General features: G+C 36.4%; 10 protein-coding genes and 10 pseudogenes across 10 annotated transcripts; 6 read left to right on the top strand and 14 right to left on the bottom strand.

Annotated features, from left to right (window-relative positions):
• Positions 1–10,305: 10,305 nt before the first annotated feature.
• Positions 10,306–13,934, bottom strand: LOC122146358 (annotated as a pseudogene).
• Positions 13,935–17,040: 3,106 nt separating this feature from the next.
• LOC122146357 lies at positions 17,041–17,871 on the bottom strand (annotated as a pseudogene).
• A 2,162-nt stretch (positions 17,872–20,033) lies between these two features.
• LOC122146356 lies at positions 20,034–21,093 on the bottom strand (annotated as a pseudogene).
• Positions 21,094–24,868: 3,775 nt separating this feature from the next.
• On the bottom strand, positions 24,869–25,893 carry LOC109087753 (olfactory receptor 24-like). Its single transcript, XM_042765738.1, has one exon. The coding sequence runs from the start codon at positions 25,865–25,867 to the stop codon at positions 24,869–24,871; it is 999 nt and encodes a 332-aa protein (XP_042621672.1). The 5' UTR covers positions 25,868–25,893.
• Positions 25,894–28,200: 2,307 nt separating this feature from the next.
• Positions 28,201–29,199, bottom strand: LOC109087754 (olfactory receptor 6N1-like). Its single transcript, XM_019101946.2, has one exon. The coding sequence runs from the start codon at positions 29,197–29,199 to the stop codon at positions 28,201–28,203; it is 999 nt and encodes a 332-aa protein (XP_018957491.2).
• A 13,551-nt stretch (positions 29,200–42,750) lies between these two features.
• On the bottom strand, positions 42,751–43,749 carry LOC109087764 (olfactory receptor 1-like). The gene has a single exon (XM_019101953.2). It carries the CDS (start codon positions 43,747–43,749, stop codon positions 42,751–42,753), a length of 999 nt encoding a protein of 332 aa, XP_018957498.2.
• Positions 43,750–45,866: 2,117 nt separating this feature from the next.
• On the bottom strand, positions 45,867–46,902 carry LOC109087766 (olfactory receptor 1496-like). Its single transcript, XM_019101956.2, has one exon. The coding sequence runs from the start codon at positions 46,884–46,886 to the stop codon at positions 45,867–45,869; it is 1,020 nt and encodes a 339-aa protein (XP_018957501.1). The 5' UTR covers positions 46,887–46,902.
• Positions 46,903–48,989: 2,087 nt separating this feature from the next.
• LOC122146355 lies at positions 48,990–51,336 on the bottom strand (annotated as a pseudogene).
• Positions 51,337–54,740: 3,404 nt separating this feature from the next.
• Positions 54,741–55,701, bottom strand: LOC109087776 (annotated as a pseudogene).
• A 1,716-nt stretch (positions 55,702–57,417) lies between these two features.
• LOC122146353 lies at positions 57,418–59,557 on the bottom strand (annotated as a pseudogene).
• Positions 59,558–59,994: 437 nt separating this feature from the next.
• LOC122146473 lies at positions 59,995–64,001 on the bottom strand (annotated as a pseudogene).
• Positions 64,002–65,282: 1,281 nt separating this feature from the next.
• Positions 65,283–66,333, top strand: LOC109087757 (annotated as a pseudogene).
• Positions 66,334–67,505: 1,172 nt separating this feature from the next.
• Positions 67,506–68,312, top strand: LOC109087758 (annotated as a pseudogene).
• Positions 68,313–70,160: 1,848 nt separating this feature from the next.
• Positions 70,161–71,126, top strand: LOC109087759 (olfactory receptor 10G4-like). Its single transcript, XM_019101949.2, has one exon. It carries the CDS (start codon positions 70,161–70,163, stop codon positions 71,124–71,126), a length of 966 nt encoding a protein of 321 aa, XP_018957494.2.
• Positions 71,127–81,744: 10,618 nt separating this feature from the next.
• On the top strand, positions 81,745–82,797 carry or30bv1 (odorant receptor, family 30, subfamily BV, member 1). The gene has a single exon (XM_042765342.1). It carries the CDS (start codon positions 81,745–81,747, stop codon positions 82,720–82,722), a length of 978 nt encoding a protein of 325 aa, XP_042621276.1. The 3' UTR covers positions 82,723–82,797.
• Positions 82,798–84,519: 1,722 nt separating this feature from the next.
• On the top strand, positions 84,520–85,191 carry LOC109080330 (olfactory receptor 2AT4-like). Its single transcript, XM_042764570.1, has one exon. The coding sequence runs from the start codon at positions 84,520–84,522 to the stop codon at positions 85,189–85,191; it is 672 nt and encodes a 223-aa protein (XP_042620504.1).
• Positions 85,192–87,305: 2,114 nt separating this feature from the next.
• On the top strand, positions 87,306–88,373 carry LOC122146472 (annotated as a pseudogene).
• A 1,465-nt stretch (positions 88,374–89,838) lies between these two features.
• Positions 89,839–119,471, bottom strand: LOC109085527 (ubiquitin-like protein 3). Its single transcript, XM_042765344.1, has 5 exons — positions 118,820–119,471; positions 100,797–100,905; positions 95,083–95,169; positions 93,020–93,097; positions 89,839–91,629 (listed from the first exon to the last, which is right to left on the bottom strand). The coding sequence occupies exons 1-5, from the start codon at positions 118,943–118,945 to the stop codon at positions 91,577–91,579; spliced, it is 453 nt and encodes a 150-aa protein (XP_042621278.1). The 5' UTR covers positions 118,946–119,471; the 3' UTR covers positions 89,839–91,576.
• A 9,907-nt stretch (positions 119,472–129,378) lies between these two features.
• On the bottom strand, positions 129,379–138,023 carry LOC109080380 (katanin p60 ATPase-containing subunit A-like 1). Its single transcript, XM_042765340.1, has 11 exons — positions 137,868–138,023; positions 136,081–136,352; positions 135,755–135,915; positions 135,266–135,428; positions 134,985–135,112; positions 134,014–134,119; positions 133,482–133,640; positions 132,361–132,487; positions 132,138–132,272; positions 130,906–131,032; positions 129,379–130,022 (listed from the first exon to the last, which is right to left on the bottom strand). The coding sequence occupies exons 2-11, from the start codon at positions 136,240–136,242 to the stop codon at positions 129,824–129,826; spliced, it is 1,467 nt and encodes a 488-aa protein (XP_042621274.1). The 5' UTR covers positions 136,243–136,352; positions 137,868–138,023; the 3' UTR covers positions 129,379–129,823.
• A 1,133-nt stretch (positions 138,024–139,156) lies between these two features.
• Positions 139,157–142,509, bottom strand: LOC109085729 (high mobility group-T protein-like). Its single transcript, XM_042765341.1, has 5 exons — positions 142,354–142,509; positions 140,503–140,664; positions 140,263–140,408; positions 139,997–140,171; positions 139,157–139,890 (listed from the first exon to the last, which is right to left on the bottom strand). Exons 2-5 carry the CDS (start codon positions 140,647–140,649, stop codon positions 139,744–139,746), a joined length of 615 nt encoding a protein of 204 aa, XP_042621275.1. The 5' UTR covers positions 140,650–140,664; positions 142,354–142,509; the 3' UTR covers positions 139,157–139,743.
• Between the last annotated feature and the right edge of the window lie 1,670 nt (positions 142,510–144,179).

Below are 144,179 nucleotides of genomic sequence, written 5' to 3'. Positions count from 1 at the left end.
AAACCAATGCCCTTTTTAAGGCCCACACGCTCACATTTCCCGTTTTTCTCTTAACTCTGGTGCCCCTGAGACGGTTAAACCTCCCCTGCAAACATCTCAAAATCCCCCGGGGGGTTAATAGCTAGTGCACTTATTACTTAAACTATTTTAAAACATTCTTCCTTTAATATATTATACTTTGGTTTCTTTATTTTTTTTTGCATAAAAATTATTGTTCAATTTAATTGCCGTTCTTAAAGCTTATTTTTTTTTGTAAGTTAAATTAGTTTTTGAAAAAAAAATTTCCCTTTTTGGTTTCTGGGCTAAAATAAAAGCCACACTAAATCAGTCAAATATTTTTATTGCAGCACTGTGTGTTAAATTCTGATACATACTGAAAGAATTTTTTACTTTTATTTTATAATATCTACACAGCCAATCCTTTTTAAAGTGGATTTTAAATTTAAATATTAAGCTTTTTCTGATATTAATGTGCAACAAAGGACAAAATGTAAAAGGACAAGCACCTAATTTAATTCTCTGTTTAGCATTTCTTTCTATAATAGTGTTTACCTTGCTCGTTTATACGTTCTTTTATTGTTGCATGCCCTTTTCCCTCTTCTTTAGAGTGTTTATGATGGGATTCGCATTGGGGGTATTATTTGTGTCGGGTTGTAATTACCCCGGCGTTTAGATAATGATGTTAAGGGTTTAACATTTCACTTAAAAATGGGAGAAAAAAAATGCACTAACACAAATGTGAGGTCAGGTTTTAGGGCTTTGATCGATCAGCACCATGGAAATTTTAAAGCAATGCTGCACAATGCAAAAATAGAGGGGTTACCCAACTTCACTGGAGGCAAATTTGGAGGCCAAATAAAATAAGCCATGGATAATTTATGGAATTTGACGGAAAGACTGATGGGGTGGGCCCTATCACAGAAAAGCTATTGACCCCAGTAGATCTACAAAAAAAGAGTCGTGACTAATCCCCAAATACAGCAAATAAAGACATGGAAAAAATCCACATAGTGCCTATAATGAGTCTGGATGTTTTTTAATAACTATGATACGGGGGAAAAAATAAACCCGTCGTCATAAGCCAAGGCAAGCAGTGTCAAAAATTGAACATTCTGAAATAAACACAAAAACAATTCATCAAGCATCCTATGAAAAACGGGGCTCAAATAAAAACATGTCTATGATTTTTTGGGAAACAACCGAGCTTCCCACACAGATCAGAAAGGGGGCCCGATTAAACACAGCAATGTATTTGGCGGTGGTCTCGGGCCCAAAAATATGAACACATGATGGCCCCTACGGCCCGCATTACAAAAACCAAAAAAAATAGTAGTATTTTTTCATGTGGGATATTAGAAAAGCCATTGATGAAGAAGTTTCAGGGGGAGAAAGAAAGGGCACATTTGCAGATTTGAATGCATTTAAGTCAAGCTGCCTTTGTGAGGATTGTTGTTTACCGTGATAAAAAACTCTTTTTAAATGCACTCAATCAACTATCAAAATAATTATTTCAGTTTATTATCAAATTGTTGCACTTGATTCCCTGCATACCCTGTCCTTAAACAGTTATTCTGATAAAAACTACAGTGTGTCTAAATTTACTACTTTAAAAATGTGGATTTTTTTATTTAGTTTAAAGAAATGTAAATAAAAATCAGGGCACGGTTAAGATGCTGCACTTACAATTTATACTTCAAGTAACCCAAAACAAACACTGTTTCACATTTAGAAGGTCTATAATTATTTTAAAGAATTCAATACAAAAATCACACTGCTATTATCATTATAACTGGAACACAGTTGGTATAGTAGATGAAAACATGCTTCTTCCTTTTTTTATTCTTTTTTTTTCTTTCATAAACCTTTTCACAGACATCATGAAGTCCTTTGTCATGATAAGGTTAAGCATTGAAGGAAGCGTAGATGTCAGAGAAAGAATTATTATAGTGTTGGTGCTTAAAAACGACCTGAAAGACATATGTTAGGCAGATGGGCACATAAAATACAGCCCCTTCTATTAAATGAGCAGTACATGTCTTTCTGGCTCTTTGATGGTCATGTGGGGTTGTGAACAATGTTACAGCTATGCATGTATATGAAAAGATAATACGAAAAATCGGGAAACAAATGATCACCACTTAAACAGAACACTCCTCCGCGACACCCACCCACAGCCTTGGGTAAATTTGACCCACGATCATAGAATGAATGATTATCCCCGCACACAGTTCTCCTGCAAGAACAAAGTCTGCTCAATTTGATGCGCTCTCTTCATTACCTCCGCTACATCACATGAAATAACAATTATAAAATTATTACTGTCGACGCCTCACAATCATATGATACCTCAGGTAAGTTACAAATAAGCGACTAATTCTGTCAAAAGACGGACATTAGAGTTAGTGAATACTAACTGAACCAAAAAAAAAAATAACATACTGGAGAAGTATGTTTAACCAAGCACATCCATACGGGATCAACTGATTCCCAAACAAAAGTGCATCCAGTTGCTGAGGGATTTTTAGTATATAATCCTCACAAATGTCTGTGCAATAATTGTTAAATTAAAGACAGAAATATATATTTAGTTAGGAGTGTGAATTGGTCGTTCCGTACTGATAACCAATAAACGTGATGCATGTGTGTTTTCTGAAAAGATATATAAAGTAAGAGCAATGAAGCGGAATAAATAATAGTATCTCCGTGTAGAGGGGCGTACATAGAGGGATCCAGCAGACAAAAGGAAATTTCCCCATATTCCAGGCTCTTGACCTCATTGATCATGCTTTTCTTCATCCTGTCTGGGGGCAGAAAACCCAGAAGTCGAAATGGTTGAAAAAACCATATTAATGGTGTGTGGTAGTTCATTGGGTATACTTACAGTAAGGTCTTACTTGTGAGTTTTGCCATGTACTGCAGGGTATTTACCTTTGCGCATTAAATACTGAATGAAGAGAATGCAGATATCAATCCCTTCAGTCAGAGCTCTTCACTGTAACAGTCCGCCACCAAGTGCGCTCTCCACCAATGGCAACCTCTGTAGATCTGTCATCCCACAATGATCAAATCACGCTCAGAAAACAATGTGTAAAGACAGTTAAGGTATCTGTTCTGCATTTTCTTCGGTTTATCCTCGTATACTTTCCATTATTATTTCTTGGCCACACATCTTACGATAATTCAAACTTATCTCAGGTGGATGAGTGAAAAATCTTAACTAATACACAGAACTTAATATCACCATACATCACTCAGACTGACTACTGATTTACGTGAACAGCAAACAACTTTTTGTATTACAAGTTTCCTTAGAAAGGTTTTATCATGGAAATGAGGCATTATTTAGTTAAACATGCATTACTATTTGCATGCACTTCCGAGAATAGAAATCTGAATATTCAAATTTCATTGTGTTGACGCAAGTAATAAGTAGTGTATTAAATTATAAAATTTATTGGATGCAAGATCTGTGGCTCAGTGCATGAAAAAAAAAAATGATTTTTGATAAAAAAGAGCTTTGCACGCGACTCTCGTACCTTTTAAAAGGGGTCACTCGCATCGCCCATGTTCCACGTTGAGGTATGATGCTTTGAGGTCTTAATAGAAAGTCTAGCACCTATAGTTTTGTTAAAATTTTTCTCAGTGGTAGTTGTAAAAAAAAAAAAATCATTTTTTAAAAGTGAAGTGACATACAGCCAAATTATGGTGAACCCATACTCATAGGTCATACTCTGCATTTAACCCATCAAACAAAGTGCACACCGCCCGCCCCACAGAAACCACAGCAGTGAGACACACACACCGTGAACACACAGCCATTTATGCCTGCTGCAGTCTGGGGCGTTTTGTGTCCTTGCTCAAGGGCACACCTCACATCCATGATATATTACTTCCGGCCCACAACTCAAACCCACAACCTTAGAATTAGAGTCATAAACTCTCAACCAATTTAGCGTCCCAACTTACCCCTGTAAAAAACAGCTATTTTCCAAGAGTGACAAGCTGTTTTGTAAGCATTTTCCTTTAAATGCAAATGAGCGCTGCTGACACCCAGCCCCTACTCTTCCAAGAAGCCGCTCTCAGAGAGACTTTAGCTGCATTTATCAGTAATGAATGACGACTGCTATATGTTCATTGCTTACAATCAAAACAGCAAAATCAGCACCGCCGCTAGCGCTCAGGAGACATTCTTGTCTACACTCTTCTTCTACATCAGTGGTGAAGCGATGGTGGACTGATGACAAGCTCACTCGGCGGCTGGCTACTAAAGGTACCGCACCACGTCCAGTCTGTGCTGAAATGCCACGGGTCAATCAAACTAACGATCCGTGGGAGGGAAAGCCTGTGTGACATCACAAAGACAGGCATACTGAGATCGGGCTTCAATTTCCATTTGAGAAAGGGTAAAGATTTTAAGTAGATTTAAAAAAAAAAAAAAAGCACTGGATTTGGATTTTTATCACATTATAAATGATATAAATGATATATATGGAATATGGTGGTTGTGTACCACACTGCCGGAACGCGCGTCACCACACACTGCAACACACATTTTTCCAGTTTCAAATAACACCAGACTTAGACATCCGATGACCCCTTTAAAAAACAACAGAAATATACTGACACGAAATAGAATAAAGCATATTAAATACTATATAGCCTAGACGTGTACTGTCCTGGATATTTCTTTCCTCTAGCTCCCCCCCACATTGGTCAAACTCAAGGCACCCCTGCCCGGAGCGGAGTCCTAGTCCGGGCCCCCTCCGACCCGCACACATCATTTTATTTATTATGTGGACCTGCGAAAGCATATGCTTGTCCTTAAAAAATAAAATAAAAGGTATTCAACTTTATATCGTAAATTATGAAAGGTGCGTATCAATTCCACAATTTTTCTGTGGAATTCTATCTCTTTTTGATTTGTTTGTTCTGCTTATAATGCACTAAATTGACTTTGGTGTGTGCAAGATAAGCAATTTATTTAGGATCTCAGGGTGCTATGTATATATCTATATACATATATATATATATATATATATATATATATATATATATATATATATATATATACTCTCTCTAGATATATATACTATATATATTACTACAATAAATACTCAAAATTCAGCAAGCTATTTGGCTTAAAAGCACGAGTGTTTTTAATAAACTAGGTGCTGGCTGAACGGCGTTTTAAAAAAAAAAAAAAAAAAAGAAAAAAATAAATCCACCATGCTGGCTGAAGTGTTTTAGATTACGCAGTATTCAGCCCTGGTCATTTCTAGTAAAATCCTGGTCAATAAGATCAGCAGGCTCATTTAGTGCCCCCCTCCGTACTCCCTGGGCTATCCCCCGTGTTTCCTGTGTTTGGTATAAAATAGATTGTCTTGTTCAATTTTTTACAATTTTTTTTAGATTATTAATTAAAAGTGCTTTTTACAACTAAATGTAATGTACAAATGTTCATTTTCTGTGGAATATTGCTTCGGGCCACATTTGTATCATCAAATTAATATCTATGAAATAAATGCTGAATTTGAATTTGCAAACAGTTTTAATATAATCCCTATTCAATGATTTATTTATTTATTATTTCTTTTGATTATATTTTTTTGCTCAATATACGATTCATGCATTTGCACTCTTATACTATCACTTTGTTTTTTTTTTTTTTTAGTTTTTTTTAGTTTGTTCTAAGTTATTTTTGTTGGGGGAAAGGGTTGAGGCTACCACCAAACACAGTGCATATCATTTATCATATGCGCCCACCAAAGTTCCATTTCTATTTCCTGCGTATAAATCAGCATGACAAATAGAAGTGAGAGTCCGCGGGCTCATTGGACTTTTCTAAATGCCAGATCTGTCATCTCTACCTCTTAACAGCTCACATAAATGTAACAAAAAAAAACACTTTTTTCTTTTAGTTGACAAGTTAATGAATGACCGTGTTTGATGATACACCTGTCTTTATTTACCGTTTACTTTACTTTAATCTGGAGTCATTTGGGACAGATCTTTTTAAAACCGGATTTGTGTTAAAATAATAACTTGAGCAATAACATATATTTTTTACATCAATAATCGCAAATGCATATTGCAAATATTTGTAACTTAAATAAGTAATAATCGACCGCATAGAGACCTAGTTATTTTTAACAACACATGTTAAGGAGTAGTAACATAATTAGTGCAGTCTTGACAGTTTAACACTGAACTGGCCCTTTGATGGCAGCCATAATGTTGAAGTGGTCCTCAGTGAAAAAGTTTGACAAATAAACACCCCTACTCTAGTCTATCTGTTACATATTGTGCAAAAGCCAACACCGCCTCCAAATATCAAAACTGACCAGTGCATGCAAAAAAAAAAAAAAGTTTGCCTGTAATGTTTTTGCCTTCAATCAACCAATGAATATAAAGCAGAAAGGTAGTGTAGAGTCACTTATTTTAAGATATTTTCTATCCTTTTTTAATCTTGACAGGCCTTTTTAACCGATTATATGTTCGCAGGCCTAAATGTCATTTCAAAAGTGTGACTTAATTGATGGCTGTTACTACACAATTCAGTGTCTTTACACGCCATTAAATTATGTATTCAAAAATTGCATTGTATAATATGGTTTGCCACATCAATCTATTAGCAAAACAAAAATTATCCACAGCAAGTAGCTTTTATTTAGAGCTCAACCATAGGCCAGCACAACACTTGCTTTTTGCTTTCGCCACCCCGCCTGCACTAGAATCAGTTTTTGTCCCTCCGTTTCCCCCCTAATCAAACAGCGAGTACTTCTTTTCCTTTTCGATTGTTCTCAGTGTCTTTTTAATAGTTTATATATTAGTTTCTGTATACTATACATACTATACATACTATACTGTTGTCTGAGCTCTTTGGCATTGTGGTTCACACTGTTGGTCACAAGTGATTAAAGTGAGCGTCCTTCATTAGACATATATATATATATATATATATATATATAATATATATATATATATATATATATATATATATATATATATACTGTTGTTAATAAATATACACAATGTATGATGTTTATATCTTTTTAACACACATAGATGTGAAATTAAAATACTATCACCTTTTACTGCACCTTTATGTCATTTGTACATTATGTATGTCTTTTTTTCCACCCTTGAACACCATTCACTTTTCACACTTTCAATCAACTTGTTTTGTTTAAATAATTTGCCAGGCTAATGTGTGACTTTTTTGTCCAAGTCAAATGGCTTTGGCATCAACTATAAGTATCTGAGTAAATTAAATTATTTTTGTGTGACCGACCCCCCTCCCACTTACACCAAAATCACATCAGCCCAATGTAAGCCTTGTTGCACTTCAATCCCAACAAAACATTTCACTCATTTCCAATAAAACAAATGAAGTAAATTTTATTACTTCATTCAGTTCCTTACAGACAGTCTTACAATACAATACAAATCAATAAAACTTAACTGTCATTTACATTACATGCAACTTCGTGACCTCATAAAATATTTTAAGTGATCTTATTTTTATCACCATATGAGAAGAAGTGTTAGATTGTATTCTGCAATGTCTGCACCCACCAGGTCAGTCAGTTCTATAAAATATAAGTAAAATTTGTTTGAATGCTTTCAAAACTGAACTGTATAACCAATAAACAATTGGGGATATTCATATTCAAAACACTACAAGTACAGATTCCTTAATACAGTTCACAACAACACAAATGAATCTTTATTTTTTCTTAAATAACCCTTTGTATTTAAAACCTTTTTTGCTCTGTAGTAGCCTAGTGTTTCACCTTGTTGCGTTTTGTACAAGTCTCTTTAATGGACTGGCATGGACCTCCTCTGTCTTTAAGAGTGTATATGTATGGGATTCCATGACCCCTATACCGGTGGGGTAAATTGTCTGTTGTCCAAGAGAATTGGTTAATAATTATGCATTATCGTGCCGTGGCGTTGGATGGATAATGTTGCTAAAGCTGCAATATTAATACCAAAAGAAAATACCTAAAGTGGAACTAAAAAATTGCACACTCTACACAGAAAATGATAATGTGAGTGCAGGTTTTCATGAGGCAAAAAAAAAAAAAAAAAATTTGAATGAATCAAAGGGGGAGGCCGGATCAACAAACACCCTGAGCAATCTTAAGCACAAAAACTAAAGCGATGCAGAATATGAAACCCATTATCAATATCAGTGGCATACATACAAGGAGACGCAAAGCAAAATATTTGCCAGATGATAAGGTTTAAGTGGTATTATCATTAACAAGCCAGTCTATATAATAGGGCCACATGATCATCAAAAACTAACTATTGCTATAACACATAGATCTACAAATAGAAGAGTCTTGAAATCCAAACTACGACTGGGGCTTGAGAAAGAAAAATGGAAGCACATTGAAAAAGCTAGGGGGGCTAGGTGGGGGTGGGGGGGGGCGGCAAAAAAAAAAAAAAGAGGAGGAAAGAAAAAGGAAAAAAAATAAAATCCACATCACACACGGACCAGCACGACGGCAGCCAATCACCTTACCCATCCTCTGATCATAGAAAACGGGACTGTGTTGGAGTTGACAATGGCAGGCCTTAATACTGGTGAGAGGAAAAAAAACCACAATATAGCAACTCAGTCTTGTCATAAGCCAGAGACACAGTAGTGGGCAAAGACTGCAGATTCAGTGAATGAAATCACCAAAACTAGTTTGCCACCACATTAAACAATTGGCTCATAATGAAATGCTCGCTGGGTGTGCCTGAGATAGGGGATATGTCTATGAGGTTTGGAATCCCAAAGCTGAGCTTTCCAACAGATCCGCAAGTGCCCCCAAAAGCATTAAAAACAGCAATGTATTGCTGTGTGCTGGTGTGGAAGTCCTGCGTTCGCCGGAAATATATGATACACATGATAAATGAATTATTAATCCCCTAAAACAGTACACAACATACACTAAAGTACAAGAACACATAGTAGTAGGTGCCTTGCATGTGGAATATTAACAAAGCCATTAAATGAAACATGTTGCATGAGGCGATCCCCCCCCCCCCCCCCCCCACCCCCCCCCCGAGCCGTCGCACGACAAAACTAACCCTCACATTTTGCAGTCACTCTCCCCATTTGCAGATTACGCCACTAAAAGTTGGATCTTGCATGGAGCTCATATAACTTTGTCTGGCTTTCTTGTTTGTCTACGGCTGTGATGAAACAGTTTTATAAGAAATACATTAAATAACAGAGATTACTTCCATAATAACTAATGAAAAATTATTTTCATTACAGTTGCTTGTAAATCTACAAAATCGTTTTGGATGTCTCTTTAATATAGTCAACATTGCCGACTAGAATCAAGAGTAATATTTGCAGTAAAATCAATAGGGAAAATAAGAGGCAAACAATCGTTTATATTTTACCTTCTCCAAAGCTGCCACCCTCTCATTAATATCCATCTACCAGACAATTTAAGTAAGATCATTCTCTTGTGCTTGGGACTTTAGTCCACAATCATACCCTTTCCTTTAGGTTGAGGAAAATGTGTAGGAGTCAGTTGTGCATGGACATCATACGTTTATTGCTCAGCTAGGAATATGTACAATTTACGACTTAAAGTAAGTTAGTAATCTAATGATAATTCTTAATAGTAAGTAATAAGAGCGAATGACTTTTGAAATTACTATACCTCCAAAATTATAGGCTATAGTTGACTATGGCATACTTCTGTTTATGATCAAAGTGATCGGTCGTCCACAAAGCATTGCTTTTTAAAGTTTTGATAGCGTAACAATACTACACTAACATGATACTGAAGTTCTCTAAGGTCATTTTCTTTTTTGTAGCTGTGAAAAACATGGCAGCCACAAACATGTCCATGGAAATGGAGTATTGACAAAAATGGTCAACGTTGTACAACTATAGCAACAGTATGAGTGCCTTTATATGTAGTGTTGCATGCCAGGAGACCCAGTTGACGAACATCGATTCATCATCCATATTTCGTTTTTCTTCTAAGGTCACATTGTGAATCATGAGCTCTTTTTCTGTGACAGCTTGTGTCCTGTGGATATTTGCCCATGTGAAATCGTTAATACCCAATTGGTCCAGTTGTGTGGTCTCACAGGTCTGGCTGAATTGTCTAAGGTCCTAGTGTGTGCATTTGGAGAATTATAATGTTAGAAAAAGGGGTTGAAACATGCTTAGATATCTGTGGTTTCCCAGGTTTTTTAAAAACGGTTGGATTTGAAAATTTTATAGTGTGACCTAGGCATCGCACAGCACTTTTTTATCCGATGTGACTTACAAGCTTAAGCAATTCATCACAGCCACACAATAGGCCTATTTGCAGGATATAATGTCAAGTTTAGTTCACAGATTAGGCGAGACATAGTAGAGAAGAACAGAAATGCAGAGAAGAGAATTATAATTTTTTTTTATTTAATTTGACATGAACGAGAGAGTCAGTTGTGAACAAACAATGACAAACATATTAAAATAGTGCCATTTCATTCATGTTGATAGGACAAAGGGTATAAGATGAATTCTCTGTTCTTTTACAAATGCTAGTAGGGAACATTTAAGGTTTTTTTATATAAAATATTACCATTGTGTTTATTGTGTGGATTAACACAAAAAAATTGTTTGCTGGTTCACGTGTGTATCTAGGGTTAGTGGTTCAAATTTTTTATTGTGTGTTTTTTTTTTTTTTTGGTCATTCTGATTAATTTTTATTGAATGACACCTTTACAAGTTTAAAGTGAAAATTTAGATCATCAGTACAATCCATCACAATGTTTCAAATAGCACAGAATAGTGGAAATAAGTCACTGCAATAGTTATAATTAAAGAAAAAAGTAACAATATTAGAAAAGCACAATCCATAGAGGATCCACCTGGTTAACAAAATGTTGTTAATTTTAAATCGCATGTGGACAAGGTCAGAGAGCTTGTTTTTTTTTTTTTTTTTACAAGATTTACACAGCAAGTCGAAATATCCCTTTAATATTTGTTACATGTTCTAGAGGACAAATATACAAACTAATAACAATTTTAAAATAACAGAAATGCTTTATTCAAGCACATAATAAAAGTCAGCAAAGTTAATATTGATCAAGAACTAAATCCTTTTTAAATTCGTCCACTGCATTTTATATTTATTTCTAACAGTAACAGGGGGCACATCCTACTGCGCTTGTACAGTTCTTTTATGGATTGGCATGACCTCCTCTGTCTTTAGACGTGTATATGATTGGGATTGCATTGGTGGTATTGTCTGGGTCAAAGAAATTGTTAATTATCGCGGGTGTTTGTGCGATTTGATAGGTGTTGTGACAGCAGGCAATATTATTACTTAACACTGGAAGATAAGAAATTGCTACCAATATGATGATGTGACGGTGCAGGTTTTCATGGCCTTGTTCCGTCAGTCACCATGAGACACATATTAAGCAAAGCCAGAGCAATGCAGAAATATGAAATGATGATCAGTAGAGTGGTGGTGCACATGAGGAGACTCAAAGCTAATTTTTTTCCCATCAATATATTAATCGCAATATAATTACAAGCTAGTCTATACATAATTCCTTGGTCACAAAAAATAAACTATTAATCACGACAGATTCTACAAAAAGAAGAGTGTGTTCACAACAACCCTACAAGTACTAGATAAAAAAAAAGATGTCAATGAAAAAATCCAACATTACCCCTATGATCAGAATACATGGCTTGTTTGGTTACCAATGGCATGATACCGTAGAGGAAAACAATAGCAACCAGTCTGTCATAAGCCAAGACAAGTTAAAAAGTGTCAAAGACTGCGTGTTTCATGAAGTGAATACAATAAAAACACCTATTTGCCAAACTGCTTTCATATGAAACAACTTGTGTGCTCAACATAAAAAATGTGTCAATGACTTTTGGAATCAAAGCCGAGCCTTCCACACAGGTCAGAAAAGGCCAGATGGAAAACAGCAATGTATTTGGCTGTGTGACAGTCTCGGGCCCAAATATATGATACACCTGATAAATGTATCTCCCTAAAAACGTCACAAAATACACTAAAGAGACAAGGAAACATATGTAGTATTTTGCATGTGGCCAAAATTAAAAACAGCCTTTATGAAAAATGCTGGCAGGACGCACAAAGGTCACATTTGCAGAGGAGTTTGACTGCATGGAAGCTCATGATAACTGTTGCCTGGCTTTTTGTATCACCTAGTGATGAAGAACTGTTACAGAAATATGCTCAATAACAGAATATTCAAATAATGTTTTCATTCCAGTCACAGTGCACTGATGAGAGCAAAAATGTTTAGATTGTTCACTTTTGAATCCAAATTGAACTAATCATTGCAGTAAAAATCACTACAGAAGAACAGAGGAAAACACTATGATTATTAATTTACACGTTGTTACGAAATTCTGTGACAATACATCTTATTCTACCAGCTGTCTCCACATTTATATTAGATCAGTCTTGAGGCTGCGGGACTTAAGCTGATGGATCAACTTTTCTCCCTGTAGGACTTAATTATCAGGGCAGGAGTCATGAGCATTAGGCCTACTCTTTTTAAACTAATATCAATTCATGATCAGTGTACACAACACTATTATTTTTTCAAAGTTTTTGTGATGAGTTACAATATTATGTTAAAAAAAATTCAAGTATTGATGTCTCTCTATAAAGCAATTTCCATTACAGTCGTTAAACTGTGATCATGACATATTTCTCTGACTGGTTTGCAAAAATTTTAATAAACTAATGCTGTAACTTTACTTTGGGGGCATTTAAAAAAGCTTGAATCATTTCCAGTTGTCTTTATCGCGTGTTGTATCTATGATGTCTGCATTTGTCAGTATTGAGAAAAAACCAAGGATTCTGAGATTTGCCACTGCAGTGTAAAACATTTCATAATGGCATACTGAATTGCTAGACACTTCAGTTTTCATGAGCCTCAACTCTGAGTTTAATGTCATTCTAATAAAACCTTGCTTTTAGCTCTGGATAGAAGAACGCATTTGCTGTAACTAATGTGTTAAAACGGTACAGTAGCTGAAATGATTCTGTGTTAGGATATTACTCGTAGATGCTTAGCAACAGACACCCAACGCCATACCTCGTGATTCTGCAACAAAATTGAGGCAATATTCTATGTTCATAGTACATAACAGTATTGGATGAATTGGAATGAATTATGCACCAACTTTAACACACAAAAATTAAGGAGTTTCAAAAATCCTCAGATTTGTCACGATAGCTAGTGTATTATATCAAATCCATGAACATACAGATGAGACCCAATGACCAAGAATCATATCGGGACACTACTTTACTCAAACACTGAAGAGAAGAACACAAACATCCAGAAACTGTACACAAGACATGAAGCTGAAGAAAACAGAGAGCTTTAAATATATTGGAGTTGCCAAATCAAGTACTACAAACAGGTTTTGTATATGTCAACTGGGCGTGAAAAGGAACAAAGGAACCTTGGTGAATATTAAACACAAGGAAACTAAACCAAAACAGAACAAACCATGTGATATTTAGTCCCCCTTCCCAGAAAGAGCACAATCTCTCATACTGTAATAAAAGATGGTCCAACTGAGATTGAGGGAGCATAATGATGGAGGATGCAGGAGCCTGGAGAGTAGACGTGAGCAAGGGGGCCTAGACAGAGCATTCCAGAGAGGCGGAGTCAAGAAGGTGATACCGTTGAGATGGTCCCGGGGAGGTCCTATAGAACTGTGTCAGAGACCGACCTGACAGAGACGGAGACACTGAGGTGGAGACTCAGACTGAGCTGAAGAAGATGGAGACCAGGCCAGGACAAAGTTGCCTGGGACTGGAAAGACACACGAGGTGAAGCTGGAGGTGAACGAGAATCCCAAGCAGGACCATGAGGATATGCCAAGGGTACGAGGCAGAGCAAATGACTGACCAAGGCATGTGGCAGGAGGGACCGAGGGAGCCGAGTGGATTCTGAGTATTGATGGGCCCAAGTGGAGCTGAGGGAGTGTGGAGCCAAGGGTAAGTGCGAAGGGTCAGAGTAATCTCTCTTTCCAGAGGTGGAGTTAAAAACTGTACAAGATGCCGAGGTACATCCACACACAGCAACATGGAGTGAGAAATGAGGGGAGAGCTGAGGAGATTGGAGGGGAAACAGCGGAGGTCGAGCCGCACTGACTTGCTTGCTTTTGGAGAGGAAGGTGGGAGAGTGGAGGCTAGGAAATGATTTCTGCAGTCTCCAGGAGGAACTTGGACATAGGCATAACGCAGCAGAGTGCACAGGAGAACTTTGGCTGGGTTGCAACCAGTCAAGAGTCCACAAGATAATTGGGGAGGTGGGTTGGCTGGGCCCTGGGATCTGGAGTGGGGCAAGCAGGGTCTCCCTCCTCTGGGTCAAATAGTTTTGAAAAGAGGGATCTGTTGTTTGCAAGCAATCACTCCACAGTAGGAGCAATGTCTCGCCTAAGGGACCATCCATAGGCAGGCACTTGCCTTTGACTGCGACGCTGAGGCTGGATAGTTTTGATGGAGGCACACAGATGTAGAGAAAAGCTTTGTTGTCGCTCTTGAGTAAATGATCCGCTGTGCTTCAAGGAGGAAGCGGACAAAGAGCAGGGGATAAACCAGTCTCTTTAAAATGTCTTTTAAAACCTTCGGCACTCAAGAGAGGGGATACAGGAATGCAGAAGAAACACTAACCAAAAACAGCATTGTTAAATGGTCCGGTGTACATTCAGATAATTTGTTTCTCGTTTTTTGTCTTCAAAATGGAAAAACCAAAGAACGCCGGTCAGTCATCACATACTTCGATTCCTTAAATTATCATCAACACTTTGTTCTAATGCACTAAATGGATTATTACACTAAACAAAATGGATAAATGATCTTGATATATTGTGTCTCATGTGGGTGGGACATGAAACACACCCTCTTTTTGCTTATTGGTCAACAAACCCTCAGACTGTGTTGTCATCAGTTCTTACTCAGTTCTGCACAACAGAACATACAGTTCATCTGTGTCACGATTTTGTCATATAAGCATTTATGGCAAACTACATTTCATCTCGTTCTCATCAAACACTCCAGACTAACGAATGACTTGATGCAAACAGTACTCGGCTTAGAAACCCTAGACAGGGCTTTTTTCTGTGCGACATTGTGCCAGAGACAAGTAGGGTATGATTGGTGTTTATTTCAGAAATATGACTGCTACCTCACATACTGCACCCATATTACGTCATTAGCTAACATTTCTTTGGCAGCATTATCTGTTTGATTTAGGATCACAATTAGAAAAATCTGTGGCAAAGCTGTAAACCGTACTGGACAATGTGGAGCAAATAACACTTACACACAAATAAAGTTGCAGGAACATTTATCAATTATGTGTAAATACGCAGTTAGTCATTAACTTGTTTTAGACAATGACGCACAGTTTTATTAATCTGGAATGTTAATTGATGTCACACAACAGGGTGTGTTGTATTGTCTCTGTATAACTAAAACGGTCTAAATCAATGGTGCACCATGTGAAGGTTTCATTTCTGAATGAATCTAGTCTTTGAATGAATCAGTTGGTGAGGGATTCGATGAACCATTAATACTTAGACAGCCACTTTAAAAAAAATTCCTAAATGAATCTGTTTTTGATTGAATTTGGTTGAAATAAATTATTAATTTAATTAACACCATGACTTGCTGTCACCTATGGTAATAGTACTTTCATAATCCAAGTATTGTATCTTTTTTAAATTGATTTCATATTTCTATATTCAAAATATTATGTTTGAATACAATTCAATCTCATTTAAAGACCCCACACCCTTAGTTACTGTTGCTATGTCAGACCAAGGACGTGGTTGCTCCTCCTACCACACATCATGTTCTCACTCAGGTGAAAAATATTTGGAAGAGCAAAAGAGAACACTGGACAACACACGCGGGGACGGACATAGAGAGCGGTTACTTTTGGTATGAATCAAAGTCTCAGCTTTCTTAAATTTTGTAATTTTGTATAAATTACACACAATAAATATGGTTTTTTGTGATCTTAATGTGTCATGACAAATCACTGTCGCCTCACTTCAAGCAGCAAAATAAACTGCCCATCAGAACTAAACTCATCAGCTTCTTCTTTACTAGATAAAAGCATGAAAAAACCATGAATGAACATCACGAAGGTATCTTGGATTTTAATAAGTGCGGGAAAAAGACATCAATACACACCATTTTTCAAGTTCAAGGCCACCGGACATTGACATCTACTCTCGGTCCTAGTTTGTTTGTTTGGGTGGATGCATTATGATTGGTCAGATCACCTGTCATCACAATCACTGGTGTGAAGGGGTCTATTGTATTTTTTGTGTTAATACATTTACGGGCCCTTTGAGCAACATTAACTGTGGTAATTACATCTAAAGTAATGGCAGCTTCTTTTGCCATAGGGGCAAAGATGGGTAGGTTGGTACTTAATTAAACTGGTAACTCCTAGGGTGTCATATTACCTTTAAACTAATTTAAATATAATTAAAACTACACTTTAAATGAATTTAAGTAAAACCAATTTAAATTGACAAAATTTAAGGAATTTAAACATTTATTGTACTTCTTTTTATTTATTTATTTACATGTATTGCAAAATTGGCATCTCAAATGAGCTCACCACCCGTCTTCATCAAGCATCATGATGTTTAATTTCAAAATTTCATAAAGTCAATCACTGAAACAACAGTACCACTTTGAGGAACACCATATGTATTTATTTACATATTTAACATGGCCAGTGGGATAATGACACCATGACAGCCTATTAGTATAAAATTGTATAAACACACTAAAGTCAAATATTCTGTTTAACTTAGGTATTTGTTAACATTGTTCTAAAGTGGCAATATAATTAATAATATACTTACCACACAGAATAGCTTTCATTCAAACAGATGATAAAAGTCAGCTAACATATATATTAAAAAGTGCAGACTCCTTTTAAAATAATATTTAATTTCTCCCACTGCATTTCACATTTCTTGTCATAGTAGCATGCACCTTACTGCGTTTGTAGCAGTTCTTTTATGGACTGCATGTAACCTCCATCTTTTCTTTTAGACGTGTATATGATGGGATTCAGCATAGGTGGTATTGTCCCTGTGTCAAGGATTGTTATTAATTCCGTCTAGGGTGTTTGGATGGAAAAATGTTGTTAAGGTTGAATATATTGCTTAAATTGGGAGATAAAAAATGCACAACATATGAGATGTGAGGTGCAAAGTTTTCATGGCCTTGATCCTTTCCAGCACCATGAGCAATATTAAGCAGAGCCAAAGCAATGCAGAAATATGAAATGAAGATCAGTATTGGAGGTATGCAAATCAGAAGGACCAAAGCAAAGTTTCGATCCCATCATAATATGCACAAAATTATCATTACAGGAGAGTCTATATAAAAAAGGGCAAAATCACAGTACTAAGTATCAAGTACCATTAATCTACCCAAAAAGAGAGTCTATTGACACAAATTATTGCAAGTACAGAGAAAAAAGGTCACAGAAAAAAAGATCCATATCACCCCTATGATCAGAAACATGGCTGGTTTGGTCGACAAGGGCATGATAACCTTAGATTGAAAACAAATAGCAACCAGGTCTGTCATACAGCCACAGCCAAGTAGTGTAAAAGACTGAAGATTCAAAAATGAAATACAAAAAAACAGATTTGCCAAACCTGCTTCATATATAAATTTACTGGTTCTCAATAAAAAACACATCTATTATGTTTGGAATGTAAGCAGAGCTTCCACACAGAGTCCGAAAAGGCAGAGGATTAAAACAGCAATTTATTTGGCTGTGTGAAGTCCTGCGGGCGCCAATATATGAACACATGATATGCAATTCCCTAAAACATCCACATACCTAATAGACAGAACCATAGAGTGTTATTTTGCAAGTGAAAATTACAAGCCTTGATGAAAAATGTGGCAGGAACGAACAAAGATCCCATCTGCAGAGAAGTTGGGCTGCAGGAGAGCATGATACCTGTTGGCCTTTTTTATCACCTTTGATAGAACTGTTTAGACATAACACTCATTAACTGAGAATATTCAAACTAATATCTCCCCAAATGTCCAGTACAGTGAATGTCGCTCTAATAGGATGATTCCACTAATATACAACCACTTGGTCCTACAGTAAAAATCATTAGATAGAAACGTGCAGAACTATGTTATACTCTAACCTCTCCAATACTGCCACACAATCATTATTCTCCTCAGCTATTCGGCATATTTATATTGGAATCATCCTCATGCGCTTGGGACTTACAGTAGGGTAATTGGATCAGCCCTTTCTCCCTACAGAATTCAGGGAAAAAAAAAAATTGTAGAAGTTACTCTTTACAAAACTATGGATGAGAAAAAAAAAATATACAAGATAACAAAAAAAAATTCTGTTTACAGATATTTAAAGCTGATATATTGTTGACCCATGAAAACAATAGCGGACTAATATTATTGATCCTGAAAATATGAATATCAACCACACGTCCCAATTTTAAATGTTTTTGATTTATTTGCAAAGTAAAGAAAATATACAGGGATGTTACATACGACCTATTACTAAAAAAAAAATAATATGGCATAATCAGTTTGATTCGTCATCTTCCAGTTATTCCATCTGTTTAGAAACAAATGGAGAGATGAAACACCACAGGCTTGTTTTCTCTTTTATCTTTTTAATTTTCTTTTCCTTTTTACTGCTCTGAGAGCGGAACTAAAAAATAAAATCTAAAAAAATTAATTCTCACCACTCGTATTACTCCCCCCGTGCCTATCCAAGGTGGTATTTTTTTGCACGGTGTTTGGAATTTCCTACAAGTTTCAGTAACACTGTAATTTGCACAGCAAGAATGTTTCTCTTCCATCTAAGGGATGCAGTAAACGGTTACCATAGCTATTCATTCTTAATTTTGTATTACAGTCAACAATTTCGTCGTCTAGGTTATCTTCCCTCTAAACAAACCTGATTATCTGGTATCCGTAGTCACCCCAAAACATCACTGTGTTTCCACTGTACAATCATAATTACTGCATCTTCTGCTGTCTTGTGTAAGAACTTGCATAATCCTTCGCACAATTTAATTTCCTTTAACTATTAAATTTATTTTACGCAATGCTACATGTTATACAAAAATGTATATACCATACGTATTGTTTTTGTCCGTAGACTTTTTAATGCCAGTGTCTAGGAAACCGAGATCTGAGGAGCATTAGCAAAATAAAATGAGGTTCTACTATCTACCCTTTTCTGTCTACAGACTACTGTCAATCAGTTTCACAACTCAATATTACTATTGTTAAACAATGTTTTGTCAAGTTTGTGTTTTTTTCCTTCTGCGTTATGCTTGTTTTTGTCACAAACAATTTTGGGGATTGAACAGAAGATTACAGGATTCATCTTTCAGAGTTAAAACATTTTTGTGTTTTAATGTCCATGTCACATACGGAGTACTTTCACACTGAAGCACATGCCTGCATGTACATTACATGGTCTGGAACTTCACTCTCAAAAAAAAAGAAATCACCCTGCAAAAGAAAGAAATACCTTCTAATATGTCCAAATAACAAAAGGGTGGGAATAAGTAATTAATAGGGTTAATGTGCAAACATTGTACCATGGAACACTCTTTTGACATTCAAGGAAAAAAAACTGTGACAACTGATTTTTTATAACTACATGTCTATTTTATACAATTACAAGATGAACACAGTCTATTCAAACAGCCATGAAAGATAAACCTCAACAGTAAAAGAAGATAAATGTAGTATACAACCTTTTAAATAAGTGCCTTTTCACACCACTTTCAATTTCTCCACACTGAATTTCCTAATTGTTTTACTAATTGTATCACCTTACTGCGTTTTGTTACAGTTCTTTTATGGACTGCAATGACCTCCTTCTTTCTTTAGAGTGTATATGAATGGGAATTCAGCATAGGTGGAATTCTCCTGGTCAACAGAAGTGTTGCTTATCCGGGGCGTTTGGATGGATTAGTTTTGTGGGCAGCAAGCAATATTATTACTTAAAATTGGGAGATAAAACTCTGCCACCAATATGAGATTGAGTGGGTGCAGGTTTGTATAGCTTTGATCCCATCACACCGATGAACCATCTTAAGCAGAGACATAGCAATGCAGAAATAGGGAATGATGATCATTACGGGGGCAAGCAAATTAGGAAACCAAAGCAAATTTTTCCCATCAGTAAATTTCGGGAATGAAGCATTACAAAGCTTGTCTCACACACAGGGCCATACTCACAAATATACTATTAACCACATTAGAACTACAAATAGACAGTCTATTCCGCAGACCTACAGGCACAGAAAATGTGTCATAGACACAATCCACATCAACCCTATGATCAGAAACATGGCTTGTTTGGTTACAATGGCATGATACCGTAGAGGAACAATAGCAACCAAATCTGTCATAAGCCAAGATAAGAAGTGTCAAAGACTGCAGATTCATAAAATGATATATAAAAAACTACGCACAAAGCACACTTCGTCATGAAATGTCATGGTGCCCAAACAAAATATGTCATGATTTTTGGAATCAAGTCTGAGCTTCCGACACAGATCAGAAAGGGCCAATGGAAAACAGCAATGTATTTGCTGTGTGAAGTCTGCGGGCCAAATATATGATACACATGATAAATGAATTCACTAAAACAGTCCCAACATACACTAAAGACAAGAACACATAGTATTATTTTGCATGTGGGACATTAGAAAAGCCATTGAGGAAAACCTTTGCTCAGGACGCACAAAGTCACATTTGACAGAGGAGTCCTGATTGTATGGAGTTCATGATACCTGTTGGTCTGGCTTTTTTGTGTCACCTGTGATTCAATCCAGTCAAAAACAGAGAATGTTCAAGTAATCATTTAATTTCCACGTCCACAGAGCATTCCAATGAAAATGCTTTAATTTTCTTTGATATAATCATATTGAACCTATTTGAATAAGAGGCAGTAAAAGCATTACAGAGAAACGAGCAGAGGAAACACGTTGTTTATATACTCTACCTTCTCCAAGGTGGCCACCATCTCACTATTTCAACCAGCCATCAGATAAATATTAGATCATGTTTTTGTTCGCTTACACATGGGACTTTTAGTTCATAGATCAACCCTTTTCCCTACAGATTTGAAAAAAAGATAATGCAAAAAATGAGTAATGCTAATGATAATAGGCTCCGCTCCGTACATAACATTTTTTTGTTACACAAGCTCTAGGTTTCTTCTGTGTTGAGCATAACCTCCCTATAGAATATATGTTTGTAGGAAATGGGTGATTGTTAGCGTTTCCAAACCCCAATGGTTCAGCTAGGCCAAAGAATATCATGCAATATTTGCATTTCTGTGAGGCCTTTATCACCCGGATACTCACAAATGCTTTCCCTTATGTAAATGAAGCCATATCCATGAGGAAATTTGTGGTGCTTTTTCACCATCGGTCTAGTGATGTAAAGTCCAATTCATTTCCACAAACCGGTTCTTGCCGACAGTTCAGATCAATGAACCAGTTCAATGAACAAAAAGCCTTTCAAAGCCTTTTGTTAATATCAGTTAATGATGTTTGTGGTCACAGTTTCATTCCTTGATCTTTCATGTTGGATACTGTACAAGTCATGACTGACCAATATTGAGTAGCCTACGCATAAACACGGATATCTTCTACATGTCTAAAGTATAGGCCTGTAGAAAGAATAAACTCACTGATTTTTGCTTAACAACTTACAAATATAATCTGCATGCACTAATAAACCATAGTAAAATCCAGGTTTTTCCATGTGTTAGAAAAACATTGGTCTATTTAATCAAAAACTAGTCATAAGCATATTTGCAGTACAATTTGTTTATATGAAGAAACTTATTGTGAATACTTTTTCAGTCCCAGGAATAGGAACAAATGCCGCAACTCACTCTCGTTAGGATCGGTAATTTTCTGCAAACTTGACAGTTGTGACTCATTCACAATGTGCAATTATATGAAGCTACGAGAATACTTTTTGTTCAGGAATAACAAATGCATACGACTCTTCAACAATGTAAGCACTGAAAAATAAAAAAAAAAAAAAAATCTATCCATGAGGTCTGATAACCCAAAAGAGCAACTGGAACCCACCGAGCACTCAAGCTCATAGGAGAAGCTTTCAAAAGGTCCAAACCCTTCTCAAACATTTCTGCAAGCTTAACTTGCAAAACCCATGATCTGAGTCTTCCCCATGCCTCAGCAGAGCAGCAGGACCAGGAACCTCGAGAACTTCTCATTGGAAATACTCACAAAAAGTGCATTCAGAGCCCTCGAGCACCGAACGCGCAAGCTCCTCACCAAAACACATAATGCATAGAACGTGTGTGTCCTTGAGTGTCAGAAACCTCGGGCATGGAGGCACACACTTTATAAAATGCTCACTTGCCTTGGTTTCTCCATAACACCTTCACACGCTCTGTCAAACAAACAGCCCTCCTGAAGACAACAAAAGTTGGTGACGTATTCAGCACGTGCCCTTTTATACCGCCGGGTGCCTGCCCATGGCGTCATGGGCTACGTGAACCAATAGGATTGGAGTTTTTCACACGTGCAGTTCAGACACCGTTCCCTGCTGGCAGCATTCCCCAATGTGTCCACAAGAGGACACAGCATTCATTCCCTAGCAGATAGCAGCAACTTTAGTTTAAATAAGTACAATGACATTTTTATCGGTCATTCTATTTATCTGCTGGGAAAAAAAATACAGCAGATGCTGGACAAATATGAAGCTTTTTTTGGAGTGCATGTGTCGACTGCCTGTGTTCACGCATACTATCATATACCTAATAAAAAATAACACTTAAATTTTAAACTAGCACACTATACAATCAAACACTCAACTTTTCAAAGTATACTCCATTTGATAGCGTTTACAAACTCAGCAAACTCAACACATCCACACATGTGCTCTAGAAAGCTTCATCTTGAGTCCAGTGTCTTTACTATAATTCTCCAGAAGTTATGACTGATAAAATGTCTTTGTACTCTTTTTGATTAAAGTTGCAGCAATCTCACAATGCTCACACAAACACTTGTCAATGCAGGCATCTGTTGTTGTTGCAGTCTCCGCTATTTTGTTGCTGTTGTTGTTCCATCTCTTAAGTTGCGTTTTCTAGAAACAGAGGCCTGGGCCAGTGTTGCCACCTTGTTTAACAACCGATTAGTGCAAAACAAACTCAGTGCTCATGTGTGACCTGAGCATACTAAGTATCCATGTTTACAAAAATTGGGTGGTGCACGTACAGTAAGCACATACTATTCTGATGATTACATTTTTCTAGCATACACATAAAAAGTGAAATATACTTTGGGTTTTGGCAGTTACCGTTGCCGAATTGTGCTCTTCATATCAACCCTGGTTTGTTGACATACTGTACTGTATCTGTTGTGTCTCATTTCGAAGGCTGTGCCTTCTGAAGGTTGCATGTGTCAGCCACATAGAGTACGTCATTGAGGATGTCTCATTTAAAAAAAGCAATCATTATAAAAATTACTGTTATTCCTTGTGAGGCGTAATTGCTATAATTTCTTTGGAATGTAATAGTTGCTTTTCTGAAATTAGACAACCTCTAAAACTTATGTGGCTGGCACAGCCTTCAAAATGAGACACAGGCCATGTGTGGAACTGTTCAGAATTGTACCAATTAGTGTTCTAATACTGCTGCTTACACAGTACAACTGACTCCTTCAGACTAATAATGAAAAAGCACATAATTCACATGAAAAGATGAGTGTGTGATATTTATTTATATATATAAAAAAATTAAATATATTTTTTTTTATCTTGAACAGTTAATGTCCTTTTCGGCTTAAATTTTATGTTACAAACTTATGTAAGCAGGTACAACATTGCCAATATTTAATAGACATTTACATCATGACAAAACACTGACCAAATCTAAAAAATAAATATACATTCATACTGGATGTAGTAGGTTGAAAAAGTGTAAGTAAAATTGCATTATATTTTTACACAGTTATAGTTTATCATAGAAAACCTTTAGCATTTTTAATTAAAAATACCTTCTCAAAATACATTACAAAATACATAAATGTTGTTACATGTAATTCTGTTGGCTGTATCCTGCATTTTTTGGAATGTACATAATCTCTGGTATGTCACTGTGTTATTTAATAGTATGGTTTATATGCAAAAGCTGTCATATGGCAGAATACTGTTATGGCCTGGGTTTATGTAGCCTAGTGTGTTTACATTATTATTGTTGTATACTGTATTCATTTTGTTAAATAAACAAGGTCTAATTTCAGGGTTACATTTAATGAGTTTAGTTCACTGATGCACATGCTTAAATGCCCATGGATCATCCATGGTATGGGGGGGGGGGCTAATGTGTCATATAGCACAGAATGGTAAGAATTATTGACTGCATTAAACAACAAATGTATTACTACCTACACAATCCATATGGAAACAAAAAACAAATGTAATACCCAAAGAATTTCTCATTTTGACTTACTGTTACCCTAAAAAATATTAAATGGAAAGGTGAATACTACATAAATATAGATAGATAGATAGATAGATAGATAGATAGATAGATAGATAGATAGATAGATAGATAGATAGATAGATAGATAGATAGATATTATTTTGAATCTTTACTGAAATTATTTTTTTGAAAATAGGAAGGAATCACAAAGCAGCTTTACTAGATTTCAGCCCAGACATTTTAAACATATTTCGCTTGTTTACAACTATTTTTGTTGCAACTACAGACAAAAGGAGGCTGATAAGCAGTAAGATTACTCCTGTAAGTTTTATTTTTAATTTCTTCTACTGCATTTTATTCTTCTATCTGTTGTTGTGTTCACTTTGCTGCGTTTGTACAGTTCTTTTATGGACTGCATGACCTCCTCTGTCTTTAGAGTGTATATGATGGGATTCAGCATTGGAGGTATTGTCTGTGTCAGAGAATTGTTAATTATGCGGGCGTTTGGATGCAAAGGTGTTATTATAGATGCAATGTTATTACTTAAAATTGGAATATAAAAAATTGCTACTAATATGAGATGTGAGGTGCAGGTTTTTATGGCTTTGATCCGGTCAACACCATGGGGAATCTTAAACAAAACCAGAGCAATGCAGAAATATGAGATGAAGATCAATATCAGTGGCGTAAAAATCAGTAGACTATAGCAAATTTTACCCAACAAAATATTTACAGAATTATCATTACAAGCTATTCTATAGATAGGCCCATAATCACAAAAATAACTATCAAGCACATTAGATCCACAAAACGAGAGTCTATTCACAGAACATACAAGTACAGAAAAAAATGTTACAGAAAAACTCCACACCACCCCTATGATCAGAAACATGGCTGGTTTGGTTACAATGGCATGATACTGTAGAGGAAAACAAATAGCAACCAGTCTGTCATAAGCCAATACAAGTAGTGTCAAAGACTGCAGATTCATGAAGTGATATACAAAAAACATATACACCAAACACGCTTCATATGAAATGTCCTGGTGCTCAAATAAAAATGTGTCAATGACTTTTGGAATCAAAGCTGAGCTTCCACACAGATCAGAAAAGGCCAGATGGAAAACAGCAATGTATTTGGCTGTGTGAAGTCTGCGGGCCAAATATATGATACACATGATAAATGAATTCCCTAAAACAGTCACAACATACACTAAAGACAAGAATACATAGTAATATTTTGCATGTGGGACATCAAAAAAGCCATTGATGAAAAATGTTGCAGGACGAACAAAGGTCACATTTGCAGAGGAGTTGGGCTGCATGAAGCTCATGATAACTGTTGCTGGCTTTTTGTATCACCTGTGATGAAGAACTGTTATAGAAATACACTCAGTAAAAGAGAATATTCAAATAATTATTTAATATCACAGTGCATTTACAGACAAACATGTTTGGATGTTCTTTGTTATAATCTTATTGATCTAATAATAAAAAATCTTTTCAGTAAAATCATTAGAGAGAAACAGAGGAAACACATGGGTTATACACTACCTTCTCCAAACTGGAACCATCTCATTAATTTACCAGCCATCAGCAAATATATAGTTAGAGCATTCTCTTGAATTTTGGCAGGGGCGTGTCTAGAGCATTTTAAATGTGGGGGCAGTCTGGGGCACTGGCTCAAAAGAAGGTGTGGTTATGAGGGGGGGTGGTAAACAAAGAGTGACAGCTTTTTAGTGGTTATGAGAACTCTTTGCATGCTTTCTAGTCTATAATAAATTTAAAATGTAGAACTTTGTTTTTTGGCCAAACACACGTTGTAATGTTTCGGGAATGACATCTGCATATTTATACAGTATTCGCTCTCGAAGTAGTAGTGATTGACATAGTGATAATAACCATAGCAATAGATGGGACAAAATATGTGAAAATGTGCATTAAGACTACAGCACAGAGCCAATTCATAAAAGAACAACGTATATTTAAAAGAACACGTCCAGTTTTGTGTAAGTGAAGGAATGTCTGCGCCTGCTCTGTAGATAGTGGTTTTAGTGAATGAATCTGTGAATCAACAAGTCGGTTAAGTGAACAATGACTCATTCATAGACAATCACTTGCCACCCCCTACTGCCAGAACGATGTAACCTAAATAAAACTGCTTCAGAATGAACTTTGGCTTGATAGCTGAATGTAGGAATATTTGTATGCTTTTATTTTTAGTTGTGCGTTGAATTTGCAAAACTGAAAATCTCCACTATGATTGCACAGACTAACAACAGAATGACAAAAACAGCTAAAGCTCCCTGGTTGGACTCTTGGAATGCCGCTCGGCTGATCAAATTCAAGGACCGGAACTGTATAAATCCACAACATAAACATAATATTATAATATATAATATTATATTTTTATAACAAAGTGGCGATGTAAATAGGGGATTATTTGTGCAGCATAGAGCTTCAGTGGTTATAGCGGAACTTTGTGAGATCTCGATGAACGAAGATGAATGACAGCTGCTCCTCAAGGGGCCAACGTGATGCAGAATTTAGCTTCAACTTGCCCCATCACACCTGCCAGGAAGTTTCTAGTAAGCCTAAATACCTTATTTGGGGTTGGATATAAACTCTGCAGGACAATGGCCCTCAGGGAGCAGGATTGGACACCCTTAATGATATTTTAAAAACACCACAAACAACATTATAATGTATTATTAGTAAGTGAAATCAGACAGGGGGTGCTTCTTTGAACCAGATACAACGCAATCACAAAGCTTTTTATGTCATAGATTATGTGCTTATGGCAAAAACAAATCAAGCTCCTGTACGTTATGTAAATATTCTTACACAAGTATCGGAGCTTCTGTAAACTTTGTAATGCTTTTCCACCATCAGTTTGAATGGTTACTATTGCTGAAAACATACTAATGAGATCGTACACAAGAATTAGCCACCGATTCAATCACTAAAACATACAAAAGCTCTGAGTTGCCATGAGATTTGTGTTGGAACCAAGTGTCCAAAATAGTACCGTATTCTAACGTTTTCAAAATAATACCGTATTCTAACATTCTAATAGATCTGCTGCTGATTTTGACCGATCGCACTCAGAGCCATTCAGACTAAATATGGAAAACATTTACATGTGTAGACGAATGTTTGACATTCGTTCTTTAATATTATCTTAACAGTTAATGCTCTTATAAGTTTAAAACCTGTTAAACTGAGGTAACCAAGCACACCATTGACAGCATTTAAGATTATTCTCATCAAGACAAAAAACAGACCAAAGCTAAAAACTACATAAAAAATCCACAAGGCATGTATAGGTTGAACAAAAAATGTAAGAAGTTACTAAAAGGGTACTATATTTTTAACAGTGTTTATTTATTGTGGAAACTTTAAAATACCTTAATATGGTTGAAACCTAGAATATGGTTGTGCATTATAAAAGTTACATATAGGCTTGTGTGTTGTATCCTGCATTTCTAGCATGTAGATAATATCTGGTACTGTATGTCACTGTATTATAGGGTTTATACGCAAAAGCTTCACTAGGTTTCAGGCCCAAAGGTTTTAAACATATTTTGCCTGTTTACAACACAGTGTCTGTTACAACTACAAACTTACTCACAGCTGATAAACAGTGAGATTAAACCTGCAGTTATTTTTAATTTCTCCTACTGCATTTTATTCTTCTTTCTGTGGTTGTGTTCTCTTTGCGTCGTTTGTACAGTTCTTTTATGGACTGCATGACCTCCTCTGTCTTTAGAGTGTATATGATGGGATTCAGCATTGGAGGTATTGTCTGTGTCAGGGAATTGTTAATTATCCGGGTGTCCGGATCAAAAGGTGTTTTTAGAGATGCAATATTATTACTTAAAATTGGGATACAAAAAATTGCCACCAATATGAGATGTGAGGTGCAGGTTTTTATGGCTTTGATCCGGTCAACACCATGAGCAATCTTAAGCAGAGCCAGAGCAATGCAGAAATATGAAATGAAGATCAATATCAGTGGCATGAAAATAAGGAGACTACTGCCTATTTTTCCCATCAAAATATTCATAGAATTATCATTACAGGCTAGACTATAGACAGGGCGATAATCACAAAAATAACTATCAATCACATTAGATCCACAAAAGGAGAGACTATTCACCAAACCTACAAATACAGAAAAAAATATCATAGAAAAACTCCACATCACCCCTATGATCAGAAATATGGCTGGTTTGGTTACAATGGCATGATACCGTAGAGGAAAACAAATAGCAACCAGTCTGTCATAAGACAAGACAAGTAGTGTAAAAGACTGCAGATTCATGAAATGAAATACAAAAAACATATTTGTCAAACATGCGTCATATGAGATGTCCTGGTGCTCGAATAAAAATGTGTCAATGACTTTTGGAATCAAGGCCGAGCTTCCACAAAGGTCAGAAAAGGCCAGATGGAAAACAGCAATGTATTTGGCTGTGTGAAGTCTGCGGGCCAAATATATGATACACATGATAAATGAATTCCCTAAAACTGTCACAACATACACTAAAGACAAGAACACATAGTAGTATTTTGCATGTGGGATATTAAAAAAGCCATTGATGAAAAATGTTGCAGGACGAACAAAGGTCACATTTGCAGAGGAGTTTGACTGCATGGAGCTCATGATAATTGTTGTCTGGATTTTTGTGTCACCTGTGATAAATAACTGTTAGAGAAATGCACTCAATAACAGAAAATATTCAAATGAAGATTTGCATTTCCAATTACACTGAATGAACAAGCACAAATATTTAGATGTTCATAATCACTCTAATAATAAAATAAGTTATTGTAGTAAAAAAATTAGTGAGAAAGATAAGATATGTGGTTTGTACTCCACCTTCTCCAAACAAGCTCATCTCATCATTCTACCAGCCATCAGACAAATTTATATGATTCTCTCGAGCTTGGACCTTTGGTTAATGGATCAACCCTTTTCCCTATAGACTTGAGGATAAGGGGGCAGAAGTTTATTTATTTTTATTTGTTTGTTTTTTTACAACACTAACAAACTCACTTTTTATATTACACAGGGCCATTATCCTTTTAGAATATACAGAATATTCATTTATAAGGTGCTATGACAGAACAAGAGTTGCTTACCAGTTATCAGTGCACAGCCTCGTGCCACTCGTAATCACATGCTGGCTGATACTCAAAACACCACAATTGTATGATAATCAGGGATGGATTATGATGCAGCGGAACCGATTAAAGGCCCCCCTCTGTAATTTTTCCTTTTTTTATTCGAAATATTTCCAAACTTGTTAACTATCTAGATTCTCTAATATGTGTACGTAAATGCATTTTGCACCTTTATTTATCATGTTAGTTGATCTACTGTATAATGGGCGATGGGCAAAGTAGCCTAATGTTAATGTAATCAATTAGGCTAATCATGCATAAAACCTGTCTTTTTACTTAAGTACCAGATGTGGGTGTCATGCCATAAAATATTTTAAATACGACTGACCTTATATTTAGCCTGAATTTAATAAAAACACTGTAAGTAACCATTACTAATTATAACACTTTCATTGTACAGAAAGAGAGCAAAGAACATTTACTTTATCAAAGAACATCATTGACTTCAGTTTTGCCAGAATTTAACCACTCTCAAAAACTCCCTTTATAATCACTGAAGCTGTTTACACTGTGAAATGAATATCTTACATCTTATGCACATCTGCACTTTTTTGTTTATGATGAGAGAATTCGCCAGTGAGCAGGCACACTGAACAAAACACCGGCATTTCAGCGATGACTTATTATAATAAGCTCAACAGAATCATGTGTGATTGGTTTTAATGCTCAGCAAATGAAGATTTTAATTTAGCAGCTGGTGATGTGCCGCACTGAATGTTCTTATCGCACCAGTGTGATCATATCAAATATAAAAAATATTAAGAGATGTTGCATGGGCTAAAGCAACGAAATCTAATAATCATATGGACTGGATTAATTATAGAACAATAAGATACAATTGTACAAAATTAGTAAAAAGCTCTAAATGTGATTATTATTTAAATATGATAAATGAGAATATTAATGATGCGTCTAATTTTTGAAAACTGGTCAAAGAAACCTCTACCAATCTACCTGATTATTTGAAATTAAATGAGAGTATAATTAAAAATAAAGAGAATATTGTAAATGTTTTTAACAGATATTTTATTTCTGCGGGAGTAACCCATGACTATAATTTAAGGGAACAAGATAATGTGGAAGTTACTTCATGTTATACTACTCAGCTGTTCAGTTTTACTCCCATTTTAGCTACTCAAGTTCATAAAGTTCTATCAAATTTGGATATTAAAAAAAATCACAGGGTCTGATAAAATAGAAGCTTATTTTTAAAAATTCTGCAGATCTTATAACAGAGCCCATCACTTCTATTTTTAACTTGAGTTTAACTTCAAATGTTATTCCACATGCATGGAAATCAGCACTGGTTCTCCCTTTGTTAAAAGGTGTTGTCCTATCAGTTTTGGATAACTATTGGCCAATTTGTAGGTTGTCTGTGTTGGCAAAAATATTTGAATCTTTTGTTAATGATCAAGTGAAACAGTTCTTAACTGAAGATAAAGTTTTAAATTAATTTCAATCATTAACTGAAAATAAAGTTTTAAATGAATTTCAATCAGGCTTTAGATCAGGTCATAGTACTAATACAGCAGCCATGCTGTTACAAATGATATTGTTAAATGCTTGGATAGTAAATAACATTGTGCAGCATTATTTGTAGATGTCACAGCCACACCATCTACACTCCCTGAATCAGACACTTACGCCACGCCCACTCGTTCCCAATCACCAGCATTCTGAACACCTGTGCATCATCACCAGTGCCACACATAAAGCCCTCAGTCACCATCACTCATTGTCTGGTCTTGCACCGATCTCCCAACTTACCTGAACGCCCTTCGTCGAAACCTACCTGATATATTTGAACCCTCTTCATCCTCCTCTGCCTACCTGTTCCCATCGTCTTCGTCTGAGTCACCATCTGTATCACCATCACCGCAAAGGAAAGTTGTGTTACCACTGTTTGTCTACGTGTCAAGATTCACCTGTGTCTGAAACCTCTGATTAAACTTATACACTTTTGCACTGAATACTCTGTGTCCTCGTCTGTGTCTGACAGAAGACCAGACCCCATGCAGAGCTCTTCAGACACAGGCGAGGACCGCACCGCGGATCCCTTCACTGAATTGGTTCACGCTGTACGGTCCTCACTCATGCAACTCCCCTCACCTGCTGTCAACTGCCCATCGCCATCCAACACCGCTACAACTCTGGTCACTTCTTCAGTTGCCCCTGCGAGTCCCATGGCCAAACCAGCGACATACAGCGGCGCGGCGGAGGATTGCAGCGGGTTTCTGCTACAGTGTTCACTCTACCTGGAGTCCAACGCTCACCTCTTCACCACCGAACGCAGTCGAGTTGCCTTTATCATCAATCTGCTCACAGGTAAAGCTCTCCAATGGGCCCAATCTCTCTGGGAATCGAATTCCTCTGCTACTGGATCTGTTACTGATTTCTGTTCCCAGTTAAAGTCTGTCTTTGGTCAACAAGCGTCTGAATTATCTGTCCATGATCAACTGTTTACACTTCGCCAACAGCGAAATGAGTCCGTGAGTGATTATGCGGTTCGCTTCCGGACCCTCGCTTACATCAGCGGTTGGAATGAAACGGCCTTAATCACCGCCTATCGCCACGGTCTATGTGAGAAAATACAAAGTTTGATTGTTGTATGTGAAGATTCACTGGGACTGGAGTCTCTAATCCAGAAATCCATCAGAGTCGCCCAGAGACTCACTGCATGTAGACAACTCACTCCCGCTGTATGTCCTCCGCCCCGCTCTACCATCTGTCGCTCCTCCAGCACCTGAACCCATGCAAATAGATTCACACCATCTATCTACATCAGAACGTCAGCGGAGGATTAACACCGGGCTGTGTCTCTACTGTGGGGGAGAGGGACACCTATTACCATCATGTCCCGTCCGACCTCCACGCCCAGCGGTGAGTACCATCCATCTACCACCTCAAACTGCTCAATTGATTCAAACCTGGGTTACTCTAAGACATCTCCACTCTTCTATTTCAGTACAAGCCCTCATCGACTCCGGCTCAGCGGGGAACTTCATCAACCAGCAAACATTAAATCGTCTAAGTGTCAAGCGTCATCGAAGCCCCGTCGAACTCAGAATCACAACCATACAAGGAAAGCCGCTGGGCCGAGGTCATATCCGCTATTTCTCCCCCACAGTCATCCTCCGCGTGGGTTCCCTGCATGAGGAAGAAATCACGTTCATGGTGCTGGAGGAATCCACCGCAGACATCATCCTGGGACGCCCCTGGCTTAACCAACATCAACCACACATCCATTGGCCCACAGGTGAGATCCTGAAATGGGGAAAATCCTGCCATTCTACCTGCATCACTCCACCAGTTAAAGTTCCCAAGGTCAGTCAATCCATCAAGAAGTCATCCCTACCGGTCCAGTCCACATCAGTGGAAAGCCCCGAAACTCAGGTGGAACATACCATCCCTCCAGAATATCGGGCGTTCCAGGATGTGTTCAGCAAGCGGTTGGCAACGAAACTTCCACCTCATCGGCCATGGGACTGCGCTATCGACCTCCTGCCTGGAGCAAACCCTTCCCAAGGGACGAGTCTATCCTCTGTCCATCCCGGAGCAGAAGGCCATGGAGGAGTACGTACAGGAAGCTCTCGCTCAAGGATTCATCCGACCATCTACTTCCCCTGCCGCTTCCAGCTTTTTCTTCGTGGCCAAGAAGGACGGAGGCTTGAGGCCGTGTATTGATTATCGCCATCTCAATTCTCAAACCGTCAAATTCAGCTATCCTCTTCCCCTGGTCCCAGCTGCCTTGGAACAACTACGCGGAGCAAAGATCTTCACAAAACTGGACTTGAGGAGCGCCTACAATTTAATCCGTATCCGGAAGGGGGACGAGTGGAAGACAGCTTTCATCACTCCTTCCGGGCACTATGAATACCGGGTCATGCCGTATGGGTTATCCAACAGTCCTTCCGTCTTTCAGAACTACATGAACGAAATCTTCAGAGAATACCTTAACCAGTTCGTAATTGTCTACATCGACGATATCCTCATTTACTCCACATCCCAGGAAGAACACATCCAACATGTCATCCTTGTACTCCAAAAAACTCCGGGAACACCATCTGTACCTCAAATTAGAAAAATGTGAGTTCCACACGCCCTCAGTCCAGTTCCTAGGATACATCATCGGCCCACGTGGCGTGAAGATGGACCAGGGGAAGGTGGAAGCCATCACACACTGCCCCCAACCTGGCTCCATAAAAGAACTCCAACGCTTCCTGGGCTTTGCCAACTTTTATAGGAGATTCATCAAGAACTACAGTTTACTCAGCTCACCTCTAACCTCACTCCTCCGGAACCGGCCCAAGTCTCTGTCCTGGAACCCCATGGCCACTGAAGCTTTCCACCAGCTCAAACAAGCCTTTCAGACCGCTCCGATCCTAGCTCATCCAGATCCCAACCGACAGTTCATAGTGGAAGTGGATGCTTCATCGACCGGGGTCGGAGCGGTACTCTCCCAGCGGCAGGGGGATCCTCCACGACTCCATCCATGTGCCTTCTTCTCGAAGAAGCTATCCCCCCGGCGGAGCAGAATTACGACATAGGAAATCGTGAACTATTGGCTATCAAGCTGGCTCTGGAAGAGTGGCGTCATTGGCTGGAGGGAGCCAAGGTCCCTTTCGAGGTGATCACTGACCACCGGAACCTGGAATACCTCCGTGAAGCTAAGAGACTGAATCATCGCCAAGCTAGATGGGCCTTATTCTTCACGAGATTCGACTTTAAAGTCACGTATCGCCCTGGCTCCCAGAACAATAGAGCTGATGCTCTATCCCGCCTTCATCAGGCAGACCCAGAACCAGAATCTCCCGAACCCATCCTCCCTCCAGCCATGATTGTAAGTCCCATTCAATGGGACCTTAATCGTCTGATTGAACAAGAAAACCATCAACACCCTGCTCCGCCGGGAGGTCCAGAAGGGAAACTCTTCGTCCCTCCTCAACATCGGATTACCCTTCTGGACTTAGCTCACACCTCTCCGGGATCTGGACATCCAGGCAGGAGGCGGACCCTCTCGCTCCTGCAACAACGTTACTAGTGGCCCTCGATGAGTCAGGATACCTCCCGTTACCTCAAAGGATGCTCAGTCTGCGCCATAGCGAACACCCCCAGGAGACTCCCGGAAGGTAAACTGGTGCCTCTGCCCATTCCTGAACGTCCATGGACCCATATCGGTGTAGATTTCATGACTGACCTCCCCCTTTCTCAAGGAAATACTTGTGTGCTGGTAGTAGTCGACAGGTTTTTTCAAAATCATGCAAACTCATACCTCTCAAAGGACTTCCCACAGCGTTTGAAGCGGCAGAGGCACTATTCCACAATGTGTTCCGTCACTTTGGCATTCCAGAAGACATCATCTCCGACAGGGGTCCCCAATTCATCTCCAGAGTCTGGTCAGCTTTCTTCCGCCTCCTAGGGGTATCCGTCAGCCTCTCTTCAGGATACCATCCACAGACCAACAGCCAGACTGAGCGGAAGATCCAAGAGATCGGGAGGTTCCTGAGGGTCTACTGCCACCGGAATCAGGACTGTTGGAGCCAGTACCTACCCTGGGCAGAATATGCACAGAACTCCCTCCAGCAGTCTACCACCGGGCTCACCCCCTTCCAATGTGTCCTCGGATACCAGCCTCCACTCTTCCCATGGTCGGGTGAGCCCTCGGAGGTCCCAGCGGTAGATCACTGGTTCCGACAGAGCGAGAGGGTCTGGGACTCGGCTCACGTGCATCTCCAGCGGGCAGTTCGGAGGCATAAAGAGCAAGCGGACGCTCGTCGAAGACCTACGCCACAATACCAACCTGGACAGCTGGTCTGGCTCTCGACGAGGGACATCCGCCTCCGGCTGCCCTGCCGTAAGCTGAGTCCTCGATACATCGGACCATTCAAGATCGAACGGCAACTGAACGAAGTGACCTATAGACTCCAGCTACCAGCACAGTACCGTATCTCACCTTCATTCCATGTCTCACTCCTCAAACCATTCACTGAACCTTTGTCTCCTCCATCCACAGAGCCTGGTGATGATGCCGTACCTCCTCCTCCCGCCATCGAAGAAGACAACAGCATCTTCCCGGGTGAGAGCTATCCTCGACTCTCGACGACGGGGTCCTCAACTGGAGTACCTTGTAGACTGGGAGAACTACGGCCCGGAGGAGCGTTGCTGGGTCAATCGTAATGAAATCCTGGACCCTAGCCTGCTCACCGACTTTCACCGAGACCATCCAGACCGCCCCGCTCCCCGTGGCCGTGGTAGACCCCGTCGTCATTCAAGATCCCAGCCGTCAGGAGCCGCCCGTGGGGGAGGGGGTACTGTCACAGCCACACCATCTACACTCCCTGAATCAGACACTTACGCCACGCCCACTCGTTCCCAATCACCAGCATTCTGAACACCTGTGCATCATCACCAGTGCCACACATAAAGCCCTCAGTCACCATCACTCATTGTCTGGTCTTGCACCGATCTCCCAACTTACCTGAACGCCCTTCGTCGAAACCTACCTGATATATTGAACCCTCTTCATCCTCCTCTGCCTACCTGTTCCCATCGTCTTCGTCTGAGACACCATCTGTATCACCATCACCGCAAAGGAAAGTTGTGTTACCACTGTTTGTCTACGTGTCAAGATTCACCTGTGTCTGAAACCTCTGATTAAACTTATACACTTTTGCACTGAATCCTCTGTGTCCTCGTCTGTGTCTGACAGTAGATCTCTCTAAAGCATTTGACTTTGTAGATCATAAACTTTTATTGCAGAGGATAAGTTGTATAGGTTTTAGTGAAATGGCTCTAAATTGGTTCAGTAATTATTTATCAGAAAGAACTCATTGTGTCTCAGTTGAAAATTTTATTTCAACTTTACTAAAAACTACAAAAGGTTTATTTTAACACCAGTTTTATTTTCTATTTATATTAATGACCTTGGTCGTGGGATAACCTCAGCTAGAATTCATCAATATGCTGATGGCACAATTATTTACACAGTAGCACATTCGGTGAATCAAGCCACAGAGCTCTTGCAAGAAACTTTTCAGTTACTGCAACTGTCATTGTCCAACTTAAAATTGGTTTTAAACTCAAAGAAAACAAAATACATGCTTTTCACTCGTTGCACTGAAACAGATCACCCTATTTCAACTTTACAAAGAGAATCTATTGAAAGAGTAAATTGTTACAAATACGTGGGTATATGGTTAGATGACAAACTGGGATTTTATGTACATATTGAAACACTTTTTAAAAAGGTTAGACTAAAATTGGGTTTTCTTTTTCGCTTAAAGAAATGTTTTCCTTTTGAAGCAAGAAAGAGAATTATACAAAGTTGTTTCCTCTCAGTGTTAGATTATGGTGATGTGATCTATATGCATGCAAGTTTATCTTCAATTAAAAAGTTGGACTATGTATACCATGCTGCTTTACGTTTTGTGACGAGTGCTTCTTCACACATTCATCATTGTACATTCTATGAATTGGTGGGATGGTCCTCTTTGTTTCAAAGAAGGAAAGTACACATGCTGTTGTTTATCCATAAGGCATTGTTAGGTAAATTACCAATTTATATCGGCAGTATTTTATCCTTTTATACTTGTAATTACATCACTAGATCTTGTGCTAAACTACTTTTAAATGTTCCAAGAGTATATTCAGAGCTCGGCAAAACTTTCTTCTCTTTTTTTGCTCCTTTGTTATGGAAAGAGTTGCAGAGTGTTATTATGCTGGATTTTTTTTTTTTTTTTTATAAAAATCTTTTATGGTCTACTCTAAAGGAAACGTACTTGCTATGAGTAAATTATGGTTTTGTTTTGTTTTGTCACATATTTGTAATCATCTGAATGTAGGGAAAAATTTTGTCTGTTTTATGTATTTGTAATTGTTTTATTGTGAACATTTTTGTGCTTCTGTTTTGGCCAGGACTCCCTGGAAGAAAAGATTTTGCATCTCAGTGGGAATATCCTGGTAAAATAAAGGCTAAATAAAAATGATATATTATATTATATTATATTATATTATAAAATATTATATTATATTATATTATATTATATTATATTATATTATATTATATTATTTGTCACTGGAAGCTGCATTCAAAATCCACTTGGCTCAAAAATCTGAGGGGCCACGTGCCCCCTCTTGTCTGAATGGGCATGTTCCCCACGGTTGAAATCGCATTCTGTGAGGAGTGGTATTTCAGCTTGGCTCCCTTCTGGTCTAGTGCCATGGGCATGTGCCCGGGAGGCCCGTGCATTAATCCATCCCTGATGATAATGCTTGAAAAGCCAATTAAATAAGTTAATGTTTAATAACTTAATGTTCACTCTAGGGCTGTCCCCCAATAGTCAACGAGAAGAGGCTTAGTCAATAAAAAGTTTAGTCACAGGGGGAAAAAAATCCACAGAAAGTGGTCCGTAGTCCGTGACGGACAGATTATTAACAGCTGGTCTACATTGGTCAGGACATACAAACTTTTGTTTCATTCATCAAAGGTCAAATGTGACTTATCATCTAAAACATGTAAGTAGTAGCATCATTACATGGCCGCTTGCTTTTACGTTAAACAAGAAAAATGTGTGCTATTGTTTGTGCAGAGTGTGGAAGCGTTCACTGCATGACATTTAACTTGAAGACACTGGTGCGATCATTTGCATTTAACTTAAAATGCTTAAAATATTTTTTCTCATACGATAAGAGTAATACATCTTTCGAACCTGTAAAATGTTTACTTTTATTTGTGTGCACTCAACCTTTGTGCTTTTGTAAAATAATGAAAACAAACAGGGTGCACTTTCTGCAGTCTAGGTCTCTGTGAACTTGAGAGCATCAAAAAAACACGAAACACTGTGCTTGCCTCACAGACATGAAAAATATATCTATAGAAAGCGATATGTCGAACTTTTAAAATTAACCAATTTAAATGGAAAATAAATATTTTAAGATTATGTAATCCATATGAAATGTGCACGTCTATTGTGGAGATGATGAGTCAATGTCATCGACTTCATCACTGCAGCCGAAAATGCAGAAACGCTTTCATAATCATTCTTTCTGTGGTGCACTGTGGCAAGCTTTATCCTTGCACTTGAGCAATTAAAGGCTCATTGTTATGCATTATATGGCTATTATTTGACTAATAACTCAAAATTAATGAATATTAGTTGAGGGCAGCCCTAGTTTACACATAATATTGCCGGTTTTAGTACCCTTTCAAGAATGTTCATTCACATTGCATCAATAGATGATGAGGAAACTCCCTTTCTCTGAAAATGCTGAAGCCTGAATGAATCACGCTGTTGCACTGCAATAAACATTTGCACTTAATTTGTCTCAGAATCTTTCTCCTTCCCAGATGCTTGGGCCACACCCATGCAGAAGTGGCGCTGGGGGAGTCTGATTGCAATTTTTATGAGGAGAAGCCAGTCAAGAGCCTCCATATTAAACTTGCTATTGTCCTTAATAGAGGCTTATCTGCCATTCTGCCTTCCCCTTTCACAGGGAATAGGAAGGCCATGACGATAGAGGAGGCAGGCGATCCTCTGGTAATCCCCCTGGATGAGGAAATTCTGAATAACCTCACAGAGGCTGTTAACGACTTGAGACAATTAACTCTTTCCCCACCATTGACGAGTTATCTCGTCTTTTAAAAGAAAACTCTTCCCCGCCATTGACGAGTTTTTACAGTTTTTCGTGTTTTTACTGTTATACACTCAGGGGCACTATTACACATCTTCTGAATGAGTACAAAACCTCCCAAATAAAAACAAATGTGAACAGGACAGAGAAATGAGCGATCTCTTATGTAAACAGATGTATATGAGAAATAATGCGATCATCAGCAATAGACAGCATATACATGAAAACTGCATAATGTTACTGAGTAAAATGTTGATCCAGGAAGTGGTATATGTCTGTGCAAGCTTTGGATGCTTTGATAATCATACTGAATATTATCCAGATGTAGTTTTTGATAAAATTTTGATTTTCTCACATTTTTGCTCAAAATTAGGCAATTTTTATGAAACCTACCTATGAAGTGTTGATTAAAAAAATATGCTTTAAGCTAAAATAAAACAGACTTTTTGTTTAAAAGAAGAGGCTCTGATCTTTAATTTGGTGTATTGCATATTCAAATATTCATACAGCAAAATATACTGGAGGCCATAAAATTTTAGTGAAAATCATCAAAATCGCTACCGGTGGCTGGCAACTTTTTTTTTTTAAATGCTGGCGGGGAAAGAGTTAAATCGCACCCTAGCCAAACGTTTGTTCAAAATGACCATCGTTAAACATATCCTCACACATACAGTATTCAACCCAGGGACTGGTTTATAGTGGTGAATCTAAAGGGCACATATTTCTACATCAAATTAGCCCCTCACCACAGGCGCTTTCCAATGTTCGTGTTTAAAGGAGTGGCATACCAGTTCAAGGTCCTGCCATTCATGTTGGCCCTGGCTACACAAATGTTCACAAAGTGTGTGAATGCAGATCAGTATAGGCAGAGTGGTCAGACAGAAAGTTGAAACCATGAAGGCATCACTAAACGGCCAGGGGGGCCAGCATTCAGCACATGGACGAAGGTGAGGTGGCATATAAACTGGCTAGAACTGAAGGATGTTCGTGAGAGACCATCATCTTCTCATTTGAAAAGACAACACAGTGGTGGTTGGGTATATCAACCACCAGGGAGGTATGCAATCTTGTGCCGAGCGCATTCTTCTAAGGGCTGGCCAGAAATTTCTCTCCATCCTAGCAGTTCATGTGCCTGGTCAGTTGAAGACATTACACATGATGTTCAGAGGGGGCTAGTCCCAGAGGAGGCTGCATCCGCAGACGGTGCACTTGATCTGGAGCTTCTCTGGCTAGGCGGAGGCTGACCTTTTTGCCACAGAAGAGAAACACTATTGCCCACTGTTCTTTTCCATGATGAGTGCTCCCTTTACAGAGGAAGTGTTGTTGATCTACTGGCCCAGAAAGTGTAAGTACGCTTTGCTTCCGATGATAGTGCTGCATATGATTAGGGACGAGCAGGAGACCTTGTTACTGGTAGCACTGAGATGGCCCAACCAGCCATGGTTTTCAGATATAATAGAACTCCTTACATTCATCATTCCAGACCAGATATTTTGGACCTACATGTGTGGCAGGTCAGCACATCACAGCCAGTTTGAGGTTTTGCAGTGAGTGCTGGATACAATAGTTGATCCCTCGCCACCCTTCTTTGATGCCAGCCTAGGACTTGTTGTTGGTGCCCTTTGAACCACTTAATTTTAGCTAGTTGAGACCTGCAAGCACTTATGATGAAAGCTGCTTGTATGGAGTTTGGGGTGAATGACTGTATGGTAAGGCTTACAACTAGATGCGGCTATATACCTAAAGTGCTCTCAATTCTCAGTTTAGAGAGCTCAGGTTATAATGCTGGAGCCATTTGATTCTCGCAAAAAAATGGTTTGTGTGAGATCAGAAAAGCATGCACTTTGTCGTGTTCATGCACTGCATGCTTATGTGGATAGGGCCAGTCATTTTTGTCTGGTCGTCTGCTTTGGGGGCGTATAAAAAGGACATTGTCAAGTATATGCTCTGTTTGGTTTTGTTCTAGTTTTTCTTACCACTGGTTTGTTGTCTTAGTTACTCATTGATTAGTGTCTGCACCTGTGTTTGATTGGTTTGTTTGTATATATAAGCCGTGTTGTTTTCTTCTGTTCATTGTCAGTTCTCCTTGCATGTAACCTGGTTGTTCAGTTCCTGTGTCCAGTTTTGAGTTTGTATAAATAAAACTAAACTGCTATGCTTAGACCCTTACCTCATCCTTATTTGCAACGATTTTGTGACAGACACCTAGTGTCAAAACAGAGGATTTTTCTAGAAATGGGATGATCTTCTCAGAACACCCTTGCCAGATTATATAACTGTGACATTTTTTCTTTTGAACCTCATGTCTTGTCTGTGCAAGGGAAGAAAGGCGGGCTGTCTTTGGACGCTAAGACTCCTTGTTGCCTCAATGTTTCTGAGCACCACAAATGTTTTTTTTTTTGCTTCTTAATGAATCAGTGTTATTGAACAAATCTTTTGAGTAATGATTCAATGACTCAGACAGTCACTTAGCACCACGTTCTGGCATAACTGTAATACACATACTGACAGCAGCTGAATTCTGAAATGCATAACATACAGCAGTACTACTCTTACTATGTGAAAAATATGAACACTGTATGCAGTAGGTCAAAAAAGTGTTCATTTATAATAATTTTACTAACACCTCCTTAGTATAGCAAAGAAAACGTTTAGAGTATTTTATTTTTAAAAACATTCTTAGGATACATATGATACAAATGTTGTTGTCACATATAGGCAGGCCAGTGAGTTGTATCCATCTTCTTTTGTTTATCTTCAAGTTTCTTGTCTGTTATTATTTACTAGGTGGGTTTATAGATGCAGAAAGCTGTTGTGTGTCATTATACTGAGCACTGTGTGTATTGTGCTGGGTTTACTCTGTGGAATTGCTAGTCACATTTATTGACTATATTTATTTTGTCAAATTAATGAGGCCCAATAAACTGATTTAGTTCACTGAAGAAAAACCATTACATGGTCTGGTCTCATTCTCAAGAAAACAAGTTGATACCCTTAAAGCCACTGTTTAACAAACTGAGGGTCACAGTCAGCAGAACTCAAACAAATGCCAGCTAATGATTCATTCAAGACATCTATATATGGAGTGTAAAATTTTTCAGTTCATGATAATAACAAACATGATCGAGAAGCATTTCTAAAACATTTGTTAGAATTTTTTATAACAAATCTTGACTGAAATTATTTGTATATTGTTTTGAATGAAGAAAGGAAACACAAAGCGGCTTTACTAGGTTTCAGCCCTGAGGTCTAAACACATTTGGCCTGTTTGCAACACAGCATCTGTTACAACATCAAACATGCAATATCAGTGAAGTTTCTTATATTTAATACTCCTTGAATGATCACAGCTGATGAGCAGTGAGATTATCATTGTTATTGTAATTATTATTTTCATTTTTTATTTTTTCCAAGTGCATTTCATTCTTCTTTCTTGAGTTGTGTTCACCTTATTGCGTTTGTACATTTCTTTTATGGATTGCATGACCTCCTCTGTCTTTAGAGTGTATATTATGGGATTTAACATAGATGGTATTACCTGTCTCAAAGAGTTGTTAATTATCCGGGTGTTTGGATCAATAGATGTTGTTAAGGCTGCAATATTATTGCTTATAAGTGGGAGATAACCGATTGCCACCAACATGAGATGTGAGGTGCAGGTTTTCATGGCCTTGATCCGGTCAGCACCATGAGCAATCTTAAGCAGAGCAAGAGCAATGCAGAAATATGAAATGATGATCAGTATGAGTGGTGTGCACATGAGAAGACCAAAGCTAATTTTTCCCATCGAAGTATTTATAGAATTATCATTACAAGCTAGTTTATAGATAAGGCCTTGATCACAAAAATGACTATCAATCACATTAGATCCACAAAACGAGAGTCTATTCACCAAACCTACAAGTACAGAAAAAAATGTCACAGAAAAACTCCACATTACCCCTATGATCAGAAACATGGCTGGTTTGGTTACAATGGCATGATACTGAAGAGGAAAACAAATAGCAACCAGTCTGTCATAAGCCAAAACAAGTAGTGTCAAAGACTGCAGATTCATGAAATGATATACAAAAAACATATTTGCCAAGCAAGCTTCATATGAAACAACCTGATGCTCAAATAAAAATGTGTCAATGACTTTTGGAATCAAAGCCGAGCTTCCACACAGATCAGAAAAGGCCAGATGAAAAACAGCAATGTATTTGGCTGTGTGAAGTCTGCGGGCCAAATATATGACACACATGATAAATGAATTCCCTAAAACAGTCACAACATACACTAAAGACAAGAACATATAGTAGTATTTCACATGTGGAACATTAGAAAAGCCTTTTATAAAAAATGTTGCAGGACGAACAAAACTCACATTTGCAGACGAGTTTGACTGCATGGAGCTCATGATAACTGTTGTCTGGCTTTTTGTTTGTTCACCTGTGATGAAGAACAGTTAAAGAAATACACTCAGTAGAATATTCAAGTAATTGTTTCATTAGTAACAGTGCTTTATAGACAAAATGCTTGGAATTATAAATAATAAAACTGTCATTGCAGTAAAAGCATTAGAGATAAACAAAGGAAACACTTTACCTTCTCCAAAGCTACCAGAATGACATTACTATACCAGCCATCAGACAGATTTATATTAGATCATAGCTGGGGCTTGGGACTTTAGTTTATGAAGCAATGCTTCTCCCTACAGACTTGAAGAAGAAGGGGCATGCATATGAAAATGTAGCAAACTCTCTAGACTCAGCAATTATATAATAGAATAGAATAAAATAGACTGGAAGGTCTTTCCAGCCATGAGATATTCTACCAGTACTGCCACGTTTCACTGTTTGTAAAACATCTTTGAATGTATAACAGTATCAGTCACATTAGATTCTATCATTCATTCTATCTGGTATTATTCATTAGGTGGGATTATAGATTCAGAAATCTGTTGTGTCATTGTACAGACTGCTGGTTATATTATGTTTTGGGGTTAAGCAATTGTTTATCATAGAGTTTGACTATATTAATTTAGTTAAACAAACAAGGCCTTATATAGTCATTTTTTTCACTGAAGCACAAGCCTGCATAGCCGCAAAAACATATTTTATCTGGGGGGTGCAGCTTGATGTTGCAGGGTAGGGCTGTGGTGGGGGATTTTAAACAAAATCCTAACAATTAAAGAGGTCCTATTATGCTCTTTTACAAAGTCTTGATTTTGTTTTGGGGGTGTACTAGAACAGGCTCTCATACTAGGTTGTTTGAAAAAAAATATTTTTCACAAAATTTGCATTATTACAACACCTCTCTCCCAGTCTGGCATGAACGGCTGGAATAGTTTCTGTATCAAATGAAGGCACGCCTTCTGAAATATGAAATGTGCTGTGATTGGTTAGCTGGACCAGTATGTGTTGTGATTGGCAGCACTCGGCGCCCGGTCGGGAAATGTCATGCCCCTTACCAAAGCCGCCTGCTGCGAGCTTCAGTGTAAATACTGTGTCAAAATCAATTCGAGCACGATTTAAACCCGGATGATTGTAACCACTCTAAGTTCTCCTGCCTTGGGGAGGCTAGTGTGTGATAACACTCATTGTCTTCTCTAGTGCAGCTCAATCAGGTCTCATCCCATTCATCGGTATTTGTGATATCACAAATCCCGGAAAATATGCTTTGTAGACCAAAAGAGTCGTTCATCGTAGTTTTTGAAAAGTGATTTCTGTTAAATAAAATATCTCCTTTTGAATTGGACTTTGAGCTGTGTAACTTTGCAGATCTTTTTTATGCTCAAACAGCAACATTACAGACTAACTAAAGTTGAAAAAGTGAAAAAGCATAATAGGACCCCTTTAAACAGCCCAAACATGGCATGGTAAAAAGGCTTTATAAACACTGACAAGTCTTTGAAACAATGGTGTTGAGCAGGGGTCGCCAAGCTCGATCATGGGGGGCCGGTGTCCTGCAGAGTTTACCTCCAACATATTAAAAAAAATTATGTAATGAAAATGCTGTCTCATAGGTAGGCCTGTGTTGTATCCTGGCATCTTTTTGTAAATATAGTTTCCTTTTGACTTTTTTAGGTGGGTTTATAGATGCCAAAAGCTGCTGTATACATTTTGTGATGGGATTATTTGTCATAGTTTTTGACTATGAAAAACTATTTACTTTATTTTACTTTAGTTAAATAAGACCTAATGATTTGGTTTGCTGATGCACAAGCCTGTATTACATTGTCTCGGATCACTCAAGAAAAAGCTGATTCCCTTAAACTCGCTGTTTAACCAGCAATATTACATGCTAAAGTGAATAATGCATTTGAACCTTTATTATTTAGAATCTTTATTGCAATTATTTGTGTGTTGTTTTGAACAAAGGAAGCAATCACAAAGCAAAGTTACTAGCTTTCAATTCTAAACATATCTGGCCTCTTTACCACACAACATCTGTTACAACATCAAACATACAAATCAGTCAATCAATTCAACTTAAATTAGATACTTGAATGATCACAGCTGATAAAAACTAAGATTAAACCTGTAATTTTTGTTTTGAATTCTTCCAGTTGCATTTTATTCTTCTTTCTACAACAGTATTCATCTTGCGTCGTTTGTACAGTTCTTTTATGGACTGCATGACCTCTTCTGTCTTTAGAGTGTATATGATAGGATTCAGCATAGGAGGTATTGTCTGTGTCAGGGAATTGTTTATTAACCGGGTGTTTGGATGGAAAAGTGTTGTTATAGATGCAATATTATTGCTTATAATTGGGAGATAACCAATTGTCACCAAAATGAGATGTGAGGTGCAGGTTTTTATGGCTTTGATCCGGTCAGCACCATGAGCAATCTTAAGCAGAGCCACAGAAATACAGAAATATGTGATGATGATCAGTATTAGTGGTGTGCAAATCAGGAGACCAAAGCTAATTTTTCCTATCAAAATATTTATAGAATTATCATTGCAAGCAAGTCTATAAATAAGGAAATGATCACAAAAATAACTATCGATCACATTAGATCTACACAAAGAGAGTCTATTTAGCAAACTTACAAGTACAGAAAAAAATGTGACAGACAACATCCACATCACACCTATGATCAGAAACATGGCTGGTTTGGTTACAATGGCATGATACTGTAGAGGAAAACAAATAGCAACAAGTCTGTCATAAGCCAAAACAAGTAGTGTCAAAGACTGCAGATTCATGAAATGATATACAAAAAACATATTTGCCAAACATGCTTCAAATGAAATAACCTGATGCTCAAATAAAAATGTGTCAATGACTTTTGGAATCAAAGCTGAGCTTCCACACAGGTCAGAAAAGGCCAGATGAAAAACAGCAATGTATTTGGCTGTGTGAAGTCTGCGGGCCAAATATATGATACACATGATAAATGAATTCCCTAAAACAGTCACAACATACACTAAAGACAAGAACACATAGTAGTATTTTGCATGTGGAACATTAGAAAAGCCATTGATGAAAAATGTTGCAGGACGAACAAAAGTCACATTTGCAGAGGAATTTGACTGCATGGAGCTCATGATAACTGTTTCGGACTTTTTGTGTCACTTGTGACCGCTGTATCTGTAGAAATACACTCAATCACAGAGAATATTCACAAAATGGTTCCATTTCCAGTCACAGTACATTTAAGAATACAAATTACAATGATAGTAATAAAACAAGTCATTGCAGTAAAGGGATTAGAGAAAGAAATGAAACATATGGCTTATACTCTACCTTCTCCGAAGCCACAACAATGCAATTATTTTACCAACCATCAGACAATTTTATATGAGATCTTTCTCTTAATCTTGGGACATTAGTTGATGAAGCAATGCTTATATAACTCCCTACAGAGCAAGAACGGAAGTAAAGCAAGCAAGTCTCATTACTGTTCCCACTTCTCACTAAAATGTCATAAAATAGTGTTACATGTTTCAATTAAATGTGACCCAAAACTAATTGTAACATTCAACAACAAATATTTCATAAAAAATACATTTCAGTCAACACTGTTGTGTTATTTTCCTTGTCACACATAAACTGAGGTACATGTGCATACATGCTTGTGAAGTTTGTTAAGCTAAGCAGAGATTTCCGTCACTTTCAGGATGGGCCTTCAATGATAAATATAAATACTTTTGTTAATGTAGATTATTTAAAAATAATGATATCACAGTCAAATGCAAGTCATTGGCTCAGGAAAAGTAAGTTAACCCATATAAAACTATGTGAGCATCCCTGAAACGTTAAATAAACGTACATGGTTACTAACGTAACCTTAATTTCCCTGAGATACGGGAACGAGTACTGTGTCTGCTAAGATGCTAGGGAAACCTCCCTTTTCTACGAATATTGAAGCCTTTTCAATAATGCAGTGTAACTGCACGGCCATTGGTTCGTGCAGTGAATTAAAAAAAAACAAACCAATTGCTCAGCAGCAGGGCTGCACGAGCCTATGGCGACAAAGCCCACCAGAGTAATAGGATCCTCAGGTTACTTCGACTGAGTCAAGCAGCTACATAGCATGGCCAGCAATGCAGTACTCATTCCTGTATCTCAGGGAACCAAGGTTACATTAGGGGAACTAGTACAATCACGTGCCTGCTAAGATGCTATGGGAACTAGTACAATCACGTGCGAAAACAGTGGCAATCCCACCATGTCATGCTAGAGGAACGACTAATACTTGAACTTGCCTTAAGCACCAAATGGGACCCAGAAGGACCAAGTATTTCACAGGAAGCCCCACAGGAGGCAACAGGGCCAAACTCACAGAGGTCGGCCCGGCACTGAGTAATTGTTCCAAGAGAAATTGTACAGCCTCAGAACCCAGTGGAAGCCAAGAGCGTACAGTGAAGAAGGCAAACGCCTGAAGCACTGGTTTTGCCATATGGCCAGAGTGCGTCCGTTTAAGCAGAAAGGACCCGGGCCAGTAAGGCCGGGACATCCAGATTATAAAACCGAGATTTAGTTCTTTTAGAACTTACCTCTTAGAAATAAGCTCTTTTAGGCTCGCCGGATGGCAGCAGGGGATCAGCTCGGACCGCTACTGCTGCGGCGATGCTGAAGGTCTGCCTGAGAAGCAGTGAATCAGCCGAGCAGAGGGTCGCTGATTCAGCTTGATCCTCTGCAAAGGCGATTCTACGGCGAGAGGCTTCAAGTCTCATAGATCAGTGAAAAACTTTGTCATCTGCCTTCTTGAGCACTAGCGCACTTTCTCCAGGCACGTTGCACAGACCTGGGTAATTGATAATAAAAATCATTGTAGAGTATTTACATGACAATTTTTAAATGGGTCATATGATGCCTATTTTAAAGATCATTATTTTGTGTATTTAATGTAATAGAATATGTTGACATGCTTTAATGTTCAAAAATTCAGACTTTTCAAATACTGTACATTTTTGTAGGTCCTCTATGCCCCGCCTCTCTCAAACACGTCGTTTTCTACAAAGCCCCTCCTTCAGACAAGCACAGTCTGCTCTGATTGGCCAGCTGACACAGTGCATTGTGATTGGCCGAACACCACAAGCACGCGTTGGAAATGTATAGCCCCTTTCCATAAGTTGCGAGCTTCAGCTTTCAAAGTAACATTAAATATAAAGACATTTAATAATGTCGTTAGTTTTACCATCAGTTCAAGCCTGAAAGGGAAACAGAGGCGCGTGACAGATTGTCATAGCAAAGTCGGAATTGACCCTTTTTTTTTTTTTTTTAGAAATATCCTTTGTTCACACCAAACAAAGTACTCTCCTAGGTTCACAAAACTGTTGTCCATAAAATGCGCTGCACAAATTCGAACATCTGGGTTGTGCTGTTCTGTTGGAAATAAATCTTAATCAATGATTCCTCATTGCATCTACTTTCGGAAGGCCAAATAAAGTGCTTTCGCTTTCGCACAGAAACACACAGCGTCACCCTGACATGGCTGTATCAACACTACTGCACTTCCTGAAACCACACCTTCTTTCTTTGCATGAACATTTGAGCGACATTATGCAAAATATTTCCACATCGTGGCATAGAGATGTGGGGGCGTGTTTGAACGAGGCGTTTTAGCCCAGTCTGGATCAGCCTCCTCTTTTAGATAAAATAAATCCTTTTGTGGGAGACTTTGAGCTTTGTAACTCTGCAGATCTTACACATGCACAATTAGCTACGTAACACACTAAAGAAAATGAAAAAAAAAAATCAAATCACATCACACCACCAAATCAAATCTGTTAATTAAATTATTCATTACAAAAATAAAATCCTGCCATCACGATCATTTTACTTTTACTGTTTCACTTCACAGATGCAGAATACTGTTATATGGCCTTACACTGTCTGTGTGTGATGGGGTTGTGTAACTGCTTGTAGGTATTGACTTTTTTATTTTAGTTAAATAAACACAGATTAATATAAAGACTGAGTTCCCTGAAGCACATGCCTACATTACATGATCTGGGGTCTCAAGAAAAGAAAAACTGATTTAATTCACAAACTGTCTGAGGGCCACAATCAGCAGAACAAATGCCAGCTAATGATTCATTTCAAAGTGTCTGTTCATAAGGATAAACAAACATGATGCAGAAGCATATTTAAAACATTTGTTATATTGAAAGAATTGTAAGGCTAATGTACTTTCATTTGACTTGTTAAGATTAAATCACGGAATAAAAATGTGAATATTTTTAAAGCTTTATTTTCACTTAAATTATTTTGTACATGGTTTTGAATAAAAGCAATTACAGAAACTTTACTTAATTTTTCAATATACTGTGTCTATTTATAACACCATGGGAGTTACAACATCTACATAGTTCAAAATCAATCAACTCTGTTAAATAAGATATTTATTTAATGATCACAGATGAAACAACTAATCAAATATCTGTAGTCAAAGAGTTTCTTTCAGGCAGGTAATGAAAATCAACACCAATATTGCAATATTTCACACACTGATCAGAAGATATGAGATTACACCTGTAAATTATTTTAACTTTATCCTACTGCATTTAGTTTTTCTTTCTTTAGTTGTATTCACTTTGCTGCGTTTGTACAGTTTCTTTTATGGACTGCATGACCTCCTCTGTTCTTTAGAGTGTATATGATGGGATTCAGCATTGGAGGGTATTGTCTGTGTCAGAGAATTGTTAATTATCTGGGTGTGTTTGGATGCAAAGTGTTTGTTACAGATGCAAGGACATTGCATAAAACTGGGAGATAAAAAATTGCCACCAATATGAGATGTGAGGTGCAGGTTTTTTATGGCCTTGATCCGGTCAGCACCATGAGCAATCTTAAGCAGAGCCACAGAAATGCAGAAATATGAAATGATGATCAGTATGAGTGGTGTGCAAATCAGGAGACCATAGGAAATTTTACCCATCAAAATATTTATGGAAATATCATTACAAGCTAGTCCACAGATTGGGGCATAATCACAAAAATAACTATTAAGTACATTAGACCTACAAAAAGATATTCTATTCACCAAACCTACAAGTACAGAAAAAAATGTCGCAGACACAATCCACATCACCCCTACGATCAGAAACATGGCTGGTTTGGTTACAATGGCATGATACTGTAGAGGAAAACAAATAGCAACCAGTCTGTCATAAGCCAAAGCAAGTAGTGTCAAAGACTGCAGATTCATGAAATGATATACAAAAAACATATTTGTTAAACACGCTTCATAAGAAATGTCTTGGTGATCAAATAAAAACATGTCTATGATTTTTGGAATCAAAGCTGAGCTTCCACACAGATCAGAAAGGGCCAGATGGAAAACAGCAATGTATTTGGCTGTGTGAAGTCTGCGGGCCAAATATATGATACACATGATAAATGAATTCCCTAAAACAGTCACAACATACACTAAAGACAAGAATACATAGTATATTTTGAATGTGGAATATTAGAAAAATCACTGATAAAAAATGTTGCAGGACGAACAAAGGTCACATCTGTTGAGGAGTTTGACTGCATGGAGCTCATGATAACTGTTGTCTGGCTTTTGTTTCACCTGTGATAAAGAACTGTTACAGAAATACACAAAATACCAGAATATTGCCATAATGATTTGATTTCCAGTCACAATGATTAATTAATTATAAGTTTTAAATGTCCTTTAACATTAATATTAAACTAATAATAAAATTGTTTACAGTCATTGCAGCAAAATCATTAGAGAGAACAGAGGAAACACATTGTGTATACTCTACCTTCCCCAAAGCTGCCAGAATGACATTATGCTACCAATCATCAGACATATTTATATGAGATCATGAACTTGGGGCTTTAGTTCATGCATCAACCCTTTTCCCTGTAGACTTGAAGAAGGGACGTGCATATGAAAACGTAGCAAATCATTTGCATTCTGCAATTATAAAAAATAGAAAAATTAAGCTTAGAAGACACATAACCATAGAAAATCATTTTGATGAGTTGGTTTATAAGTATTGCTCCAGTTAAAATTAATAATAGTTTCCCTTTCCACAAATCACCAATTTTAGCAAGCATTAACGTATTGCGTAATTAATAGGGTGACCAGATTTCTCATGGTGGAATATGGGACGGGTGGGCAAGGGTGGGCAATATGACCACGATATGAGAAAATTTTATTTCATGTCTGTCTATCTATCTATCAATCTATATATATATATAGATTGATAGATAGATATAATATAGATAGATAGATAGAATATATATACAACATTATTGACACAGACAGGTATTTAATTGGCCTTCTGTCCCTTTAAGACTGAAGCGCATGGATGTAACACATCGACACATATCCGGTTTCACCCACCTGTTTAAGTTCACTTAAGCCATAACCAACTGTATTTATGGGAGATACTACACATGATCGACATTTTGACAACTGGTGTGTCTATTTGACAATTCTGGTGCAATAGAACTGATTGTGTACATGCGCAAGCAAGAACACTTCTGGTATGTCAATTCTATGTGATTCCTACAAGTTAATCAATAACGAATTGTGATTGGATGGTTATTTTGTTCTACGGTAAGCTTGGCTACCTTTGATTATGCTGTAGTCACATGACAGAACACTACTACTACTCGCTCTGATCTCCTAGTCGTAAAGAAATTTTGAAATACAGGACACTAAAAATAGAGCTGAAATATGGGACTGTTCCGGGAAAAATGGGATGTCTGGTCACCCTAGTAATTAAACACCCATTCTCACTCACTAGGGCACCTAATACTGTCGCAAATCTAAAGAGCAGTGTCACACCAAAAGCCCAATTTAGCATCTTTATTGCGACATGGCCAGTAGGAAACCTCATTGCTGTCCCCAAAGAGAAATCTCTGGCATCAAAATACAGACACAAACGTTAAGGGGATTTTGTCATCATGAAAGTATTTAGGCTACTGATGCATGATTATATGTATTAGTCTGTTTTATTCTTATTCTGAGGTCACTGTAGCCACCCAGAACCAGACCGTATTCAGATCAGGTGGTCACTGCAGTCACTTGGATCCAGTCGGTATCCAGTCCAGATGGTGGACCAGCACCTAGAGACGACCTCTACAGCCATATCAACAAAGACCATGTCAACTAGATGAGCCCCAAAGACAGACCCCCTCTTGAAGACCTCGTCAACTATACGGCCATCGGGGCAAGACCATGAAAACCAGATGAGTCCTCTGCTCAATCTGACATGTGTTGCAGCCTGAAATTAACCCACACCATGCAGGTTTCATCTGGCCAGAGGAGAATGCTCACAAGGTTTTTTTCTCCATTTCTGTCACAGAAGAAGTTTTTGTTCCTTGTCACTGTTTCCTTTGGCTTTCTTAGTTGGGGATGCATCAATTAACTGACTTTAACTGATAAACTAACTGTTTTCTTCTACAAGGGAAAAAACAGCCCTGCACATATACTTGAACAGTACACAAAGCTTTAGGAGCTCTGACCAGCTTTTTGTCTGCTTTAGAGGACAACAGGAGGGGAAGCTGTCTCCAAACAAAGAATGGCCCACTGGATTGTGGATGCCATTCTGTTGGCTTATCAAGCCCAAGGTATACCATGTCCCCTGGGAGTGAGGGCTCACTCCATCATGGGTGTTGCAGCCTCCTTGGCTTTAGCGAATAATGTCTTGTTGGCAGATATCTATAGAGCTGCGTGCTGGGCTACACACAACACCTTTGAGAGATTCTACAATCTCAGGGTAGAGCTGGTTTTGTTCCCCGAGTCTTGGTTAATAACAGGTAAAACATGGGTAACTTAGCTGGGTGTAGCACTTGCGCTGACAGATTTACCTTGCCTTCGGGGGCTTTGATAAATATCCACCTGCACCCATGTGACCAAACATTCAGAAATACATCATAGTGAGGACAACACCCTTAGATAGACAGATTTAGGTCACTTACTCTGGGCATTGGGATGGTTTATAACATAGCTTGAGTGTCTCCACTACCTGGCACGCAACAGCCTGTCTGCACTTACACCCCTAAAACCCGTAACACAGTTCAGTTGGTTGCAGCGTTTAGTATAGGACCTCTATTGTCAGTAATTTGACACAGTGTTGAAGTTACATCTTGGTTACTATTGTAAACTCTGTTAGAGGAAATTTTGGCTAGCACTTTTATAATGGATTATGAATTTCATTTTCCACACCGGCTAAATACCCCTCTGACTCAGCCTGCTACAGTAGCCATGCCCAATAGCCAGGCAGGCCACCCTATAATTTATTTTAACTGAATGTAATGATAGGATGAACATTTTGTGGTCTTAAGACTTCCTCAGAAGATATATATACAGTATATATATATATATATATATATATATATATATATTTTAAATATAATTTAGAACACTTTTATTGTTGATTGCTATCAGGATGTGAACAGTCTTTAAATTAGTGTAACAAAAAATGTTTATGAAAAAACACTGCCCATCCTAGCTTTATGGGTCTGAGGTATAAACTCATTCAGCTGTGAAAAGGGGGTTATGAGGGGCGAAAACTCATCATAGACCATACAATTAACAAAAACAAAAGTTGTTTCAAGTCACATACACACTGTTTTTATGGGACCCATTAAATAATAATAATAATAACTCTAGCATTTTAAATCTTGTCCAGAGTCTTTATGCACATACGTTCTGCAACAAGAACTACCCTAACAAATTGACAAAACATCTAGATTTTTTTTAACTCACATGAAAAAGATATAAGATAAACTAATGAAATAACACAATTAATATGGAATCTTGATGTTGTAAATAAAAGACTGACTTAATCTGCATTTTTTCTGTTATGCATTTATATGACTGTTTTAACTTCTGTTTGCACTTCTTAACATATAATATCAAACATTAATTATTCTTAACATTATGAAGATATATGAACAAAACAACACACGGTAAAAAAATAGGTTTATTCCCAAGACAGAAACGTGATTTGTCTTTTATAAAGTCTTTTCACAGACACCATGAACTCCTCTGTCATGAATGTGTAGATTATAGGGTTAAGCATTGGAGGAAGCACAGTGGTCAGAGAAAGATTAAAAATCCTTGTGTTAGCATTTATAAATGAAGAAAGAGCATATGTAAAGGTGATGGGTACATAAAATATAGCCACTAATATTAAATGAGCAGAACATGTCTTTGTGGCTCTTTGACGGTCTTGTGGGGCTGTGATTCTGAACAATGTTACAGCTATGCATGTATATGAAAAGATAATAAAAATACTGGGAACCCAAGGATGATCGCTGGGAACAAACTGGCTATCACAGAACTTGGGAAATTACTTGTTACAAGCAGAACGATATATAGGCCCATGATCACAGTAGAAACTGTTAACAGTGACGATAACTTTGCAGAAAGAAAGTCTGCTCATAAAAATTGCTCCGATCATTGTTAGCAACAGTGCTAGTGTCCATGAAGCTCCAATTATAACAAGCATTGACCTGTGGGTCACAATCATATGATCCCTCAGTGGTAATGAAATAGCAACTAATCTGTCATACGAAAGAACAGTGGAGAGTTTAGTGACTGCTCTGTAAAAAATAACATATTGGAGAACATATTGGACATGCACAATCCATATGGTATCAACTGATTCCCAAACATAAATGTATCCAGTAGCTGAGGGATCACAGCAGTACTCTCACAAATGTCTGTCAGTGAAAATTAAAGACAGAGACATATTTAGGAGTGTGAAGATTTCGGTCCATAATGATAACAAACATGAGGCAGGAGTTTCCAAGCAAAGAGATAAAATAGACAAAAAACAGAAAAATGTAATAGTATCTCATGTGAGGTATACCAGACAAACCATGATGTAGAAGTAAGATGGAATAGAAATATTCCCTGTTTTCAGTGAAATCAAGATTCATGTTTAGTTCATTCACTAATCCTCCATTCATCCTGTCTAGGCAGAAAATAAGTGAATTTATTTATTGTGGTAAGAAACCAATTTCACAAGACAAGAAAGATATGTTGACATAGAGACAGAAAATGTTCTAATGAGTTTCATATAAAGCAATTATAATACATTTAAGTAATCATTAAGTTATTGTGCATCTTTAAATACTTTTACTCACAGAAAAGTGAAGAGTGGATCTGATGTATACAGCAGACAGCACTGTAAAAAGACTTTCCCCTGACCTGTTTACATATTGAACTATATATCCCACAGTTGAGCGATTACTACAAACCCCAGGCCTCACTGGACTTGTCAGATGACCAATCACGGAACAGACCTGGCACTGGTACTAATCCAAAGAGAGGAGAAAACTGAAGCCTATTTTGTTGCTTCATAACGACTAAGGCTAAATCTTCTTAAAAAAAAAAAAAATTTCCTTTACAGCTGTTTTTTTTTTTTTTTTTTTAAATAGTAGAGTTTTGAAACACTGCTAATATTAGCACTTGTAGAGTTCCCTTGATCTCTGTGTGTCTAACATCCTAAAAGCTTCTTTTGGCAATCAGAGCCATCAGAAGAAATTACAGTGTAACTGGTTTATTTTGTGACCCCCTCTTTGTATTATTTTATTTTTCCTAGAGATTTTACAATTCATTATTGTTTTAGCTAAATCATGAATGCAAAGCTAATAATCATTCACTTCATTATCAGATGGCTCTTGTAAATGAACAGTCATGTGAACAGACAAATGCAACAATAGTGAGGATGGAGACCACGGCCAAGTGAAAGAACATGCAAAATAAACCCCTACCTATCTTAAAAAATCATCAAAAAAACATGCCTTGGCCAGGTGTTCCAGTGTTTTTCCAGGAACATGGATCGTAGCTCTTAAGAATATGCTCTACAAGAAAAGTTACAAACATTTGTTTTAGGCCTACATTACATTACTATGTGTTTCCCAAAAACATCAGTTGGCAAATTAAGGTGTATAATTTTTTTGTATATTGTTAAAAACTTGGTATGCACCTGACAATGAACGGCTTTCTTGAATATTCAATGTAATATATGTATTTAGGTAATTAAATAGATATATATTTATTACTATTTTGTGTAGAGCTATTACTCTTAGACAGTCTTTGTTTTTATTGTTTTATATTCACAAATTTATTTCACACATCAGAGTAGGCCACTATTTATTTATTTACTTATCAATTCATTTTCATCTATACTATGCATTTTTTTTAAATTATTTGCAATTACTGATTAAAAGTAAATAAGTAAATCAATTTAATAACTATGACTATAGTAAAACAAAAGTAAACTGTAATTCTCTCTGGTTTTGGTCCTTTTTGATGGGTGGCCCACAGTGCCCCTTTTATTACTTCCCTATAGAGGTCAGATGGAAAGGAGCACGGATACATTTTAAGTAAGGAACAAAAGAATTACACACTAACACTATTACACACTATTATTTTAATAACAATGAAAATTGTTTTTTTTATTATTATTATTTAATTCATTACAGTAGTTTGTTAGTGTTAGCATTTGTTGTGGGTTTATGGGGTCATGGTACCTGTTGTCTGGCTTTCACAGAACTTGTAATGATAAATCATATTTAGAAATGCAGAACATTGAAGCATATAACTAATAAAACAATCCAAATGACAACAGTGTCTGTCTAACAATGTTTTTAAAATTTGGAAAAAGTGTTCATTTTGGAGATGGGAATATGATTCTCCCTTTTAAGAAGCCTTTTCAAAGAGACCATAAACCTCCTCTGTCTTTAATGTGTAGATTATTGGGTTAAGCATCGGAGGAAGTGCAGAGGTCAAAGAGAGATTAATGATCCTTGTGTTAGTGTTTATAATTGAAGAAAGAGCATATGTAAAAGTGATGGGCACATAAAATATAGCCACTAATATTAAATGAGCAGTACATGTCTTTGTGGCTCTTTGACGGTCTTGTGGGGTTGTGATTCTGAACAATGTCACAGCTATGCATGTATATGAAAAGATAATAAAAAATACTGGAAAGCCAAGAATTAGGATCGGGTACAAATTGGCTATCACAGAGCTTGGGAAATTATTGCTACAGGCAGAACGATATATAGGCCCATGATCACAGTAGACTACTATTTATGATGACAATCACTCTCTTCCAGAAAGAAAGTCTGCTGATGAAAATTGTAGCAGCGATTAACATAAGCAGTGCCACTGCCCACGTGACTCCAATTATAAAAAAGCATTGATCTGTGAGTCACAATCATATGATACCTCAGTGGCAAACAAAATAGCCACTAATCTGTCAAAAAGACAAAAACAGCAAGAGTTAAGGACTGTGTTGAAATAGACACAAAGACAGAGAACATATTACTCAAGCACAGTCCATACGGCATCAGCTGATTCCCAAACAAAAATGTATCCAGTAGCTGAGGGATCACAGCAGTACTCTCACAAATGTCTGTCAGTGATAAATTAAAGACAGCAATGTATTTAGGAGTGTGAGATTCTCGGTCTAAAATAATAAACATACATGAGGCAGGGAGTTTCCAACCAAAGAAATAATGTAGACAAAAAAACAAGAATATGTAATAGTATCTTATGTGAGGTATACCAGAAAAAATACACCACTGATGTAGAAATAAGATGGGCATGGAAATATTCCTGTTTTCAGTGAAATCAAGATTCATGGCGAGTTCAACTCACTGATCCTGTGTTCATCCTCTCTGGGTAGAAAAGCAGTATGTTATTAAACATGGTTTTCATTATAAAAACAAATATTCCAACAATTGACTCTCAGATAGATATTAAGACTACATTAAAATCTCAAATAATTAAGCAATTATATATATATACACACACATTTCAAGCTCTAAAAGCACAATTATAGTTTAAACATGCACCTTAAAAAAACTTCCATTGTCCTATTAAACAAAAATTTTGTAATATGCAAGATTTTGTATAATAAATGCTGCAAATTCAGTAGCTAAGGTTTACTCACAGAAAGAAAGATACAACTATAGAAAGTTTTGCTCTAGCTAGTACAGAAACTGCACTGTAATAAGACTTCCCCTGACTTGAACTACAACATATATCCTTCAGATATGAATGCCAGGCCTCTCCAGACTTCAGTTGACCAATCATAGCACAGATCTAGCATGATCAGGTATACATCAGAATCAGATACACTGACTAATCCACAAGGATGTGCAAAACTGCAGTTGTGAATGGAGCCCTTAACCTACAAAAAGTAGGCATCTGTTGTTTTTAGTGGTGAGGGATCACATTTAAAATGGGGTAAACATTTTATGACACAATAACAGTATGGGGGGGGGGTTTCTCCGCCATTGTGCTAGAAATGCTGAATCTTAGAATGTGCAGAGACAAGCAGAGTCATACAAATGGTGAACAGTCCCAGTGTTCATACTGGTGATATATCCAGTAATAACCAACAGTAAACCCACAACGCTATATATCACAGCTGCTCCAGGCCAACAGTTATAGACATTAGTTATGGTGTAGCTTATAGCTATAAGTTAGCGTTTGTTGTTGCATATCTAAATAAACTTTGTATATCTTTACAGAAATTGTTTAAATAATGTTTTCCATGCTTGATAAATGAACCATAAACAATTATTGCACGTGCATCTGTAGAACAGCCCATACGGCATTAAAAGTTTATACAGACTGTAATCAATGAAGGTCACAGTTATAAAAACTTAGCACATTAAAGAGATCTTGCTACTGACTCTGAAAAACACCAAAAGAATGGTACCTAGGGTTCCTCAACATGTTGAATTGGATCAACATGGTGCCCTTCGTGGCAGACATGTTTGCTTGTTCTCTCTTCAATGCCATGTTTTTGTGTCTTTTTATGTATCTTGTTTCTATTCTACAGTGCAGAAATGTTATGCACTGATAACTTATGATAAGCAAACACTGCTAGGCATTGCTCAGTTGACTCTACATATACCGTTTTTAAACCCCCGGACCTGTACTGCATTGTTCACCCCAAAAGCAATCACTGCCATCCACAAGAAGGCCTCCCCACACCGCGCACAGGTGAAGAAGCTGATTTGAGGACACCTCCGAGAAAAGCAAGAGAGGGGGTTTGCTAAATTAAAAGCTTGCTAACATGTGATCACTGGAGAACTAACTTGATGAACTGAGTGGCAGGATTACAACACAATGAGAAATCAGAGACTTCTGTGTTCTAATTTTTTACAGAGACTTGGCTATTACCATTATTAAAATAGGGAAAAAGAGATTTATTTTGAAGATATAAATATGATTCTTTGTTTAAAAAGTTTCACAGACACCATGAACTCCTCTGTCAGGAATGTGTAGATTATTGGGTTAAACAATGGAGGAGGAGCAGAGGTCAGAGGGCTCAAAAATCCTTGTGTCAGTGTTAATAAAGGGCCAAAATGCATATGTAAAAGTGATGGGTGAATAACATAGCAACTATTTTGAAATGAGCAGTACATGTCTTTGATGGTTTTGTGGGGTTGTGATTTTGATTAATGTCATGTCACAAGACTAGGAAGTCAACTGCTAGAGCTTTTAGCTGCGTTCACATCATGTCATAATTACTGTAATTCCGAGATGACAACACGTCTTTCTATTCTTATTTGGAATTATATGTTTCTTTGTTAACACTATCAACAGCAAAGTGTTCACATGAGTGCAGAACTTGTAATTACAACTTGTAAGCTAGAAATGTTTGGAGAGACACAACTTGAACCACATAATTGCTGTACCACCTGACCGCTGCCAGTTTTATTTAGGCGCTACTTAGGCAGTACCGGTGGAGTTAATGAGAATGCGCGACACCTACGCCACTTACCGGTCTCGAGTCCCATGGAGGAGCTCCGGAAGGATAAAGGGAGGAGCGACGAATGTGTAAGACGAGAGAGGACCAGGCCTGGGTTTTATTTTGTGGCTTGGTTTTATGTTTGTGCGATGCAGTCGTCTGCGAGGGGCTGTCGCACTGTTTTATATTTGTTTTGGAATTAAAGTTGCATTTAAATGTTCGCCAGTTCCCCCCCCACCTGCTTCTTCCCGTGCCTATGAAGGTTTTTATATCGTTACACGGTAATTACGACATGATAACCCAGGATTGTGTTTACCCAGGGTTTTGACCCAGGCAGGGATAACTATTTCAAGTTTGAAAAGCCTACATTTTGCTGTTTACTGTCTGTCACTGTAAGTAGAGATGCCACTGACAATTTGCGATTAAAGAAAATGAGGTTGGGACCCCTACTGCACCCATTCCACACCAAACACACAAGCCAACCTAGTTATCCAAAATCTTTGTCTGCAATTTAATAATACTGACCTATTACTTTTGCTATTGCTTTTGACCACTAGGTATCAGTATTTAGTCAGAGACCTACCCATAACTGCAGGAATATATTTTATCTGGGGGTGGGGCTTGATGTTGTTGGGCGGGGCTGCGGTGGGGGATTTTAAACAAAATCCTAATATTAAACAGCCCAAATACTTATAGATGAATATACAAATTAATGAAGACAGCGTAATATAAGAATTAATATATATTTTTGCTTTTCTGATTTTAGCTCAATAATTTTTTCTTTAATATTTGTATTATTTTAAGGGGATTTTACTAAATATTAACCTCTAAATGATGCACCATTTATCTTCTGCAATATATATAGCTGTATAGCCCTATATATAAATACATAAAAACGGTTTGCTGCAGAGTGAGAACTTGACATAAAGCATACTTGTATCAGGTTATTCACTGATACATTTTCAGATATTATTAAAGACTACATTTAGTAAAAGTTGAAATTTAAATGTTGATTTGAAGTGTCAGTTATTATTCAATCTGGACAGGGAAAGCATTTTGTTAGGCTACTCATACTAGCTACAGCGTGATCAGTCACACGAAAGTCATCAGAATAAATATTGGCTCATTGTGACCAAGGCAATATTTTAAAACATAGAATTGAGTGTTTACATACTGTACCATGAACAGAGACGTTCATGGTCCGATGGATCTCACTCAGTAGGCTTGTTCGAGACGCATCGCGGTACTTTGAAATCGTACGCCGATCGGTCATCTCATCACACACACAGACTCTAGGCTGCGTGGGATGGAACAGAACCATACAGGGCCTTAGCGGCACCCCTCACTGTAAGGAACTGTTTTTCTAACTGAAGCATTTCTAGCTAATGATTTTACTTCAAAAAGTATTATTAATACATGTATTTTTGGCTTTAATATTTGTATTGTGTGGTTGTACATATGTATGCAGAATGTTACATCTTTAATGACAAGAAAACTTTTCTTAGTGAAAAGAAAACTAATTCATAGTCAAATTTTAATGATATCTTAATTTTACCATCAATATATCAATGTTTGCATTTTCTTACGATATGTTCAGATGTGCAGTTTACCAATAACATTATTATGCAATGCAACAGCACTAGGAATGCCCACAAACGACTTTAAGTATGGCAGCTTAATAAATCTTGGGATGCTACAGGAAAGATGCATATGTGTAAATAATTTCCTTGTTTAAAACTTTGTTTCAACCCCAAATGAATCAGCATTTTTGAATGAAATGGCTGAATGAATGGCCTACTAACTCACTTGCTGACATCTATGGCATAACAATGTTATCCTGCACTGAAGTCACAAAAAAATACCCACCAACACACAGACCATTCCTCAATAACAGGTAAGCCAATATTAGTTATATAAAATATTATTAATTAAACAATAATATTCAATGAACAATATACAAGCATAAGAAGTTTCCTCAGTGAGAAACAGACAAGCACTCAATGCAATATTTAAGTTAATTAAAAAATAAAAATTTATGAAACTAAGTACTTTTTGATTGAATCAGTAACAAATAACAGATAAGGCTGCCTGTTAGATATATCCCAAATTAATTATGTCTTATGCAATGCTTGAAGTGGAAAAAAAAGAAGTGCCGGCACTTGTCTCATGATTAACCACTATGCAGAGTCATCAGAGCAAATTTTCAAATAGGTGCTATAAATAAACTGCAGATTTGAGGTTTAAACAACTACATTCTCACCTGGAAAAAAAAACAAACAAACAAAAAATAAACATGAAATTACATTCTGTGACACAACAACAGTAGCATTTAAAAAATTATAGTTTTTTTTTCCTCCACCATGACCACACACTAGGAGAAATGCTGGATGACTAGAACACACAGATACAATCAAATTAACAAAAAACTAAATATCAATGTTATTAAATTGGGAAAAAGAGGTCTATTATCAATGTTATTAAATTGGGAAAAAGAGGTCTATTTATGAGATGGGAATATAATTCGGTCGTTTAAGAAGTCTTTTCACAGACACCATGAACTCATCTGTCATGAATGTTGTAGATTATAGGGTTAAGCATTGGAGGAAGCGCAGTGGTCAAAGAAGATAATGATCCTTGTGTTAGTGTTAATAAAGGCCAAAACGCATATGTAAGGGTGATGGGTACATAAAATATAGCCACTAATATTAAATGAGCAGAACATGTCTTTGTGGCTCTTTGACGGTCTTGTGGGGTTGTGATTTTTGAACAATGTTACAGCTATGCATGTATATGAAAAGATTATAAAAAATACTGGAAACCCAAGGATGACTGCTGGGAACAAATTGGCTATCACAGAACTTGGGAAATTATTGTTACAGGCAGAACGATATATAGGCCCATGATCACAGTAAAAACTGTTAACAGTGACAATAAAATTTGCAGAAAGTAAGTCTGCTCATGAAATTAACTCCAATGATTGTTAGTAACAGTACTAGTGTCCAGGAAGCACCAATTATAACAAGCATTGATCTGTGGGTCACAATCATATGATACCTCAGTGGTAATGAAATAGCAATTAATCTGTCAAAAGACAAAATAGTGAGAGTTAGTGACTGCATTGCGAGAAATAACAAAACAGAGAACATATTGGACATGCACAATGCCATACGGGATCAGCTGATTCCCAAACAAAAAACGTGTCAGTAGTTGAGGGATTGCAGCTGTACTCTCACTAATGTGAGTCAAAGATAAATTAAAAGACAGCCTAAATACTTAGGAGTGTGAAGATTTCGATCCATAATGATAACAAACATGAGGCAAGAATTTCCAAGCACAGTAATAATGTAGACAAAAAACAGAAATATATAATAGTATCTCATGTGAGGAATACCAGAAAAACCACTGATGTAGAAATAAAGAGGGGATGGAAATATTCCTATTTTCAGTGAAATCAAGATTCATGACCATTTCACTCACTGATTCCGTATTCATGCTGTCTGGGAAGAAAAGCACAAATTGAGTTATATTAAACATAGCAACAACTACTACATTATAGTTAAGATTTTCAATTGGATCCTAACCAAAAAGCCCAAACCTAAAAGCATATTCGATTTCTAAAAACCTATTTTATCATGCATGCAATGGTATAAAAAAACTGAATCTCACATTGTTAAATTAAACTCAATTTTTATATATAATACACAAGATTTCAAGAGAATGCTACAACGCAATTAATGTACAGTATGATATACCCATAGAATCGTGAAGATCGCTCAATGGGGCCCTGGAAAGCTCAGTGCTTATACAAGCACAGTACCGCCCTGTAAAAAGACCCCTGACCTGTTACATACTGAACTATATTTGCAACTGATTTATGATAGAATGCCAGGCCTCTCTGGAATTGTCAACTGACCAATCATGATGATATGATTAGCTGCCTACATCACATTCATCAGCTATCTATAGAGAGGAGAAACTGTTGTACTGCTGCTGTCATGATGGGCCTATCTTCTAAATATTTTAGATGAAAAAGCAATCTTAGTATCTGCAGTTTCCCTCTAACCTTTTTTTAAAACAAAAAAATAAATAAATAAATTGGAAACAGAGAGGTAATTTGCTATCTACAACCTGGACACTGTGAAGGATGGCCTTCGCCATCAAAGAGTATTGAAATTATATGTTATTTTACACATAAGTCAGGTTTCCTACCTTTTTAGTTATATTGCAGTAAATTATATACTGTGTTCTGTGGCTATGTCAAATTGTGGACATTTATATTACCAATGACAGTCATCAGCTGTTTATTCATAATAAGTTGTGTCTGTTGTGTTATTTTAAGTTTCTGCAAGTAAGATGATTTCTTTAGCTAAAGAAAAGCCTGCCCTTGAATGTGTGTGTTGAGGATGTGTAGTAATCAACAAGTATTGCATCACCTAATTATGAAGTGTCTGTTCCAAAGGATAATGAAGAAACATGTTAATTACCCTGTTAATAGCACTGTTTGCGCTCAGGTAAATCTGTGGAGGAGGTTTCCTATAGAGCCAGAGAGATTTCAGTCTGGTGTCTTGAAGCTCATTAGTGTAAAAAAACAAGGGAAAAAAAACAAGTGAAGTGTGACTTTCAATGTATCACCACAAGAAAACAGATACAGAGGGGGCAGAGGTCACATAGAACTTAACATTAAAAAAAGAAAGAAAAAATATATATTCTTGGTCATTGTCCAGAGGTCATTTATAATTTCAAATGGCAAATTACACATTGAAAAATGTAGAGAGCTTTATAATCACTGGATTTGATCACCTGCAGAATCAAAAGCTTCTTGGGTTCCTCATCTTAATAACCTACATGCTCATACTGCTTGGGAATGGCATTAATCTGTGTATCATCTCAACTAACAGACATTTACACAAACCAGTGTACATATTAATCTGTAATCTAGCTGTTGTTGACATAATGTTCTCTTCTACCTGCAGCACAACCATGATCTCAGTGCTGCTGGCTGAGATTAAAGCCATATCATATTACTCTTGTATCTCAAGAATGTAACTTTCTATCATCTTGGTGATTTCACAGAGTGCATGGCTTTTGGTTTTTTGACAGACCGACTTATTGCAATCAGGCTTCCATTGAGATACCACAGCATTGTAACAATTCACAAACATTTCTGTTCATTTTTTGCAACCTGCTTGTGGATTTTGCTGTTGTATGGTTTTGTGATATCTATAGTATACAGTGTCCCATACTGCAGCCTGTTATCAAATATGTGTTTTGTGAATATCCTACCATGATTAGAACTGCTTGTGTTAATCCTTAACCCCATTTTTTCATAACTGCAATGATAAGTCTGTGGCAATCATGTGGGCAGTTTCCCTTTATTTTGTACACATATGCTGTTCTGGCGTATAGTGTGACTAAACTCTCCCAACAACTCGAGCAGAAAGCAAATAATTAGCACTTGTTTGAGTCACCTCATTGTCCTGTTTTCAGTTTTTACAGTACCAAAGCTGGTCTCTATTTTACTAACTTGAATAGGAGTTGAGCTAAATTTAACAGAGCGAAATGCACTTTTGATTGTAGCCTCTCTGATTTCTCCCTTAATAACCCCACTGTTTATTGTACCAGAACTAAAGAGATCAGAACACGGCTAGCAGATGTATTTTTTTGTAAACGAGATTGCACGACATCAAAGTTAGTTTCAGTAGATTTATTGTCTTAATTCTGATTTTGCGGGATTATGTTGCTTGTTTTCAAGCTCTTGTTTTTGTGATGCTCCTGCTCATGTCAGAAACTATAAGCCCATAGCATAGGACATGCTTATGTTGAATTGATTGTTTTCCAATAAAGATATGTAATATGGAAATATGGAAATGAAACAGGAAAAATATTTGGAGCTATGCTTTTTTTTAAAAATGACAGAATATTAGCAGAGATTTGAAACATTAAACAGACTTTCTATGTATTAAAAAATAGCCTACCTGTTAAACAAACTCTTTCTACATGTATTGTGTATTTCATCTTGTGTATGTGAAGCATAAAAATTATTCATCATAATGAACAAAAACTTAGGTCTGTTGTCCCTCATTTACCGTTTACTATGCGATGGCTTGGTGGTTTTGCTGGCATTAGGCAAAAAAAACTTTATCTAATCATTTAAAGCCGGGTTCAATAGGTGACTATAACAGATGTATGATGTTAATTCTTAGATTGTAATGTTATTGCTGCATGTGTTTTAAAGTGATGCTCTTGCTCATGTTAGAGACAAGGGCAAAGCAGGACATTTGCCTTTAAAACAAAGAATACTTTTGTTTTTTTTTCAATCTCAGTATTAGAAGAAGCTTTTATGCAATGTTAAACAGAAAATATTTGTAGAATCATTTTGGAATTCTTCTGCGGTGTATGACTAATATAAAAAAAAAAATCACCATAAAATAACATATGTTGTCCCTCAATCCCAGCAATTAGTGATTCTATTAAAAACATTTGTGTAATGGGATCTTCAACACTACAGGGAACTTTATTAGCTCAGCTATTAAATGAACATTAAGAAGGCCCTTGTGTATATTACTAAGTTGGCCTATACATTATGGTTCACAGTGAAGTCTCTGTGATGAGTAATCTCAATCACTGGTTTTGGGTTCAATTATTACAAATTGGTTAACATTTATCAATTATTTAACATGGCTCATTCTTTTAGAGGGGTTAAGGTGATGTAATACACTAAAGACAAGTGTTTTTTTTACATGGAGAGTAGGAGACATGAGCAATATAGCCCCTTTAACCTTGTGTGAAAACTACCCCTATCTCCGCAATCATGTCTAGAATAATAGGTTACTGTGCATTAGCCTATTGTTTTGGATAGATTTTTTCTAATATATGTGTGTTTTTGTTAAAGCCACAAACTGTACTTGAGAGACTTTCTATGTTGTTTGAGTCCTACGTTTACTCAATCATGGTTTCAAACAAACCATGACGTACAGTATTTGTCACACTTATTTGAAATTATCAAAGGCCCCTTTCCAGTCCATATGTTTTATTGAGTAGGATAACATCTCAGTTTTATACTGCTTTTTTTATGCTTTTTTACTACTCTGATTGGAATTAAGGAAACTAAAGAAGAAAAGGAAAATAATTATAATTACATACTTCTATCATCTTGGTGATTTCACAGAGTGCATGGCTCTGACATTAATGGCAATAGACCGACTTATTGCAATTAGACTTCCTTTAAGATACCACAGGATTGTAACAAATTCACGAACATTTATGCTAATTTTTCTAACCTGGCTTGCTGGTTTTGCGGTTATAGGTTTTGTGATTTCAATAGCAGACAGTGTCCCATATTGTCAGCCTGTCATCAGATATGTGTTTTGTAATTATGCTTCCATGATCAGAGCTGCTTGTGTTAATCCTGAACCATATTTTTCATAACTGCAATTATAAGTTTGGGGCCACTTTGTGGACAGTTCCCCTTTATTCTGTGTACCTATATTGTTCTGGCATACAGCATTACTAGACTCTCCAACCAACTCAAGCAAAAAGCAAATGATCAGCACCTGCTCCAGTCATCTCATTGTCTTGTTTAGTTATTATGCACCAAAGCTGGTCTCTATTTTACTAACTCTAATAGGAGTTGAGCTAAATTTAACAGACAGGAATGCAATTTTTATTGTAGCCTCTCTAGTTTCTCCTTTAATAAACCCCACTATTTATTGCACCAGAACTAAAGAGATCAGGAAACGATTAGCAGATGTATTTTTGCACACAAAAAAATAGTACCAAATCAAATTAAATCAAGTCAGTTTCAATAGCTTTATCATCTTAATTCTGATTGTGATGATGTTGCTTGTTTTAAAAATGTGTTGTTAATAATGCTAGAGACTAATTGCCAAAGCATAGACATGCTGATTTTGAATTGCTTTTTTTTTTCTTTTTTTTTTTAAATAAAAGAAAACAGGGAAAATATTTGGAGCTCAGTTTATTTTTTAAAATTACAGTATTGGCGGATATTTGAAATGTTAAACAAAATGACTTTCTATACATTGACAAACAGCCTACCTTTCAAATAAAACAGTTTGTAGATGTATTTAATATTTATATGTGAAGCATGAATCATAGTGTATATGTGAAGCATGAATATTAATTATCATAATAAACATAAAATTAAGTCTGTTGTCCCTCAGCCCCAACAACATCAGTTATTGATTCTGTTAAAACATTTGTGCACTGGGATCTAAAGCACGTCTCTGCTCAGATAATAATGGATCATTAAGAGGATCCTTGTGTAAGGTGAAAGCATTTTGGCTCTGCCCCTGTCAGTACTGGCGAGCTACTAAAAAAAAAACTAGCTAAGCTACAATCTACTCTACAGAACTACTTTACAGCATAATTGGAAAATGATCAAATGTTGCTATCAAGCATATTTTTAACATAAGAGTGGGAGCAGCCATTTTTAATTTAAATGTCCAAGGCTTTCGCTTCCAGTTATTTTACCTGTACAAAATCAGTTTGTTATGTATCTGAATATTGCAAACCGGTATTTTGTTAACATATATATCTGCATGTTGTTATTCCTGTAGCTATTTACCTACAGTACAGTATATACTGTAATGAACATTTTCTTTTGTTGTTTGTCAGAAAGAATGAAGAATATCTATCGTCCAGAAGTTTTAATTTTGACTGCCAACTCTTTTAAATACATCAAAACAACACTGAAAAACTATTACGATGAAAAGATGACAGAGTTATTCTCTAAAAATTCATCACCATTTGAATCATAATGTAAAAAAAAAAAAATGATTTTAAATCAGGCCACTGAGCCAGAGCATGCTATTGTTGCACATAAATTATTCATGTTTAGAACAATACAAAGAATACAAAACCATTAGAAACTCATACGAGAGTTCATCATACACCATGAGATGGGTTAAAAAGTGAGATTAAAAAGAGCTAATTTCTCTCCAAAATTGCTACAACTGTTGACCTCTTGGGTGACCCTTGCCTGAATTTTTTACCAATATGATTATACTGTGTTCTTCACAACAGCTTTTACAAAATACGATATTAGCATTTTAATTTTCTAAAAATATTCTGCCTTTGACCTTTAAACTGTGTGTTTGAGACCAACATGAAAAAACCATTGCTAAAGAAAACATATTTGTATATTTTAATTGATAAATCACTGCTAGGAAACTATGACGGCACTGTATGTGTCACACAATTAAAAAAATAAAAGGCAGAACATCAGACACACACATGCATTTATTGAAATTGATGAGAGCAATATTTGAGAAGCTCTTGTATAAGAAATTCTAATATTTTTAAAGATCTAAAAATTAATTCTTAAGGAAGAATAAGACTAAAAATGTTTTGCATATTATTCATATTTAGAATTTAAAATGATCAAAACTCTTTTTATATTTCTGTTAAAACTATATTTCAACTTTCACAGTTTTTATCACCTGGCCATTACAGACGCTGTCTGCATCCTTCTGCCATTTTCCTTCATAGGAGCTTTTTTTCTGTGCATATATGAGAACATCATGGGTGTAATTGTTGTCATTTGATTTTATATTTGTATTTTGAAATACTTGTGTCTGTATTTTAGGAAGTGAGTTACTGGAGATGGCAGCTGAAAATTACACTGTGAACAATGTAGAGAGCTTTATAATCACTGGATTTGATCACCTGCAGAATCAAAAACTCCTTGGATTCCTCATCTTAATAACCTACATGCTCATACTGCTTGGGAACGGCATTAATCTGTGTATCATCTCGATTAACAGGCATTTACACAAACCAATGTACATATTAATCTGTAATCTAGCTGTTGTTGACATAATGTTCTCTTCTACCTGCAGCACAACCATGATCTCAGTGCTGCTGGCTGAGACTAAAACAGTTTCATATTACTCTTGTATCTCAAGGACATACTTTTATCATCTCGGTGATATCATAGTATGCATTGCTCTAACATTAATGGCAATAGACCGACTTATTGCGATCAAGATTCCATTAAGGTACCACAGCATAGTAACAAATTCACGAACATTTCTGCTTATTTCTCTGACTTGGCTCATTGGTTTTTCTATTATGGGTGTTGTGATATCAGTGGTAGACAACGTCCCATACTGTCAGCCTGTCATCAGATATGTGTTTTGTGATTATCCTTCTATGATCAGAGCTGCTTGTGTTAATCCTGAACCATATTTTTTCTTGCCTGCAATGATCAGTCTTTGGCTGTTGTGTGGACAGTTTCCCTTTATTCTGTGTACCTATGCTGTCCTGGCTTACAGTGTTACTAGACTCTCCAACAACTCAAGCAAAAAGCAAATGATCAGCACTTGCTCCAGTCATCTCATTGTCTTGTTTAGTTATTATGCACCAAAGCTGGTTTCTGTTTTACTAACTCGAATAGGAGTTGTGCTAAGTTTAACAGACAGAAACGCAGTAACAATCGTAGCCTCTATTGTTCCTTCATTAATAAACCCCACTGTTTATTGCACCAGGACTAAAGAGATCAGGAAACGATTAGCAGATGTATTTTTGCACAAAAGAATTGTACCAAATCACTTAAAGGTTGTATCATAATAATATTATATGATAAAATTATATATTATTGTATTAAATATCATGGGTGACTGTGAAGATGTTGGTGATGCATGGTGATGGACGGACATTCATAATTTATGTTTACACCAGTGGTGGCTGGTGGAAAATTTTCTAGATAGGGTTGTGCTGCAATTTTAGCAAACATCCTGTATGATTTAATGCTAACAGTAACAGACAAAGTTTAAGAAAAAAGTTAACAGAAGAAAAATATTGAGACTTGAAACATATTTAGAAGGTTTAAACATATTTTAAATAAAGGTATTTGTTTTACCAAGTTCATGGTTAAGTTTGATTCTCACAAAACTGTATTTTTTGCAAGCTTTTGCTAAAATTATCTGATACTCATATGTACAAAAATCACCACTGACCTTTGCTAACTCCTGTATAAAACACTCGCCAGACATGCAACCATATCAGACTTGCATGCACCTAATGTACAACTCCTGTATGTCATTGTACACTGATTGGCTTAATTTTATGTCATATCTTGAATATGTTCATAGCAGTTGGCTAAACTGTTACATAAACCTTGCTTTGATGGGCGATTTCTTCATCACCCATTGCATTGACATGCTTGGGTGATCCTTGTATGATGTCATCCAAACACCGCAAGAGCTACAGAGGCTCTGCATGTTTTCGAATCGCTCTTGCGGTACTTTGATGTCATACGTCTGCATGGTGCTGCTCCAAATCGAACATATCTATACATTTCGCCCTTGGTTGGAATTTAAATGTGCTAACTTCTCCCTACCACCTCTTAGGATAGGTAAAATAATTAAATAAAAATAAATTCTGCAAATTTTAAATAAAAAAAGAATTGCGATAGTTAGGTGAATCGATTTTTTCTCCCACCCCTAAATATCACAAAGCCCAGCAGGAGGCCATTCCTCTGGTGGAGTGGGCCCTCACACCTATAAGGCACCGCAACCCCAATGAGGCGTAAGCAAAGGCTATAGGATCCACTTTACTGCTTTGTAAACCTGCAGCCCTTTGGAGCGGCCTTCGAAGCACACAAAGAGCTGCTCTGAGTGTCTAAACAGGCCAGAGCACTCGACATACACTCTAAGAACACTAAACTGACACACTGCACACCAAACCAACTTACCATCTGGATTGCCAAAAGGGTAAAATGTGTTGACTTGTGCTCTAAACGGAGTAGAGAGCACTTTCGGCACATAGCCATGTCTCGCTTTGAGGACCACTCTACTGTCATTTGGCCCAAACTCAAGATAGGAAACACTGACTGACAGTGCTTGCAGGTCACTCACTCACTAGACTGATGCTAAAGCCAAAATAAGGGCAGACTTAAGTGACAGGCGCCGCAAGTCATCTGACTGAAGCAGCTCAAAGGGAGGGCCCTCTAGGACCCAGAGGACTAAAGATAAGTTCCAAGTCAGTACAGAATGAGGATGAGTTGTATTCAATCTCTGAGCTCCCCTCAGAAACTTAACAACTAAGTTGTTTGTGCCGACTGACTGGCCAGCCACGAGTGAATGATTTGCCGCGATGGCTGCCACATACACTTTGAGTGTGAAAGGGGTGCGCCTCTTATCCAGCAGTTCTTGTAGAAAGGTTAACACGTGGGACACTTTACAAGAGGACAGGTCCTTGTACCGTGCTGAACACCAGTCAGAGAAGACTGCCCATTTAAAGGCATAAAGATGCCTTGTAGACGGAGCTCTAACCTCCAAAAATTATATTAGTTAAACTCGTTGGGAGCTGCAAAGACTCCCATCAAGGGGCCAAACATGAAGGTTCCACAGCTCTGCCAGGGGATGTCAAATCATGCCCTTCGCTTGTGAGAGAAGGCCCTCCCTCAGTGGTATCGGGCAAGGGGCTGCCGATAGCAGCTGAATCCCCTCGGGGAACCACATCTGACTCCTCCAGCGTGTGCCACTAGGAGGACTGAGCATCTGAATTCCCTGACTCATCTGATGACCTAAGAAAGCAGGGCAACTAGGGGGAAGGTATACAGGTGAGTGCTGGGCCAATTCTGGGCCAGGGCATCTCGCTGTCTTGAAAAGTATATTGGGCAAAGTGAAAGTTGCCTTCTGAGCTGAAGAGGTCCACCTCAGCCCTCCTAAAGACATACCAAATCATTTGAACCATTTGCGAATGTAGTCACCATTCTCCTGGAACTACATTGTCCCTGGACAGCATGTCTGTCCCCTGGTTCAGTCTGCCTGGCACATGAACTGCTCTAAGTGAGAGGAGTTTGCCCTGTGCCCATAAAAGGTGGCATCAAGCCAACCTGTGAATAGAGCGTGACCTGAGATCGCCTTGGTGATTGATAAAGGCTACCACCGTCATGTTGTCTGAAAGGACCTACTGTAGGATGTGGTACCATCTTAAGGCCGGCAAGAAGGTATTTAGGGCCAGAAAAACCACTATCATCTCAAGGCAGTAGACATATGGGTCTGAGTATGCCATCTTCCTTGGAAACAAAGAAATAACAGCTGTAAAAACCTGACATGCTGTTCAGAACCATTTCCATGGCTCCTTTTGCAAGAAGTGTTTGTTCTTCGGACTGAAGAACGTGAGCATCATTGTCCCGCACCAAAGTCTGAATAATACCTCTGAAGCGAGGTGTCCTGTGAGTGAACTGAAGCGAGTAACCTTGATCTATGGTTTTTAGAACTCAACTTGACATCTGGGATAGCTTTCCAAGCCTGAACCCGGATAGCAAGTGATTCTAGTTTTTCAAATGATAGTTCACCACACGGGTGCAGGGAACTGACATTTGGGGTAATGAGGAGAGGAGAAATGCTCTTTTGAGTATGTGGGTCCATTATCACAGCTGTAATTTGCTTGGGCGTATCCTGAATGAGAAGGATGGGCCCAGCTTGAATGGAGATTCCATCACTCGGTGTTAAGTGGAGGGAGGGAGAGCAAGCATGAGCTTTCTTGGAGGGAACTCCGGCCTCAGCGAGAACTGACCCTATCCTCTTCCTCTCTTCATTCAGATCAGGAAGGTTTCTAAGGCTCAGGGTCCAACGTTACTCTGGGGCAGTGGACCATGGCGCTTCGGAAATGGCTAGCATTTTTCTCCAGCACCACCAAATTTGCCATGGCCTTGCTGATCGCTTGCACAGTGGCCCTAATAGTGCGCAGAGCCAGGTCAGTTGCTGTGCGCAGCTCTCTAAATGCATCAGAACTCTGGCCAGACTTGTCCATGGTGCAGAGTAGTTTAGCCTGGAGTACTTAAAGCACTGCCATCGTGTGAAGCACTGAGCCAGCCTGGCCAGCCGGTTAGTAAGCCCTGTTTGCTAGGGCTGAGGTAGTCCTGCAGGGCTTAGATGGATGCGCTGCATGGGCTTTTCAGATGTGCAGCAACTGCCTCTTCCAGAGGGGAGGGCTTGATATAACCTCTTTCTTCAGTGCCGTCAACAGTGGTGAGTGTAGTGGTATTATGAACTGAACAATCTTTTAGACACTGAAGGTTTACAGATGGTATGCAGTCTTGGTCACATTTACAAATTAAGTAAAGAAACCTTTCTAATGACTCTGAGCTCCAAGTTGTAAATGTTGTAATTATCAAACGGTTTAAATTTGTTTTTATAGACATTCTATGGTGTTCTCAACCAACTCTCTATAGTTTCACACTGCTAGGTAGGTACAAGCCGGCATGCTTTAAAATAGAAGAGGCAGTCATACATTTGTATAACTGAATGAAAGAGAACATCTCAGAATCTTGTGTGCTCAGAATGCTTTCATAGATTTAAGGATGAAACCCATAAGAATAAGATTGAAAAATGTTTTACATGTTATTTACATTTATTCTTTTAAAATTGTGTTTCAATTGACCGACTTATCACAATCAAGCTTTTTCAATGCAAAAAGCAAATGATCAACACTTGCTTGAGTCACCTCAAGTTGATCTCTAACCCACTAACCAGAATAGGAGTTGTGCTAACTTTAACAGAGAGAAATGCAATATTGATTATTGCTTCTCTAATTCCTTCTTTAATAAACCCCAGTGTTTACTGTACCATGCAGGACTAAAGAGATCAGAATATGACAAGCAGATGTATTTTGGCACAAAAAAAGTTGTAAGAAATTACTGCTACAATGTACAAAGCCTAGTTTATTGTGAAATACTGTTTCTACAATGTTGTTCACAAGTCAAATTACGCTTTATATCCAAATGCTGAGTAATTGGTTTAGTTGTGTCAGTATATTTTGTATTTTGTATGGGTCTTTATTGATTTTTATAACTTATGGTGAAGGTTAAAGGTTACAGACAGCTTGGTTTGATTGAGTTTGTGTGTCATTGTGAACATTAATGGATATTGTCACTTGTTTACATCACTCATGTTTGATAATTCTTTCAGGTTAGGTTTCCCATCTGTACAATCTTCAGAATCTGTCTGTCTCCAGAGAACAAATTAACAGCATGTAGCAAATGTGTTGACACTCTTCAGACAAAAAAAAAAAAAACTGTCACAGTGTTTGCAGCACTATGTTACATGAAAACCCTTGACAATATTTTCCTCAGTAAGCACCCCTTCTCTATTAAAAATAAAATAAGATGATAGATAAATTATGTAAGAATATAAGCTACTATTTCCACAAATCTAATCAGGCATTTACAAATGGACTCAAATACATCAGCTTTTGATTATGATTTAATGATTTGCCAGGTTGTGGTCTTTAATGTTCACTTATTTGTGAAATAATATTAAAATAAATTAACTTGAGGTCTATTACATTTCTAAATGTTAAGTAATTTGAAATACTGAAAATAAATAATTAGCTCCTGCTAATAAAATAAAAAATAAAAAAGGGGCCATGATGCTTCCGCCTCATTAATATACACAAGGGCCCACTTAATGATCCATTAATAGTTGAGCTGATAATGTTCCCTGTAGTGTTTGAGATCCAATTACACAAATGTTTTAATAGAATCAGTAAATTATGTCACTTTTGGGACTGAAGACCAGCAGACTTTATGTTACGCTTAATAACATTATTAATAATATCCATGCTTCAGATACAAAAGCAGAAATACACTATATTTAATTTTTATTTAACCATCTGATGCATAATGATTTTTTTTTTAACCATACAGGATGTGGTGTTACATCCAAACTATAAACATTGTCAACTATCTATTACAGATTACTATGTACACTGGTTTATGTAAACGTCTGTTAGTTAAGACGTTACACTGATTGATGCCATTTTAGAATGACAAAAAGGATTAAAGTTATATTTATAGGCTGGTCTGCATCAGCTGTCTAAAAGTGCTTGTCAATGTCAATATGACGGCCACTGAGATGGCCAATCAAATCAAAGTATGCCTATGGGTTTACTGTTCAAAGAAACATGGCTTGAATTCCAGAAGTTTTAATGTTGAAATAGAGCAAGGTGAGATGGAAGTAGCAAAACATTAAATTTTTGATAACTGTTATAAGATAGAAATCTTAAACGAGGGGCTGCCAGATGACAGTGGAGGAGACAGGAGGGCAGGCATTTGTGAGTCTCTGGGCTTTCAGGGCTGAACTCATGAACAGGAGTCCCCCTTGGGCTGGACATGGGAACAGGAACTTTCTCTGGTGTATACATGGAAACAGGAACTTTCTCGGGGCTAAACTCGGGGACTGGAACCCTCTCTGGGCTGAACTGAGAAACGGGAGCCCACTCGGGGCTGGATTGGACCAGTGGGGATGAAAGAGAAAGGAGAGGGGGCAAGTAAGATCCTCCTTCGAAGTCCAGCAGTCCCAGCTGTATAATCAGCTCACCCTCAGCCGTGGTACAGAGGGCAGAGCCAAACTCTGCACACTCTCTATCCACAGCATTCTCCCTCGTGGCAGACTCTGTTGCCAGCTCTCGCACCTTGACAGACGTCACTAGCATCTCTGGCTCTGCGGCGATCCTCAGCACTGTCGCTCCGTGCGGCGAAGACTCATCGGTCATGGCAGGCTCCGGCTCTCCATCAGCGGTGGGCTCGGGCATGCGCTCTGCACATCAGGGAGCAGTTGCGGAACGGAGATCTGTTTCTCGCCAGTGTCCACTCCACAAAGGCAGCGAAATTCGCTCGAGGACCATACGATAGCGCTCTGGATGAGATGTTTAAACTGGCATCGTAGAACACACAGAGTGTGTCGTCTGGGTAGCTGGTTTGAGCAGTGAGGACCAGGAACAGTCTGGTATGGCCCTCAAGCGATCTCTCCCCCTGCTCCAGCAGGAGGAGGAGGTATTCTGGACGGGAGAGGGGATCCATAGAAACACACAACGGAAACAAAAAACACTGTGTGGTAAAAAAAAATGGAAACAAAAACGGAGGGAACACACTGATTAAACTGTTTTGTTCGATCTTCTGTCATGATCACTGCCGAAAGGAACACAGAGCCGTGGAATACACAAAATAGTCTTTATTAGATCCAAGACACAGAGGTAAATCCAACTCAGGAATTAGGAACGAGGAATGACACACAAACACAACATAGTAGACCCAAAAAAACACAGACCGAACAGACTCAAACTTAAGTACACAACTTAATTTGGGAACAACGAGACACAACTGGAATCAAATGAAACAATTAACATGGGAAAACTAGGTCAGGGCAGACACATGAAGAGGAAAAAAAAACACAGAAAGACTCCAGGGGCATGACATACTTCTGGCACAATTGTTTAAAAATTAAGTTCAAATAATGCAGACTAACGACTTCAACAAAATCAAATACCACCCATTAACAACCTTGCAGCTCACAGTAGGCCTGTCTTTAAAGGTTTTTCGTAATAATTAATTCCCCTTTGAAGGAAATGAATAAGCTTTTTTATTTCTGTTGCACTCTGTGCAGATTTTGAAACTGCTGCTCATTACTTTTTTTCCGTTTCTTTGTTTTTGAGAAGCCGCTACACTTGGCTATACATACAATAGGGAAGAAAAGATGATTGTTGTATTAATAAACAATAAATTACCTATTTTCCTTCAGTCATTTCCCAACAGAGACATTAATGACAATCTATTATTCACTTAGATCATCAGTGTATTAAACCCTTGGCACCACTGTGATCCTGAGCATGCAATGTCATCCAAAAGGGATTTAAAGACTCCTTCTGATAATATTATATTGATCTATTATCCATCTATCGCTTAGTGCAGTCTCCCCATTTGAAAACTCATTTCTAACAAAAAAGGTACCAATATTGTGGCCCAGTTTGTGGCCATGTTACAAAAGGGCGTCATGGTAATGCCAAAAGCTGGCAAATCACTAAAACATAAGCAAGAGCTGATGTATTTGAGTATATTTCTAAATGCTTATTTAGATTTATGAAAACGGCAGCTTATAGCCTTACATTATTTACACCATCTACATGTTATTTCCTTACTTAACAGACATTGATGTTTGCATTTTGAAAGAAGGGGTGCTCATTGAGAAACTGATTAGAGGTTTGTTGTCATGGGTTTTCTCGTAACAATGCGCAATAATCTCTGTCACTGTTGTTTGTCTAAAAGTGTCAACATAATTGCTACATGCCCTTAATTTGCTCTCTGGAGACACTAGACACCCTGAAGATTGTACAGATGGGAAACTAAACCTGAGGGAATTGCCACTGAGTGACAACATTCATTTATAATGACACTCAAACCAAGTTCTCTTTGAGATGTCTGTGACCTTTAACCTACTTCATTAAATATTAAGATCAAAAGAAAAACAAAGGTCAAAACATAATTATGGCTTAAGTCTGGAATTAAAATGTAATTAAACACTGAAGTAGAATTATGGTACAAAGAATAGAATGAATATGGGACAAAGAATGGAACCCTTTTTTTGAAAATAAAATGGTTTTGCACCACCCAGGGGACATTTCACACTATGATATAATTTTAATTTGTGCAAAAATGTATACATAGTTATGTTTTTCAAATGCAATCAGACTCTCTTTTTATACAAGAAAAGTATTTTCACATTAAAAAGTATATGGCAATTTACAGTGACAAGCTCTAAAAACTATTAACTCCAAAAAATAATGCTGAAATATAGGTACAACATGTATAACAATTAATTAACTTCAGGTTTTTAATTTTCTGTTAAATAAACAACATTATTATTATTGTTATTATTATGGGCTAAATTTAAATTCAAGGGAGAATTCAGCCCAAAAAAAAGGAAAATACTCTGATCAATAAGCCTCTGTGGGACAATTTCCGTATGTTTTGAAGACATTTTTTTATTACCAAATAAAAAAGCATACCTCAATTCACACCAGAAATTTTAGGTGTGTTCCTTAGATTTGTAACAAATCCAAGAAAAACAACAACAACAACAACAAAAAAGTCAATTTAGTACTAAATTATCAGTAAGGACTATGAAATGTAAATACTTAACATTATAGCATTAAAGTTATAAAGCATTAAAGTTTTGAAAAATGGGCCTCAGGTGCTACTGTATGTAGCATAGAGCAGAGCAAAATAATAAGCACTGATGCTGTAGAGATACCATCAATTTGATGCGTTGTCTTATGTAAATATATAAGGAGTGCTAATAAACAGGACACAATTTTTTTTTGTTTCCCCAACAGAGCCAATAATCTATTATTAAATTATATCATGTGTATTAGAGGCTTAGCAGCACTGAGCATTTAAGGCTGAAGGGGGATTATGATTCATTAAATATACTATATGATGCTTTGGACTACTGGTTTTACTGTAGCTTAACAGAACATGCACAGGTAAATAGGGTTTATATTGTAAACTGTCCCAGTAGACTGATCATAGCACATTAAGATAATTGTTTTCTATCACAAGTTTTGTAAAATGCTGCTTCAATATGCAAATTGGGTATTGTCTAATTAAATATGGAGTCATTTACATACATTTACAGATATTTGAGCAATAGATATAGCCAGGTACATAAATGTCATTTTGTTGACATTTTGTATATCTTTTCATCACTCCATAAATCAGAAAATGTTTTCAAGATTTATTTTTGGAATAAAAATCAGGTGAATGATATCTGAATAAATCCCCCCCCAAAAACCTTCTGAATATATACTGCATATAAAACTGTAAAGGCTGGCATATATAAGTGTTGCTGAAGTGGAGATATCTGAAAGAATGTGAAAAAAACTCATTCTGAGATAACAGACAATAAAGAGAAGTACTGTATTTGAAATCTAAAGACGTAAATAAATTACTCATCTGAAAGAATACATGTTATGGAAGCAAAACAGCTTGAAATCTCATAACTGACCAGTGATTTGTCTATATAGTGTCTTAAATGTCAGACTACTTTATCCCACAAGCATGATCTGATATAATAAGGCCCATTTTAGTTTTACTGTTTACAAAATCTAGTATTATTACATGCTTGACGTGATTTGTTAGGGGAGACAGCAGGTTATAGTCTAACACAATTCATATGTATCTAGCTATTAATTATTTTAATATTTGATACAGTTTAATGTTTGTTTTTGAGAGAAGGGTAGCTCACTGAGGGAGACATCAGAAATGTGATGTCTAGGGTTTCCATGTAACATGCCGTAAACACTGACACTGTTGCTTGTCAACATATTTGCTACATGCCCTTAATTTGCTTTCAAGAGACACTAGAAAGACCCTGAAGATTATGGACTGATGCAAAAAAAAACAGAGAATTTACACTGAGGAATCCAGTAGATGAGTGACAACACCAATTAATGGAGATACTAACACTCATAAACAATGAAAACCCCATGAGATCTGATGACAGGCAGAAAAAACTTGCGATGACACCAACTTTAAGAAAGAAGATTTAGTGACATTTAATAATTACCCATATACTTCTTATTTCATAAGCAGCTTTATAAAACTTGTGGTGAACCAATGACATTTTAGTTGGTTTAGTGTCTATTGATAATTTACCCCTCTCAGCACTGTTTAACTGCACTACAAAGCTACGGTGATTAAAATAATCTAAAAATAATAATATAAATTTCTGGCCAGCCTATATACAGTCCTAATGTCTGAGACAACAAGTGAAAATTATCATTTTTTTTATTTCTAATAGTATTTAAAAAAAAAAAATCATAATATCGTAATTTTTTGTATTTGGCATGTCATTGTTATGCTTATGGCAGCAGATGAGGCCTGATATGAGTCCTGTTTGATTAAGGTGACTTCATGAGCTATGAGTGACATCCAGTCCCTAAAGCCATCCTGACCCTGTCATCATCTGGAAAAAAAAATCCCAACCACACTGTACATAACAGCAAACACTATATAAGTGATACACAATAATGTATTTTTCTTAATTTAGAGCACAGAGTCAAACAGGTGCAAATCCACTGTCTTAATGTTGAATGTTAATAATGATAATTAATTTATTGACATACTGTACATTTCATTTTATTTTATGGCGTTTTACTTTCTCTAAAGATTCTCTAAAGCTCTCCCTATGTCTTTAGAAAATATTGAGTATCTGTTTTTGTAATGCCACATTTTTACAATAAATTTTTTAAATGACATTTAATATTAAATTTAACATTTTAAGTGTAATATATATTATTATATTGCAATATTCAAGTATTTGTAACATTTATTCAGATTATATAAATATTGATATTAGGCAATATTAATCACTTGTGTCCTCTCTGCAGATCTGGCAACATGTTACCGAAGAACTGGACAACTATCACTGAGTTTATCATTGTGGGCTTCCCTGGACTCCATCCAGACTATTATGGCCTTGTCTCTGCCATTTTTTTTGTTGTCTACACGACCACAGTGGCCGGTAACACTGTTTTCCTGGTCCTGTTTATCACTTCGGAGAGACTCAGGAAGCCTATGTACATCATCCTCGCGAGCCTGGCAATGTCTGATATGTGTTTTTCCACTGTTGCCTTACCTAAAATCATAGCCAGGTACTGGTTTAATGCTTTAGCAACCCCTTTCCATGCTTGCTTCTTTCAAATGGAACTAATTCACTATTTTGGGACATTAAACTCTCTGATAATGATGATCATGGCCTTCGATCGCTATGTGGCTATTTTGTATTCTCTGAGATACCAGAATGTTATGACTAACCGCATCACGTACATCCTAAACACAACAGCTTGGGTAACTGCCTTCATCGCTCCCACAATAGCCACCCTGCACACTCAACAGCTTCCTTACTGTGGCCCTAAACTGATTATTCAATGCTACTGCGACCACATCTCTATTACCAGCCTAGCCTGTGCTGAAAACAGCAAGCAGATGTTGGTGGCCTTGTGCGTGGCTCTGCTTGTGCTCCTTCTCCCTCTGGCCTTCATCATTTACTCTTACTGTCACATCATAGCATCTGTGATGAGGCTGTCGAGCTCTCAGAGTCGCTGGAAAAGTTTCGCCACCTGCAGCACACAGCTGTGCATCATCGCTCTGTTTTACGTGCCTCGCTGCGCCGTGTATATAGCCAGTTTCCTGCAAATCCAAATCAGCAGAGATTATAGGATACTTCTTATATTGCTTTACAGCCTCATTCCACCACTGATAAACCCCTTCATCTATTGTTTACGTACTCAGGAGATCAGGATGATTGTGAGCCAGTGGGTGAGCAGGCAAAAGGCCTTTAGAGAGATGTCCAGAATTAATGTGATCACTCTGTAAAATATTATGCTCTGTGGAGTTTTAATAGTAACAAACATACAATGATTTACTGTACGTGAAGCAACTGAATAAATTCTTGTGATTTGTAACTGTTTTTTAATGTTTCATTTAAATATGTATTTTGAAGTATTCCAGTGAAATCTGGTGATTCCAATCAAAGTCCCTTATTCTATAGTCGTTGTTCCAATACAAGAAAACACTACCAAAACATCTGTTTTGTTATGAACAGCAGCATCTATAATATTAGCTCCTTTTGTATGTACTGCATGTAAAACAGATCATGTTAACAGAAAAAAGTTATTAAGTAACTATTTTCAAAATGCATTGCACAAATTGTTTAAAATCAGTAAAATGTGAAAACAATTGAATTTATTCAATTAAAATGTATGAACATGGTTAAAATATGGCTAGCTGTGAAACATATTCGATAAAAATGACAGAAACAAACTGGATTTATTCATGATAAAAGTATAAACCTGGTTATTGTGTATAAAGTCATATGCATTATAATAAGTTTATTAGTTCAAGTTAAAACTGTATAATCCATATGGATGGAAATTTAATGTCCCATTCAAACACACGTTTAAATACATAAGTAAATTTAGGCCTAAATATGTTTTTGAGTGCAGAAGTGCCGTAATATATTGCATTACAGCTGTTGTCTGTGGATACTTGTCTGGGCCTTAAAATGAATGACAATTAAACTAAATTAATAAACGTGTGACTGTCTTGACTGTCCTGTAACTTTTTAACAGGGAAGACAGGAGGGGCAGTGAAAATAAAAGTTCAGTAAATCACTGCGTGTGTCAGAGATTCCCCAAATATATATATATATATATATATATATATATATATATATATATATATATTATATATATAAATCAGCACAGGCCAGCTGGTTCATAGATGTACCATCACAGAAGCAGTGAGTGATCATGTCTGGCCCACAGAATGGCAGTTTCACTGTCTGCATTAAGCTAAACTAAACTAACAAAGAAAATATTTAATATTTATATTTAAATATATTTATTAAAATATATTTATGTATTAAAAATTGTCATGAATCTAATTTTCTCTCGTTTTATGCACCACCTGCTGGTGACCTTTGCAGATGCTGATGAAATTAGTTAAAGAATAAATAAATAAAATGTTGAAAAAATATATATTTCTTTTTAAAAATATAACCTTTTAGGGAAAAACAAATAATTATGTTTGTTTGTTTTTGTTTTATTAATTTATCTGTGTGAACCTGTGTGATGCAAACAAGCGCATAGGGCACCTCAACCAGCAAACCCCAAATGTCAGGCCAGTTTCATGACACCAAATGATTCAAAACATGACCCTCTATGATGTTAAGTCCTACAGGATTTAACACTGATTCTACAACTATACATTTAATGAAACCACAAGCAGAACATTGGCATCAGCACTGATCACTGAGAGACGTGACTCACTGAGCCAGAAATATATTCTTAGCAGATGTCACATAACTTAACAGAGGAATAATTAATGTATTCGCTGACATCCAAGCCAAAATAACATTTTGATTTCTGCAATAGCAAATGATTTTAAATCAGTAACAATGAGTAATAATTCATTTAATATAATTTATTTTCATTATTAATATCACTTTATGAAATTATATTTATAAATTACATGTTTAATAATTTATGTGAATTATAATTCTATTATGTCATTTAAACCATTTAATAATAGTTTTATCATTTATAATTCAATAATGTATCAAAAGCCAGATATTGTTTCTTTTGTAAACAGGTGTTCTCTGTATGCTTTAGTATGTTACAGGCAAACGAAACCACAGTTTCTGTTGTAACAGAGTTTTTCATCGTGGGTTTCCCTGGACTCCAGCCCAAATACTACAGTCTGATGGCAGCGTTTTTGCTCTGCATCTACATCGCTGTAATCACCGGAAACTCTCTCATTGTGGTCCTGTTTGTGATTGAACGCAGCCTCCAAAAGCCCATGTATATTATCATGCTGAGTTTGTCCTTGTCTGATATTGGTTTTTGCACAGTCGCTCTGCCAAAAGTCATTTCTCGCTATTGGTTTAATGACGGTTATATTGGCTTCTATGTTTGTCTGTTTCAAAGGCAACTGATTCACTATTTTGGTACCCTGAACTCTCTTATTATGATGATCATGGCGCTAGATCGGTACTTGGTGATCTGTTACCCACTAAGATACCCTGTTTTAATGACTAACCGCACTATGAGACTTCTAATAGGGTTTTCCTGGGTTACTGCAATGATTGCTCCAACCATTAGCTTAATGCAGACAGTGAAACTGCCATTCTGTGGGCCAAACATGATCACTCACTGCTTCTGTGATGGTACATATATAAACCAGCTGGCCTGTGCTGATCCCACTCTCACAAATCTAAATGCATATGCTGTAGCAATGTTTGTGCTTCTCGTTCCATTCGCTTCTCATACCACTACTCCAAAATGAAGTACATAACCCTATTCTGATTAATCCCATTTTATGAAGTTTACATATGTTATTACAGTATGTTGTTTTTATGGCCTTTTACATTTATATAAATAACTGTTAGGGATGCACGATAAATATCGGCACAACATTTTATCCTACCCATTTTCCTACTAGGGTTTAATGCGCATGTGCACATCAATATTACATCCTTTTTCTCATGCTTAACAAATATATTTTATGTATCTGCATTACTGTAAGGGTATGTTTAGGGTTGGGGTAGGTGTAGACTTTAATAAAACACAATCTAATAGGTAGAAAAAATTATTTATTGTTGGTTTCCTGTAGCTGTATCCCTTCTAGCTACAACAGCAAATATAACACATATTTACTGTATTTGCATTACTGTAAGGGTAGGTTTAGGGTTGTGATAGGTGTAGACATTATTAAACCATAACTTTACAGTAGCATTTTTCGTTGTCGAATTTTACTACCCACTGTTTTAATGGGAGATAGCAAAATCTGACAGGGTAGGACAAATCGACAGATGCGCATTAAATATCGTGACGATATTTATCGTGCATCCCTAATAACTGTGATATTTGGTAATATATAACAAATAATAAAGTTTTTAAATATAATTAAAAGTCCATTTATCCAAACACTGAACAAATAAACAGAGACATTTTCCCTCTTTCACCAATATAAACAGTAGACTATTAGTGCATCTTACAGTGGGTGATGAGCCCTCAATGTTCATTTAAAAGAAGAATTGCTTAGAATAAATTTAAATACAAATGTATGGGTAACGTAATCTTTCCTAAAATATTTAATGTCATGTCCTGCTGTTTGACATGCTTTACTCCAAATATATAGCCTAGATTTTTTTATGTAAATAAAATACCTGTAGGTTTTAAGTATAAAAAACACAAATACCCACCAAAAGTGTCCACTCTAGATTCATATTCAGAAAAGCTTGAATTAAACAATATTTGTGATAATTTTGATGACAGAGACAGCTTGTGTAAAAAAATTACACTTTTTTTTAGACATTTGCCTACAAATATAATACATAAAAATAACAGCAGTCTATTGAATTATATATATATATATATATATATATATATATATATATATATATATATATATATATATATATATATATATATATATATATATATATAATATATATATATATATAAAGCAAGTTTCTTCTTATGTTATTCTATTTGAGAGTGAAGAGATTTGACAGCACTTACGATGTGTCATTTTACCCACAAGGTGGAGCAAAATGCTCACAATAAGACTCATTGAGACACGTTCATTGCTTAAAGGAGATAAATGCTGTCCAAGTTGATTCTTTTAGTTATAAACTAAAAGAGAGAACCAAACATTGATGACTAATAGTAAAGCTCCTGACATGCAGTGACTTTTACAAATAAGTATATATACATTAGATATAAATGACACTAGATGATTTGATTTAGAACTATGCTGGAGGGGGGGAAAATAACAACACAGATTTAAAAAATAAAACAGCTCATGTTTCTGTGTTGTGCAAATAAATGTTATACCTAACACTGAAGATGAACCAAGCCAAACTTCATTCCATAGATCTTCTGGCAAAACACATTTCCCAAACCCCAAAGGTCTGCCCAGTTTTACTACAACAATTGATTCAAAACATGACCCTCTATGACATATTGAGCCCTTCAGGCATTAACACTGACTCCACAGCTATAAAACAATCAAATATTGACATCAGCACTGATCACTGAGAGCCACACTGAAACAGGAATATATTCTTAGCAGATGTCACGTAACTTAACAGAGGAATAATTAAGGTATTGACTGAAATACAAGTAAAAATTTCATATAGATTTTTACAATAGCAAATAATTAAAAAACACATTTTATTTCACTGAGTAATGAAATGTATCGTTTTGATATTTGTATTATCTATATACTGCTTTTTTGTGTATAATCTAATTTTCACTTCAAGTATATGTTTAAATATTTTTGTGCCATTCAAATCTGTCAAAGCAGTTTTTGCCAGTGTGAGTAGTATTCAATGTCAGTGTAACATAAAGATACATTTGTACTTTTGTAAACAGGTGTTCTCTGTATGCTTTAGTATGTTACAGGCAAACGAAACCACAGTTTCTGTTGTAACAGAGTTTTTCATCGTGGGTTTCCCTGGACTCCAGCCCAAATACTACAGTCTGATGGCAGCGTTTTTGCTCTGCATCTACATTGCTGTAATCACCGGAAACTCCCTCATTGTGGTCCTGTTTGTGATTGAACGCAGCCTCCAAAAGCCCATGTATATTATCATGCTGAGTTTGTCCTTGTCTGATATTGGTTTTTGCACAGTCGCTCTGCCAAAAGTCATTTCTCGCTATTGGTTTAATGACGGTTATATTGGCTTCTATGTTTGTCTGTTTCAAAGGCAGCTGATTCACTATTTTGGTACCCTGAACTCTCTTATTATGATGATCATGGCGCTAGATCGGTACTTGGCGATCTGTTACCCACTAAGATACCCTGTTTTAATGACTAACCGCACTATGAGACTTCTAATAGGGTTTTCCTGGGTTACTGCAATGATTGCTCCAACCATTAGCCTAATGCAGACAGTGAAACTGCCATTCTGTGGGCCAAACATGATCACTCACTGCTTCTGTGATTCTTTATCTATGAACCAGCTGGCCTGTGCTGATGCCACTCTCACAAATCTCATTTCATATGCTGTAGCAATGTTTGTGCTGCTCGTGCCATTGTCTTTCATCATCTTTTCTTATTTAAGTATCCTGGTGTCTGTACTTCGAATGGCAAACACACAGGGCAGAATGAAAGCCTTTTCTACCTGTGCAACACAGCTGACTATCATTGCCGTCTATTATGTGCCCCGTTTTGTGGTTTACACCACTTCTAACATCCCAAACGCTCAGATGAACAGCAGTCAGAAGATCGCCCTGGTCATGCTACAGTCTGCTTCCACCTGTAGTGAACCCCTTCATCTACTGCATCAGGATCAAAGAAATCAGACAGTTCTTTATCAAATGGTGTGTCCACAGAAACAAGATCATCAGTAGGTCATTAACTATTTCTAAATGAGATGATCTGACTGTTAGATGTTCTTATGCACCTTATCACATGAAACTGACATGTTATTGTTATGCAGTAATGTGCTGCTGTTATGTATTTACAATATTTGTTATTATAATAGTCATTTTAATTTGCATAATAATATGAATTATAAAAAAATGTGGAAGGCTATTTATTACAATGCAACATATAAAGTAAATTACAGTGGGTGATTAGACTTCAATGTTAACCTAAAAAATGCTCAGGAGAATGAAACATATATATGGAAAGTTATACTCCATGTACAGTAAAACTAGTTGTTTAAATAATTATTTTGCATGAAGGTTGTTTTTTTTTTACCTCAATAATGAAAAGACTACGTGAAATATTTCTGATTTTATAAGTTCATTTGTCACACTGCCAGGAAAATGTATAATTTGTAGCCTATTGTACATTAAATTAGAAATAAATCATAAATCCCCTCATGTCCACCATTGATTAAAATTAAGGAAAGCTTTAAAATGAAAGGAATTAATCAATATTGTTATTATTTTGGTGACGGGTAGCGCGTGTAAATTTTCCAGTATGCACTACGACTGAAGGGTTTTTATTTTTTGTTTTGTTCAAATTGCTGTTAATATGATGTTATAATGTTATTATGTTTATTTGGTTTAGGTTGGTGTTTACCGGTTTTCATGTGTGTTTCTAATAAATTAATAATACATCTCGTGTTTTTTTTCGCTGAAAGAAATTAGAATGATCAAAATCTTATCAAACTGGTAAATTTCAAAGAATGGTCCACCTCATTTTAATAATGTAATATTAACTGATGCACAAGAAGAAAAAAACGGATTCTTACCGCGTGTAGTTTGAGAAACACGTGCAGGAAGTTGTTTTGTGTGGAAGGCCGTGAGGTTCCCATGGTCACAGTGGTTTATTGTTAGACATTAAAATACATTATTAAATACGTTTTATATGATTATAAATCGTGCGTATTTTCTGGCGTATTTCTGGCGTTAAATTAAAATAAAATCCTTAAAAAGTGTTTCAAATGAGACCAAAACTTGTTTTCGACTAGGTGTTGGTACTTGGCAGCTAAACAAGTCAAATCTTTATTATATTTTATTTTTCCTGTCTTAATTATTTTATGCACAAAATTAAAATGAACAATGTCAACAATAATAAAAACTAATAAACAGATATAATACAACTTTTTTAGCAATTAGGAGTTGTATGTAATTATGATTTTACCCACAAGGTGGCGCAAAGAGATAACAATAAGAGATATTTAACCCTCAAGACAAGTTTTTGGAAAGACCTCCTTGAAAGGAATCTAACATTGTTGACTAGTAGTAAAATAACTTTTATTAAACACCTTTTAGGAATAAATACACTATTTAATCACTTTTTAAATAAGTCTCTTATGTTCATCTAAGCTGCATATTATTTATATGCTGAATTTCAGAAAAATACAGTGAAACATTTATACTGCGAAATATGAAATACACAAAATTAATACACATTACTTATGTGTTTTCTCAAGTGTTGTATAAAGTAAAAAAAAAAACATAAGTATTTCACTTCAATATTCTGGATTCTTTATTCAGTTTATAGATGTATTTCCATTTGTAGTTTAGAGAATGAGAAGCATTAGTTTATTTACAATAATCTTTTTAAAAACTTCAGCTCTGTACAGTATGTATTTGAACCCTGTTAAGGACCAATATTTTTCAGACCTAGTGCTGTTAAAAAGCAAAAAGCAAAGACCACATAAAAAGAAAAAGAAAAAAAAACATCAAATTATAAACATTTGAAGAAAAAAAGAATAGAACAGTAATTTCTTCAGCCATTAGAGAGGGACTTGCTGCTGTTAAAGTACATGAAACCGTCAGCGTCTCACTGCTAACTGTTTTGAGACTATCATACACTAAACACCAATATATATATCAACAATCTATAGTTATGTTCTCTATAAGATTCATATTAAATATACTCTACACATATGTAACCCTTGAATACAATTCCCATTTGGAAAAATATTAAAAAGGGAGGAGGGGAAAGAAAAATTACACAGATTTAGAAACGAAACAGCTCATGTTTCTGTGTTGTGCAAACAAATTTCATATCTAACAAGGAAGGGGAAATAGAAACCGAGCCTAACTTCATTTCATAGTTATCTTCTGGTTCCAAAAGCAAGCATTCATTTACACCACTACACTAAGAAAATAAAGGGATAAATCTTATTACCCTTCCTGAAAGAGAACAGCTCGGATCTATCTAAAGAGGGCAGAGCAACACTGATTGACTGTCAAAACACAGTCGCAAATGTTCCCGTTACTCATTACGCATATTATAGACTTTCCACGAGTGAATCAAACCAACTACTGGAGATCTACCTGCAAAGTCCCTACTGTGCTCAAACACAACTGAACTAAAATCAAGCACTTCTGGGGTGCAGGAACTTGTTAAAGCAGGACACTGGATCTCCAAGACCGGAAAAGTATAATAAACATTTCTAAAACATTCATCAGGCACATCAATACTTGTTCTCCTGCGCTGAAATCAACAGACTATGTGTGGCAATTAGCATTTGACGAAAACAGTCCAGGAGGGCGACTGTAGCAGAGGTTAATCCATCGGTGAAGCGTGTGCTATTATTTCAGATGTAGGCGGCGGCATGCCTTTCCACCTCCGCATCAGATCCGAGCGTGTGGCGAGTCGATAAACGTGAGAAGTTTGTCAGACCCTGTGTAAATGAATCCCCCCCACACACACATCTCCCTCCTGAGAGGGAGAATCGAACACCTCGGCTGAGGCGAACGAGTCTCTTTTTCCTCACTGAATCATTCATGTTACTATGTGCAATACAAAAACAGGGAAATGAGGGCCTCCTCAGTGTGCAAACTGGCAGAAGGGGAGGAGTGTGTGTGTGTGTGTGTGTGTGTGTGTGTGTGTGTGTGTGTGTGTGTGTGTGTGTGTGTGTGTGTGTGTGTGTGTGTGTGTGTGAATGAGTTACAGGTCTGTTGAGTTCATGGTTGTGTGTGAAGGTGTTAGAAAAGGTGAAAATGTGTAGGTGAAGGGTTTTTTTTTTTTTTTAAGATTTTTTGACATTTTTTAGTTTAAATATGATTTATGCAAAGCTGAAATGTTCTCTGATCCGTGTCTCGCCCTCTCTCTCAGGTAATTCTTTCCTTTCCAGGGGAAGCGAAGCTCTTGTTCTGGTCAGGTGCTCGTGGGAGTCAGGTGTGATTAGTTTTGTTTAAGCAGCATGGGCGAAGGTTGACAGGACACACTCGTTCTGAGGGATGAAGGGATGTATTTACAGGATCACACAACAGTTGCTCTCTCCAGTCTTTTCCCGGTTCCTCTGACCTGAAATAAAAACACAGAAGCTTAATACTATTGCGCTAAAACAAACAATGGTTCTGCTCCAAAACCTACTGCCTATCTAGACAGCATTTTAAGGCATCTCAGAAATGTTGTTCTTAAAAAGGTAATATAATTATGTTTCTTTCTAAGATGCATATTTCATTCTGCATATATTCTCTACTCAGAATTAATTCTTGACAAGCAAGTTAATCTCCTTCGATATAAAATGGTATTGTTAATACTAATAATAATAAATAATAATATTGTTAATTACTATTTTAGCAAATAATTATGTGCCATGTACTGTATTTTTATGCTTATTAGAGTACTACAGAATTAGCTTAACAAAATCAGTTTTCTGTGCATTTTCGTGTAAGGGAGCATGTAGAACACTCCAAATCGATCACATATGAGGTTCTATTTCAGTGACTTAAAAGGCAGCTACCCATATAGGCAGCAAACAGCATGGAAGCTCACTAGGGTTTGGAACAGAGCCATGGTCTTCAGTACTGATAAATAAGACAGCAGGACCTAGCAAAGATTTTGTCAAAGCACAAAGTGCTTCAGCATACATAAATGATGATGAAATAAAATATATTTTATTTATAATAGAAACTCAAACAGAACTGAGAATATTATCTCATACAAAAAAAATTAAAAACAAAAAATATATTTAAAGCACCTCATAAGTGACAATCCCATACTTTGTATTTTAATTGTATTGTAGTTATTTTATTTTAATGTTAATTTTATTTTTATTTTATTTTAAGTGTAGTTTTTGTTATTTTATGTATATTTTATTTTATTGTACACTGAAATATTATTATTATTTTAACTATATAATTAATTAATTAATTTCTTTTTAAAAATCCTCTGTTTAATTAATGCTCAATATTATCAACACAGAATTAACCTGAACATTATTAGAAACCAGAAACTCTCTGTCAGTAACCAGTGTGTCCCTCATACTCAAATTAATAACTACAAGTACATAGTATACATCATTTTTTTTTCTATGCTGAAACCATAAATCAATAGTGCATCATCTGCCTCAATTTTCATGAAAATGTGCCCTTAGTTCAGTATTTGAATAAAAAAAAATTTAACCTAACAAAACGTTAACACCTTTAACTTCTGCTAATATTGCAGAATAAGCTCAACAAGCATTACATTTATCTTCCTATTTTTTCACTCAGAACTGTCATGTGACCAGGTCTTTTATATTTTGTTTAAACAAAACTTTAAAAATTCAGAAAACTGAAATATTGCTGGAGGGTGAGAACTGTCCACATATAAACAGGTCATTTTTGAACAAAGTGAATGCTGCAGTGAGGCAGGGAGCGTGTGAAAAGTGAAGAAGGAGTGGACAGAAAAGACAGGGCAGAATGGTTACCTTGGGAATTTGGCTCAGGCAGCGTCTCTCTGGCAACTAAATGCATCACTGTGGTTTTTCCGAAAGGCAGTTTTAAAGCTGCAAGACATAAGAAAAAAAGAGTGTTGGACTGAAAGGACACTAGAGACTAATGCAGCTGTACATCTAAGACACCAAAGTCACTTTTCAAGGGGATGAAGTCATAGGACAGAGGACCAGGATGACATGTAAACCCCTGGATGAGAGTGCAGCATTTAAGCCTGTGCCTTACTGAGAGCCATCACTCCCTCTGAGAGCACTGCTGCTGCCTTCTGCCCCACAGACACTGCCTTGGATCTCTTGAATCAAGAAGGAGTCAGCGTGTATTATCAAAGTGACATTTTTTTGGCAAAACATGCCTATGCTCCTTCATCACATCATCGGTCGAACAGTACAGGAATTGGAGCTGGTTGAGAGGTTTCACTAGGGGTGGGCGATATGAGCTAAAATTCCTATCACGATATATATATATATATATATATATATATATATATATATATATATATATATATATATATGCGTACATGAGGTAGGCCTGTATGAATTAAATTAAATTAAATATCTTCGGTCTTTGTTAATATCTGTTGCACGCATTTGGGTGCATTCCTCATATTCACAGACATGCATGATTTTCAAGTGGTTCCATACAAACAGAGAAGCCGCCCTTCTTTTTAACCAATTCTTCCTCATGCTCTCCAACATGACTTTCTGGGTGTTCACTCATCTTCTTCTCTTTTGCAGTTGCTACTGTTAAATCTCATGCGTTCACAAACTGCAGTTGCCCATATATAACGGTATCAACGGTATAGCAACATCCATATCATGGAAGAAAATAATAATAGTCACTTTCAAACCCCTAGGTTTCACTTACTCATAGTTATTCACATACTCATAGTTAGGGTATATTGCATGTCTGTCCTAACCAAAAACAGACCGACAAACACACAGAAAGACAGACAGACAAACAGACAGACAGACAGACAGACAGACAGACAGACAGATAGATAGATAGATAGATAGATAGATAGATAGATAGATAGATAGATAGATAGATAGATAGATAGATAGATAGATAGATAGATAGATAGATAGATAGATAGATAGATAGATAGATAGATAGATAGATAGATAGATAGATAGATGATAGATAAGATAGATAGATAGATAGATAGATAGATAGATAGATAGATAGATAGATAGATAGATAGATAGATAGATAGATAGATAGATAGATAGATAGATAGATAGATAGATATTTCATTATGCAGACACTGACAAACCCACTCCATCTTTTATTGTTGCTTGAGGAATGGCCAAACAAATAAAAACTTGCTTCCTGTTCACGCCCAAAGAATTTCCTCTCCTCCCTGTTTTCTCTCCCTGATGACAGGTCTGCTGGCTATTGTTTTCCTACATTCATAATCTGCTCCTTTCCTTCCAAGCTCCATGAAAAACGCGGATTTACCTGACAGAGAAAAAGCCAAGCAACTTCTTATCTGTCAGACCCATGATTCTGGACTGTGAGGAATAGGCCTGGGTATCGAGTTCGATACTTTTTACGAACCAACCGAATTGCCTCCATACCATCGAGTATCAAAAAATTTATTGTCGTTCTGTACTAAATTTCGATACCTAAAGGGGTTAATCTCACTAATGTCAGTGAGCCAATAAGCATGCAGCATGCTTGATGTGCCTAAATCTTATTTAAATAAAAACAATCCTCGTCCATACTGGCGTTTCAAAAATATCTCCATCCAAGATATGGAAACTAAAAATCGATATTGACAATATTTGAATGATACCCAGCCCTAGTGAGGAATGATTTAACAGGGACATCGAATGTCTATTTTCCACAAGTCGGTATGATTCTTTAGGGTCTTCATGAAATGTCTGTAACATACTTAAGAAACCTAACTAAATGCAAAAAAAAGCTAAAATAAGTTACAATTTCATCCAACGTCCCCTTTAATAAATAATCAACAGAAACAGAGCATGTGTGATGTGATATTGTTAATGGTAATGAGGAGTGTGGGAGCGCGGCTCACCTCCTAGCGTCACATTGCCGTGTAGGAATCGGCCCTGGTAGATGAGGCGCAGGATGTTCGGACTGCTCACTTGCTCCTCTTCCCAGTCTGTTGAAGACAGAACAACTTAAGAGAAATTGTAAACAAAATATACAAATTTTGTAATTGGTTACAGCATCATTTTCAGCAGTGCAATTCATGAGAAACACAAAAGGAGAATTTTCATAAAAATCATGAGAAAGTGACAAAAATTTCAATCATACACAGAATACAGATAGTCATCCAGGTTTGTGTATAACATGAGGGTGAGGAAATGATGACAGTATTTTACTTTTTGCACTGAACTGTCCCCTAGAAACACACTAGTCTGCACACCTCCATGCTACTGCTTCCTTAAGTTTTTTTTTATCTCTTTCTTTCTCTTCATTAATTTATTCATATGACCCACCCATCCCTTTCTCACTCTTGACTCAATCAGTCATAAAACTGGAGGGTCATTCTGTGTCCTCATAAGGTCAAGCTCCGCTGTGCTTGTATGCTATGAATAAAACTCTGATTCAATCCCGGACCACCCCGATGGAGTTTACGAACTATACAACAAAGAAGGCTTTTCTTTTTCCTCGCTTTTTCATTAAAAATTCTTTTTGACATTATTTGAGGCAGATGACTTTCATAAGAGCTATTCAAAGCAAGAAATTTAAATAAAATTAAAATAAACTTTAACTTAAATAAACCTTGAATCCCTTTAGAGGGCAAATTATGGGGCAAGAAACAGTAATAAAAAAAACTAATTCCTGCAGAAAAAAGACTGGTTTAAGATGGTTTAGGTGGTCAGTCACTCAAAACCCTTCTAATGCTAGCAAAACAGACTCATCTAACCAGATGGACTAGGCTTGGGGAGTGCAGTTTTTTTTCTCAGCGATGATGGTATTACCATGTTTTTTGAACAAGGAACCATGGTAAGTTTTTTTTTTTTTTTTTTTTTTTTGAATACATGAATATGGATACGAATATGATGAGCACTACTGTTCAAAATTTAGAGGTGAGTAATTTTTTTTTTTATTATATTTTATATATATATATATATATATATATATATATATATATATATACACACACATACATACATATTGACATACATACATACCATACATACTTTCTATATATTTCTGTTTCAAATAAATGTTTCTGTTTTTTTAACTTTCAATTCTTCAAAGAACCCTGAAAACATGCATCACATATTCCACAGAAAAATAACACGTCAAGTTTTCCAACATTGATAATTCTTGAGCACCAAATCAGCATATTAGAATGATTTCTGAGGGATCATGAGACACTAAAGACTGGAGTAATGATGCTGCATTTTAAAATACTTTATAATAGAAAACAGTTATTTTATAAAGTAATAATATTTTACAACTTTACTGTGTTTATGGTATTTTTGATCAAATAAAAGCAGCGTTTGAGAGCATAAGAGACTTTCCAAAACATTTAAATAATCCTACCAACCCCAAACTTTTGACCAATAGTGTAAATATCAAAATACTATGGTATCATACTGTCACAGCATCATGGTACCACCACAGTATTTTTTTAGAGATGAATCAGATGGAAAAATGCTAAACTTGAGCTTGTGGCCACATCCCTGAAAGCACTTGTCATTTCTGATGAGCTGCCAAGGCACAGTGCAGAAACAGATGAAAAGAGGAGTCTGGATACCATCTGCTCTTCCCTTAAAAGCAGAGGAAGCAGTATGTGTGTATAATAACCTACAGATTCAGCTAAAACAGTATCTGTGGAATATTTGAATGAAAACACTTCACAGACCTCAGACAGATGTATAAACACACAAACTCAGACGCTCTGTTTTTACCCTTCAATACTGTCATTGACTTTTTAAGAGAAATTGTAAACAAAATATACAAATTTTGTAATTGGTTACAGCATCATTTTCAGCAGTGCAATTCATGAGAAACACAAAAGGAGAATTTTCATAAAAATCATGAGAAAGTGACAAAAATTTCAATCATACACAGAAGACAGTCATCCAGGTTTGTGATAACATGAGGGTGAGGAAATGATGACAGTATTTTACTTTTTGGGTGAACTGTCCCCTAGAAACACACTAGTCTGCACACCTCCATGCTACTGCTTCCTTAGTTTTTTACTCTTTTCTTTCTCTTCATTAATTTATTCATATGACCCCACCCATCCCTTTCTCACTCTTGACTCAATCAGTCATAAAACTGGAGGGGTCATGTCTGTGTCCTCATAAGGTCAAGCTCCCGCTGTGCTTGTATGCTATGAATAAAACTCTGATTCAATCCCGGACCACCCCGATGGAGTTTACGAACTATACAACAAAGAAGGCTTTTCTTTTTCCTCGCTTTTTCATTAAAATTCTTTTTGACATTATTTGAGGCAGATGACTTTCATAAGAGCTATTCAAAGCAAGAAATTTAAATAAAATTAAAATAAACTTTAACTTAAATAAACCTTGAATCCCTTTAGAGGGCAAATTATGGGGCAAGAAAAACAGTAATAAAAAAAAAACTAATTCCTGCAGAAAAAAGACGGACTGGTTTAAGATGGTTTTTAGGTGGTCAGTCACCCCCCACTCAAAACCCTTCTAATGCTAGCAAACAGACTCATCTAACTAACCAGATGGACTAGGCTTGGGGGAGTGCAGTTTTTTTTCAGCGATGATGGTATTACCATGTTTTTTGAACAAGGAACCATGGTAAGTTTTTTTTTTTTTTTTTGAATACATGAATATGGATACGAATATGATGAGCACTACTGTTCAAAAATTTAGAGGTGAGTAATTTTTTTTTTTATTATATTGTTATGTATATATATATATATATATATATATAAAGTGCTTTTTTTGCAGCAGACATACATACATACATACATACATATATATATTTCTATATATTTTCTGTTTCAAATAAATGGTTTCTTGTTTTTTTAACTTTCAATTCTTCAAAGAAACCCTGGAAAAACATGCATCAACATATTCCACAGAAAAATAAACACGTCAAGTTTTTTTTTCCAACATTGATAATTCTTGAGCACCAAATCAGCATATTAGAATGATTTCTGAGGGATCATGAGACACTAAAGACCTGGAGAGTAATGATGCTGCATTTTAAAATACTTTTATAATAGAAAAACAGTTTATTTTATAAAGTAATAATATTTTACAACTGACTGTTACTGTGTTTATTGTATTTTTGATCAAAATAAAAAGCAGCGTTTGAGAGCAATAAGAGACTTTCCAAAAACATTTAAAATAATCCTACCAAACCCCAAACTTTTGACCAATAGTGTAAATATCAAAATACTATGGTATCATACTGTCACAGCATCATGGTACCACCACAGTATTTTTTTAGAGATGAATCAGATGGAAAAAAATGCTAAACTTGAGCTTGTGGCCACATCCCTGAAAGCACTTGTCATTTCTGATGAGCTTTGCCAAGGCACAGTGCAGAAACAGATGAAAGAGGAGTCTGGATACCATCCTGCTCTTCCTTAAAAGCAGAGGAAGCAAGTATGTGTGTATAATAACCTACAGATTCAGCTAAAAACAGTATCTGTGGAATATTTGAATGAAAAACACTTCACAGACCTCAGACAGATGTATAAAACACACAAACTCAGACGCTCTGTTTTTAACCCTTCAATACTGTCATTGACTTTTTAAGAGAAATTGTAAACAAAAAATATACAAATTTTGTAATTGGTTTACAGCATCATTTTCAGCAGTGCAATTCATGAGAAAACACAAAAGGAGAATTTTCATAAAATCATGAGAAAGTGACAAAAATTTCAATCATACACAGAATACAGATAGTCATCCAGGTTTGTGATAACATGAGGGTGAGGAAATGATGACAGTATTTTACTTTTTGGGTGAACTGTCCCCTAGAAACACACTAGTCTGCACACCTCCATGCTACTGCTTCCTTAGTTTTTTACTCTTTTCTTTCTCTTCATTAATTTATTCATATGACCCACCCATCCCTTTCTCACTCTTGACTCAATCAGTCATAAAACTGGAGGGTCATTCTGTGTCCTCATAAGGTCAAGCTCCGCTGTGCTTGTATGCTATGAATAAAACTCTGATTCAATCCCGGACCACCCCCCGATGGAGTTTTACGAACTATACAACAAAGAAGGCTTTTCTTTTTCCTCGCTTTTTCATTAAAATTCTTTTGACATTATTTGAGGCAGATGACTTTCATAAGAGCTATTCAAAGCAAGAAAATTTAAATAAAATTAAAAATAAACTTTAACTTAAATAAACCTTGAATCCCTTTAGAGGGCAAATTATGGGGCAAGAAACAGTAATAAAAAAAACTAATTCCTGCAGAAAAAAGACTGGTTTAAGATGGTTTAGGTGGTCAGTCACTCAAAACCCTTCTAATGCTAGCAAAACAGACTCATCTAACCAGATGGACTAGGCTTGGGGAGTGCAGTTTTTTTTCTCAGCGATGATGGTATTACCATGTTTTTTTGAACAAGGAACCATGGTAAGTTTTTTTTTTTTTTTGAATACATGAATATGGATACGAATAATATGATGAGCACTACTGTTTATTATTTTATATATATATATTTTTTTTTTTATTATTATTTTATATATATATATATATATATATATATATATATATATATATATATATATATTATATATATATATATACACACACACATACATACATACATACATACATACATACATATATATATTTCTATATATTTCTGTTTCAAATAAATGTTTCTGTTTTTTTAACTTTCAATTCTTCAAAGAACCCTGAAAACATGCATCACATATTCCACAGAAAAATAACACGTCAAGTTTTCCAACATTGATAATTCTTGAGCACCAAATCAGCATATTAGAAATGATTTCTGAGGGATCATGAGACACTAAAGACTGGAGTAATGATGCTGCATTTTAAAAATACTTTATAATAGAAAACAGTTATTTTTTTATAAAGTAATAATATTTTACAACTTTACTGTGTATTATGGTATTTTTGATCAAATAAAAGCAGCGTTTGAGAGCATAAGAGACTTTCCAAAACATTTAAATAATCCTACCAACCCCAAACTTTTGACCAATAGTGTAAATATCAAAATACTATGGTATCATACTGTCACAGCATCATGGTACCACCACAGTATTTTTTTAGAGATGAATCAGATGGAAAAATGCTAAACTTGAGCTTGTGGCCACATCCCTGAAAGCACTTGTCATTTCTGATGAGCTGCCAAGGCACAGTGCAGAAACAGATGAAAGAGGAGTCTGGATACCATCTGCTCTTCCCTTAAAAGCAGAGGAAGCAGTATGTGTGTATAATAACCTACAGATTCAGCTAAAACAGTATCTGTGGAATATTTGAATGAAAACACTTCACAGACCTCAGACAGATGTATAAACACACAAACTCAGACGCTCTGTTTTTACCCTTCAATACTGTCATTGACTTTAGATCAGCATACAGTGAGTGGAATCTAGCTCTGTGCAGGATTACCACTCGATCAGACTCAGATTTGTCTGCGGCACAGATTATCTGAACACAGAAAAGGGATGTAAAGAGGAATCTACTCAATGCCTGGAAACAATAGCCTGAAAATCCTTCACACGAGCCAACCGTTTCAGTCTACTGATTGGACACATTGAAAAAGAAAATGTGTGTTTTAAGATGTGAATCATCACGCACCCATTGGCCAGTTGTCGTACACATGCTTGGCGATGTCGGCCGCGGAGTCGTTTGGTGAAAATAGGAACTCTTTTGTTTTTCCACTCACCAAGATGAGCCTCAAGTTGATCTGAAACACAAACACAAACAATACAGCCATTAGAAGCACAGTCAGAGTCCACCTAGTCTCGCGTAGCCAGACCAATTCATAGCAGCTTTCATTGGCCAAGGCCCGCCCATGAGGCCGTTTGACCGACATGTCAAACAACCAATCACAGTTCGTTTCGTTCAGCGTCACGTTTCGAGGTGTGGAAATGTCGCCACAATAACAGACCGGTGTGTAAAACTCTCTGACATATTTTAAAGATTCTATGCCATGAACTTTAAATATTTCACATACTTTTGAAAATCCAGCATTTAGTTGATCCTGATAAGCACTTGTAGTCACAGTTGTAAACACGGCGGCTTTCTTTTTTTGTGAGGGGGTTTGGCGCCACGGTATCTTTGTTTCCAGGCGGAACATTAAAGAACGAGACACACATGTCTTGCAGAAATCCTGTAGAATTCAACCAATCCGATGACGACTTCAACACTCCTGAAGTGTTTCCACTTTTGTGTCCCATATGCATCAGACCTTTAACCAGCAGTCTGTGGATGTGACGTCTGAGGCTGAGACTAGAGTCCACCCCACACTTCCTCAACATCGAGACAAAACGGCATTTGCAGCCCATTTTAACTCTATAGTGTGACGTATTTCCGAGTTAGATACCAGAATAAAGCAAGAACCACCAATAAAAGTGTTTTCAGTTCCACTTACCATGTTTAAATATATTTTAGAAATCAAAATAAATGCGAAAGAAAATAGTAGTTTACATTGAGTGGAAATTAAGAATGAGATTAAATAAAAATAAAATGTTAAAAATAATGAAAAACATAAATAATGTGAAACAATGTGAAATGAAGGAAGTAAGGAAATATGAAATAACTTTAATTTCATATTGGCTTTAAGATCCTGCTGAAAAGAAATCTCTAGAAGAAAAGAATACTAAATGATTTAACAGCACAAACATGACAAGAAAGATTTTTGTGAGCAACACTACTGTGATTTTATTGACATACCAACTACAATTACAATGGCAAGTTTTAAATCGAATTTGGACCCATAACACAATTACTGTATATAATTAAATTATATTTAGCCTAATAACTTAACTGTAGAAGCAATTATTTTAAATTAAAACCATGTTATAAAAAAAAGTCGCTATTTTTGTAAAATGAATAAATAAATCTGCAAATCTGAAATAATCTGCCCTATTACCATGGTATATGTTTGTATATGTTAATAGTCTAAAACAAAAATGGTTAAGTTTTTTGATGGAATTTTGATTGATTTGATGTCAATATCACACTCCATTTTATCTGAATCTTGGCATAGTTGGCATAGCTTTAGATAAAGTTTCAGTATGGGGTCATTTATTGGATGGCTGAGAAATTCTTTCATCAATTTTTCATACGTCCTTCATTGTGTCCTTTCTTTAATTGCGAACCACCAGCCACTCAGTCAGCACAATGATGCTGTTTGTACTCAAGTACTCAAGCAATACAAATTACAAAACGTCCATTATCATATTCATTAACTTCCCATTTAAAAACAAAAGAGCAGGAGGCATCAAACGGAGAGACAGGGCTCGGGGCAGTGCATGTCCAATGCACGTGTATTACTATGCGAGTCTCTGACATCAGAGGATCCAGTATTAAGCTCATCCCTCTATACACATGCACAAACACACAAACTGCTGCAGTGATGTAACAGAGTGAAAACCGCCAGATGGAATCAAAGATCCTCCTAAGCACTTTATAGAATCAGATTAGAGCCAGAAGCAAGCCAGCTCCCTCAAACCACAACAGAGATCACAACACACACACACACACACACATAATCTTAAGTCTCCATCTAAGCAAAGAGTACAAGTCAACAAACACCCACACACATGCATGCACTTGCCCAAGTAATGGTTGGATGAACACGCAGACATACACATGCAAATCTAATTTTTGCTCGGATTAGTATGTGGCTATTTTATGAAGGCACCGCACAGGAAGGAAATACCAGAGGAAATCTAGTTATCACAGTATTTCTGTACACATTTTTGGCAATTCACTCCTCTAGTTTTTAACAGACATAGACTGATTTATATACGTCAGAAAACAAGAAATTAATGCAAAGTGCAGAAGGCCCCTATCCTCAAACTAGTATTCATATCCTCCAAATGTAAAGAAAAGACAATAAATGTGCTCCATAACAGCTTTTGGAAATATGTCAAATATTCACTACTTTCCTAAAGTTTGGGGTCAGTAAGATTTTTTAAAAATAAATTAATACTGTAATTTGAATAAGGACACATTAAATTGAAGAATGACAGTAAAAATCCATTTATAATGATAAAAAAAGAATTCCATAGAAATATTCTTCAGCAGAACTATTCTCAAAATCAATAATGAGAAGAAAAGTTACTAGAGCACCAAATCATCATATTCAAATTATTTGTGAAGGATCATGATAGTATTGAGCCTGGAATAAATTACATTATATTAATAAAAAAAAAAATATATATATATTATATATACATATATATATATATATATATATATATATATATATATATATATATATATATATATATATATTAAATCGTAACTATATTTCACATTATTACTGATTTTACTGAATTTTTAATCAAATAAATGCAGCTTTGGTGAGGACAAGAGACTTTTAAATTACAATGTATGAACTTATTTTTTATTTTTTATTGTATATATGTAATATACAAGTATTAATTGGCTTATATGTGGCTATGTTGGACATAACTGTCATTGATTAACAGAACAAAATGTATTAATGCATTAATAAAACACTGATTATATTTAAAAACAGCTTTGGCAATTAATGAATGTACATTTTCTATTTTTAAATATTTTTAATATATTTCACCGAAATACTGTATTAAATAAGTGGTCATTTAATTGCAGCAATTTAATTATATCAATTATATTATATTATATTTAATTTTATTACTACCAATAGCTCACCCTTTTCTTTACACTGGCATGGACATTGATGATTAAAATAAAAAATTAAATTAAAACCTTTTTAATACAAATTTTCAAATTTTCAACATTGTGACAAAAAATGTCTGACATTGTATATTTATTAATAAAAATAAAAAAATCCACCTTTAAATCAACTGCCCTTTTCAGATGACATCACCAAGCCTTTACCAAACAATTCTCAATGGGCAAAATCTAATAAAACCCTGCATTTTTTTCTTTCATGAATATCTTGTTAACTTAAAATACATCACATTAGGAAGTAAAAATATTTATTGTTTCATATTTGTCCATTTATGAAGACGCAACTGAAAAGGCATGTCATTCTCCTGCATGGACTCAATCAATGAGCTGGCATTCACCAGATAGTGGTTCATCAAAAACATCAGGATGGCAGCTCTATCGCAACGGAACACCTCCTAGTTTCCATAGAGATGGTAACCGTGGCAGCAGCTCATCTGTGAGAGCGCTGACCTGAATCACCTGCTTTCTTCATCTGTCTCCTCCTCTCTCACCGCAGCTCATCTTTCATTATGTCACTCCATCTTTTCCACATCTTTGTGTAACGATGACATATCATCTTCACCTGGTGAATGCCAAGCAGACGTTGATTTATTCGATGTTTCCAGACATACGCAGACAGGAGGAAAAGCTCTAATAGCAGAAATATGTGTTATGCTGGGATACGTCTGCTCGAATCTCCTTGGTGAGCAGACAAAATTTCACTATGACGTAATACGACATGCAGCGATGCCTCCGAGGAACTTCAACAACAACAGTCTCAGCAGAAAACATCCGCTGGGGAATGATTTCATAGGCGAGGATGACGCTGGCACTGGTTATACCCCGTGGCAGGTGGTTCCCTCTCTGTGAAGACAGTAGTTGCTATGCCAAACATTATTACACTACTCAATAGCCATCTCTACTACTGCATCCCTACAAAATATTTTCACCAATACCAGCCCAGGAAGCCACGGACCCCTGCAACCAACCCTTCAGGGGGAATGTTTGATGTAATCACACACAAACACACTTTCCTAGGAGCATGAACAACACATAGCACCTCACTCATGAGGCCACAGGAGAGCGATGGGATCTCCTGTGTTATGGAAAGATTTGCTTATGTGGAAACTGGATTCATACCAGAGAAACACATAAAGCACAACAAAGGCTCTGCCAATAAAGTCATTCCATGTAAAAATTTGATTTAAGATATAATATTCATACTTTCAACATTATTTTTAGTGTTTAAGGCACGATTAAGAAAAAAAACGTTATATAACTGAATGAAAAAATGCCATGCGAATAAAAAAAAAAAAGATTTTACAAAGGTTGCACACAATAAATTTCTGATCAAATAAATATGAAGCTTTACAAGATTATTTTATATATATCTCTATATATATATAAATACAAATATATGCATAGATATAAAATATATACAGACATTACATGCCAATTTTTTTACACTTGCATATATATAAAAACTTCTTTAAAAATATATATACATTTTTATATATATAAAAAAACTTCTTTAAATGATATATACATTTATTATATACTTTATATATAGGTATATTTATATTATATTTATATATATATATATATATATGTATGTATGTGTGACCGTGGACCACAAAACCAGTTTTAATTGTCAATTTATCGAAATTGAGATTTATACATCATCTGAAGGCTGAATAAATAAGCTTTCCATGAATGTATGGTTTATTTGGTTCTGACAACATTTGGCTGAGATACAACTATTTGAAAATCTGGAATCTGAAGGTGCAAAAAAATCAAAATACTGAGAAAATCACATTTCAAGTTGTCCAAATTAATTCTTAGCAATGCATATTACTAATCAAAAATGAAGTTTATATATATATATATATATATATATATATATATATATATATGGTAGGAAATTTACAAAATATATTCATGGAACATGATCTTTACATAATATCCTAATGATTTTTGGCATAAAAGAAAAATCGATAATTTTGACCCATACAATGTTTTTTTGGCTATTGCTAAAAATATACCCCAATGACTTAATACTGGTTTTGTGGTCCAGGGTCACATATATATATACATATATATACAATGTTGCAATAGTCGAAATTCACAAAGAAAATATAAAATAAAACAGGATACTTCTAGGGCAGGTAACACTTGTTAAGTAGGTGGGGTCCTTGGCCGATGGTGATAATCTTAAAATAAAGGCAAAATATTGCAGATTTATTGGTCTTTTAATATGTTGATATTACGCTCATGGACTTCATGCACTTTAGTCGATAATATAAGTTCACTGCAAAATTGCGATGAATAATATTGAATTGTGATACCATGCTGCAAGCTGCTCGTCGATGCTAAATAACACCCACAGTAGTCTTTCCATAGCTGACTGTTTGAAAACAGATATGTCATCCAGAGAAGGTGCTTCAGGTTTGCTACAGTTAAAAACAGAGCGTTAAATACTAGAGATTTTACTGGTGGTTGCAGTTTTGCTCACAAGTTGAGCAAGAGATTCTCTGCTTGAGAAGGATAAACAACCCAGTGGTTCTGCCAAGAGACATAGAGAGAGAGTGAGTGAGAGAGAGAGAGCAATGCTGAGTGTATCAGACAGGACATCTGAACTAAAAGCAGCCACAACAAATGCTGACCACAGTGGATGTGGTGTGTCGACCGGCTTTGCCCATCTCAGAATAGAGGTCTGCCAGATTGTTCTGGGAATGACATTTACGCAATAGGAAACAGTCACACACTCACAGCACTTACGCAACCGCACATCAATGAAAACAATATTACATACTACGCCTCCAGCGGGGATTTGTCAGCTCTGGACGGAGTGGAAATTAGTGAGTTATATGGTGAGATTGGCTATGTCTGTGTAAACTGGTTAAAGAACAATGAAATGACGTTCAAAACCAATTCAGTCACCTAAAACATGTCTGATTCACAGGAAAGCCATTAGAGATTGAGACCACACAAGCCTAACGCAAGCTTGATTCCAAGCTCAACATGAGGCTCAGTCTTATCAACAAAATCAGGACTTACTTTAGTTCACACTACAAAATTCTTTTGAGATCTAAACATTTTTCAAAATGTTATTTATAGCTGTGGTTAGTGCCATCCACTTGTGATCAGATTACCCAAGAAAAATGATGGATGGGGAGAAGCCACAACAATAGGAAAAAGTTAAAAGACAAAGGTTAGACACAACAAAGAAAACTCTAGAAGGAAAAACCATGTACCCCAGGAATAATAAAAGTTCCATGCTGGCTTAAAATATCATTATGGCCTTATTATACTATAAAATTAGCATTTATTAAGACAAAAAAACTGCAAAGTATTCTAATAGCACATTTAACAAATCAGCTAGAATATAAATAAGCATAGAATTGTTGTTAAATTTTTTAAAAAGTGCAAGTTTTAAAACTGAATGAAATTATCCAGCTGTAATTTTACTTAATGATATAAATTCTTTATGTTTTAATGTTTTCACTTTTTTAGAAAACATTCTTTCATCAATTTTGGTTAACCCCACCTATATTAGCCAGCTACTGTAGATTACTGTACCAAGGTGGCATATTTAAAAGAGCTGATTCTGCAACAGCATTCAGTGCATCACAGAAAGCCAGTGTTTATGTTTGCAAGTCTAGAACACATGTGTGAATTAATGCACAATGTCAAAGTGTCCTTATTGTTGAGGCCTGCTAATGTGACTGCTAAAAAATGTTTATCCAAAGCATCACTCAGACAAACTAACCAATCATATAAATAGCATGACATTACGAAAGGGGCTCTCTAAACAAAGGCTATAATCTAGAGATATCTTCAAAAAAATGCTTTAAGCATGACATAATCAATCTGAACAATGAATAAATGAAAAATCCACACAGAATTGAGAAAATATGATCACACTGCTCTTTCTATGTCCTGAAAATCCATTTCAGTGTGCGAATTCAACCTCAGTCATAAACAGAGGAGACAGAAAAAGGAAGCCATCCATCTTCCCCTGACAGCACAGCGTCGGTTCAAACAGTGTCATCTCTGTCTCTGTCTCCAGGAGTCTGTGATGTAGATGAGACTGTGATCACCCTCACTCATCTCTCCTTCATCAGTCAGGCTTTAGCGGGATTTCTCCCGCATATCTTGAGGAAGTGAGAAGCATGAGCTTTTTAGAGGATCTCATTCCAGTTGTTTCTTTCCTCAGTTTGAAATCGGGGTATACTGTACCTACCTGACTAAACTGACTGAAAGAAATTAGTGTTTATTCATGAAGGACACATTAAACTGATCAAAAGTGACAATAAAAAATAATCAAAATTAACAGTAAAGACATGTTTAATGTTACAAAAGGTTTCTGTTCCAAATAAATTCTGTTATTTTCTATTCTATTCAAGAACCCTGAAAATGGTAGCATGGATTCCACAAAATATGAAGTAAAATATTATTGATAATAAGAAATGTTTCTTTTTTGTGTTGTTTCATTTTTATTATACTACAGAATCTTAACGTACAAAAATACATAATAAAAAAAATTCTTGAGCCCCAAATCAGCACATTCAAATGATTTCTGGATCACGTGGCACAAAAGACTGCTGAGACTTTATAAAATATTTTTGAATAGTTACTTTTGATTAGAAGCGTTCCTTGTTCCACCTCTGAAACATTTTTATTTTTTTAAATGACATCAATTAAACTTTTTTTTAAACCCAATCACAATCCAATCAATTCCCAATAGATGAAATCAAGTACCACCATACTGAATATTGTTCTTTACTTAGAAATTTGTCACACTGCAGGAGTAAAAGGGATTGTGAACACTTTAATTATATATTTTAATAATATATATTATATATTATATTTAAATATATATATTCTAAGAGGACAAATACTGGACGACAAAGCTTCGAATTCAGATTCTGTCAGCATGAACAACCCAGTTTTTTTTTTTTTCTCAACATGAGACAGAACAGGTTGGTCCACTTTGCAACAGAGATCTGCTTTCTCTCTGGTGAGAAAGTTAAAACTGCTGAACACGGTAAACCGCCCATTGTTTGCGTGGGGGATTTGCATAGATATTCAACATAACAGGTCACCTTCACCTCTTTCTGAACAGATGAAATGGTCTGGCACATTTGCATTAGCAGAGGTTAAAGCAATAAGCATGTCCAAAATGACATGGGAATGGAAGGATAAATGTCTCATTTCAGCCAGAACCAAAAGCACAATCACAATCAGCATGTTTAATAATAGCAAATCTCATTTGGCAACTAGTCTCTAGACAGCAAATGATTCCTGTTTCATATAAAAGTGCCTTCATGATATTGGGCAGATTGTTTCATGAGCAGAAATCTGAGACCAGGCCATTCATTTTTCTGTGATGTCTTTCAGATGTGTGTCAGACACTTAAATTCTCATTATGAAGTGTGCAGCACAGGAAAAAGCGATAACAGCATCAAATGACATTAGATCTGAGAATTAGATGGCACATTCATGAGAAATTAAACTGAGAGGGCCTGTAGAGGAATTGTAAATCTTCCTGTCTATCTTCAAGACCTCTGCGGATGGCACAGTTTTATGCACGAATTTGAGAAATGACTTGCAGTCATGGGTCTGCGCACACACATGGGCAAATCTACAACACAAAAAGTGGCTGGGTGTTCTCTTCATGAGTTGATGTGTGGTAGGTTAAACATAAAGCTCTCAGCTGCGTTTGCCTTGTCATGCTCATAACAAAGCGAGGAATAGAGGAAATAGCGTGGGAAGTATTACCAGAACATGTAAGATATGGACAGATAGACAGGCTTGGATGGATGGATGGATGGATGGATGGATACAGACATAACTGTCTGTATGGATTCATTTTATAATTTAAAAAAGATTCATTTTAACTTTATCCATCAGAAACAGTAAGTTCATCAGCAGAAAAAGAAAGTTGAGGTGGAGCAGGTTATTACATTTTGATAAAAATATTGGGCAAACATTTTCTTTGCGTGGGAAGGTAAACAATGATGTCATGTTTACTTTAATATCTGAGATATTTTTAATGAGGCTTCCCTTTGGTCTCTCTGCTAAAGGCTCAAAAGGCTTTATTTTCTCTTAATTCCTATAATGCTTAAATTAACATCATGTCCATAATCATCACCATATATCTCAGCAGACCAGCCTGAAAGCTCTGGTATCAGCTGTCGTTATTCAAAACTTCCATACAACACACAAAAACAGTGCCTAAAACTTTCCCCACTTCCTCGATAGATTTATTTCCATGATGGACCAGTCTCAATAGCTACGGTAAGAGTGATCATTTAGCAAGCCTTTTCTCAAGATGTCTAGAACGTCCTTTACTCCCATTATCTCGCTCTTGGTCTTCTCCCCGACTCACTTGAGCAAATCGTATGGTGGCCATTAGCACCACAAAAGCGAGTTTTAGCTTCCGTGCTTAATCACGACCACAGCACACCAGCAGCTGCAGTCTCAGCCTGTCTGGATGCCCTATCAGCAGTCCTGAAGGACAATCACTCACACAGACATACTCACACGCACTCATCCAGCCCAAAAACGATGCATCTCACCGGATGGGAAAACAAGGGCTTGGGTGATAATATCACTGAAATCAATACAAGTCCGTCTGATGACGTGCAAATTACAATCACATAAGTGAACATGGCTTCACACTGGTGGTAATAAATTCTGAGTCTGTGAATGATTCATCTTTGTACAAACTTTTCTGATTTTGAGGCTAATTACACACCTTCAATAAACACATTAGGAATGTGTGTTTAGTGGGGTTAAATAAACACAAACCTAGAAATATGACCTTTTTACAGTACTACTGAAACAAGATTCCTTTCAGGTGCTTTAAGGACAATTTGACACGTCATGAAAGTCACAATGTTAAATTATCTCTGAACTGTTAAGACACATGCTACAATAGAGGACAAAGCTTGGTCAGAAATATGACAATTTCTGATCATGAGAATGAATATGCAATTATGGCTTGAACTATTCTACATACTCTATATACTCTACTCTATATTCTGAATCAAATAGAAAACCTATTAATGTTCAATCAAATCAATTTCTGCATGCTCAAAAATTCACACATACATATATTATGGAAAAATATAGATTCATTTATATAGAATAAATGAAAATTTTTTACATATTTCATTAAAATATATATTTCTTATAATAGTTTCCAAATTACAATTATTAAAAGATTACATATTATATATATAAAACTTTTATTAATCTTCCGATAATATTATTAATTTAATATAAAAGATAAAAGATTTGCTCGACATACAATTCTATTTAATTTTCTGATGTAAAATCAGGATTAAAAAAAACACAGATGATAAAAAGAAGAAAGACAGAGCATAATATCTAATCTCCTGTAGACAGATGAAGGCAGGCAGCCTCCTGCCCTGCAGGCCCTGCCCACGTGCCTACTGCTGAAAAAGGGCAGACATCTGCAGAAGGAGAGAGAGTAGGGGGGAGGGGACCCATTCACTTACCTCCCCATCACTGAGACGGCCGGCTAATAGAAATGTCCTTTTGATAGTAGCCTACAGTATTACAGCCATGTATTACAAACCTGCAAAACACCCTTCTCATTCCTTATTACTATCATACACATACTCAAACAGAATTATTACAGCACCGAAGACAAAGCTCCATGCGCCAACTTCATGACAGAAAATTATTTTGTAATTTTTTTTTAAGCGATGCCAGAGAAGATTTTTCATTAAAAGTCATGACTCTGGTCTGTCCTACAGCATTTTCTTGTTATTTCTGTCAAACAGAGTGCATAGTGTTATTAAAAAAACACCAGTTCTATGCAGGGGTGCAAAAACTGGGTATGCAGTATATGCAGTGCATAGGGGCGCCACACATAGGAGGGTGCCATTTTGCCAAAATCATTCTGTGAAAATCTTCTTTAATAAAATGTTATAAATAATCAAAAGCTCAGTTATTAAAAATAATTAATGCAAACAAATAAATAAATAAAAAACATATGCATGGATGAATCATTCACAATAATAGTTGGACTGTCACGATTCCTCAATTAAATATGAGTACTCGATTAAAAAAAATCGTTTACTGAATTTTACCTTTGTCAACTAACCGGCAAAATACCGGAAGTGGCACGTTCCACAGACGAGAATCCACAAAAGGCATTAACAGTTTTCTAAAGCTGCATGAAATATTGAAACCATTTAAAAATCATAATAAAACATAGTGCTATTGTGAATTCACAAAGGCTGTGATGCTCTGATTCAATTAAATAAATAGGCCTATATGCACTTTATTTATATGCATATAGGTTACATACATCTCAGAGCGGCTTCATTTACAGTAAATGCTGCTCCACACAAACAGTTATCATTTACATGCACAAACCGCCTCAAACTCCAATTTTGCCTATGTTGTTTGCATGCATAGTCACAACTTTGCATAGTCTGAGTTGCTTATAACATTCATCTGGGAACAATGTGCACCATTCTATCAGATTTATAAGGTAAATCATTTATAAACCCACACCAACACAGGAGAATACATTGTTATTTTTCTAAATATGCTCGTTGTGACTTCAAAATAAAAGTTTAACAACTGTTTTGTTCAATAAAACTATATGATTGCTTGCTTTTGATGTTTTATTTGACCCAATTATTACTGCCTCGTTGCTATTAAATATGTACTTTAAGTAATTTCAAAGACTATTGTTCGCTTAGGTCTATTTTTATTGCCAGAAACAATAATCCAATTACTTGATTAATTATCAGAATAATTGACCAATTACTCAATTACCAAAATAATTGTTAGTGACAGCCCTAAATAATAGCATTTAGAAGATGCTGATTTTAAAGTGAAACAAAACAGACTGACATATTTCATTTCTGTGAATCAGTTCAAACTGTCCTTTTTCAGACAATAAATTTAAAATTCTGATTTCACAATTTGGTTGTTTTATTGCTCAACAATGCTGAATTTTCTTAAAGGGCTCTGATGATACGTATCTTAAATATCAGCCTGTTTTTAATTATAGTTCATATTGGTCACTTTAGAAGTGACCATTTTTTAAAACAATGACAGATCGTCGATCAGATTAAGTCTTAAGATCGGGGGGGAAATCATTTGGCTAGGAGGAGAGAGAGGTATGAAGAGAAGGAAGTCTGGCCTGAAATTTTAATCTGTGACTTCACTAAACTACAAGAGAATGCTTGTGCAGTGATGTCATAAAGGCAAGCGGGAACCACTGTTTACAGTGGAACAACCCTCTATAGTCAGTCTCTACCCGACTCACACAAAGTTCGAACAGAACCACCTCTGAAAACATGTAAAAAACAGATATATGTTGATTCAAGTCCAGTAATGAATATGTAGAAACACTGCAGAGAAGTTAAAACAACTTATAATAAGGCACTGAGAACTTTTTACACAAACTGACTTTGAATCACTCTAACTTTCCATGACAGTGTGTGTGAGTGTGTGTGTGTGTGTGTGTGTGTGTGTGTGTGTGTGTGTGTGTGTGTGTGTGTGTGTGTGTGTGTGTGTGAGTGAGTGTGTGTGTGTGTGAGTGAGTGTGTGCAAGCAAGCGAGCACCTCTCTCACAGAGCTGTTGTAATTGTTCCTCACTCTACTGAAAGGATCCTTTATTGAGTGAGTCTGAGCTACTTCCTCCCCCCTCCTTCTCTCTCGCTCCCTCTTTAGCCTTTAACCCTTACTGACCCATAACACTTTCTGAAGTTATTCATTTTATGCAAATCGTACTCCCCATGCTATACTTGTTGCAATTATTCATACAAACACATATAGATACAACAGATACCAAACAGTTTTTTGCTTCATCTCTGTATGTTTATACTGTTTTTCATTATAGGGCTGTGCTAAAATAATCAATATAGCGCCATTCTTTTTTTATCACCAATAAATTGCATCAATTTCATATAATTTTCATTCATAACCTTTTCTACAATTTTGCAATTCAGTTTCAAGCAGTTTCTCCAAACTAAGCTTTAACTCTGAAAATGACGTTTCTAAGCGGACTTAAACTGATACCTCGCCAATATGCTGAGTCTTTTTCACACGCTGTTGATGCAGGTTAATTCGCAATGTTTTGAATTGTGGCACATGCTGTGTGGTGTTTCATAACATTTTCTACAACTTTTCCATCTCTTATATGCAAACACTTATCATGACCTACCCCGTACCTTTCTCCTGATGTTCTCTCTCACTTTGGCCACCTCTCAAACAGTGGCTGTTCATCACAGGTAAGCTGTTTGGGGTCGGAATGGGGTGGGTCTGTCTGTCTGTCATTAAACAGACTTTATAATGACCTAAATGACCTATAATGATTAAACCCTCAAAGGAACTGATTTGTGTAGCCACATCCTTCTGTTGTCTGGTTCCCTGAGGAGTTCTATTGATTTGAGCTTGATTACATAATTTTGTAATTTTGAAAACTCTCAATGACAAAGCTGGTTTGATTCTGCAATTCAGAAACCATGCTACTTTAGCAATTTGTGTCTTAATTACACTGTAATGAATGATTTTTCGAAGTCTTTCCACTTCATTATGTGAGATTTTCCTAGTAGTTCTCTGCCACTAGGTCAGCTCATTTTTATTCAATGAAATCATAATCGTCCTATTAAGCCATATCACGATTCTCTTTCTATCCCCAAATATAAGACCTCTTGAAATTATAATTAAGACTTTTCTTACACCATTAATGTACACAGAGCCGTAGTTCACTGATAAGCTATGCAAAATCGAATTTATAATCATAATCGATATAATCACGCAATAATGAAATCAATGAAATATGCGATTAAAAAAGCTGTTTGCGTAGCTTGTCAGTGAACTACGGCTATGTTTTATACTTTATTATAATAAAAAATGTATTATAGATTGCAAAAGTAAAATGGGTCACAAATGCCATTTCATGTCTACAGGACATATCAAAACAATATAACTACCATTTATAAGAAGATGCTGATTAGATTCAGTCTAATTTCATTCAACGTAGGTTTATCAAGCACCTCAATACTTCTTTACATAATTTAAACTTCTGAAAGTGTTGAGCAATGCTACCCAAGTGTGTGGACAACAGCCATTGAGGAGGTCTCTCCTTGACATTCCTCCTAACTAATTCACCCCTATGCATAGAGGACACAATACCATATGACACCACACAAATGGCGCTTTTCCACTGCATGGTACGGCTTGGTAAGGTTCCCTTCTAGGGGGTTTTCCACTGGGTACAGTACTTGGTACTTTTTTAAGTACCACCTTGGTTGAGATTCCAACTGAACCGTACTGTTACCAAAACCTGACGTGTAAACTCTGCTCATCACAGATTGGCCGGAGAGAACCGTCACTACCTGCGTCACTGAACTTGCGACACAAACACAACAGAACCACTAGATTTAAATCAGCACAGCCAACAAAGGATCGAATGCAACGGTTTTGAATGAGCACACCTTTTTTCAACAACCAAAAAGTGTCTGTTTCGTTGTCTGTTGAGGAAGTACAGACGTTCCTCTCGCTGATAGCAGAGGAGCGGATCCAGCGAGAGCTTGATGGAGCGATGCGGAATCAACAAGCTTTTCAGGAGTCACGGCAGTAGAAGCGGAGCAACTATAATGACATGTGAATAATCCTGCCCACTCTAGTGATACTAAGCTGTAGTGAAAATGCAAACCGAGCCGTGCCGTGCCGTACTGAGCCGTGCCGAGCCGAGTCGTACCACGCAGTGGAAAAGTGCCAAAAGTGACACAGTCCTGTCAGGGAGTATTGAGTTCTCCTTCACACCTCATTCTCACAATTGATCAAAGCAAACTCTTTTAAAAGAGTATATCTGATGTAGCACCTATTGGCGAAAGGCTTCCGCAACATTTCGTTGCTTTGAAACAGTGAGAGCTCTCCACAAAAAAAGCCCATTCATTAAACTGCCCACCCACAAGATGTGTATGCACACACACTCCCATTGTTTGACAACGCTACCCCCAACTGAATGCCCCTCAGCCGGAGACCACACAATGATTCAAAGTTTCACCTTGTGGACATTTCATCCTAAAACTGAACATGCTGTTCCGGGAGACCAAAAATAGGCACCTAGCCTAAACCCAAAGTAGAAAAACGTCCTGCAGCTTCTGCATTCATTTTAAAGCTAGTAATGAATTATCATTATCACTCCTTTACAAATCCATATAAAATTATTTCCTGTGAGGTCTGGCTGTTTAAAGTTTTCAAAGATGACCTTAAAAACCTTCTAAAGCTAGCTTAAATAATAAATGCCTGACTTTGGCCTATAACATAACACTTTGTAGGGCTGCACGATGTGTCGTTTAAGCATCGATATCGCGATGTATGAATCCAAGATAGTCACATCGCAGGATGTGCGATGTAGGCTGTCGTAGTTGGTCCGTTATCATTAACCGTACCCAGCTGTTTTTGACGAATGTCATTAATTGCACAGCTTCACCATCATAGAGTGAAAGTTTCATCATTTGCATGTGTTTTTTAAGTCCTGTCAGTTTAATAGGGCAAAGAGAGAGAGAGAGAGAGAGAGAGAGAGAGAGAGAGAGAGAGAGAGAGAGAGAGAGAGCGCCCTGGCCGCACGTGCGTGCTCACCTTCACCGTCTTCAAACAACACGAGCGCTGTTTTGCTCTCTCTCCCTCGCGCATATTAATCAAAATCAATTGACACGATGTGTCCAAAACAAAAAAAAAAAAAAAAAAAAACCCTATCCAGTGATGAAATGTTTCTGTGCAATGTCAAATCTTGTGCGATATCCTAAACTGCTGAGATAATTACACAATGCGCGTGCCGTACACGTCTGATTCGCGAACTAATGTTTCCTTTGAACCGATTCAATTTAATGAATGGTTTAAACAACTGACCTGTCCAACACTGAACTCACGAGACGTCTGAATTGGTGTATAAAAAAAACTTGAACACTTACAATAATGTTCTATTTATTAAACTATTTAACTAGTTTTTACCATTTACTATTACTAAACTGCACTTCTACAACATGTTAATTTCATTGTTTTAGGCTATAGGCTTCATTTTGAAATCAAAAGTCCTCAGTATTTGTTAACATAGTTAATGCACTGTAACATTAACAAACAATCGACAGCTGTGTTTTTTATAAACTAAGATAAACAAAGATTAATAAATATAGTAACAAAAGTATTGCTCTTGGTAAGTTCATGTTAGTTTATGTTTAACAATTCAAACCATATCCTAAAGTTACAAACAAATAATTTACTCTAATTAAATAATACTCTGATGTTTAAATAATTTAAAATGAGAATGTAAGTGTGCTCACCCCATTTTTGTTTGTAAGAAAAAATTAGATTAGATTTCATATCGCAATATATATCGCAGAAAAATAAAATATCGCAATGTCATTTTTTCTCAATATCGTGCAGCCCTACTTTGTACCCTGTTCTGTTCCTGCTTGCGTAGTGTGATAAAAAGCCTTTCTTCCTGTAGAGATGTCAAGAGATGCATTGTCATCAATGACTCGTGTTTCAGGCCTTAATAATCAACAATATGTGGCACTGCTCTTTTAATACCCAAAGTTACCAAAGGAGCCTTTCTGATGACCAGATTTACATTTTAGTACTACTCAATGGCAGAAACAGAAGGAAAACTGAATGTGCACTGTAAGGGCCGATCGCATCAACCCTCAGTGTACATTACATCAAAAGGAGTCCCTGCAATGTCAGAAGGTTGGCATCTCTTGAGTTTGACAGCCAGATCAGCTGTTTGGCCACAGCATTCTTGACTAACACGCTGGGACACAATGTTACAGTTTGGAGGCGATAGAAGGAGTTCTTATTTTTTGTTTTGATATTAGTTTCAATGTCTTAAAACACAATGAGGCCTGTAATTTATTGTTTTCAAGCTGATTTCACACGTCCTCAGATTCAAACCACCAACCTTCTGGATACTCGTGAGCACTAGCAGCACTAACACTACCCACGGGGTTTAGTAATCTCAATCTATTAGACCTTACATCATAGTGCAAATCTTGAAATGTCATTCTACAAGCATGCAATGAATATTATGAAGAATCTATGACATCATCCCTCTGGACAGAAAGATTCTAATGTTGGAGTTTCGGTTTGAGCATTAGTTTTGAGACATTTTCAGTTGTGCAAACAGGGAAGTAACTGTTTTCGAGTCTCCTTGATCACACTTCCTCATTATCAGACTGAACAGCACTGTAGCCCATCAGATAAGATATCTTTACACTACTGCCCTTCCTGATTGAAGTGGAATTTTGATAGGGTTATTGCCTGGAAGAGCAAAAAGTGAGCCAAGACATTTAACAACACTGTCCTCCTGGATTTTCTTGGGTCAATCTATTTGCAAAAGCAACAATGAGATCAACTGACCTTCTTTAATCTTTGACAAACACTTGTTATAACATATTTCCTCCTTAAAACGAATTAGTGTCTATTTGTATGTTACTAGTAGGCCTGCTTGTTTTTTTTGTTTTTTTCAAGAACTTTACTATTTAAAAAAATATATTCTAGATATTCTAGTTTACTTCCAAAGAAACATTAAGTACTAGTAAGTATTCTATTGTTCATTGTTACTATTCAAACTGTTACTAGAATCTAGAATATTGCAATCAGTTATGTTACCAGTAACAATTAAATAGTAACTAACCTGTTAGTATAGTGGCTAGTAACAAAGGAATAAGCACTTAACTTAAGTATTCGAATCTAACGTACAGAATAAACATCTCAGTAATAGTTGCCAGTCATACTGAAACAATATTTTTTTTAATTTATGCATTACGTTTTAGTAACTAGTATATTAACTAGATACTAGTTAGTTTCAAAGAACATTACAACATTTTACCAACACCACTAAATCTTTTGCAGAATGAGTAAATTCTTACCATGTCAACTGGGATGTTGCCCGTCATCTTTGAAATATGTTCTGTCGTATAGATTAAAAGTTGTTGTTTTTTTCCTTCAGTTTGTTTAAGAAACAGCAGGTGGCTTGTGGTGAAGCAGCTGCTCATGCAGGGATCACTCTCCTGGTTATTCCTGTAGGTTCGCTGCTAAGAGGTAGTTAAGCGCAGGCAGGAATAGGTTGTTCTTCCTCAGTCAGGCTTCAGACTTGCTTTTTCGTGGCATAAACTTCAAAACGGAGAAAATACTAATTTCCGGATTTTATATTTATGTGGGAGGACTCCCTCCCATCCTGAATTAAAAAAGGATATATATTAGAAAAAATATGCCCTACGCCATAGGAAAACAAAATACTACAATTCAGCCATTGGTATTTGCAAATATGCCGAGAAATTAGTTCCTCGCGAGTCCGCGATAAAAAAATAGACCGTCGCCTGGTCTAAAAAATGCTGTAATTCGACGGATTTTTTTCAGTCTTGTATCTGTCTTCGTCTGCGCTCGCTCTCTGCTGTCATCCTGCCTCAAAAAAACATGGCGGCAGTTGACTGGGGAAAGGCTGAACGTGGGGAAACCGGAGCTGGTGAGGCAGATAAAAACTGCGCGATGTCGATCGCTATGTGTGTGCGCGGATGAATACGTCCCGCAGCAGTTAAAGGAAGAGGCGGAGAGCGAGAGAGGCGAGCCCACAAAACCATGCCCGCCCAGATACGTTTCAGTATAACTAGTGGGAAGGATTTGGGAACTTTTAGTAAAATGCTTTATGTCTATTATTTTTTCAGAGTACATAATGCTAAACATTTATAAAAAGAAAAAAATACAAAACACACACACACACACACACACACATTCTGCATTTTATTGTTTTGTGTTCAGGTTTATTGTTATTCAGTTATTTACCACATAGGCTAGTTCTCACCAGTAGTTTACCTGTGGGTTTTGTACTAAGACCATAGTGACCACAAGTAAAATCACATGTGGCTCTTCATTTGATAGACTGTGGTTTATAACCTGCTGGAAGGAAAAAAAAAAAAGCCTATATGGTTTGCTAGTTTAAGCTGGTCTAAGCTTGTCTCACAAGCCTTGCCAAGCTGTTACTGTCTGTTTTTCAGCAATTTGTTATGAATAGCCAAGTTGTCTCGTACAACTTTAAAAAGGTTTATTTTTAAATACTGACTGTCCCACTGTGCATTGTTCCTAATTAATATATAATGTATTCACTTATCATCATATCATCATTACGGTTATTATTATTTCTTTATTTTTATCGCTGCTGTTTTTGCTTACACTGTGTGTACTCCTGTTATTATTTCATTGTTCTCTTTTCTTTTGTTTTTACTTTATGTAGAATGCTGTCCATGTGTAAATATCCAGTATTGTAATTACCCTGCTTGGAAGTAACTTTGTTCTGATTCTTTTGTGGCATGGACCTTTTCATCAAAACAATAAAAAGAATACATATTTGGTGATATATTTATATACCTAATGATATTAATGAATTATATCTGTAATTGTCTGATACAATCTGTTCACGTGGAGAAAATTAAAATAAAGCGAAGGGGGAAAAGGATTTGAAAACCTGAAAACTATTAGAAATAACTTACATCAAAATACAGGACAGTTATAACAAATGTCAAATTAGATATTTTGTTTCTTTCATTGACATTTTCAAAACGAGCAAGTACATTTTCATCTTTGGTCTCATCTTTGCAATATTCTAATGGAATTTGACAGGCACTTTTGCAAGTGCTTATAGCTATTTCTTGAATAAATGTACACAGAAAGAATTTTGTGTGTGTGGCCCTGTCTTGAAAGCATGAGGTCTATATCTGTTCTGTTGACTCTGCCTCTATTGTCTTGCGCAGTGTTGAGAGGAATTCATCCTGACGTGGGGTGTCGGACCCACAGATACTCAAGAGGATTAACTCTTTAATCTGTCACTGATTCTTCTGTGCTGCCACCAAAAATGCTTTTGTTCTCCTGTTTGCCATTTCAGTCTCCATGTTAGAACAAAATACAGCCACAAATTTCATCAAAACCACACAACTGTAAATAAATGTGGGGTTTTAAACACGTGTGTGTGTGTGTGTGTGTGTGTGTGTATGGGGTTGTCGGGCAGACCAAGATCATAATCTGTTTGTGACTGTGTTGACATTTAGACAAACATGTAACTACTTCCTTTGTTTGATTGCGAACGTTAATCTGTGTAATAGTGTGTTTACAGAGAAGCCATTGAGTACAAACTCAGATGGGGGTGACACACACACACACACACACAAAAGGAAATCAATTACTGTGGATTATATGTGTCAAGGTCCTGGGATTGAATGACATAGGAAGCCCTCTCCATTGCAGACATAAGAACATATAGGTAGAGCTAAAGTAAGATTATGTCCAGAATAAGCACAGAGTGGCAGCTTAGTGCTGTGGAACCATACCAGAGGGTTTTATATGACTGCCTTTGATAAACAAAGACTTTCCAAACTACTCTTAGAGTTACATGCATTCCTCAAAGTACAAAAAGAGCGCTCTGAATGCATTATTGACAGGCTGCTTGGTCCTTCTGTTGTTTGTGGTTTTCTATATTTGCAATTTATACTACATTTTAACAGTTTTAAGAAACTGAGAGTAGCGCTATATGCATTAGTCACAAAAAGATAAGGCCATCTCAGACAGAGACGTTACCCAGAGGCTCTGGGGTGCTCAGGGGGCAAGTGTTAAAGCTCAAGAGATCTCAGTTATGCTTTAAATAGATGTTCTGTTTCAGATGTTTCTAATAATTAATTGTATACAGTAAGAGAGAGTATAGAGGTATATGTTTAATGCAGAGAGTAACTAATAAAACTAATCTTTGGAAGATTTTGAAAGAGAAATGTTTAGGTTCATATTGAAATGTTTGAATTTTTATCATATACATTTGGTACCTTTCCAAAACTGATCACAATTTGAGATGTTCTGAAAGGAAAAGCTTGTTTGTTATTTTTATTTCTTACAGGAAGGCATATTCTTGACATACTTTTTTTTTTTTAATACACCACCATTCAAAAGTTTTAGCTCAGTTCAGGATGTTTTAATGTAAAGTCTTTTATGCTCATCATCAAAGCTGCATTTCTTCAATCAAAAATACAGTAAAATTGGTATTACAACTTAAAGTTTTCTATTTGAATTATTTTTTTAATGTAATTTATTCCTATGATGGCAAAGCTGAGTTTTTCTTCAGTGCCACATGATCCTTCAGAAATCATTTTGATATGCTGATTTGCTGCTCAAAAAACATTTTGTCTTATTATGAATGTTGAAAACAGAAAACTTGATACTTTTTTCTCACGTTTCTTTGATGAATATAAAGTTGAAGTTAATATAAAGCAGTTATTTAAAACAGAAACCTTTTGTAACATTATAAATGTCTTTACTGTCATTCTTCATCAATTTAATGCATCCCTGCAGATTAAAAGTATTAATTTTTTACCAACGCCAAACTTTTGACTAGTACTATATGTTTTAAAAAGTAATGTCAAGAGGTGGACAGGAAAAATTCCTAAACATTGTATTTGCACCAGTGTTTCTGGTTGATAATTAACATTGTAAAAGTTGGCTTTTAAATTGCCTTGAACATTGAGCCTTGCCTCAGTATTTATAATGATGAAAACACGATAAACATGTAAACAGTTTCTTCTTCTCTCTGAGATTTATAGTAAGTAGTGAATAATCATAACTATAATACATTTTATTTATAAAGCACTTTACATTTTAAAGAAAATCTCAAAGTTCTAGTGACCAGTGAGGAACTAATTTAGATCTAATTCATGTATTTAGAGAGGTGTGGGCTTGTGTGTGTGTGTGTGTGTGTGTGTGTGTGTGTGTGTGTGTGTGTGTGTGTGTGTGTGTGTGTGTGTGTGTGTGTGTGTGTGTGTGAAACTGTGGTTAGTCTCGCATTACATTATTTCTAAACATAAACCTGTTTATGCCTCACTCATCACATGTCTGAACCTTTCCATGAAGCTTTTGACTGTGCCAGTTTAGTCTGTGTCTGAATGATCATTTGAAGAACAGGTACCACAGCTTTTACTGTGTGTGACTATTGCCCAAATTGCCATGGCAGCCACCATTTTCTGTTTTTCTTTCCAACTCAGAGCAAAACCTTCTGGGGTACTCCCTAAACATTTCCACTGTTTCAGTTGCAGCTTTGAAACTGGCCATTCATAATACTCCTTAAAGGAATAATTCATTTGAAAATGCAAGTTCTGTCATGATTTACTCACCTTCACGTCATTCCAAAACCATATGACTCACTTTCTTCTGTGGAACACAAAAAGAGAAGTTTAGAAAAATGTTCATGTTGCTCATTCCCATAAATTAAAGTAAATGTGGATGGACTCTGTCAAGATACAAAAATAAGAGCATAAAAGAGCATTGGAATACAGAGTATAAATCATATAAGCAACTTTTATAGGTTTTTTTTTTTTTGTCTTTTAGAGAGCCCATTCACAACCAATTATCCTGAGAAGAACAGCAGCTCAGAAATTCTGCTGAATGTTTGTGTTCCACAGAAGAAAACACATTATGGAACTCACATGAGGGTGACTTAATGATGACAAACACACAAAAAGACTAATAATAAGTTTCATTTTGCACTATTTTGGCATTTCGTTCATTAGCTTATAGTACATTGCCTTTTAAAAGAGTCTGTGAGTCAAGGAGCTTTCTACTTCACTGAATCTTGGTTTTTAACCATTCCTGAATTCATTTTAGGCTCCATAACATGTCTTTTATTGTAAAGACTGTGTAAAGTCCAGCCAGACACAAGATTAGTGCATACCAGGCCGGGTGTGGCCATAATGACAGTATTACCTTAACACAACAACAGCGATAAATACACTGTATTATAAAGGGTGGAGACACACAGTGTATGTTTTCATCCATTTGAAATGTAGCCTTACTTGAGGGCTCATGTTTACATTTTCCCATGGAATCCTCAATGGCTTTAATGTCTTGAAAACAATCTCCTCTCACAAGCGATCAACCTTTTACCTTCATACAGAAATATTCCTCAACTCAACAGATGTTAGATTTTCCATCAGCTTTGACATCATCTGCTGACATCACGTGGACAGCCCTGTCTAATACCACTTAAACCCTACTTATTTGTGGGGGGGGGGCATCATCCTGTACAGCTATAGGGGTTGGTGTGACAAAGCACCTTGACATCATATTTTGTATTCCTTTGACATTAGTGATGGTGACAGGAAGCTGCAAATAACCAGACCAACTCGTAGGACCTCAATTAGCATTGGCGTAATGCGAATCCTCTCGCAGATCTAATATCGACCATCGAAAACAAAATAATGACTTTATTCAATAATTCCTTTGTCAACGGTCTCCTCTGTGTCTCCACCATATGCTGTGTATGCTCTTCTGTATCATCTGCTCCACAAGGATGCTTTGATTTGAAATAAAACAGCGCATCCTTGTGGCGCGGATGACACAAAAGAGCATACACAGCATATGGTTATATGGAGAGTCACAGAGGAGACCGTTAACAAAGGAATTATTGAATAAAGTCGTTATTTTTGTTTTCTTCACTTACAAAAAGTGTTACCGTCCCTTTATATAACACAGATTGCACGTCTGATAACAAATGGAGTATTCTGATGACAACTTTCATACCTTTTATGGACCTTGACACTGCTATTTACTTGGCAGTCTATGGGACAGTCTCAAGCCTCCCGGTTTTCATCCAAAATATCTTAAATTGTGTTCCAAAGACAAACGAAGCTTTTACAGGTCTGGAACGACATGGGGGTAAGTGATTAATGACAAAATTTTCATTTTGGGGTGGAGTATCCCTTTAATAGGGCAGATTGCACACAGACATCATGGCCTAGAGGAGTATTTTACTGCTATAGGGCTGGAACAAAATCTAAAACCATGAAAAAATGTTACTTGAAATAAAATAAAATGTGAAAAATTATTTTATTTTAAGATAGTTACCAAAACAACATTTCCCCGTTTCATTTAGTTTAACTTGATGTTCTAACATGACTTAAACTGAAACTGAAAAATAAATAAACTAGATAGATGTATCTCTAAAAATTAATAAAAATGACAAATCACAAAATGTTAGTAGTTTTGTTGTGTCTTTGTCCATTTTATTATTATTTTTCTTTAAATATGTCTATATTGTGTTCACTTTTCATTATTCTTTCAAATTAAAAAGACAATGGAATATACAAAATAAAACTAATAAAAAATTTAAAAACTATAATAGTATCTCATTGATACTAAAATAACACTGGTGTCCATGATACTGATATAAACAAGGCCTCCAACTGCTGTTTAATAATATATGATTTGTATGTACTTTGTATGTAGTTTTATTCTATTAATAATTGCATGACTGAAGGTTTGACTCTGAACTTGGCAGTTCAGTACGCTTACTGGAAGCATTTAATATTACTATTTGTTATTCAAGCATATGTTCAGAGTACTCTACATCCATATTTAGGGGTGGAAATGTTGCCCAGAGCTCACGGTCTACTGTTTATGTCTGTTGGGTGTGGGGTGCTATATCATCGAGAAGAATGTCTGGCTTACTGTTTGTTAACAAACAATGTTGATTAGGTCTGATATTTTTTAGCTGTCGCTTCCCTTCAGGGATATCCTGTATCTCACTAACAATGGCAGAGCACAGCAGTCTAGCAGAGCTCAACATGCTGGGTTGGTCTGATGAGAGGGAGACCCTAGCAATCAGAATTTTGGCTCTGTCACTGATTATGGCCGGCAGCCCAAGAACGCCAGTTCCATCCGGTGCTGTAGGAAAAGAACAGCAAGAAAACCTAGTGAGCGTACATATTTGTACAAGAATTGTAATATATACATACATATAATAAATATTTAGATGTAATATAAACATTTAATATCAATATATATTATTAATAAATAATATTTAATATTTGATGTAATATTTACATGCATTTAATACAGTAAATATAAATGCTACATATGATAGATATTCCATTATTAAACAATACATATATTATAGTCTTTGATAATAGTAACAGAACGTATATACATTTATTCTATGACTGAAATATATTTTCATATTTATATTCGATTCATATATCATATATATTCTTATATTACATATAACATTTTATATTTAATAACATTTTTACAGTAATTAAATTATATTAAATATATATAACAGTTTTATAAATAATACACATTATATATATTAGTATATACTGTTATATACATTATTGTATATTGATTTATTACAGTAAATATTATTGCTGCAAAACATGTATTTTTAAAAAAAAAATTATTTATACACACACGCATAGGAAAAAATAACATTACAGACTAGTTCTACTAGTTATATCAGATGATAAGAAACTATATATATATATACACACACACACACACACTATATATATATATATATATATATATATATATATATATATATATATATATATATATATATATATACACACACATACATATATATATATATTTTTTTTATTGCCCTAATTTTCAATAAAATTCAATTTTTTTTTTTTTTTAAAGTCTGCACAACTGAACATTTACACAGTAATTGCCCTCAGTTTCAATAAAATTCAACAAAAACTGAATGTTATTACCCATGCAGGCCTTCCTTTCAAACAGATCATAATGCAGTGTGTATTCATTTCAGGAAACTCTGTTCTCTCTAAGGCACTGGAGCTCACATGTGTTAAACAGGAAATTTGGTGATGAAGAGCAACAACCAACAAAAGCATAATCTCGTGGGACATATTAGAAACTGCAACACAGCTGAGGTCTGAAACCGAGAGCAGAAGCACACAATGCAAAGAAGTATCAAGTGCAGCACAGAAGCCTTCTTGAAACTCTCCTTCCTCTCAAAACCACCAGATTAACTTTCAGAGCATAAAAACATCTGAGTTTCTCAGAATTCAGTACATAAAACTGTTAATTTCTCAAACACCTATTATAGAAACCACAAATATTCACATAAAGGGCATTTATATCTTCAGTACAGAGTTTGGCTGTGTCTATCCTACAGCAAATGTCTTCAGATGCTTTTGTGCGGATAGGGTGCTATTAACAAATACAAATTTATGTAGAGTTATGTAATGTGCACATCTTTCGATCCAAATGCAGCAGATGTAATGACTCGGTGTGTATTTTTTTAATAGCTAAAATTCATTAAAGCATCTACATCTGTCTGGGGTCAGATGCTGTGGAGGAGTAACTGATCAGTCTGTAACACTTAATCCTCAAGGTACATACTATAGAATCTACACCACTAAACTAAAGATATATTCCCAGAATGCATTTGATGATTATGAACAGGCAGTTATGGATGGATAAAAATAGATGCATTTGACACAGTCTGGAACATCAGACTTTAATCAATGCAATACTGTAACTTTCATCAGAGCCATCACGTAACTTATGTTTGTAGGGAGTTATATATATATATTTTTTTTTTTTTATTTTTTTTTTTATATGTGTGTGTATATTATATATGACATACATATAATAGTAATGAATATCCAAAATTATATTTTTTGTTTTTAATATTTTGGGAACCACTGATCTAAATTATATATAAATATATACATACACACATACATGTATGTAAATATGTACATATAATTATATAATATATATATAAATAAAAAAAAATAATTAAATTACAATTGGTTGTGATTAATTTGATATAGTGTAAATGTCTACTTAGTTTTCTTTTGTGGGAACCACTGATCTAAATTATATATAAATATATACATACACACATACACTTTTGAAATATGTACATGTATGTGTGTGTATATATATAATTAGGGAAAATAATTAAATTAGAAGCTTTTCCAGTATAGGTCATTTGGACCCCAGTGTGTAACCTAATATAAATATGCTGTTGACACAAATAAAGCACACGTATGAAATAATGTGTACAGCTTTTTACATAAAATATTTTTTTCCCTGAACAGCATGCTCAGTGAAGACAAATCATCAGAGAACAAAAGAGCAGCTGGTCTGTGTCGTAGTGGCCTTTAAAGAGCCACGCTTCAGAACAAGTACTGACTATTAACCTCGATTTCTACCGCACAAATGCCACGTCATGCCATCACCGGGCCTCTCGTCAGCCGGTCGGACTGTTGTCCATACTTATGATTCATTCACACTCTCTTTGGTTATATACAAGCGGCCGCGTCCATCTGGAGCCACACAAACTCAAAACCTGCTAACCAATTTAACTGGATGCTATCTGTGCTGGTATAATGCTGCGCCATGCTAGTTTAGTATTGTCAGTTTGTGACTTCTAATGCTGGCCAAAACTGGGTGATAAAAAAAAAAAAAAAAAAAAGCACAATAGACAAACAATTTCATAACAAACAGGAAGCTTTGCTTCGGGCTGACAACACATCATGACAGTCACCACATTAACTCTGAAGTAGTCAGAAAACAATAAACTCCACACACAGCCCACACTCACACAGCATGGCCCACAACAACAGAGTCATCCTCTTCCCCCACTGTCCTCCCTCCTGACTGAGTCACACCCTTCTGCTGCTGTAGGACACAAAAACAAATGCACAAACTCCTCGCCCATCATGGATCCAGATCTGGTTTCTACCAAGCTGTCATACGAATTGTAAATGCTTGAACATCAGATGTATTGATTGGCAAGTTCCAGTTGTGAATTTTATTTTATTTTTTTTAACATTTTGGACAATGCTTCCAATTTGTAACTTGTAAATGTGTGGTCACCTTTATCGTTGTTCGGCAAATTTTTGCAGGTGCATTCCAGTCATTTCAATAGGAACCCATACAACTGGAAATTTCTTGAGAGGGCAGACGATTTCACCACACAAATTTCACAATGGGTTCACGCAGATTCACCAACAGAATCCTGTTTGGTAGGAAAGGGACTTGCAAGCCATGCTTTACTATTGACAATAGACAACAGTCTGTGAAATTATACAGAAATTTTGCTAATATAAAAAAAAAAAAAAAAAAAAAAGAGCAAAACATTTTACTTTGGCAATTTAATGTATATTTCTGAGTTAACCAGGAAATTCAAATTTTGAATTGGAATTTTTTTTCCACTAAAAATTACTTGGATTAAAAAAAAGTGAGCAGAGTTTGAATTATTCAGTTGATATTATCCAAAAGCCTGCACAATCTTGATGACATCATCCAAAAGAAAATTTGTTTCAGAGCTACAGCAAGTTATTATATTTTGATGAAAGATTATGAAGACAAACAATGTTTTCGTTTGGAACAACATGCACTAATAAATCATGTGCATACTGTAAAAGAAATTAGTATTTAGTATCATTGTAAAATACTGTTTCTGTCTTTCTATTTCAAAATGTCATGTTTAATTCAACACATTAATTGCAGTTTCTCTGTAATTATATGTAAAAATAAAATAACTAGTAATATCTGACTAAAAATTGTTTCAATGAAAATCCTAAAACAGTTTTTATTTTCAGTGTAACGAGAAAATAAGTAAATTTTGACATTAAATAGGTAGAGAACAAATGTTAATTTTATTATAACTATCAAGTAAAACAAATAAAAGAACACAGCACACATGAATGTCTACACACTAGTAAACATTAAAAAACATTCAGCACAGCACCAGGATAATGCTGGTCCTCCTTGTCAAGTATCATTTTCAAAGGCGTTTCAGTTTTGAAACTTAAGACCGGTCATTAGCAACTCAGGTGATTTCCATCTGTTAGAAACACTTGAAACCGAGATGCTAGAAACAAATTTGCATTTCTGACAAATGAAGGTGTGACTTTTCTCAGTCCAAACATGTCCAAACGCATCAGAACACTGGTTGGACTAGTTTTCTGTATCATCTTTGCATATTAAAATGCCTTGAAACATAAAACGGTGCCCTTTTCTCAAACATTGGTCCACAATGTGTTCTGCCACATTGACACTTATCTTGTAGCTGTCTTTTCTCTTTACACAGACCCAAACTCAGACATCCAGGACTCGTATTTCTCCAGGTCTGCAGCCGAGACGGATTTTGAGATCTTTTTGAGTGCAAGCTTAAAGTCCTCCATGGTGACTGGCATCTGCAGCTCATCTTTAGAAAGAGCACGGATCTCCTCCGGACTCAGACCCTGGATCCTCCGTCGCATCGCCATCATCGATGCATCTCTGAGAGCACAGATGCACGAAGTTCATTAGTCAGATGAACACCATCAGTTCACGTTTGGAGCACGCAGCTTCTTTTAAAGGAATAGTACACTCCAAAATGATTATCTGCTCACCCTCAGGCCATCCAAAATGTAGATGAGTTTGTTTCTTCATTAAAACAGATTCTGAGAAATTTAGCATTGCATCACTTACTTACTAATGAATTCTCTGCAGTGAATGGGTGCCGTCAGAAGTTAAAATTGTCTCTATTTATTACAAACATGCAGCTTTTTGCTTCACAAGATGTTATCTGATGGACTGGAGTCATGTGGATTACTTGTGGATTATTGTGACGTTTTTATCAGCAGTTTGACGGCACCCATTCACTGCTGATGATCCATTGATGAGCAAGTGATGTAATGCTAAATTTCTCCAAATATGTTCTGATGAATAAACAAACTCATCTACATCAGAAGATCAGGGTACATTTTCAGCAATTTTCCATTTTTGGGTGAACAAATTCTTTAAGCATTAAAGTGTAAGAAAGTAAAATACTTTCTCCCCTCCCTTATTATGCAGACACAAAACATATAAACCCATACTAAATTGATTAAATCGTTTTCAATTGGGCAATATGCTGTGTGCTTTATGGGACGAAAGGGTCCATGAAACAGCTAGAGCTTCTTGTTTTGGTGCAAGATAGCTCTTCTAATTTTCTGCAATACAAACGGGCCCCAGGCAAGCACCGTTGAGCTCGAGTCTGTTCCTTTTGGCTGTGATTTTGTCACTTTGCACTGCATTATGTTTTTAGCAAGAGTAGAAAAATGACTCAATGCTTAAAACCTGTCACATCATGTTCAGTTAGGACAAGGTGCTATCTGTAATTCTGAGAAACATACTGTACCTGCAGACGTTGGTGATGTCAGCTCCTGAATAACCCTCAATTTTCTCGGCGATGAGGGTGAGATCCACATCAGGTGCCACTTCCACTTCCCTTAGGTTGATCTTTAAGAGTTCTGCCCGTCCTTGAGCTGTGGAGTTCAGTAATTGTTTGATGAAGAGTTTTTATAAGACAAATTTAGTGTTGTTTTTTTCCTACATTAATTAAAAAATAGATCATCATGAGGCTATTTTGACTATGGTATTTTTGAAAATATAAGTAATTTTTTTAATCATCTGAACATTATCATTTTTTATCATCATAGTTTTAGTTTCACTTTAAATTAATTTATTTAGGCTTGGTGTTTAAAATAAATGTTGGTTATAATGAATGCCACTATAATTGATATTTGTTTAATGCATATATTTTTCATCCCTGTTCTTCTCTGAATACCATTAAATGCATTTTTTATTTGTTGTGGAGTAAGGAGAACTAAAATATATCCTTAAAGTGTTTATATAATGTTTGTAAAATGTCATTTTATTTTTTATTTACCTGGTATTTTACATTATTGCTGAATGTAATAATAATACTTGACTTATCTGACTGACGCAACTTACCTGTGTTTTTTGTTATTCTCAACAAAGCAGTTTTGAACCGATCCGACTCATAGTAAGGTACGACTTATTTTCCAGGAAATATGGTAAATATATTTTTAATTAAAAAAAAATGGAATTTTAGATTATTTTATTTAAGCTATATTAAATTAGCAATGAAAAAAAAACAATACAATAATAATTGTATTATAAAGGACATGTAAATGCCTTTGTTATTTTGATTATTATTCATTTGATTGTTATTCATATTTCAAAATGTGCTTAAGTGTCAGGAAAAAAATGCCACAATTAGAAACATCTTCATGGTCCTAGAAATAAATTTCCTTTTGTTTGTGTTTATACAATTTACATTTTTTCCTTTTGTTTTTGGGGAGAAATATGACCTTTTTAAAATGTGACATTTTCATCTTTCAACCAATTTACAATTCTAAAATCCAGGCCTTAGACATTATGCATTAGACAATGAAAGCTCGTGAGTAATGACTAACTGAACTGCACAGCACAGTGTGAATGGAGAGAAATTATTCAGGCTGGTTCATTTATGAGTGGGTGACATGTATGGAGAAATCAGAGGAGCCGTGACTGCCTGGAGAAGGTTTTCCTGTTGATGGGTGTTTGTGTGTGAGGGTGTTAGATTACCAGTGGGTAGTGGAATGTAGATCCTCTTCTCCAGTCGTCTCCTTAGAGCCTCATCAATGTCCCAGGGGAAGTTAGTGGCAGCCAAGACCATTACCATTTTAGAGGGATCATCATTCTCTTGAGCACCTCCTACACCTGATGCCATTACATAGGTGGGTGTTAAAATAAGGCTGCATCATTCAATGCACTATCATAACAGAGTCGCCTACTACACAAAACTCACCATCCATCTGCACGAGTAATTCTGACTTCACTCTGCGACTGGCCTCATGTTCGTCTGATGTCCCCCGCCTCCCACAAATAGAGTCAATCTCATCAATAAAAATTGTTGTAGGGGCATAAAAACGAGCCTGTTAAAGCAAAAAATTAAAAGAAGAAGTGCAAATATCCAGTATTGACAATATAGACTATAACATGACCAATATTTTTAGTTTATTACATATTATGTTATCATGTTATTATTATATTAATTAATTTTAACACCAGAGTCAGGATTTTTTTTTCTTTTTTTTATGAAATAACTAACTAGCCTTTTTTCTCATATAAACAAACACACAATGTGTCATTCAGTTGTGTCAAATCAATGTTGCTCAAGTTTTTCTTCCACGTTTCACATTTTATCCACATTTCACATTTTATGAAGGCATATTTTTCTCTAACAAACAGGCAACCAAACTAACAGACAAAACTTTTTCCCTATTAAAACATTGTAATGCTTATTTTTTGGCTTTTATGAGGGCATAACTAACTAGCTGGCTAACTAACTAACTGACTATCTACCTAACTAACTAACTTTTTCCCTAAAAAAAAAACCAGCATATTACCATTATTGACTCCTAACCCTAAGGTTGTGGGTTTGAGTCTCGGGCTTGCAATAACACGACTGAGGTGCCCTTGAGTAAGTCACTTTCTTTTTTTTTCCACTTTCTGAAAAAGGACTTTTATGAATACTTTTACATTTTATGAGGTCATACGTGTTCTCTATTTTTTTCCTCTATCAAACAAACTAATTTTTCCCCCTAGAAAATAAACAGCGCATTTGCCATTCATTTTAAATCATAATTTATTTTCAGAGGTATTTTGTTTGTTTCTATGAAGGCATATTGTTGTCTAACTGACTAACTAAATAATATTTCCCTTTTATAACACAGTGTGCAATCCAGCTGTGTCAATTTAACATTGCTTGTCAATTTTAAATATATTTTATCATTTTCAATGATTTGTGCCCTGAGGTCTAGCTAACTCCTGATTCTAATCACTATCTAATGATATCTTCAGAAAATAAACAGCTAAATAGACGAACACTATCACAGTGTCTACATTGCTTCCTCAGAGATCACTCACCATTTCAAAGAGGAGCCGCACCAGTTTCTCAGACTCTCCCCTGTACTTTGAGGTCAGCGTGGAGGACGACACATTGAAAAATGTTGTGCCACATTCGGTCGCAACCGCTTTAGCCAACATGGTCTTCCCTGTGCCTGGAGGGCCCACCATCAGCACCCCCTGACAGTTTAAAAACAAGACGACTTCGCATGGGCACATTTTTTAAAACACACAGATGCAGCTCATGGTCTAAGTTAAAAACACCTCAATAAAACTGATGGCATGTGGAAAACAAACTGAAGGCGAAATATATCAGCCATACTCAATCTGTGACGAAAGATACAGCACTGTGTTGAAGAATGTAAATTCTGTCCTACATAATTATCTAGCATAACTGCGCACCCTGCTGGACTAAAAAAAACATGATCACGATAAATGGAAACAAATGGGCACATAAATGTTGGCAAAAACATAGTATTGACAGACTATGAATCCATATGCATGTATGCTCAGATGTCAAACTCTGGCATCAGGTGTCATCTAACATATTAACCTTCCACGGGCGGCGGATCCCCTTGAAGAAGTCTGGCATCCACATAGGCAGGACCACTGCCTCTCTCAGCAGCTTTTTGGCATCTTCCAGATCTGCGATGTCATCCCTGCAGGAACAGTAACACATGACAGCTTGCCTTAACCACCGTCCAGCACTGAATCACTAACTGCCACTGTGACTGACAGCTGTCGCTGACTCAACATGTTACTTATTTGTCTGGTCAAGTATGAAAACTAAACTTACTGCATCGCTATTTATACAATCCCTAGGCCCAGAGGGATTTTCACATTTTCAGGGCTGATTTTCATAGAAAAAAAGATTTGGATTTGAAATTAAAGTTCTAACTCTTATTGGATGCTGAAAGCATAATCAAACTAGCTAATGAATAAATATGTAAGAGCGAGTAAAAGTGCACTGACACTTTGTACTTTAGTTCGAAGTAGTAATTAGTTATTATGTGCTCTAAACGTGAATTTGACAGAACCATGATAATTGTGCAGTTTACATTTTAATTGCATTTTGCCATTCAAAAAGGGAAATTTAAGTGCATAAGTATTTAGCCATTATTAGTGGGCTCCTGTGTGAATGTGACGTGGACAAAAGAGAAATATTTTCACTTTTAAAATATATTTCACTGCATTAAAGAAAATCAAATGGGCCTATTTGATTAGAAGTATAAAAATTTTTTATTAGGCTAATACTGTAAGAGACGTGAGCACAACAGACAATTAAATCATTAATCAAAATTATTTGTTTGACAATTAATCAACAGCACAAAACTCATGATTGTGCCAGGCCCAGTTTTTTCAATAGTTGATAACAACATCAGTGCAGACAAAGTGATGAAATATCACACATAAGTTAATTTAATTATAGCAAATGAGCAACATAATTGTATAAAACATTTATTTTGTATACCATATTCTGATTAGTCCTTGAACAGTAAAACTAGTAGTAAAATGGCACAATACCAGTGGATATTGGGATTCCGAGACACAATGTCCCTCTCCAGCGCATCCACCAGATCGCTGTCATAGCCTGTGCCATCAAACTTCCTCTGTTCCACATCAGCAGCACCCTCCTGGGCATTCTTCTTACTCTGAAAACACAGACAGGCAGGACACATTGCTACATCATATGATAATAGGTACTTAGAAAGCCTAAACTGAGCTTAAACTAAATTAACCATAATTCCAATTCTGACTAAGATTCCTCAGTTTGTACATTCGGCCCAATAGTTTGAATAACTTACTTTTTCATCCTTAGCTTTATTTCCACGGCCGTCGCGGGTGTTCGGCCTCTCTGATTTCACGTTTGGCTGACCTCTCCCCACAGGTCCGCGATGCTGCATTCCAGGTGACTCTTTTCTCTGGGGCTTTGATACAGTGATCGGCTTCTTCACCTGGACAGGTCCCCTATGATCAGACAGAGTGATATCATAGGGCATCTGGACCATGTGACCACATATGCAAACAGTTACACCACATTTGTAATCCTTTTTCCAACTCTGTGAGTCTGTTTTTTTTTTTCTGACATGTTGGTTGACAAGTTGCACCAAGTAAATACAATTGGATAAAACAAAAACTGTGTCCGTCTTCATTTCAGGCTGCAAAGCTAATTCCATTTTGTGCTGTATGACAAAGTGAACACTGCAGTGACAGCATAAGGTAAGGAGATGTGCGACATGCTCTGCAGCTGACAGAACTCCTCAGGGCTTTATGTAATCAGCTGCCTATTCTACCTGTGCTCAGCTGGGGTCGGGGGAGGCCAGACATCGGGGTCCCTTGGGCTCTCTTCAGGCAGAGGGTTGGGGAAATCAACAGGTTTTTCCACCTTGAAACTCTCTAGGGTCTTTACAAGGCTTTTCACCTGCTCATATTCCTCTGCCAGTTCCTGCCGAACCGGCTCAGAGAAGGGAGAAAAACAGCATTGGCTTGAGTCCTTCAGATTACATATCCTGTACCAACACCAAAGTATTCAATACCCTACCTATAAAAGCAAATGTAATTCACTGTACTATATATAAATACATATCAGATGAAATCATACAGTATATAAGCGCCTTACTTGCTGCCATTTGACTTTCAGGGCAGGATCTCTGAGGGACTGACAGTGCTTGTGGATCTGTTGTATAACACCTTGATAGTACACCATAGATGAGTCATAATTCCCAAGAAGTGCATATTCTCTTCCTTTCTTAGCGTTGTCGCAAATCTCAGTCAGATTCATGATGAGAAAGATATTCAAACCAAACGTTGATTCAGTGCTTCAATGCGACCTGAGTTCACAGCTTCATCAGTAATGCTGGTTTGAGTGCGGGCGATTGAAGGCCATGAGTCCTAAACATGTCAAAGAACAGAGGCTGATAAGATGATTCTGAGCTAAATCAAACATTTATGAGCTACTGACAGAAGAGGGATGAAGGGATGAACTTTCTTAGAGCTGCATTAAAATGTCTCTGCACATTTCCAGATCTCTTCTACAATTTTGTTCAAAATATATGTTGCAAAATACAACACAGGAACTATTTAAAGAAGTCCCCCTCTGTGTCAGAGCCATTTTTGTCCAATAAAATGCTCCAGGGAACACGTACAGCAAAACCATCAGATAGAATGAGTATTTGTAGGTGTTAGAATGAGAAATATTTATAACATTAAAAAACAACTCCTGTACTAAAGCTCATTCAATCCAATGTTGCTATTCTGTGTAAACCTCTTTTATGTAGTATATGTGATCATTTCTATTTAACATTTATACAGAGATTTAAATATTCTTTGTTTTTAATAGTAGTTTTGTGTGTAACTTTATTTATTTTTTACTGATAATAGTTAACAATAAAGTTGGTATGAGTGTATGCAAGTTGAAAGTGTGTGTTAGGGCACATTAATGCAAGCTGCACACATACATATAAATATGACATATTCAAACTGATGGGGAGTAGATAAAGAGGGCCAAAACAAAATAGGCCTTTTCTTAAAATTATTTTATTTTAAATAAATAAACAAACTTTTTTTTTCTTTAAGAGACCATAAATATATTATTACACAAATTTTTATTATTACACAATTTTTTAATTAAAGGTTGGAATGTTCATAAATTAAATTAAAGGTTGCATTCATAAGTTTTGCAATAATTTTTTCCACCTGTCCACTGTAGAAAATTCGGGCCAACCAAATATTATGGTAATTGTTTGAAAAACACTCCAATCTTATCAGGTCCATTTTAACTGATTGAATCACTCTGTGTGTGGTTTCACTGATAACAATAACAATGAGAAGATTTCTCCACGGGTTTGGATACTAAACTTTGGTTTAATAACCTTTGTCCTGATCGCAGAGTGGCTGTCAAAAATAAGACCATTTCGTTTGTCGGACACTTGACTTGAAGCACATAATAAATGCATTTCAGGACGCCTCAAATTGCTTGAATCCCATGTCCTTCGTCTTTTCTTTTAACAAAAACGAACTACCCTGAAAACCCACAATTAAAAATAGCATACAATCATATTCTCAAATCAAACCGTGCTTGCGTAAAAACAAACAAAAAAAAAATAAATAAAAAAAAAAAACCCACCGTCACCGCACTGGCTTATTCCTTTACACGGGATTTGTCGTTTTTTTCCGTTTGCCTTTAAGTACAGACCAATAGTGCTTACTGCAATAAGGAACTACATTACCCATAAGGAAACAGTGCGACACGCTTAAGATTTAGGCCAGCGATAACAAAAAGGATTTGCAAGGAATCAAAATATGAAGTCCACTTGTTAATTTATGAATCTTATTAAGAACATGTCATATGATGGATGTGTTCTGCATTTAATTCTACGTTTTCATGGAGATAGGTAAATGTCTTACCTTTGTGCCAGGCACTTTCACGTTCGACTGGTCCACAGTCCGTTACCCAGTGATGTTGCCATGGCCGCGAAAAGACGCTGAGTGATGAATGAATGCACGTGTTGTGGGCGGAGTCTGGACAAATACAGCTCGTAAACTGACCGGGGCTAGTTGTCACACGGGTTATATCTATATATAACGATAAGGTAACTTTAAGGTTTTGATTCTAAATTTCAATTTAATGCTTCTATGGTTAATTACATAAATGTTTTTGTTATGTTATTGTCTTTGTAGCTAAGACTATACAGAAAAATAAGTGTGTATATATATATATATATATATTTACTGCAATAAAAAATGTGACAACTAGCCCCAGTTTCTTTTATGATGACATACCAGTTCAAAGAATGAACACTTCATGAGGATGAAAGAGGCTATTGCAAAGTTTTTTATACTGTTTAGTGGGTCTGCATCTTTGACCTTTATCATTAGACAGAAATATACTTTGTTTTCTGTTTGTATTAAATCTTTATTTACTTCAGAATACAGTTCGAAACTAAATATAAAATCAGTAGGACGGCAGTATATTAACCAGTGAAAATACTCAGAGCTCAAAAAATAAGGGCATGAACATCATGGAATGGTCGGAGAGATGCTGATCTACTGTAATCTGATTGAAGTGTCATGGCCTGTAAAAATATATGACAGTAGCACAGAATGACCATGCGATGGCGCTGTATACCGCTGTTATATATGCAGTTTTAACCACATGAACAGAAGGTGGCTTCGGATTAATCGAGATTTTCATCTGATGATACATTCATGTGTTCTTTTTGAGCCTCTGTGTTTATCACGAAAAACAAGGCGGCCTCGAAACAGGCTCTCTGGTTAATGTACTGAAACCATACATTCAGATCTACTGACCAAATAAAAACACATACTGATCAACATAAAATGATGCTGAAGACTTTGAGAAGAAAATCAATATAGACATATAAAGATAAATGATCTTGAAAGCTTTAAATTAGTAATAATAAGGATTTTTATGTTGGTACACTAAGTGCTTCTGTTGATGTATTTACTCTAAATAATTTACCTGTGATCTGTGGCATGGACAAGAGCAAACATGACAAACCCACACAGCCTTCCATTCACCTGCAGTATTAGAAAAACTGAGTTCACTACAAAAAAGACCTATCTAATAGTTAATTAAAATTGATTTCAGATCAATTCACTTACGTTTTAAGTTCCAGAGAGATTGATCCAGAATTAATCTAATGATATGAAGAAGAGTGAAAGATACTAAAATCTTTATTTAAAAAAAAGTTTATTGATGTCAGAAGCATACCAGAACAAAACAATTACTATTTTTAATCATTTCTGCAATTACAGTGGTATTCAAAATACAGTAAAATAACTTTGATACGGCGATTTACTAATGATGATAATATTTGATCTGGAAAAAGAGTAAACAAACAAGAGTACATTAAGATATGAACTACAACCTCACATGAAACTAGGTTGTATGCTGCGCACGTCTAAAACTCCACTGACCCCAAGACAATTTTACATCCCCCTTCTTTTTTTTTTACTGTACCGGGCAAGGATAGTGGTGTTGGAACCAGCTTTACGAAATTAAACTAAGAACTAAATTAAAAGTTGGGGCATTCGGACAAACACAGATGACACCTCTGTAGTGTTAACTATACAAAAAAGGAAAAAAAAGAAACTGTACAGTTTAAAAACATAGCATATACACAGCCTTATTATTATTATTTTTTTTTGCTTTTCAGTTTTTATTTTATTTATTTCTTTTACCCATTTTATGGCCTCAGTAAAGTGTACAAGGGGGTTAAATGCTTTATAGACAACAAGCTAAGCTCTAAACGTTATTTATCTACTCATCATCCTCGTCTTCCTCATCGTCATCCTCTTCCTCATCTTCATCGTCGTCATCATCATCATCGTTAACCTTGTCTGGCTTAGAAGGGGCTTTGGCTGCACCTCCTACCACTTTGCCTTTAGAGCGATAGGCGGCGATGTCCTAAAAGGAAATGACATTCATTTTTTAAGCAAGGAATCTTCTTATAAAAATTCAGATAGTTTATCAATTGCTATTTTAGTTGATTAGTCGTGGCATCCTTTCTCACCTTCTCATACTTCTCCTTAAGCTTGGCTGCCTTCTTCTCAAATGGCTGCTTCTCCTCAGATGATGTTTTGTTCCACATCTCACCCAGTTTCTTGGCCACATCTCCAATAGAGAGACCAGGGGTCTCTTCTTTCACCTTGGATCGGAACTCGGAGCAGAAAATGAAGAAGGCAGACCTTTGTAGGAACAGAGGAATAAAAAAAAAATTATAAACTTTACATCCTTCATAAATGCTGAAGCATCTTCATGAACGAATGAGATGCGTACGGGGGTCTCTTGGGAGCATTGGGGTCCTTAAACCTCTTTTTCTTCTCGCCTTTGGGTGGAATGTAGTTCTTCATCTCCCTCTCGTAACGGACCTTGTCTTGTTTGGCCATATCTTCAAACTTCCCTTTTTCCTTGGCTGACATAGTCTGAGGAAGGGAAGAATAAGAAAAAAAAATCATTGTTGGGAAAAGAGGGAAAGGTCAAGGGGTTAACACAAGGTAAATGAAAGGTGTGACTGACCTTCCATCGCTCGGAGCACTTTTTGGAAAACTCAGAGAAGTTGACCGTAGCCTCAGGGTGTTTCTTCTTATGCTCCTCTCGGCAGGTCTGGACAAAGTATGCATAAGAGGACATTTTGCCTCTTGGTTTTGTTGGATCCTTCCCCATCTTTGCCTAAATATCCTGCAATTTAATAAGAAAATCCATAATTTAATTAAGTATTAAATTCTACTTGCCAAATACACTATTTAAATGTGTTGCTAATACTATTTATTATTAACTCGACTAACAAAATTGTTCTTTTATCATTATAACATGAACACCAACGCTATCTTTTAACTAATTATTTACTCTAATATTTAGTGTGTTATTTGCAAGGCGCGCATTTGAGCGTAGTTTTTCTTTTGCGCCGAATTTGACGTTTTATTATGTAAACATGACACGACAAATTACTTTCCATAATAAAAATGAAAAGTAATTGTTAAAATAAAACGTCGTATGCAACATTAAAAAGTTATTTTAAATACTTAAACTTTCCAAAACTGTATTTTTCCAAAGTTAAAAATGGTTAAAAATGTAAAAATAAGTTGGTTAATTAAAGTTCTTTTATGTGCCAAAGTACGCGCAGCATCGTAAAACTCGTGAAATTTCTTAATAATCGAGTCCGCTTTCGCCGTGTTCTCCGTTGAAAAGAGCCCGTTTCTCTCTATGTACCGTTCAGATAGCAATGGCGCACACTCTTGTCTCTCTGAAGGAAAGGAGGTCAACAACGACGGCAATATTTCTTCTTCCATTTTGTGAGAAAGCCTTCTTCATGAAAGAAAGTCCCCCTAAAATGTCTCCACCCGCCTTCCTGCTCGCTTTTGGACACGACAAACAAACGGCGCGGGTCGGTTTTCCTGACCGAAATTGTTTCCATCGCAAAAAGCCCAGTGCATTCGCCTGGTGTATAGTAATACATTGGGTCTGTGCTGTGTAGAGTTTGCTGTGGGCTCGCAATGGCCGCTTGTCTTCATGCACTAACACTGAGAATATGGCTCCTTCTCTTTGTGTCAGCGCTCAGCCATTACACTGCTTTGCAATAAGGGGGAGCCGCGCGACTGCATTACCTACCTCACTTCAACTCTCAATTAAACACCCTTCTCACGCACGGAAAAATATCAAAATACGCTGGCTGGAACGACGAAAGATGGAATTTTTATTTTCTGCCTCGAAAAACGCGTACTTTGAGCTCGGCGGGGTAGAAAACACGATTTGAAAAAGTTGAAGCGAACTGCGCCTGTCTATGGCTCGGTGGCTTTGCCTTGTTTCCTATGCGAGTACAGTCAGCCATTACAGTAAAGCGCAGCTCCTGAGGTGATTTCTTTTCGCCCGTATCTCAGTCATTTCAATTTCACCGAGCGTATAAATCCACACACATAACAATGGCGTTGTTCTTTAATTTTTTCGTTAGTCGGTTTTTTTTCTTTCTTATCATTTCTCATAGTTCTTCTGACAGACATCCCTTGTAAAGCGCTGCAATGGCTGCTTGCTGGCACTATCACCGTCCGTAGACCCTGTTTGTACGCAATTCTGTCACCTAGTTGTCCGCTTAACGTTACATTTCGAATAGGCTGAATAATTTTTTTTTTTTTACACATTTTCTGCATTTCAACCCCTCGAATAAAACCGACTATTTTCCGTGTAATTTTAAGGCGCACATCAAGACAAATGAAATGAAAAAGCTAAGGTTATTCTCAATTTCATTCTGAAGGGATAATACCCTCATTTTTAACGTTTCACAAAAATCCCCCCGCCAACAAAATAGCTCTTTTACAAGCTAAATTCAATACCGAATGGTTTCCGGGCCTTTTCTCGCATTTTTGTACTTACCCCACACTTTGAAATGTCTACAAGCTGACACTTAACCGCTGTCTTGTCTGGATAGTGAATGTACTGCAATGGCTGTATGTGGATGTAATAGCTCTACGCAGTAGTCTGCTCTCTCAATCCTCTAGCATTACTCTCAATAGGGCTTCCATTCCATTGGCTGCCGCCACGGCGAACACTCCTCCGATTGGCTGAGCGCTTTCCATTGTCCTAATAACAGCCGGCCTGCGATTGGCTGCCTTTTGTGAAACGTCACGAGTGTTTTAAATGGCGGGTAAATACAAAATACTGAGTGAACGTGTGTGTTTCTTGTCTCAGCTTAAAGCAAAGGCTGTGTGTACTGTGTTGGCTGTAGCAGGACTGTGTTCTATGTGTTCCAGGCGGTGTGCTGAATGAATGAGTGAGTCAGTGTAAGTGCTGGCGTTGCTGTGAGGTGCAAAACGCTGAATGCAAGAGTGGTGGGACCGACTGACGCCCCTCTTACAACAAACACTATGAACATCACAGTCAGATTTTAACGAAAATATGCAATTATGAGTCATTTATTAAAGTGTTTTAATCGGTGAGATTCGTTTTCGAGTATCAAATGTTGATTAATTACAAAGTTTCGAGATGATTCAACATGTCACAACGTCAAAGGTGTTTTCCAAAAGCTGTTAGTCGGTCCCTGATTTGAATAATTAAAAGGCAGGACCCCAAGACAACGGTAAAGGTTTCTGTATTCAGGGTGTTAAATTAACACACTCAAAACATTGATCTCGATAACATAGCATTTAGATCAGTGCGACCATTAATAGATTTACTTAAATTTCATAATTGCAATAGTAATTTTAGCAGATAAAAGAGATAGTATGGAGTGGAGTTAAAGAATTGTGATGTGCACTGTGATTCTTATTATTTTGCGCTTGATATTTTTTCAAAATCTATCTATCTTATGAATACAAAAAACGCACCAACATTGGTGGTTACTGTTGGTCTGAAAAAAAAGGCAACACTATCCTAACATATGCATTTAGGCCATAATTATAAACAAATTATTTCCATACATAAACACACGCAAAAGCCGGAGGCTGTGCATGTTAATGACTAAATCTTAAAAAAAAATGATGCAAATTTGTATTGTGTGGAACGGGGGCTGCAGATAAACCGCCGAGGAAGCCTAATGGGAAATTGATGCCCATATAGCCTTCTATTGTTTGATAAGAGAGCAGCTGTAGCTCCCTACGACTCAAGACAGGCGCGTCGCCGCTCGAGCACATGCTCACAGACGCACTGGCATATGCTGCACTGAGCACACAGGCGCTCTTACTGAGAAAAAACTAAGGTGTCCAGTTATGATTATGACCGAAACAGAAATGCATAGAACTCTAATGACTCCTGGTCAGTTTTATTTAATCGACATGAAAATAAAAATATTACCATATATGTTTATTTTAATTAAAAAAAATTAAAGTTAATTTACCAAATATTACATAAGTATTATCCAGGAAATGGATGCACTTACAGATTCATATATATGCTATTTTTAATAAATGTGGATTCTGTAACACCGAAGTTTAGGATTGAACACGTTTACTTTTTCTTATTCTGCCACGTTTTGACTGTAAATTGAACACAACACATGCTGTATGATCAGATATCCATACAATCTTACTTTGTTTTGAAAGTTCGTCTACTTTATTTTAAATATGAAAACTGAACTGCTAAAGATTTTTTTAAATGCATTTATATATTTGCCTATCTACTCTGTATTTTTCTATATTAGCCCACTGTATTATGCATTATGCAATAGAGAGAGACTGGTTAGCAATATATTAAATTATTAAATG

Source organism: Cyprinus carpio, chromosome A10 (assembly GCF_018340385.1).
Source record: "Cyprinus carpio isolate SPL01 chromosome A10, ASM1834038v1, whole genome shotgun sequence".
Classification (NCBI taxonomy): Eukaryota; Metazoa; Chordata; class Actinopteri; order Cypriniformes; family Cyprinidae; genus Cyprinus; species Cyprinus carpio.
The sequence above is the reverse complement of the archived record's forward strand: the minus strand, read 5'-3'. Positions and strand labels throughout refer to the sequence as shown.

Excerpts from the sequence above, each read along its gene's own strand:
- LOC109087753 (XM_042765738.1), bottom strand. The coding sequence starts at position 25,867 with ATGAGCTTCATGCAGCCCAACTCCTCTGCAAATGTGACCTTTGTTCGT.
- LOC109087754 (XM_019101946.2), bottom strand. The coding sequence starts at position 29,199 with ATGAGCTCCATGCAGTCAAACTCCTCTGCAAATGTGACCTTTGTTCGT.
- LOC109087764 (XM_019101953.2), bottom strand. The coding sequence starts at position 43,749 with ATGAGCTCCATGCAGTCAAACTCGTCTGCAAATGTGAGTTTTGTTCGT.
- LOC109087766 (XM_019101956.2), bottom strand. The coding sequence starts at position 46,886 with ATGAGCTCCATGCAGTCAAATTCCTCTGCAAATGTGACTTTTGTTCGT.
- LOC109087759 (XM_019101949.2), top strand. The coding sequence starts at position 70,161 with ATGGCAGCTGAAAATTACACTGTGAACAATGTAGAGAGCTTTATAATC.
- or30bv1 (XM_042765342.1), top strand. The coding sequence starts at position 81,745 with ATGTTACCGAAGAACTGGACAACTATCACTGAGTTTATCATTGTGGGC.
- LOC109080330 (XM_042764570.1), top strand. The coding sequence starts at position 84,520 with ATGTTACAGGCAAACGAAACCACAGTTTCTGTTGTAACAGAGTTTTTC.
- LOC109085527 (XM_042765344.1), bottom strand. The coding sequence starts at position 118,945 with ATGAGCAGCTGCTTCACCACAAGCCACCTGCTGTTTCTTAAACAAACT. Across the intron at positions 93,098-95,082 it reads CGGCAATGTGACGCTAGGAG|CTTTAAAACTGCCTTTCGGA; the intron begins GTGAGCCGCGCT and ends TATGTCTTGCAG. Across the intron at positions 91,630-93,019 it reads GCCTGAGCCAAATTCCCAAG|GTCAGAGGAACCGGGAAAAG; the intron begins GTAACCATTCTG and ends TTTTTATTTCAG.
- LOC109080380 (XM_042765340.1), bottom strand. The coding sequence starts at position 136,242 with ATGAATCTGACTGAGATTTGCGACAACGCTAAGAAAGGAAGAGAATAT. Across the intron at positions 135,916-136,080 it reads TGAAAGTCAAATGGCAGCAA|GTTCGGCAGGAACTGGCAGA; the intron begins GTAAGGCGCTTA and ends TTCTCTGAGCCG. Across the intron at positions 132,488-133,481 it reads TGCGGCTCCTCTTTGAAATG|GCTCGTTTTTATGCCCCTAC; the intron begins GTGAGTGATCTC and ends TTGCTTTAACAG.
- LOC109085729 (XM_042765341.1), bottom strand. The coding sequence starts at position 140,649 with ATGGGGAAGGATCCAACAAAACCAAGAGGCAAAATGTCCTCTTATGCA. Across the intron at positions 140,409-140,502 it reads AGTGCTCCGAGCGATGGAAG|ACTATGTCAGCCAAGGAAAA; the intron begins GTCAGTCACACC and ends TCCCTTCCTCAG. Across the intron at positions 140,172-140,262 it reads AATGCTCCCAAGAGACCCCC|GTCTGCCTTCTTCATTTTCT; the intron begins GTACGCATCTCA and ends GTTCCTACAAAG.